The 144,179-nt window shown below is 42.3% G+C and overlaps 2 protein-coding genes across 2 annotated transcripts in view; one reads left to right on the top strand and one right to left on the bottom strand.

The window, feature by feature from the left end:
• The window catches only part of LOC136883349 (probable multidrug resistance-associated protein lethal(2)03659), a 274,390-nt gene extending 266,697 nt beyond the window's left edge, over positions 1-7,693 (bottom strand). Inside the window, exon 1 of the mRNA XM_067155603.2 lies at positions 7,103-7,693. Coding sequence (XP_067011704.2) covers positions 7,103-7,176 — 74 coding nt within the window. The 5' untranslated portion in view covers positions 7,177-7,693. The remainder of the gene's footprint in view (positions 1-7,102) is intronic.
• A 24,606-nt stretch (positions 7,694-32,299) lies between these two features.
• On the top strand, positions 32,300-136,304 carry LOC136859594 (oxidized low-density lipoprotein receptor 1). The gene is made up of 6 exons (XM_067138705.2): positions 32,300-32,618; positions 106,036-106,101; positions 114,966-115,099; positions 124,464-124,668; positions 126,774-126,965; positions 133,507-136,304. The coding sequence occupies exons 2-6, from the start codon at positions 106,038-106,040 to the stop codon at positions 133,830-133,832; spliced, it is 921 nt and encodes a 306-aa protein (XP_066994806.1). The 5' UTR covers positions 32,300-32,618; positions 106,036-106,037; the 3' UTR covers positions 133,833-136,304.
• Positions 136,305-144,179: the final 7,875 nt, after the last annotated feature.

Raw genomic sequence — 144,179 nt, 5'->3', positions numbered from 1 at the left:
CAAACCTCGTCGCCGTCCCCGGCCTGCCCCTCCTCCTCAACCACCTAGTCCACATCTCCGACCTTATCCACCCCCACCCCGTTACTTTTCGCCACCATCGCCGACCTCTCACCTCCTTAGCCTCCTACTCACTTCTCTTCCTTCTATCACATCCTTGCACCTCATCTTGTCCCTTGCAACCTTGGTTTAACCTTCCCTCCATGGCTTCTCTCCTATACAAGTATTTGTAAATCTGTCCACAAAGCACTAAATTTCCTACACATCCGTTATTCTCATCTCCTTAACTTCTTCATACTGCATTACCCACCTTCCTCATTTCTCACACCTCCCGGTTCTCTTCGCATCTTCCGGCCCAAGCGAGAGCGTCACTCTACAAGGGGCCCGCCCCACCCACTTCAGGGTGGGGAATGAAAACGTGATAACGTAACATGTAGAATTTTTAGTGATTGTTTGGGTGATATTGGTAATAATTACTCATAATGAAGTGTTGTGGGCAAAAAAAATTTGTACTAACTTTTCCCCTAATAAGGTACCTACTAAATTATGGGGGGAAAGTATTAAATCTTTTTTTACAATGCAGTAGGATTGTTCATAAAGGTAGTATAGAAAACGAGGTATGCTTATCAAAAACACACATTTTTGAATGAAATTGTTTCTGTAACTTATTCTTTGTCTTTGGCAGCCTCCAAGTGGAGGAAGATTTTAAAAATAAAAAATAAAATGAGCATAGGCCTATTTGTAATTACCAGAATTTACCGGTTTTGATCTCTATGATGGGAAGCAGCCGTGTTGTAGTTTCAATCACCACTATCTTAATACTTCTAGCTCTAAGCGGACTACGAGTTGAGAGTCATTTATGTTTAGGATATGAACACTATGAATATTCTCACGCATTTCACTTCGACATTCACACCACGCAAACACGCCTTTTGTCTTCATACACTACCCAAAATTTGGCTGTCTTTTAGAATATATTCACATGCATTTCACACTTTGCTCTTCTCTTAATACTTGGAAAACATTGTCAGAGCAATAACCCGTTTTGAAATGCGAAAAGTTTGGGCAGATGAGTGTTTTAGTTTCTCCTTTCTTAGAAGGAGTCCATTCAACATACAGGATTGGCGTTGTTTCTCAATAGTACCGTAACAGCAGGAAAAAACCCGTTCTGTTGGAGCAGAAGATTATGGTAAACAGGCCACTGCCTTCATAAAATTTGTCAAATTCGGAAAGATGTAGTCGCCTACAGGACTTTTTATTTCGAAAACAGAGTTCCAAATTTTCATGAATTCTTAGCTTTCTTTCAGCGATTCTGTGGACACTTTTGTTAAGAAGGAAGTCATACTTTCCAGTGTCGACTCAATTAAGTGTAATTTAAAAGCTTTTCAGTCTGTCGAACACACAAGTTCAATAAAAATATTGTTTATTAGTGTGTTTTTTACAGGTATGTTATAGTGTAATGTTTATATAGAGCTTGTGTGTTCGGTAGACTGAAAATCTTTTAAGTTTCTGTGGACTTGGTTAACCACCATTTCCTATCTAACTTCATAAACACTTTCTTTAATTACATAATCCTGATGATACTGCCATCTCTTTTGCAATTTTCTGGGTTCGACATGGACAGGTTTATTAAAACGGGATCACGAAAATCCAATGTCTTAAAAAGCTGTTCGCAGAATTCAACATGAAAAGATACTGAAACTTCTTATCAATTTCTTTCCTGTTCTTCTGCTGCAGTAGGAGAGCTTCTATTCCAACTCCGTAAAAGGTATGGTACTAAATTTCTATTTTTTTAAAAAAACGAATGTACTAAAAACAAATACAGTAGAGACAATACACGACACTTAAGGATTTCGCCTTGCTAAAATGGGAGACAATTCGACGGTGGCGCTCCTAGTGACTTGACCTGAACAAATCGCGCTAAATTCAAATATCAATGGAAATGTATATACGGAAATGGATAAATAAATTACGTCTAGAAAGAAAGTGGTATTGAGATATTAACTTCGAACTTGCTAAAGCAATTCTGGATAAATGAATGAAGAATTATTTAAAAGGTTATTATTCAAAGACTGAAATTAGCCATATAAACAAGGTGTGAAATGGACTGCTGTGAAATGGCTTGATCTTTCACTTATGCATTACTTTTTTAGCTTTAGCATACCTGCCTGAAATCTTACGGTTGGGTTTGTCTTTTTTCCTCATTTAAAAACATTGTATCATCACATTAAGACATTTGTCAATAAAAATATCGGCACATTCCTTACACATATGATGCAATGAATTAACATTTAATAGCTGGACAATTTTCCTCTTAACATGAAGCCTACTAACAGAAAGAAAATCTATAAAATCCCGGCTTTAATCTGAGAAGAGGGATAAAAGAAAGAAAAGTTTGAAAATGTTGTCGATAGTGATGCTTTGAGGAATATTTACGTACAATTAGAGTAAAAATGTAACATACCCTTGGCTGTATAGTCGAGGATTTTGAAAGTCAATGGCCTGGAAATGATCTGAACAGATCTTATAATTCTTATACAAGCGTAACGTCGCTTCTTTCTTGTACACTTTATCCAAATCGCTTCTGTGACATTTCAAAACCCACAGATCACACCTACAACAACACATCGGTATTGAAGGTTAACTGCTGCACTATACAATAAAATATGCGTATTATATTTTAAGCCCGTTAAAACATGGGTCGAGCAGGTCAGAAGATTATGAAGTACTGTATAAATCTCTGTCACTGGAAGAATATATATGCAAACACAATATTACTTACATGTTCTTGTCACGAGGGAACCTGAAGAACGACCGCGCATTTTTCTCTACTTCGTAATTACTGCAGCCAAACACAGCACATACCTTTCCCCTCATGTTGAGAGGAGATATCAAGGAATGACACACGCTACTATTTAATTATGTCAACTCACTGAAAACGCATAAATAACACACAAAAATACACGTGCTCTTATGACAGAATCAGTACCGTCCAGGTCTATCCGCTAGAGTGCGCTCCAATAGCTGTCCCTCGATATCTCGCTCAGTGTCGCGTATTGTCTCTACTGTATTTGCTAAAAACTTCCATGAAGTACTAGTACTAATGTACTAAAGGTGGCAACCCTGGTTGTGGGATAGACTGTTCACCGCTGCTAGAGGTGTGACGGTCCAGAGAAAATGTGTCACTGCTCCAACTGCTCCAGTGACACGACTGGAGCAGTGACACGTTGCCGGTCCAGTGACAAACCGGTCCAACCACAGATGGAGCTGAGGAGCATGGGATAGCATGCAGAGCGCGGTGACACGCTGCCGGTCCAGTGACAAACCGGTCCAGCAACAGATGGAGCTGAGGATCATGGCTCCGCGGTGACACGCTACCGGTCCAGTGACAACCGGTACAAGCACAAATGGAGCTGAGGAACACTGTTGCCAGCCCATAAATATTTTCTCCACCAATTTTTAGTTCAAAATCTGCTAAATTTCGAACTGAAGTAAAAGAGCATATATCAACTGTGTTAATAGAGGGGATTAACTCAACACTCACCGCACTATATGCTCTGAAACAGATCTGCAGATCTGACGTCCTGTGGTTGCATATGAAGCCACATGGTACTACTCTCTTTCAAAATATATGCTGGCAGTTCAAAGTGCAAAGCACATCCGGAAATTCTCAAATCTGTTTCGAAAGTTACTTTCACTTTCATTACTGTTTTCATTGGTTTTGATAAGTACGGAAAAAAATAATGTCTAACACTTTCGCATTTATATTGCACTACCAATAGGTGCACCGTCCGTGTTTGGGATTACTAGGATGCTTAACCAACTAGTCTTTTAAAGTTTAATTCTTTAACCACTTTTTACGAAATATCTGACTGTACATTTAACCTTTTCTTTTGACATATTGACATACCAAACATAACCTGACGTCAAAAGAAACACGATATCAAACACGACACTACCCGTCTCCTGTCATCAAGAGCACAGTAACGATTGCAACCAATTCTGGCTAAGGTTGTGGGCCAGAGCTGCTCTCATTGTGTTATACGGGCCCGCCTGAAAAAATTACAACTCGGACCCTGTCAAATAAAATGTAAAATGTATGAATAAAACCAAACTCCATTGCGCAACAGCGCCGAAGGGTCATGACCTACCAAGCGAAAGCAAACCTATGAATAACTACTGCAAATTAAATCACCGAGCTTGATAGCTGCAGTTGCTTAAGTGCGGCCAGTATCCAGTATTCGGGAGATAGTGGGTTCGAACCCCACTGTCGGCAGCCCTGAAGATGGTCTTCCGTGGTTTCCCATTTTCACACCAGGCAAATTTAATTAATTAAGACCACGGCCGCTTCCTTCCCACTCCTAGCCCTTTCCTGTCCCATCGTCGCCGTAAGACCTATCTGTGTCGGTGCGACGTAAAGCAACTTGCAAATGAAATCACAACAGGAAGATGTAATGCAATACATTGTCAATTTATGTAAGCAAATGAATTATTCATTACTGTAAGATTTCGAACAAAATATTTAAAGGTTCTTTAAGTTGATGCCATCCTGGTGGGAACATCCAAATGTTGTCCATCGATAACATCACAGGGAAATTAAATTAAAATTACCAATCTCTATTCCCTGACAGGTTTACAGGACGCGTGTGCGTCTCCGATAACCCTTCCAAAAATATGAATTCATGCTCCGCACGTGTGAATGAGTCATGCACTCAAATGCTATTACTTAGGAAATGTATACATGGCATCACGCACCCACACGATTACGCGAAGCGCTGTGCTAGTATTTACTTGACTCACCTAATTTACCAAATGATAAATTAAAGTATACATGGCATCACGCACCCACACGATTACGCGAAGCGCTGTGCTAGTATTTACTTGACTCACATAATTTACCAAATGATAAATTAAAATCCACCAGAATGATATTATTATTATTATTATTATTATTATTATTATTATTATTATTATTATTATTATTATTGCTGGCCCCGTGATGTAGGGTTAGCGTGCCTGCCTCTTGCCCGGAGGCCCCGGGTTCGATTCCCGGCCAGGTCAGGATTTTTACCTGAACCTGAGGGCTGATTCGAGGTCCACTCAGCCTACGTGATTAGAATTGAGGAGCTATATGACGATGAGATAGCGGCCCCGGTCTAGAAAGCCAAGAATAACGGCCGAGGGGAATCGTCGTGCTGACCACACGACACCTCGTAATCTGCATGCCTTCGGGCTGAGCAGCGGTCACTTGGTAGGCCAAGGCCCTTCGAGGGCTGTAGTGCCATGGAGTTTGGTTTGGTTTATTATTATTATTATTATTATTATTATTATTATTATTATTATTATTATTATTATTATTATTATTATTATTATTATTATTATTATTATTTGTAGAAATGTTTTAGTGATGAAGTAGATTACTGTGGATTTCTTTCGTTCACATTAAATAATGAACACCGTACCGGTATGTCTCCGTCCTGTTCTTGTCACATCCTCCCTAACGGTACGGGACGACGACGGCTGTGTCGCTGGACCGTTTGCGGATAGCAGTAGCAACACTGTCACAGCAGTGGACCGGTACAGGACGCTGTGAGTCGCAGCGCAAGACCGTCACAGTTTGGTCACAGTAGCAGACAGCAGTGGACCGGTAGCAGCAAACTGCGAGTCGCAGCGCAAGACTGTCACAGTAGCAGTGGACCGGTAGCAGCCAACTGCGAGTCGCAGCGCAAGACTGTCACAGTAGCAGTGGACCGGTAGCAGCCAACTGTGGGTCGCAGCGCAAGACTGTCACAGTAGCAGTGGACCGGTAGAGAAGAGGCTCCTGGAGCAGGTTGTCACTGCTCCATTCGGAGAATAGGTGACGCGTACCGGTACAGCAGTACCGACTCACCTCTAACCGCTGCTCACTTTCACTTTAGAGCAAAGCAAGCACCGCCATCCTTGTTATTGATATAAGACAAAATATTTTGATAGGTTACGGTATGGTGTTCAGAAGGGCAATGATCTGGGGGAAAACGACCCCTAGGTTAGAGCCACGAAGCGGCCTTAGGTCTCTAGTTTGCACTGCAAGCACTATTGGTCTGGACTGGTTAGGGTAGGGCCTGGTCTAGACCATTGATCTGGCCTGGTTAGGATAGGGGCTGGACAAGAGCATTGGTCTGGATAGACCAGTCATATGGGGACAAGCAAAGGGGGTCTGGGGCCGTAAGGCCTAGGTTAGAGCCGCGAAGCGGCCTTAGGCCTCTGGATTCCACCACAAACACCATTGGTCTGGACTAGTTAGGGTAGGGCCTGGACTGGTCAGGATTGGAGCTGGACAAGAGCATTGGTCTGGATAGAGCCCCTTTGAATGTCCCCAAATCATTGCTCATGTCAACACCATACCATAACCTAAGAAAATGTATTGTTTTATATCAATAACATAAACAAAACTTGTAACTTCCATGCTTTCCTCATCTACTGTAAGTTCCATGCTTTGCTCAAAAGTGAAGTGACCTGTCTGTCCCATAACATCTCTGGAAACCTAGAATAGAAAACAAAGATGGCTATAATAAATACATCCTCCTACTTCTTATGAGTAATGATTACCAATATTACCCATTAAATCACAGAAATCGTACATTTCGGGACCTGGCTAACTTCAAAATGGAGTTCTGAACACATGTGAGTAATTTTCAGTCTCATATTATTATTATTATTATGATTACTGCCAGTCCCCTACTTCTTTACCACCGGGCGAGTTAGCCGTACGGTTAGGGGCGCGCAGCTGTGTACTTACATCCGGGAGATAGTGGGTTTGAATCTCACTGTCGGCAGCCCTGAAGATGGTTTTCCGTGGTTTCCCATTTTCACACCAGGCAAATGCTGGGGCTGTACCTTAATTAAGGGCACGGCCGCTTCCTTCCCACTCCTAGCCCTTTCCTATCCCATCGTCGCCATAAGACTTGTCTGAGTCGGTGCGACGTAAAGCAAGTAGCAAAAAGAAAACTTCTTTACCACCACCCAACGGAATTCTGAATATTGTAGTGCACAGTTCTGATTTGCACCCTTCGATTTGTAACTTAAGTTATTTCTTCTGAAAACAAAATAAGGTGACGGTACTTACCAGAATAGTAATACTGACAAAGGATTTGCTTTCTCCCTAGGATTTGGTGTACCCTCTCTGCTGTAGGCGTCCATAACCTCAATCTGCTGAGCTTGTTTCTTTCCTCGCTGTGACAGACTCGACTTGCGCACGCAAAGCAAGAGTGAGTGAGATTATTTGTCTGTCTCACACTGCTGCGCGGTACGGTATCAGTCGCGTTTCAGAGTAGTAGGTATTTGCTAACATGAGTGCCCTCGCTATCTTACGTGATCTTGTCTCGAGATGTTTACCGAGAATATAAACCGACGCCCTTGACTTCATTGACGAGAGCATTAGGCTTGATTATATTGCCATGTCCTTGGCTCTTCTCTCTTGACTCAATTAATGCTACTTTTTTTTCCCCTTAGTACCGCCACAGTTTACGTCACATTTCATCGTTAGCTTTCAGGAAGCAGCATGCTACCATACCGTATGCAGAGCCTAAATCATTTTTCTTCAGGACCAAGCCTTCTCAGGTGAGCGGTTTTAATCAAACTCCACAAAAGGCCTGATGCTTGATTATTTGGAGATCTGACACTCTACCACCCCATGGCGAAGCCCCGGGCATTCTAAATCTCATCCCATCCCCTCACAAATTACCTCCTAGTACGTTTTTTTTTTTTTTCAAAAAAGAAAAAGAAATGAACATACGATATATGTGTATGCCCAGTTTTTGTCCCGTTCCTCTACGGGGTCGTGTATGAAGAAATGAATCTTCGTAGCGAGTTTTTACGAGCGGATACCCTTCCTGACGTCAACCTCAGAGGAGTTAATAAGATGAAATGAAAGATGTGATATAAAAGTAGGTTAATAATAATAATAATAATAATAATAATAATAATAATAATAATAATAATAATAATAATAATCATGGCTTTACGCCCCACTAAATACATTTACGGTTTTCGGAAACGCCGAGGTACCGGAATTCAGTCCCGCAGGAGTTCTTTTATGAGCCAGTAAATCTACCGGCACAAGGCTGACGTATTTGAGCACCTTCAAATACCACCGAACTAAGCCAGAATCGAACCTGCCAAGTTGAGGTCAGAAGGCCAGCTCCTCGACCATCTGAGCCACCCAGCCCAGCTATAATAGTAGGAAGGGAGAGGCTGAAATCCGGTGTCGGCACATAGCCTACTCCTGTCGAATGTATAAGTGTCAAGGTTCTGCTCAATGTTTTACGTCTCCATCCGCCGGACGAATCACCATCAACAGCGTTATATGCCCGCACTCTATGTGAGCACCCCGGACAGGTTTAGGATTGAATCAGGCTTTATGGCACGCAGTCTAGGCATTAGAAATTGTATTTCACCACCTTTCCTATCCTGCCGGCCACAATTCTGATGGTGATTTTTTTTTCGACCCACGGGATTTCGAACCGGCTAAACATGGTGTGAGACCGTATAGACTTGACAATCAATCAATCAATCAATCAATCAATCAATCAATCAATCAATCAATCAATCAATCAATCAATCAATCAATCTATCAATACTGATCTGCATTTAGGGCAGTCACCCAGGTGGCAGATTCTCTATCTGTTGCTTTCCTAGCCTTTTCCTAAATGATTTCAAAGAAATTGGAAATTTATTGAACATCTCCCTGGGTAAGTTATTCCAATCTCTAACTCCCCTTCCTATAAATGAATATTTGCCCCAGTTTGTCCTCTTGAATTCCAACTTTATCTTCATATTGTGATCTTTCTTACTTTTATAAACGCCATTCAAACTTATTCGTCTACTAATGTCATTCCACGCCATCTCTCCGCTGACAGCTCGGAACATACCACTTAGTCGAGCAGCTCTTCTTCTTTCTCTCAATTCTTCCCAACCCAAACATTGCAACATTTTTGTAACGCTACTCTTTTGTCGGAAATCACCCAGAACAAATCGAGCTGCTTTTCTTTGGACTTTTTCCAGTTCTTGAATCAGGTAATCCTGGTGAGGGTCCCATACACTGGAACCATACTCTAGTTGGGTTCTTACCAGAGACTTATATGCACTCTCCTTTACATCCTTACTACAACCCTAAACACCCTCATAACCATGTGCAGAGATCTGTACCCTTTATTTACAATCCCATGTATATGATTACCCCAATGAAGATCTTTCCTTATAAAAACACCTAGATACTTACAATGATCCCCAAAAGGAACTTTCACCCCATCAACGCAGTAATTAAAACTGAGAGGACTTTTCCTATTTGTGAAACTCACAACCTGACTTTTAACCCCGTTTATCATCATACCATTGCCTGCTGTCCACCTCACAACATTTTCGCGGTCACGTTGCAGTTGCTCACAATCTTGTAACTTATTTATCACTCTATAGAGAATAACATCATCCGAAAAAAGCCTTACCTCCGATTCCACTCCTTTACTCATATCATTTATATATATAAGAAAACATAAAGGTCCGATAATACTGCCTTGAGGAATTCCGCTCTTAATTATTACAGGGTCAGATAAAGCTTCACCTACTCTAATTCTCTGAGATCTATTTTCTAGAAATATAGCAACCCATTCAGTCACTCTTTTTTCTAGTCCAATTGCACTCATTTTTGCCAGTAGTCTCCCATGATCCACCCTATCAAATGGTTTAGACAGGTCAATCGCGATACAGTCCATTTGACCTCTTGAATCCAAGATATCTGCTATATCTTGCTGGAATCCTACAAGTTGAGCTTCAGTGGAATAACCTTTCCTAAAACCGAGTTGCCTTCTGTCGAACCAGTTATTAATTTCACAAACATGTCTAATATAATCAGAAAGAATTCCTTCCCAAAGCTTACATACAATGCATGTCAAACTTACTGGCCTGTAATTTTCAGCTTTATGTCTATCACCCTTTATACACAGGGGCCACAATAGCAACTCTCCATTCATCTGGTATAGCTCCTCCGACCAAACAATAATCAAATAAGTACTTCAGATATGGTACTATATCCCAACCCATTGTCTTTAGTATATCCCCAGAAATCTGATCAATTCCTTTCCGATTATGGCTACCAGACGGGCTAAAGAAATTAACTAATGATATTTAACAAAATTTAGACGATGTTAGGCCAATATTACAGAATATCCTTTTTAACATTTTAAAACATGGATTTAATAAACATAAAACTTTAACATTCGCTTTCTTCTTATTTCGTTTCGTGTTGAAAGTTCCGGTATATCCTTGAAGTCTACTTATTCCAAGACGGCATATTCAGTGACAAGTGAGTTCAATCCTATTTGTGTCATTGTCAGGTTAATTTCTGGGCAAAAGTGGCTGGGCACAGAACTCACCACTCGGTGGTGCTTCGTGCCAAAGTTACAGATAATTGAAGCCTTTACCTCCGAATCACGCCTTGCTAACGAGGTGTAGTGTTTACAGTGCACCATGTCTTCTGGTATGGGCTAGAATAAATCTGTTACTTTCATTGACCTGTCTCAGTCTCATCCTTGGCTTTGACAATATGAAAGTGACTGAGGTATGAGTGATGCTAGTAATACCATTCTTTATGCAGCCAGTCCCTGTTATGAATGGTGTGAAAATATCGCTCATAGGGTCGGTTGATGCATGCATTTCAGTGGACTTGGCAGACTGATATGCAATAGCAACTTCTGGCTCGGTGAAGAAAGCAACGGGAAACTACTCACTCCTCATTTCCCTAGTACACCTCTTCAGCAACGCCTATGCTATTTATGACAGCTTTTGGCGGAGCTGTGGAGGATCAAACCAGCCTTCGGGCTGAGTACCCAACGTACATACCTCCGAATCCTCCAAGTGCCTACATGGCCTGTACGGAGATTGATCTGGATTGTGTCAGTGGGAAATATAGAATTATAAACTCTCTGTAAATTCTTAGACTTAGGTTTGAAATAATTTTTGTTGTACCAAATACAGTAGAAGCGTCAAATTATCTCCTTTTTGGGTCGAGAAGCCAGAGAGATGATTTTGCCAAGCAGAAGCACAATTTCTTATCGCCGGAATAACTACCGAAACAACAAAATTCTACTATCTTCTTGCCCAGTTGTAGCCAAGATTTGTCGAGAATATTTGGGATCTTGTGACAAGTGCAGAAACTAATACACAAGAACCTCTTTTATCCGGCCCTCATTAATCCGGATCTCCGTTTTATCCGGATCGAAAATAATAAAATATGTAGGGCCTATACTTACTTGTACAGTATTTCTTTTACGGAGTCTATTCTTCTTGAATGTCTTTTCCGCCAAGGTTAATCAAGGACAGGGATTGGAAGTAAGTCGGCCGCGGTCTATCAAAGGTACCGTCCCAGCATTCGCCTGGAATTGAGAATGGGAAACCGTGGACTCTTCTGAGTTCCTTGACACATTTGCACGCATTCCCGGATGCTCGGATGTAGATGTGAACGACGTAAATGACCGGTTGAAAAATGACTGTAATTCAGGCCACGGTATAATGACAGATGAATAAATTATTGCCTCTTGTTCCTCGGCAGGTAATGACGAGAGTGGTGAAACCGGCGCTCCGTCAAAAGAAACTGTGACTCATGGAGATGCTGGACAAACTGATAGCCTATTTTGAATCCCAGACTGAAACCACACCAGCAGAACTGATGTTATATCAATCAATCAATCAATCAATCAATCAATCAATCAATCAATCAATCAATCAATCAATCAATCAATCAATCAATCAATCAATCAATCAATCACTACTGATCTGCATTTAGGGCAGTCGCCCAGGTGGCAGATTCCCTATCTGTTGTTTTCCTAGCCTTTCCTTAAATGATCGCAAAGAAATTGGAAAATTATTGAACATTTCCCTTGGTAAGTTATTCCAATCCCTAACTCCCCTTCCTATAAACGAATATCTGCCCCAATTTGTCCTCTTGAATTCCAACTTTATCTTCATATTGTGATCTTTCCTACTTTTAAAGACACCACTCAAACTTATTCGTCTACTGATGTCCTCCCACGCCACCTCTCCTCTGACAGCTCGGAACATACCTTTTAATCGAGCAGCTCGTCTCCTTTCTCCCAAATCTTCACAGCCCAAACTTTGCAACATTTACGGTAGTCTTTTGTCGGAAATCACCCAGAACAAATCGAGCTGCTTTTCTTTGGATTGTTTCCAGTTCTTGAATCAAGTAACCCTGGTGAGGGTCCCATACACTGGAAGCATACTCTAGGTGGTGTCTTACCAGAGATTTATATGCCCTCTCCTTTGCATCCTTACTAAAACCCCTAAATACCCTCATAACCCTGTGCAGAGATCTGTTCTATCACAACTAGGCCTATAACTGATGTGTCCTAAATTGCAGGCTATAAATATAAATATTATTTACTTATTTTATTTGAAATGGCCTATTTTAAGCACACCAACAGAGTTTAGAATAATACCAGGCCTACATATCAATAGGTCTGAATAATCATCCCACACATTAATCATATTTGATGTCAAGCTTACAAAGCCGTAAAAGAGAGTGAAATATTGAAGACCAGGTGTATCATTAGGAACATCTCATGGAGATCATAGGATATTTATTTATCCTACTCTTAACACAGTAGTAAACAGGTCTACCTCTTATCTAATTTTTACTATAATCCATTTGCATCAGTGATTCCAACATATACCAGTTATTCCTACTGGTATAACTGATAGGAATACCAGTCCAACGATAACTTCAAATTACAAATAGACCCTATTCAACCCAATGCTGTAGAAAACAGCACGTCAGTCCAATGCAATAAAGGGAAATAAACGAGAATTGAGGAGACAAAAAGTACTATATATTGATTTTTGACCACAATGTTTTGTCTTGTGTTTTATATGTGCAGAGCAGTTAATCACACACATTATTTTTGATGAATTTATGGCATTTAAAAAAGTCAAGTAAAATGCACATTCAATGTACCATGTTCCAGAGAAGAGTTAAGGATGGGCATGAAGGGTCAGAAGAGTACACACACTACAGCCATGCTCTACTTACATCAGGGTCCACTTCTTTGGCTAACATGTCAATTTCTTCCGGCGACAATTGCGCCAATAGCTGGTCCATGTCCATGCCTTCATATTCACTGAGATATTTGCCATATAGCTTTTGATGTGTTGTGGTCATGGTTGTCGTCGTGGTAGTAGAAGACGTGGAAGTAAAACGTCTTCATGATACATATTTTAATGTAAAACAGGAAAAGCTCACACATTATTTTAGTGCATAAAACACAGTCGTAAATGTAAGAAAAGTATTCTTATATTTTTTTTTTGTACAATTGAAAAAGGTATTACTGTACCACTTATGTTAATATATTATAAAACATGTACTGTAGGCTATTTGTTTTTTTTTTAGTTTTCGATAATGCAGATCAGTTCCGGTCCCACTCAATCCGGATAGACGAGGTTTTTGTGTACATAATCTCTAGCAAAAGATAGGCTGTTAACTTTATTTAAATTGTGAAGAGCGGCAAATAAAAGAGCTAGTTAGCGAACTCGAACTTGGAGATATGAAACCAAGTCAGTTGCTTAGAAAAATGATTTCTAAGAATTTACAGAGAGTTTATAATTCTGTATTTCCCACATGTCACTGAAGAGAGATGACAGTTTTTCAACAGCTTTAAAGTTGAAAATGTTCTCTCACCAGTAAAATTCAATTATCATGGGACACCTATGCATTATGAATGCTATTTTATTATTTCAAAATCACCGAGCTCGATAGCTGCAGTCGCTTAATTGCGGCCAGTATCCAGTATTCGGGAGATAGTAGGTTCGAATCCCACTGTCGGCAGCCCTGAAAATGGTTTTCCGTGGTTTCCCATTTTCACACCAGGCAAATGCTGGGGCTGTACCTTAATTAAGGCCACGGCCGCTTCCTTCCCACTCCTAGCCCTTTCCTGTCCCATCGTCGCCATAAGACCTATCTGTGTCGGTGCGACGTAAAGCAACTAGCATTTCAAAATCCAGTCTTAAAAATACTTAGACCTACTCTTAGTCACACCCTTAAAATGTTGCGACCCGGCGAGTTGGTCGTGTGGTTAGGGGCACGCAGCTGTGAGCTTGCATCCGGGAGATAGTGAGTTCGAGCGCCACTGTCGGTAGCCCTGAAGATGGTTTTCTGTGGTTTACCATTTTCACACCAGGCAAATGCTGGAGCTGTACCTTAATTAAGGCCACGGCCGCTTCCTTCCCACTCCTAGGCCTTTCCTGTCATGTCGTCTCCATAAGACCTATCAGTGTCGGTGCGATGTAAAACAAATTGTTAAAAAATGTTGCGCCTTGAGCATTTGACCACTCTGCCCAGTTATAAACTAGTGCCTGCGGGTTGGTGTCTGGAATAAATCTTACACCAGAGTGAACACTTCGCTCATTTCCAAGAGAAGCCGCTCGAATCATTCCTCCAATATTTTCTCTGTTTCTTGACTACTTGTTAAACCGGCATCTTTGGGACTTTCGTCGGATTTCATTTTCTTTCATGTTGTCTCCTAGCCTTGTCCCATTTCTCTACGTGGTCGGGTATAGAGTGAGATTAATCTTCATACCGAGTTTTTACGACCGGATGGCCTTCCTGACGTCAACCTAATCAGAGGAATTCATGAGATGAGGTAAGTGATGTGATATAATTATGATTGTAGGAGAGGAACCCCCTGTGGGTGAGGGCGGTAGAATAACACCCACGGTATCCCCTGCCTGCCGTAAGAGGTGACTAATAGGGGCCCCAGGGCTCTGAACTTTGGAGCGTGGATTGGCGACTACGGGACCCTTAGCTGAGTCCTCGCATTGATTCCATTTGTGCCAGGCTCCTCACTTTCATCTATCCTATTCAACCTCCCTTGGCCAACTCTTGTTCGTTTCCGACCCCGACGGTAATAGGTATCGAAGGCTAGGGAGTCTTTCATTTCCTCGCCCTTCGTTGCCCTTGTCTTTTTTTGCCGATACGGTAACTTCATTTTTCGAAGTATCGGTTCCCTTCCATTTTTTTCTCTCTGATCAATTAAGAAGGCAGCTAAGGATAACATGATGCCAAGCATAATATTGGCAGTCATACAAATTTGAGTGAGAAATTGAAGGGTATATACTATAAGGCAAAAACAGGTTCTAAGTCCAGGAATCATTAGTCAACAACGGGATCTTCAAAAGGCAGAAGTATTCAGTCAGCTGTCTACAGTATGTAAAGATTGTTGGTTACAAGGATAATATCCGGATAGAGGAGGTGACTAATACTCAGGAAGTAATTAAAATTTACCTATGATAACAACGACATTTACAATAAGATACAAATGTTGAAAACTAGAAAAGCAGCTGGAATTGATAAGGTTTCAGGGGATATAATAAATACAATGGGTTGGCATATAGTATCATATCTGAAGTACTTATTTGATTATTGTTTGCATGAAGGAGCTATACCAAATGAATGGAGAGTTGCTACAGTAGCCCCCTGCGTACAAAGAAAGAGTGATAGACATAAAGCTGAAAATTTCAGGCCAGTCATTTTCACATGCATTGCACGTAAGCTCTGGAAAATCGTTCTTTCTGATGATATTAGACATGTTTGCAAAATTAATAACTGGTTTGATAGAAGGCAGTTTGCGTTTAGGAAAGGTTATTCCACTGAAGTTCAACTTGCAAGATTCCAGCAAGATATAGCAGATATCCTGGATTCAGGAGGTCAAATGGACTGTATCGCGATTGACCTATCTAAGGCATTTGATAAGGTACCGGTAGATCAGGGGAGACTACTGGCAAAAATGAGTGCTATTGGACTAGAAAAAAGAGTGACTGAATGGGTGGCTATATTTCTAGAAAATAGAACTCGGAGAATTAGAGTAGGCGGAGCTTTATCTGATCCTGTAATAATTAAGAGGGGAATTCCACAAGGCAATATTATTAGACCTTTATGTTTTATATATATCAATGATATGTGTAAAGAAGTGGAATCAGAGATAAGGCTGTTTACAGATGATGTTATTCTGTACAGAGTAATAAATAAGTTACAAGATTGTGAGCGGCTGCAGGGTGACCTCGATAGTGTTGTGAGATGGACGGTGGGCAATGGTATGATGATAAACGGGGTTAAAAGTCAGGTTGTGAGTTTGACAAATAGGAAAAGTCCTCTGAATTTTAATTACTGCGTTGATGGGGTGAAAGTTCCTTTCGGGGATTATTGTAAGTACCTAGGTGTTAATATAAGGAAAGACCTCCATTGGACGCGTGATGCATTATATTAATCTATGCATTTGGTAAGTAATGGCATCGAGGTGCATGACTGATTCATACATGTGGAGCCTAAGTTCACACTATTTTCGGAAGGCTTATCAGAGACCGATCATCTCACTCACATACTTCCTTGAGGGAATAGAGATGTGCAATTTTTAGCCGTGTAGCCTCGTATAGCAACAGTCGGGTTTTGAGACCATAGTACTCCTGTATTGCACAAGACATGTAGAATTAGCAGTTTTGACGAAATGTATCTCCTGATTTTTGGTTTTGTAAAGTTGCCAGGCATGCTGCGGTGACATCGGATGAAACCCACAGTGTGTTTGTCTTTGGTGCTGATTTCTCATCATGGCTCTAAGCAGTTCTTAAGTCAAGTGCAGATTTAGCAACACTGCCGCACAAAGCGCGCGAAGTGATCTGATTGGCTAAGCTCAGCAGCTGATAGGATTGACAATTTTTATTTTATATTATTTATCATATTATTTATAGGTTTGTTCCTTTAAAGGTGGTAGGGAATGGTAAGGATCCACGTTATTATAACAGAGAAGTAAAGAGACTAAGAAGGAGGTGCAGACTGGAAAGAAATAGAGTTAGAAATGGTTATGGAAGTAAGGAGAAATTGAAGGAACTTACTAGGAAATTGAATCTAACAAAGAAGTCAGCTAAGGATAACATGATGGCAAGCATAATTGGTGGTCATACAAATTTTAGTGAAAAATGGAAGAGTATGTATAGGTACTGTAAGGCAGAAACAGGTTCAAAGAAGAACATTCCAGGAATCATTAATGAACAAGGGGAGTGTGTATGCGAGGATCTTAAAAAGGCAGAAGTATTCAGTCAGCAGTATGTAAAGATTGTTGGTTACAAGGATAATGTGCAGATAGGGGATGTGAGTAACACTAAAGAAGTATTAAAATATACCTATGATAACAATGACGTTTACAGTAGGATACAAAAGTTGAAAACTAGAAAAGCAGCTGGAATTGATAAGATTTCTGGGGATATACTAAAGGCAATGGGTTGGGATATAGTACCATATCTGAAATACTTATTTGATTATTGTTTGGTTGAAGGAGCTATACCAAATGAATTGAGAGTTGCTATAGTAGCCCCTGTGTATAAAGGAAAGGGTGATAGACATAAAGCTGAAAATTACAGGCCAGTCAGTTTGACATGCATTGTATGTAAGCTTTGGGAAAGCATGCTTTCTGATTATATTAGACATGTTTGCGAAATTTTTCGTGTATTTTGAAAATATATACATCGAATTTTCCCTCTAATTTTCTGAAAAATATACTGTAATATAAGTTCTGCCGTGTTTTTTCTTCATTGTTATGTATGTACATAATAGTAATTGTAATTCACTAATGAATTATGATTATCGAAAAAGCAGCCAGAGTTCGGCCACCGTAAAAATAACTCAAAAAACGAAGTTTCCTCCGACTTAGTATTACTTCGGCCACCGTAATTTTTTTAAAAAAACTTGTAAAAAGCCCGATATCAATAATCGGCAAACAAATTAAAACCATTCGGGTAAAACAGACGTACAGGGATCAAATTTACAAGAAATTTCCAAATAACTCACATTTTCCTCAAAGAAGAAACAAGTTTATTTAACTTAAGCCTATAAGCATTCAATGATATAAAATTATGCATTATATTACGTATGTAATTTTACTGGCATGAAAGATAATGAAGATAGCAAAATCATATTCTCTAGAGTCCAATGTACGAAGAAAGAAACAAGTTGAAAAAGTAAAATATTTTTCGATTGTTCTCACAATACGCTGGTGTCTACATTAAAATATATTTGGCCTGTCAATTAAGCTCTTGAATTTGTATCGCCCACGTCTGACTGGATCCCGAACTTCCAATTTCCTCACAATATCATCTTTCTGGATGTCACATTCATCATCAATAACTGGGAAAGTGAAGTACACATCCTTTCCAGCTTTCTTCCTCAAAAATTTCACTAACAAGTACTCTCCAGTTTCTTTAACTTCTCCAACATAAAATCGCTGAATTTTGTCCTTGGAAAATTTTACAAGTACGAAGTTTCCTACTTCATATTCATCAGTCCCATCTACTTGCATTTCCAAACTTGCCGTCCTGTTCTCGGTTAAAATTATCTCTCCTTGGCTGCAAAGTTCATAATTTTCTTCAAGCTTCTCCTGTTCATCTTGGGGTTGCTCTGATATGTGGTTTGTGGTTACACTTCGTCCAGGCCTCACGTTCAGTCGTTTTCCTTTGAATCTGGAATTATTATTCTCTCCTAATCGAGATGTCTTCAGGAGATTCGTGAACGATTCGCTCCATGACTTTTCCGAACTCTGATTTTCGGTAAAGTCAGGAAGTCTTTTTGGGACAGCATCTCTGTTTAGAGGACAAAGTCCTGCAGCTCTGAAGCCAGATTTCAGGCTACTTTTCAACCTTTCATCCCATATATCCTCTAGGGCCGCCTTGAAAACTCTGGGAAATTCTGTTTTAGGCAGGGTTCCTCTATTCTTATTCTTCCATTTGTTCAGCTGTTTCCTCCAAGACATTTTAAGTGGACGGAAAAGTGCAATATCCAATGGCTGCGTTAGATGAGTTGAATTTGGTGGCAGCAGCACAAACGATATATTGTTGTTCTCACACTGTCTGATTACTTCCATTGACAGATGGCTGGACAGGTTGTCACTTATTATTACTTTTTTACCAGGTAACTTCTTGAGATACGGCAGGCAAATTGTAGAAAACCATTCCTCAAAAATAGCCATATCAAACCAACCACTTTCATTCCTGTTATAATGTGCACCAGTGACACCACCTTCCGTCCAGCCTGGGTACAAATGTTTGGCTCGATAAAGCACATATGGAGGTAACAACTCTCTTGAGCCTGTTCCTGCCAACATGACAGAAGTTCCACTCTTTGATGAGTCAGTAATCCTCTCAGGGTTTTTACTTCCTCTTTTTACAATCACTTTAACTTTACCCGGATCATCTACAAAATTAGTCTCATCGTAGTTTATAATACTTTCTGGAGGAATTTCGTCCAGTGTTGTTTCTAAATTGTCGAAGTATTCACCAATTTCTACCGATCCTACGGAGGCTCTAGCACGTTTGATATTTTCCGCAAAGCGAAACGATAAATCTCGATGTCTATCAAGAAAACTTTTGAGCCAGTCTGCACCAGGCACATTATCTTTGAATATGGAAATTGTTTTTCCCTCTCTGTCTAGATAATCCTTCACCATAATTTTGATGTCTCCAGGTGTTAATGGATATCCCCATACAGCACACGTAGTAAGTCCATGAATGAGATCGGCTTCTTCCTGAAAAACACCAGAGATAATAGGTAAATAACATATCTCGGTTAGCAACACCTCGGGGTATAAATGAAGCAGTTACATATAAGCGTCAACGCAAACCTCTGCTGAAAGAATGCTTGGACGTCCTATTTTTCCCGTGTGCTTCTTGTTCAGCTTGTCTTGCAGGGTCGATCGTGGAACAGCATATTTCTCCGAGGCTTGCCGAATCGTTATAGTGCCTTTCCTTATCTCTTCTAATGCATTTTTTAGGTAAACGGGATTGTAATTGAAATACCCGCGGCCGCCTAAAACTTTCTTGTATCATCTTGGCATGGCCGAAGTTACCCTGGAAGAGGACAACTTTTATCACAAAACTATCCCATGAAAAACCTATTCGAATAAAATGCATCAAATTCAGTTAATCATTTACCAGACATACTTACTTTCTAACACCATAAACAGATGGAGTAGAGAATCAGATGCTGGGGCTGGAGAACAGTTTGTTTCTCAATGTTACCCAACAAAACAATAATCGGTGCTGCGAAACAAATCGCTTTACTCGACAATGAGCCCGCCTATATTCTTTGAACCAGCGAGTGTTGATAGAGCATACTATTACGCGCGTATTTTAGTTGTTGCAAATTGTTACGGAGTTTTCCGTGGTAGTTAGAGGTGAAAGAAGGTGCGGGGTGGTGAATAGGTCTCAGGCTACGAAATTAAAGTGAATTTAAAATTTAACAAGGTTATATTTTCTTTTCAAAATCAAGAAATAACAAATATGGCAGGTACAGAGTAGCAAGGCAACAAAAGTACAATTACAGTATTGACAGGATTTGGGCTTCGAGCCCCGCGATCACAATCCTTGAGCAATCAGCTCAGTTTTACCCCAAACACAAGTGTCAACAGAGAGGGGAGAACCCCATTCATACCTAGGAGCACTTGCTCCAAAATACACAGTAAGGCCTCCTTGAGGCGCGCAGAAAACAAAATTTTCGGGAAAAGAGCAACTTGCTCTCAAAATTGAGGCCTGTCAAAGGCCACACCTAATTCTACTTTCAAGCTGTCCTCTCAGGACATATACACAGGGGTAAAATACCCAACCTACTGAGGTCTGTTAAATGACAAGAAGGTTAATTACATGACCTCTAAATCAACAATTTGAGAGACGGCGATTTGCACTCCTAATGTATTTGTTTCAAAACCTAATTTGGCTCTAGGCCACTGATGCAAGGGCTAATCCCATACTAAAGAGGTGACTTTAGAAATTGACGAATTTACATAATGTTAAGGAAGAATAGGTTGAGAAAACAAGTTCACCTCAAAACAATATGAGTGGGAGCTCGAGAGGGTTAAGCACTCTCTATCCCAATATGTAGTTTAAAAGATAGAATAGATACAAGTTCTTTTACATTTAACGAAGGTTACATAATGGAAAAACTTCGGACCCGCCCCGAGAGTTAAACTGCTGAGCAAGCAAGAAAAGAAGTAATTAATCGGCCATTACCTGGTTGTTGACTGCCGCCGAAGAAAGAGGCGCTTCCCGCCCCCTGCTATGTACTTTACACACGAAAAGATGGAACAGAAGTGGCCCGGAGACCCTAAAATCAGCAGTTTATATACTCTCGCGGAAGGTTCGAGGCGTTAGGGGAATGAGAACACCCTCCCACAAACTCTTTATTGGGTAGGATACAGCAACATATTCAAGTTGGGGGAAGATACATCCGATTGGTCAGAAATTAATAAAAGAAATTCGGGATTGGCTAAATACAAAACAAGGGGAAAGAGAGGGGTATACAGCCAACTTAAACAATAACAGAAAGAAATTTAACAAGAAACAAACTTTTGAAATAAAAATTTCTCCAAAAAAATAGTTCTTTCACGTCGGACTAGGGTGCACCATTGTAGTTTTTCAGTAGTGTCCTCTAGAAGAGAAAGTTCACACTTCTTACTACAAGCAAAACAAAAATACGTCGAAAATGGCACAGTTCAAAAACTCCAAAATTTCCAGGTAGTGACATCTTCTGATAAAGTAGAAAATTAATACTGTAGATAAAGTTCAGACTTCCTCCAGCAGAGGAGTTTCAAGTGGCGCACATTTTTAAACTAGCGGCTCGGAGGTGTACCGCCCGGTACACAAATGATTCATCTTTTGTAGTATAGGGGGGCATGCGTCACTGGCCGAATTTACCCTGGATGGCCGAAGTTACCCCGTTTTACGGTGATAACTGGTTTGACAGAAGGCAGTTTGGGTTTAGGAAAGGTTATTCGACTGAAGCTCAGCTTGTGGGATTTCAGCAAGATATAGCAGATATCCTGGATTCAGGAGGCCAAATGGACTGTATTGCGATTGACCTATCTAAGACATTTGATAGGGTAGATCATGGAAGACTACTGGCAAAAATGAGTGCAATTGGACTAGAAAAAAGGGTGACTGAATGGGTGGCTATATTTCTAGAAAATAGAACTCAGCGAATTAGAGTAGGCGAAGCTTTATCTGACCCTGTAATAATTAAGAGGGGAATTCCTCAAGGCAATATTATTGGACCTTTATGTTTTCTTATATATATCAATGATATGTGTAAAGAAGTGGAGTCAGAGATAAGGCTGTTTGCAGATGATGTTATTCTGTACAGAGTAATAAATAAGTTACAAGATTGTGAGCGGCTGCAGGGTGACCTCGATAGTGTTGTGAGATGGACGGTGGACAATGGTATGATGATAAACGGGGTTAAAAGTCAGGTTGTGAGTTTCACAAATAGGAAAAGTCCTCTCAGTTTTAATTACTGCGTTGATGGGGTGAACGTTCCTTTTGGAGATCATTGTAAGTACCTAGGTGTTAATATAAGAAAAGACCTTAATTGGGATAATCATATACATATGATTGTTAATAATGGGTACAGATCTCTGCACATGGTCATGAGGGTGTTTAGGGGTTGTAGTAAGTATGTAAAGGAGAGGGCATATAAGTCGCTGGTAAGACCCCAACTAGAGTATGGTTCCAATGTACGAGACCCTCACCAGAATTACTTGATTCAAGAACTGGAAAAGATCCAAAGGAAAGCAGCTCGGTTTGTTCTGGGTGATTTCCGACAAAAGAGTAGCGTTACAAAAATCTTTCAAAGTTTGGGCTGGGAAGATTGGGGAGAAAGGAGACGAGCTGTTCGATTAATTGGTTTGTTCCGAGCTGTCAGAGAGGAGAGATGGCGTGGGAGGACATCAGTAGACGAATAAGTTTGAATGGTGTCTTTAAAAGTAGGAAAGGTCACAATATGAAGATAAAGTTGGAATTCAAGAGGACAAATTTGGGGCAAATATTCGTTTATAGGAAGGGGAGTTAGGGATTGGAATAACTTCATCATCATCATCTGTTTACCCTCCAGGTTCGGTTTTTCCCTCGGACTTAGCGAGGGATCCCACCTCTACCGCCTCAAGGGCAGTGTCCTGGAGCTTCAGACTCTTGGTCGGGGATACAACTGGGGAGTATGACCAGTACCTCGCCCAGGCGGCCTCACCTGCTATGCTGAAAACGGGCCTTGTGGAGGGATGGGAAGATTGGAAGGGATAGGCAAGGAAGAGGGAAGGAAGCGGCCGTGGCCTTAAGTTAGGTACCATCCCGGCATTCGCCTGGAGGAGAAGTGGGAAACCACGGAAAACCACTTCCAGGATGGCTGAGGTGGGAATCGAACCCACCTCTACTCAGTTGACCTCCCGAGGCTGAGTGGACCCCGTTCCAGCCCTCGTACCACTTTTCAAATTTCGTGGCAGAGCCGGGAATCGAACCCGGACCTCCGGGGGTGGCAGCTAATCACGCTAACCACTACACCACATAGACGGACGATTGGAATAACTTACCAAGGGAAATGTTCAATAATTTTCCAGTTTCTTTGCGATCATTTAAGAAAAGGCTAGGAAAACAACAGATAGGGAATCTGCCACCTGGGCGACTGCCCTAAATGCAGATCAGTAGTGATTGAAGCATGACCAACCCTCTAACGCTCATATACGGCACCCTGTTCATATTGTTTCCGACCACAGGGGCGTAGCCAGGGGAAGGGGTTTACTAGAGGTTAAAAATCCCCCATTGAATTTTGCAAAAAGAAAATGAACAGAAACGGTCAATAAACAACAAACTAAACGGGCATTCAGAGACATAATCGTAAAACCAACAGATCTGTTGAATCTATTTTCTAAGAAGCCTCGAAGATTGGATTTAGATTGTAACCTGAACATGCAATAATTCACTGTAAAATTGTTGACCTTGATTGCATTGTTCTTGTTCTGTATGTTAATGTAAGATTTTGTAGTGTACTGCAATCTGAATATCAACACAATTCACTTGTATCAGTATCCTTATAATGTGCGCACCACACAAGCACCTTCAGTAAGTTCTATCAGCATTTTAAACTATAATCCCCCCCCCCCCTCCATCGGCCGATCCTGGCTACGCTACTGTATTTGTGTAGCCGATGAGAAGGTCGATGGGTTAACCCATATATGCCCAATGTTGCGTTTTTCCTGCGCAATACACTGCTCACTGTCTCTAGAACACAGCGTAATAATGGAACCGCTGCTTTTCAATTCTCGCTTAACAATCACAAAATCATGTGGCACCACAATAATGTGTTTCTTCCTTCTATACTATATGGTCGTCTGACGAGAAGTCGCGTGCATGGTACTGCGCATGCGCTAATATAAAGTCTCAAGGCCTTACAATAAACATCGGTTCCGTCCGCGGTGATTCTCGTCAACTAACATGCTGCTGTGAAGTTTCAAATCGATAGTGCAATTGCGCTTTTGTTACGCATTTAATGTAATTACTGTATAATGAACATTTTAATAATGAACACGCATCTCGCACTGTTTATCACGACTAATGTTTGTAGCTGTCACTCGTGCTGCAGCGACTTATCGTGGGACGCAGATGGCAGTTCTTAAAGGTATGTTGAACTTGCTGTTACACGGATGAATGATAGCATACAAGAGGTAAATGTTAGTTCTTGTTGATTTAAGAAAAGTCTAGGAAAACAACAGATAGGGATCTGCTTCCTGGACGCCTGCCCTACATGCAGATCAGTAGTCAAACTGCAGAATAATGCAATCACTTTATAGTGGATATACAGTCGGTATGAATCAGTCAATACAGCATAATAGTACCCAAAGTTATATGTTCGATATTGTGATGATACTTTTGATGTCACGTTTTCGCAACACTGAGCACATACGATATCATTTTGCACTAATGAATTTGAATTATTTTGCTGCAAACCTCTTGATGTTAATTCCATTTTGGGCATTTTAAAACAGTTAGAAGCGGATGAAAAAACAGTTTTCCATAATTCAGATGCTCTACATAATGTTATAATAATAATAATAATAATAATAATAATAATAATAATAATAATAATAATAATAATAATAATAATAATAATAATAATAATAATAATAATAATAATGTTATTTGCTTTACGTCCCCCTAACTACACGTTTACGGTTTTTGGAGACTCCGAGGTACCGTAGTTTAGTCCCGCAAAATTCTTTTACGTTCCAGTAAATCTACCGACACGAGGCTGACGTATTTGAGCACCTTCAAATACCACCGGACTGAGCCAGGATCGAACCTGCCAAGTTGGAATCAGAAGGCCAGCGCCTCAACCATTTCAGCCACTCAGCCCGGCATACATAATTTTATAACACGAAAAGCAGCCTTAGAAGATACAGATGAAGATAGTGGTGAAGAGGATACTGCAGGTAAACTTACCTGAATGTCATCAGTTATCTTCAGAAGGAAGAGTATTCTACAAGCTTAGGACAAGAAGCGTGTAAGGTTGCTGATGATACTGATTTACATCTTATACGAGAACCACCCTCCAGAACAATCTTTCAAACTAGTCCCGGTTAGAAATAAAATTTCGAACTATCGGATAAATCATATGGCACGGGGGTGGAAGAAAATAGATATGCACCAGAGGGAACTGAAAGGAATAATTGATAGCCAAGTTCCGTTATATTTTCAAGCACAGTTTAAAAATCACCTTTTATCTCCTCTTCAGATATTCGAACTGTATTCTACTGATAAACTTCTGTTGTTTATAGTCGAACAAACTGATATGTTAACTATCACTAGAAGAGGTAAAAACTTTCCTAGCAGCCCTTATCGTTAGTGGGTATGTACCATTTCCTAGATGCCTAATGTTTCGGGAGGAAAGCCCCGACACTCTAAATGATCCTGCATCCAAGGTAATGTGGCTCTATCGGTACAAAGAGATCATACATATCGTAGGCTACATTCAATGAAAACACAATGTTTGATAACGATGACAAGTTATAAAAAGCATGGTCTTGTATAACATCTCAAAGTACTCTGCCGTGAATATGCTGTTTGGGAGCATGGCCCAGATATATGAGTAGATGCATGGAGGTTGTCTACTATTCCTCACTGCCGTCGTACTCATACTTTTAAAAATCAGTGTACAACACTTTAAATATGGAATTAATAACAACTGCATTACAGTTTTTTTAAACAATAGCTTTTATTTATCCTATACCGATTCTAGTGCTCTTGGGCTTAACATTCAAGTAGGACTGAATATGATTTCATATGTGCCTAGTGTTGCGTTCGTTGCATCTCCAAGCATTCGTCGAAAAGTCGCTGCTGATCAAGAACGACTGAAGGTTGAGAACGTTGAAACTCACCCACTGTTTGGTCATCAACAATCTCAATCTAGACTGAAATCCAGGAAAATTTCCTTCAGACATCAAAGCCCTTGAAAGGACCACCATATAAGGCAAGACTTTTCATGTGGAGATCTAAGCAGCGAGACTGGATGGAGCCGCGTGAACATTTTCCGGCTGGCTACAATGAAGACTGGAGTGTTTGGGAGGTCCCTTAACCGATTAAGAACTGGTGTCGGCAGGATTAAGTGCTCACTTAAGTCATGGGGCTTCACATCAGAGGACAGCAAACGCGTCTGCGGTGAAGAACAAACAGTAAACCATATGTACCAATGTCCTCTCTGCCCATTTTTATGCTCAGAGCAAGATCTAATGCTTGCTGATAACAATGCCTTAGGTGTGGCTCAGCTTTGAAGAAACACCATCTAGATGTACAGTAAATTTGGTCAGTTTCCTTTGTTTGTTAATTTTTGTAAATAGTGTAATTATTATTTTATTTTAACTGTATATATTAAGTATGCTTCTGACACGAGTAAATAAATACAAGTGCTGCGTTTTAGCAACGTGCATTATTTGGAAAATAGTAAATATGATTTCGCGAATTTTCACTATATTACTTTTACATCGCCTTGAGTGAGTTCTATAAGTTCAATGAAAATATTACACACAAAAAATATTCTGGGCGTAAATGGGTGAGCACCACACACAATTTGAAGTTGATTAGTTCATTTGTTGCAAAATTATTAACAATATTTTTTTATATGTTGAATGGAAAATGCTCCTTGCGGCATAGTTTTCATTATTTTTGTGTTGTAATTTGACAGATTAAAAAATAAATAGTCATATTTATTGATATCTGTGGGTTTTTCAGTCAGGTATAAACTGCCTGAAACATAAGTTTTCAGTTTTTTTATTGTTCATATAATAGGGAAAACTCTAGTTTGGTGTTATTTTGGGAACAAAAATATCAAGTTAATATTCAACTGATAATATACTGCAGAACTAGTTTTAATTCCAGAACATACCGAAACTTTCTCAGAACATTTCACGTGAAACTGATAAGAACTCTGTTGCAAGGAGCATTTTATACACGGCAATGAGCTGATAATATTTTAAGCTATAGGCCATTCCATGTTACGGAAACAGTATTGCGCTTATGACAAAAATGTTGCCATAACGGACGGCTCTCCTGAACAGCATCACGGAAAAACGGTGGCACATATATTGGTGAAACACAGTACTTAGGTTCAAAATAAAAGAAGGAAGAATCTAAGCTGCGTTTCTTTCAAACCTAAGGTTGAGGTGTTGTAAAGGGGGAGAGGGGGGAGGGCTTATTTAGATGTTTACAGCAGCATGAGTAAACTACTACATATAGAAATTCTCAGTACTGAAGTTCAAGGCAAACTGGGAGAAAATAAATAACAGATAATTTTTATAGGCTAGGGATAGGGGAAGCAGTTATTTGCATTTAAGGAGTATGCCCCTCGGGTACTACTGTGCCGTCATATCGCCCCACGAAAAGAATGGTACCAATTGAATGCGCTTGAGAAACAAAAGATAAATAACTAAGGGACTCTCTGCAAATCATTCATTTCCATCTATACCTGAGAACGTGATTTACATTCCTCTCCCACTAATCCCGGAAAAAAGAAGATAACAGCATTAAAGATTTAATTTTAATTTTTTGATATTGAAATTGAAACTGTATTCCGGATCCAAATGGTCACCCTGATTGGAGAACGGATGATTTTTTCTTTAATAAATCTCTCTCTCTCTAGCAAATTTCTGTATCAGTACAAGTCGTGCCGTGATGTATCGCTTGCACACCGCAGCATCAACAGCTGTACAGAACAAGAATATTAGAATACACACATAAGTAAACAGGTGACTTATCTACAACAGTGATAAGCTGGCGGCGTAACGGATTACGTGTTGCATGTACCGGAGCAAATCAGAAGGAAAATGAAGGCGATAAAGCGATGGCTGTTCCCGCCATTGTGCTTCCTCCCTGCGAATGTATTTATGAAACAGGGATACAAAAACATGCAACTTCTTTCTTTGATAATACAATATATAGTACATCATAGTAGAGTATGTTTTAATCACGAGGAATTATGAGTCTCTCAGAGGGGGTGTGTTCACTCCTTGTAACAGCAATACTGTTTTCTTAACATGGAATAAGCTACAGAAAATACAATTGAAAGTTTTAAGAAACATACTTGCTTTAAAACTCCTCTGTACTGTAAGGTGAATATTATTGAAATGGTAGTCTGAAAGAAGTTGGAAGCCAGTATTGTCTAGCAACGTGAGGGAAAGAGGCGTATGCTTGCTCAATATGCATCGTGCCCCTATCTCTTAAATCCAGTATTTAGACCTGCAAAAATAACTAGGGCACAAATGAGGAAGAACTGGACAATTTTTTAGGTTAAAATTGAACATTCGAATTTTTGGTAAAATATTGCAACATTTGAGTCATGACTCCCCCTAATTTAACCACTTAAATCCTTATTCAAAAATCCGTACGAAGAACGGGCTCTGTAGCTAGTTACTACTACACTCATTAGAAGGAGGCGAGACACTTCGAAGACTGAATATATCGGCGAAGGAAAGACAAGGGTCACAAAGGGCGTGAAAATGAAAGTACTACTACTACTAAAAAGTTTTCATTCCTCCCCTGAAGAGGGAGGCGGCCCTCTTAGAGGGTGACTCCGTCTCTCAGGCGGGGAGATTTGTTATGGTGAAGGAGAGGATCGGAGAAGGCGAGGGGGTTCGCGGCCGTGGCCTATACTAGGAACTGTTCCGGCATTCGCTTTACTACAGGAGAATGGAAAACCACGGAAAACCATTCTCAGGTCAGCCGACAATTGGGGCCAGCCATGAGGTCCAGCCCTGTCCCGTCTCCCGAATGCAGAGGCGGAGTGCCACGGTAGAGCCGTGGCCACCTCTCCTCTGCTCGGTTGGCCGGTCAGAGTACAGAGCTGTTGGATCACGGACAAGCCGTGGCCACTTGAGGACCGAGACCCACTCTCCATCTACCGACCTAAATGAAAGAGAGTCGGGCTGAGAGGCTCAGACGGTTGAGGCAGTGGCCTTTTGACCCCAACTTGGCAGGTTCGATCCTGGCTAAGTCCGGTTGTATTTGAAGGTGCTCAAATGCGTCAGCCTCGTGTCAGTAAGTTTACTGGCACGTGAAAGATCTCCTGCGGAACTAAATACCGGCACCTCGGCGTCTCCGAAAACCGGAAAAGTAGTTAGTAGGACGTAAAGCCAATAACATTATTATTACAATGAAAGAGGCTTCGGGCCTCGTAAACCTAATACCGTGTGTGTATGAAGAGGAGTGTGTTGGAATATTCCCCGGATCACAGGAATCAGCAAGGCGCGATGAAAACTTTGACCCGGCTGGGAATCGAACCCAAACTCGGGGGTCTCGACGCTGATCTTTCAGGCAAGGAACCGGGCAGCCTCTCTTGAATTGAAATGAGAAGTTTCTTACGAAATACCATCAAGTGAGGGGTCCTTATTTAACCTGCTGTTTCACTGTTCTCGCTTCATATTGTTTTCTTTCCACTAGCGGTTTAACCTCGCACTAACTCAGGTAGGCTTTCGGCGATGACGGGATAGAAGAAGGTTATGATATTGTTACGTGCCACCCTGTGACAGTCCCTTTCGGTACTTCCTGGAATCGGCTAGTGAGTCACAGGACCGGGGAGTTCCCAGCCGGTCCGCAGGACGGAACCGGCTTTTCCGTGTATTGTTCCCGTCGACTGGATTCCCCGTGAGTTTCTGGGAGATGCAACGAGAATGTTCCATCTCTAGCCACATCGCGAATGTTCTGGTATACATCAGCCGAGCTATAAAAGGGGAGGCTAGCCGCGGACAGTCGGTCAGTCTTAGTCACTGTGGAATCAGTCTAACCCTCAGTGTGTTGGGGTTCGGTGGATGTGCTGAGGGCGTGTCGCCAGTGCCTCACCGGAATCTGAACAAGGAGTTGTTGTTGCGTCGGAGTGTCGAGTGAGTAGCTCTACTGAAGAAGGCGTGCGGGATAGAAGACGGTGTACTGTCTTAGGCTGCTTTCACACGGTCCACCGCCTTCCACGCCACACCACCACAGGTGTAGAAAGGCGCCCGAAGTATTCAGACGAGACACCTCGCGTGGCGCCACCTCCCTTCACTCTCGTCAACATCAGGCTGCTGTCAACCAGCCGGAAGTCTCTTCCACTCTTGGTGACAGGTAACTCACATTTCCATGGTCCAAAGTCAAAAGTCATCTCCGTACTGGCCATGAAGGCCCTTGGAGGGGTGGAAGGTAAAGGCTTCCACCATTCGTAATCTCGGCACGCGATGGGGTGGAGTGGTTAGCTCTACGCCCGACCGCCTTTGCCCCCAGGAATTAACCTGGTACTCATTTTTGGTGTAGGCTGAGTGAACCTCATGGCCATGTGCACCTCCGGAAGTGGAAATTTCGTTTCTTAAATTTTACGACTTCCTGACGGGGATTCAAACCCACGTCCTTCCGGACGAACCGAGCACGACTTTACCACCTCGGCCAGGCATCCCCTTCCAAAGTCAAACTGAGATGCAAAAGATGTGATAGGGACTAGAAGTTTCCGAAAGTGGACTGCAAGGGAAAAAGTCTGAAAAGTGTAGTGGAGGTGCATGGAAGGCAGTGGACCGTGTGAAAGCGGCCTTAGAGTACTGTGTGTGTGTGTGTGTGTAATTGGAACAGTGTTAATAGTTGTTTCATCAGGAGTACTGTCCGGCTGTTTAGTACTTTTGAATTGTTGTTGTTTAGTCGTTCACTGCATGTGACTGTGTAAATCACCGGAGTCGAACCAAAGAACAGTCATTGTGTGTTGTGTGGCCAGCAGCCTGTGTTCAAACCTAGCTGTCTGCATGCAGCTGCTGTGGAGGGTGATTGGGTTTGGAGAAGTGAAAGTAAGGCGAGCCTGTGAATAGGATTGTAGCGCTCTCAGGTAATTCCAATGAGCCGGGCTGGTTTACGTTACTCTACTCTACCATTGTCTGGTAGAGTTGACACTCTTATCGTTCATACGGGAGTAGAGTCATACAGTATAGTTTTTTTTTTTTGTTAATTGCTTTACGTCGCACCGACTCAGATAGGTCTTATGGCGACGATGAGACAGGGAAGGGCTAGGAGTGGGAAGGAAGCAGCCGTGGCCTTAATTAAGGTACAGCACCAGCATTTGCCTGGTGTGAAAATGGGAAACCACGGAAAACTATTTTCAGGGCTGCCGACAGTGGGGTTCGAACCTACTATCTCCCGAATACTGGATACAGTATAGTAGCACCATGTCAAGGCGTAAGCATATCGTAAGGAAGTGTTTAAAGACATTTGCAAATATATTACTGCAAGAGGTTAGTGAAGCTTTAGAAAAAGAAGTAAATGAAGAAGGGAATGGATAAGAGGCTGGCTTAGTAGGAAATGTACATTCGGGGTTAGCACTGATTCTGAAAGAACTTGCGACAGAGGATAAAGAAGAATACAGAAAGTTGCATTCTCTAAACATAAAACACTTAAGAGAAGGAGTGTAAATGTCAGCTGCACCACCTCTAGACTTTTGGATTTACGAATTTTCATAAGTTCTTGTTTGTAGTTACATCGCATTTTTTGATTTTCTGTTTCAGTTCTATTATACCAAAAAATCTTTACCCATTTTCCTAAGCAATTCCTCTTCCGCCGCCCGCCTCATATTCTCGTTTCTTTAAATAATGCTGTTTATGTTCCATAAATATTCTTTTTCACGATAAAGTTCTACAAATTTGCACGTTTCTTCTTCCGTCCATTTCATATTTCCGCCAAACAAACGCACAGATGCTCAATTTACTCTGCTCCACGGAATGCCACATGGAAATTACGTAGTCGAATGACGCACCAACTGAAAAATCGAGCGTCGTCGGCCTTCTCCGCCAGCTCTCGGAGCTCGGTTCCGATGGAGGGGGAAGGAAAGTAAGCGGAATCCCATTCTACTCTAGCTGCCAATATCCCAGTTGTTTATACGATGCTAGTGGCTCTACTTACCTCGCTACTCTACCCGCGCAAAGCAGCCTTCAAAGCTACGTACTTTCCACGTGTGTACGGGCGGCATTGTTGGAGAACCAGGAAAGGAAACGAACTGATAACATGTATTTAAGGAGACATGACGAAAGCTATCACTCAAACTTAATTACAAAATATACCTTATCATGGATGATGAGAGCAAGTTTTATAATTTATTTCTATTAATAAGAAATCAGTTTCATTTTGATCTGTCAGCAATTAAGAGTGATATTGAAAAAAATTCCTACGAGAACTGTAAGAAAGGTTACTACCCCGGGAAAAAACCTTGCCATCACAACGAGGTACGGTAAGCAAATAGTTGTCAGTACATTACTATTTTAACATTAATCCATTTGTTCCCAGAGATTATTATTATTATTATTATTATTATTATTATTATTATTATTATTATTATTATTATTATTATTATTATTATTATTAACAAATACATCGCAACTGGGAAATATCCCGGTGGCAGTGATCACTTACACTAGTGTACAACAAGCAATTCCATGGAAAGAAAATACTATATATAATACTATATTAATTCAGTGAACATTAGCCAATATTAAAGTTTTGAAAGGAATACTCATTTTCCTTCCGCAGATCTCTACTTGTTCTCGAATGATACCACTTAACTTTATATCCTCACTAGTTGATGTACCCGTGCTTCGCTACGGGATTCTCAGAAAGACTGTCTTTGTGGTTTTCCTAACTATAGTTAACTCAGGTCATTACAAAAACGTCAGTAGGAATGTAGGGATTAAAAGCAATGTTATCATATAAAATACTCGCTCAAATGAAAAACCGCACATTTTCTCACTTTTAACGAACAGTACTACGGTGCCGATCTAACAGTCCAAAGATCCAGTGCTGGAATGACCAGACCGCAGACAGCCGCGAACACTCCTCTGCCATTGCCCCGTTAAATATACACACTGCTCATTCCAATCAGTGCCTCAGGGCTGGGATTTAATAACTCGAATGCTATGATGAACCAGTTTGTTACGTACCAGCAGTTTCAGAAAATTTATGAACCAGAGGAATGGTATGCTTAAGAAGAAAGTTATCTTACTCCCCAGCTACTTCCTGCCAATATTCAGGCAGACTGTTGTACTCGAAATGACCGGGCGAGTTCGCTGTGCAGTTAGGGGCGCGCAACTGTCAGTTTGCATCCGAGAGGTAGTGGGTTCGAAAACCACTGTCGACAGCCCTGAAGATGGTTTTCCGTGCTCTACCATTTTCACACCACGCAAAGGCTGGGGCTGTATCGTAATTAACACCAGGGCCACTTCCTTTCCACTCCTATCCCTTTCCTATCCCATCGTCGCCATAATACCTAACTGTTTCGGTGCGACGTAAAGCAAATTTTAAAAAAAACTCGGTATACAGCAGTAATCCCATCTATCGGACATGACTGGCAATAAAAGACATAAAGCACATCACAACAAACAATGGTCAATGTAATGTTATTGTTGTTCAATGTTATGAGCTTTCTGTATTGTAGGCCTTCACATTTACAGTAGTTTTCTTTCGACTCTGTGATATTAGGGCGTCTTACGAAATTATTTATAGCGTAGGCTGTAGTTCATTATTCCCCGACTTTACATAACGATTTTCAGTAAATTCTGTTCACCTATTGTCTCGTGACTTGACGCTGATATGGACTTAGCAACAAAAATCCAAATTCATGAATATCTCTGTTATCATAGCCGGTACGGTAAAAATGCATTATAAGATATAAATGATCGGAAATTTAATACAATATAACTATAGTAATGTAGTATTTGTCGATAGGACCACTTTTTTAAATCGTGTGGCTATTACTAGCCGAGTGCAGCCCTTGTAAGGCAGACCCTCTGATGAGGGTGGGCGGCATCTGCCATGTGTAGGTAACTGCGTGTGATTGTGGTGGAGGATAGTGTTATGTGTGGTGTGTGAGTTGCAGGGATGTTGGGAACAGCACAAACACCCAGCCCCCGGGCCATTGGAATTAACCAATGGAGGTTAAAATCCCCGACCCGGCCGGGAATCGAACCCGGGACCCTCTGAACCGAAGGCCAGTACGCTGACCATTCAGCCAACGAGTCGGACGATAGGACCACTGATAACAAACATTTGAGAATTAAATTTTAGGCATTCCCTAAACTACCATTCCACTCAGCGTGAATAAAATTATTTATGGCTTAGATTGTACCGACTTATTTCTCAACTTTGCATACAGATTTTCATTAAGATTGGACCACTAACAACAAAAATTTGAGAATTTAAGTTTAGGCCTTCCCTTAAACTACAATTTCTTTCAGCTTGAATAAGATTATTTATGGGCTAGATTGTAGCGACTTATTTCCCGACTTTGCATATCGATTTTCATTAAGATAGGACCACTAATAACATAAATATTTGAGCAATAAATCTTAGGCTTTTCCCTAAACTGCCATTTCTCTCAGCGTGAATAAGATTATGCATGGCCTAGATTGTAGCGACTTATTCCCGAACACTAGATACCAATTTTCATTAAATTATCTTAAGCCGTTTTCTCGTGATGCGTGTACATACATACATACATACATACATACATACATACATACATACATACATACATACATACAGAAATTACGGAAAATTAAAAAGTGCATGTCCTTGCTACTACACGACCGATACAGAAATAGCATCCCATTTAAATTCTGAGCAATGTACAGACAAAACTCTTATTTTATATATACCAGGAGGCTCACGGACGCCGTACTTTCTACTTATAAATGTCCCGCATGAACAAGTGATGTGTGGGTTATCTACCAACTGATTTTAACAGGGGAACTACTGCCAGCGGGCAGGTTACGTCAGAATATGAAGAGATAAAAAACAGAGTCACACTCGCAGCATGTTACTCAGCGTTGCCGGTCGAATGCACCCCTTGTATTAGTAAACATCGTTTTCGACCGCATAGCCCTAGGCTGGTGTGTGCTACAGCCGCACTGTATTTGCTGTCTGCATATCGGCAGTAGCTAGTGTGATCAGCAGCGGTGAATACATAGACATTATTTTAATCTGGACAACCTGGTCGGAATGCAACAGAAGCTCCAAACAGACGTACGCCTTCTACACACATATTTCGCCGAACAGTATTCGTTTTTGTTCCATGCAATCATCTCTTTTATCGAGTTTAATGTCTACACGTGTATAAATTAATTTATTAGACTTCATTTACTGCATCTTTGGCGTGTCTACAAACAGTAGCGGCGGTTAGGGGGTGGGGTGAGGAGGGACAGTCGCTCCCACCCGCACTTTGTCGAGTAAATATGACATTTATTCCATTTTAGCCAGCTGGAACTAGGAATTATTTTAAAAAGGCTATTTGTACAAGCCTTGTTGTCTTATATGCTAAATCTTTCCTTTATTGTATAGCGCTACGGCAAGTAGTGGAGACGTTGCATGTGCTGTGAGGAAGGGCAGTAGGGGTACAAATATATATATACACTGACTGACAGAGCAAATGCAACACCAAGAAGGAGTGGTCAGAACTTTATGCCAATTGCAGGGTAGACTGACGTCACTGAGGTATGCTCATGATGTGAAATGCGCCGCTGTGCTGCGCACGTAGCGAACGATAAATGGGACACGGCGTTGGCGAATGGCCCACTTCGTACCGTGATATCTCAGCCGACAGTCATTGTAGAACGTGTTGCCGTGTGCCACAGGACACGTGTATAGCTAAGAATGCCAGGCCGCCATCAACGGAGGCATTTCCAGCAGACAGACGACTTTACGAGGGGTATGGTGATCGGGCTGAGAAGGGCAGGTTGGTCGCTTCGTCAAATCGCAGCCGATACCCATAGGGATGTGTCCACGGTGCAGCGCCTGTGGCGAAGATGGTTGGCGCAGGGACATGTGGCACGTGCGAGGGGTCCAGGCGCAGCCCGAGTGACGTCAGCACGCGAGGATCGGCGCATCCGCCGCCAAGCGGTGGCAGCCCCGCACGCCACGTCAACCGCCATTCTTCAGCATGTGCAAGACACCCTGGCTGTTCCAATATCGACCAGAACAATTTCCCGTCGATTGGTTGAAGGAGGCCTGCACTCCCGGTGTCCGCTCAGAAGACTACCATTGACTCCACAGCATAGACGTGCACGCCTGGCATGGTGCCGGGCTAGAGCGACTTGGATGAGGGAATGGCGGAACGTCGTGTTCTCCGATGAGTCACGCTTCTGTTCTGTCAATGATAGTCACCGCAGACGAGTGTGGCGTCGGCGTGGAGAAAGGTCAAATCCGGCAGTAACTGTGGAGCGCCCTACAGCTAGACAACGCGGCATCATGGTTTGGGGCGCTATTGCGTATGATTCCACGTCACCTGTAGTGCGTATTCAAGGCACGTTAAATGCCCACCGCTACGTGCAGCATGTGCTGCGGCCGGTGGCACTCCCGTACCTTCAGGGGCTGCCCAATGCTCTGTTTCAGCAGGATAATGCCCGCCCACACACTGCTCGCATCTCCCAACAGGCTCTACGAAGTGTACAGATGCTTCCGTGGCCAGCGTACTCTCCGGATCTCTCACCAATCGAACACGTGTGGGATCTCATTGGACGCCGTTTGCAAACTCTGCCCCAGCCTCGTACGGACGACCAACTGTGGCAAATGGTTGACAGAGAATGGAGAACCATCCCTCAGGACACCATCCGCACTCTTATTGACACTGTACCTCGACGTGTTTCTGCGTGCATCGCCGCTCGCGGTGGTCCTACATCCTACTGAGTCGATGCCGTGCGCATTGTGTAACCTGCATATCGGTTTGAAATAAACATCAATTATTCGTCCGTACCGTCTCTGTTTTTTCTCCAACTTTCATCCCTTTCGAACCACTCCTCCTTGGTGTTGCATTTGCTCTGTCAGTCAGTGTGTGTGTATATATATATATGTTGAACCATATTGGTCATTGTCCAAGAGTCATTATTTGAGCCTGAGATATCAAGTACACTTGAGACCACCGTAGAAGCATCTTGAAGGTCCTTGTATTCTAATTTATGGCCTGGGAGCGGTGGAGAGTGTGCAGTTCTCGTGGGAATGGAGCCGCTAAATAATTTGGAAATCTCTGGAATCTCATAAGACAAATTTATTACCCCCAAGCCAAGCGCGTCAATTTAGAAGCGGGACGCGGAACACTCAACAGAGCTAGCGTGCCAACAAAGATTTGGAGCGAAAGGGAAATTAATTTATACCTGCAAGCACAGAAGAAATGCATTTAATCTGAGAAGAAAATTGCAACCTACGTAAACTGAGCAAAATTTTGATATGCGACTTGAGCATAGCTAAAAGTGCATATGTGAAATGAGCACTTAGCGCGCTTATTGCAAGGAGACCGCCAGCGGGAGATTCTCGCGGGAAAATCATTAGCGTGGGTACGCGAGACGTGTTATAAATATGCAGCACGAGAGCACTCGAGACGACACTCTTTGACTGTCTCGCAACTGCAACGGTGTGATACAACGCCAGGAGGACATCGTGAATCAGATCGAAGCGGCGAGCTGTTAACATCCAATACAATCTACTTGGGAATTGAAGTAAGTAAATAATCTGCATAATCAAGTTGAATCTCTCAGACTACATGTGTTTGTTTGCCTGTCTTGGAAATGTACTGCCTATAATTCCACTATCTCGCTTGTAATTCGAATAGCTTTTAGGGCCAAGTATTAGAAACGAGGTTCGTAACCTTATTATAGCTCAGCTAATGCCTGGTCGTTTGGAAAAATATTTCTGTGATAGAAAGACTGTATCTAGGCCTACTTGGTGAAAATATGAATGATGGGTGTACTTGACATCGAACTAAAAGGAACTTTAAATCGTGTGAAAGGGGCGTGAGTGGAGACTTGGTAACTTATGTCTCTTTTACAGTTTCCCTTCACGTATACCACGTGAGAAACACCGCAGTGAACGAGAGAGAACAACCAGCTGTAGCAACGGGACAGCTGTCGAGACGACCGAGCATCGACGCGGGGACTCCAAGGAGGCGGGGCTCGCCACGAGACCGGAAGAGACTGGACCACCTTCACGGAAGCTGGAGAAGAATCATTCACCAGCCAGCATGGATCCAGCGACCTACATAACTTCGCAGATGGCAATGTCATCTGTCACCATGATATAAGCCCCAGGGTTCCATAGAGAGGCGCCTCACAATGTCATCGGTACTCCAAGGTCAGAACAACCCAATTTTTAATTAGCATGGGCTAGATTAAACGTAAAATTCAAGGTGGCGTCAGCCACGACAGTAATGTACATAATGTTTGTATAGGATAGGGATACACAGACCTCGAACTCTGGACAGTAGTTATGGTTGTAAATTTGTATAGTTTCACCTTGTATTATGTTTGATTCTGTTCGTGGCATCTTTTATGTTTTGGTCAAGGCAGCTAGGTCTTGTTAGCCAGACACACAGAGGATTTTTATATCATGGTTATTGGACGTAAGTTTTTCATACTGGAGACGGATTCCTTGACTGGCACAGGTTAGCATGGCTGGAGGTGTTAGACAATATGATAGTGCTTCATATGCACGGTAAAGATAGCTAATTTGCACGCATGGACGTGATAGGAATGAGTGCTGTTGATGCAATATGAATAATTTTGATAGTGCCAGGGAATTGAACCCAGGTGTCATGATGACATGGCCTATGGAGGCAGATATGAAATATGAATAATCTTGGTAGTGCCAGGGAACTGAACCCAGGTGTCATGAGGAAAAGCCCTAAGGAGGCAAAGTGTGTGAGAGTAATAAGTATGTCCAAGCCCTATAGAGGCCAAAATGATGATGTGATGATTTCAGCACTAAAAGGTTTGATGTATGTTAATGATAGGGGATGAGGAATCCCTGTAGTTGAACAGCTGTGCGTTATGTAGGATGGCGGGTAGAACCCTCTGCCATGTGACTTGTGTGAAGCAGGACAGTCGAGTATGACGTCATTGACGGGAAGATTTTGTCTCTGTCTGCGTGTTTGTTTTGTTTTCAAGTGCTTAGGGGTAGACGCCCTTGGCTTGTGACCTTGCCCATAGCGGCCTGTGAGGAACGCAGTTCGTTTGTTTGGTTTAAATTTTTTTGTCTGCTTAATCTCGCAACATGTTTATTTCACCACGTATTGTTGGAGCGGGGATATTTATGGGTTTATTGATATGTGTGTATACCTTAGTTATGTTGGACTGTGAGCTTTCATCCAGTCCCGGTTTAATACTATAAAGCCTTGATTACGGTAGTGCATGGGTTCGAGGTCTTGTGTCACAGTTTTACGCAAGGGAGATTGCCTTTGATATTTTTCCTTTTGCCCAGGTAGTTCTCTTATCGTCCTATTTCGACTCATTCTGTTGTTCAACCCTTGTTCCAGCCCGGCTGACCGATGGTTTGTAAATGGAAGCCCACGGCGGTATCATATCGAAATATATCAAAGTTTCATACTCCTGTATAGATACGATTTTGGATCTAAAATTTATTTTGTAATAAATTCATCAAGTGATTTTTATGAATGCAGCTTGGTTTCTCGTAGTTTTGTCATTTTTATTTTAGATTATGCTTACCTGATTAGTCACATATCCTGTTGTTTATCATAATTTCACCCTTTGCTTTCCCACGTATTCCCTGAGATCTGCGCGACTGAGTTGCTGTGCGAGGATATGTGTACAGGTAAGACCATGTGCATAAGCTCACTATTGTGGGAGTGTTGTTCACTATGGTGCGCTTGGTTCGAGTTCAGCATTCGCTTGATGGGAACCAATCGCATTGTAGGGCACAGTATATATATATTGCTATTTGCTTTACGTTGCACCGACACAGATAGGTCTGGGAGATAGGAGTGGGAAGGAAGCGGCCGTGGCCTTAATTAAGGTACAGCCCCAGCATTTGCCTGGTGTGAAAATGGGAAACCACGGAAAACCATTTTCAGGGCTGCCGACAGTGGGGTTCGAACCTACTATCTCCCGAATACTGGATACTGACCGCACTTAAGCGACTTCAGCTATCGAACTCGGTACAAATATTTTGCCGAGGTCGTGGCCGCTGAGTTATAATTCACCCGCTTGCCGCGCTCATTCGTCAGTCTGGCAGTCTCTTTATTGTCTGTTAGTTTCTTAGTGTGTATTCAAATACTAAATGATTATTAATTGCATAATCATGTCGTACATCTATGTAATTGTACAGAGCGATCTGGCCGTGGGGTTAATTTCAACGTGAGAGAATACCAACTTTACATTCACCGGTCCGCCTCTGTGGTGTAGTGGTTAGCGTGATTAGCTGCCACCCCCGGAGGTCCGGGTTCGATTCCCGGCTCTGCCACGAAATTTGAAAAGTGGTACGAGGGTTGGAACGGGGTCCACTCAGCCTCGGGAGGTCAACTGAGTAGAGGTGGGTTCGATTCCCACCTCAGCCATCCTGGAAGTGGATTTCCGTGGTTTCCCACTTCTCCTCCAGGTAAATGCCGGGATGGTACCTAACTTAAGGCCACGGCCGCTTCATTCCCTCTTCCTTGCCTGTCCCATCCAAACTTCCCATCCCTCCACAAGGCCCCTGTTCAGCATAGCAGGCGAGGCCGCCTGGCCTAGGTACTGGTCATTCTCCCCAGTTGTATCCATGACCCAAAGTCTGCATCTCCAGGACACTGCCCTTGAGGCAGTAGAGGTGGGATCCTTCGCAGAGTCCGAGGGAAAAACCGACCCTGGAAGGTAAACAGATTACGAACGAACATTCACCGGACTAAATTATTTCATTTATATTATGCTTTTTTATATGTAATTAATCAGCCCCGTGGATTAGGCCTATTCGTAATAATAGTTTTTTTGAGATTTTGATTTTCACCAGGTCTCACAAACATACTACGGGGCATTTACTTAATAAATAACATAACACAAAGAAATAACTTAGGAACGTTGGCATTAGCTCCTGTTGAAATACGATTACAACTGTTTTTTTTTTTTTTTTTTTTTTTTTTTTTTTTTTTTTTTTTTTTTTTTTACAATTTGCTTTACGTTGCACCGACATAGATAGGATTTATGGCGACGATAGGACAGAAAAGGGCTACGCGTGGAAAGGAAGCGACCGTGGCCTTAAATAAGGTATAGCCCCAGCACTTGCCTGGTGTGAAAATGGGAAACCACGGACAACCATCTGCAGGGCTGCTGACAGTGGGATTCGAAACTACTATCTCCCGAGTGCAAACTCAAAGCTGCATGCCCGTAACCCCACCGCCACCTCGCCCGGTATAATTACGTAGAAGTACGGCATGATTATGCAATTAAAAATAATTTAGTATTTGAATACTCGCCAAGAAACTAACAGACACTAAAGAGACTGCCAGACTGATGAATGTGCGCGACAAGTGGGTGAATTATAACTCAGTGGCCACGACCTCGGCAAACAATATATACCCCTACTACCCTTCCTCACAGCACAGGCAAAGTCTCCATTACTTGCCGTAATCATCATCATCATCTGTATCTGTTTACCCCCCAAGTTCGGCTTTTCCCTCGGACTCAGCGAGGGATCCCACCTCTACCGCCTCAAGGGCAGTGTCCCGGAGCTTCAGACTCTTGGTCGGGGGATACAACTGGGGAGAATGACCAGTACCTCGCCCAGGCGGCCTCACCTGCTATGCTGAACAGGGACCTTGTGGAGGGATGGGAAGATTGGAAGGGATAGGCAAGGAAGAGGGGAAGGAAGCGGCCATGGCCTTAAGTTAGGTACCATTCAGGCATTCGCCTGGAGAAGTGGGAAATCACGGAAAACCATTTCCAGAATGGCTGAGGTGGGAATCGAACCCACCTCTACTCAGTTTACCTCCCGAGGCTGAGTGGACTCCGTTTCAGCAATCGTACCACTTTTCAAATTTCGTGGCAGAGCCGGGAGTCGAACCGGACCTCCGGGGGTGGCAGCTAATCATACTTGCCGTAGTGCTATACAAATTGGTTAGCGGCGACGAACAGCATTTTGTGCGTATTTCCGTCAATAATTATGTTAATAATTAAAGAAAATAAATGAAGGAATTAGCAAATAAGATAACAAGGTTTGTACAAAAAGCTTTTTAAAATAATTCCTAGTTCCAGCTGGTTAAAGCGGAATGAAAATGTAATGTGTACTCCACAAAGTGGAGGGGGGGGGGGGAGCGGCTGTCCCTCCTCGCCGCACCTACTAATCGCCGCTACTGTTTGTAGACACGCCAAAGTGTAGAAAAGGAAATCTAATAACTTATTTATTTATACAAGTGTAGACATTCCACTCGATGGAAGAGTTGCATGTATGAAACAAAAACTAATACTGTTCGGTGAAGTACGTATGTAGAAGGCATACGTCTGTTTGGAGCTTCTGTTGCATTCCGACCAGATTGTCCAGATTAAAATAATGTCTATGTATTCACCGCTGCTGATCACACTAGCTACTGCCGATATGCAGATAGCAATTACAGTGCGGCTGTAGCACACACCAGCCTAGAGCTATGTGGTCGAAAACGATGTTTACTAATGCAAGGGGTGCATTCGACCGGCAACGCTGAGTAACATGCTGCGAGTGTGACTCTGTTTCTTATCTCTTCATATTCTGACGTAACCTGCCCGCTGGCAGTAGTTCCCCTGTTAAAATCAGTTGGTAGACACCCTACACACCGCTTATGCATGCGGGACATTTATAAGTAGAAAGTACAGCGTCCGTGAGCCACCTGGTATAGATTACTGCCTTAAATCTCCAGGTCTGTCACTATTAATAAATGTCGCAATTTCGTTTGTGATTGCAGATATATTGGCAACCTTTTCACCGACCGGACCGAACATCTGTAGAATAAATCCACCACGTCTTGGTTTTCACTTTTCGTGAGCGTCTCAATGAGATTACACCTTTCTTCTTCTGATTGTTGTACCGAGCTCGATAGCTGCAGTCGCTTAACTGCGGCCAGTATCCAGTATTCGGGAGACAGTAGGTTCGAACCCCACTGTCGGCAGCCCTGAAGATGGTTTTCCGTGGTTTCCCATTTTCACACGAGGCAAATGCTGGGGCTGTACTTTAATTAAGGCCACGGACGCTTCCTTCCCACTCCTAGCCCTTCCCTGTCCCATCGTCGCCATAAGACCTATCTGTGTCGGTGCGAAGTAAAGCAACTAGCAGCTCTTCTGATTGTTCCAGCAATCGCGCGCCGGGCTCAGTGGCTCAGACGGTTAAGGCGCTGGCCTTCTAACCCCAATTTGGCAGGTTCGATCCTGGCTCAGTCCGGTGGTATTTGAAGGTACTCAAATACGACAGCCTCGTGTCGGTAAATTTACTGGTACGTAAAATAACTCATGCGGGACTAAATTCCGGTACCTCGGCGTCTCCGAAGACCGTACAAGTAGTTAGTCGGACGTAAAGCAAATAACATTATTATCCAGCAATCGCGAAAACTGGCTAGTTTGCGGTCTGATCCTTCTCCCACGTACTCGGTGTACGCCTGTCATCAATAGTACTCACCGAGTCGATAGTTTCTTCTTCCAGTACTTGCGGATTGTTCGCGGCTACTTCTTGACGACACTCGTAATGTATTTGTGGTATCGCCTGTCGCAAGAGGAAATCCCTCATAAACCTGTGACTCTAGGGGGTCTGGTGCCAGGTATCTGGCCTACTGTACTACGTAAACAGATCTGGGTGCAATATACTGTAGGTAAATATTCACAACATCCGCGGATAACCATTCGTGGATGGGGATGGGGAGCGGAGTGGGATATTATTTTGTATATCCGCACAGGGCTCTCTTTATAAGCTGCTCGGCATATTGGAATGTATGTTTACTCTATTTCGGGCGAAGATTGTAACAAAAGATGGAGATCCATCAGAGACACCTGTGAACGTCTGAAAAGGCATGGTAAATGAGGCACTGGTTCTGTAGTCCGTTCGAAGCGTATTGTCCTTTTTCTGTACTTTAATGTGTTCTGCAGTCCGAATATCAACACAATTCACTTGTAGCAGTGTCCTTATAATGACATATCATTCATGTGCGCGCCACACAAGCACCTTCATTGTGTTCTACCACCATTTAGTAACCATACCCCCCCTCCCCCCCGCGGCTACGCTGCTAGATGTGCGTGCACATATTCTTTGTATAATGGGTACAAAAATCATTCTAATAAATAGGTTACTTGAAAATATTTTATGAGAGACGTCGGTGCAGTTTTCTGACAAACGGATCTCATAAAGAAAAGAGACCAACTAATGTGCTTAGTAATAATTCATTTGTTCCAATATGTGTCATTAATATATTGTGAATATTATTATGTATTAATACAGTCGTAAACAACTTCTCACTTTTGTTTAATTTTCCTGTTTTATCCTTCCAGGTGTTATCACGGATCAAGAGTCAGCTTCAGCATCGAACAGCAGAGGGTTTTCTCCAACTAGTCATACTAATATCCCGTCTTCTTCGCCAGTAAATTTAATTTCCGACATTATACCACTTCAGAATGCACGTGCTGTGTCAGCTTGTCGCGAGGCACTACTGGTCTGAAAGCGGTCTCCTACGCTTTGCATCGGTCGCCTGCCTCTGTCTGGCATCCTTCGCACATCACATGTCCACACGCATTTTTTCGGCTGGGTGGCGCTCTTCTCTGCAGTTCCTCAGTCGGCCCAAGAATAATTAAACGGGCAGGCGCCTAGTTGGCTGTCGCCTCCCCTCTTCACCATGAAATTTCATCTCATCCTTGGTGTGGACCTCGCTATCGCCGAGTCTCATCTTTACGACATTCTTCCCATCCGCTCTGCCCGTCGGCTACCGGACCGCTCCACAAATGGCATGTCAACGCAGATTATGGTGCAATTCCTTGCAGGCGTCGACCTCACTCCAATGTACGTCAATGGAGTCACCATTAATGGACGACTTTGTGAGGTGGTCCCCCTTCCTGAGCACATTCTTCAACAACTGCGCTCTGACCCCGGCACTATTCCCAGCGTTCATTCCTGTCCCCCTCTCACACTTCAGCATTTCCCGCCGCTCCCCACCTCCATCACGACCACCCGAACTACTACTACTACCACCACCATCACAACTTCTGCTCTCCCGAGTACTTCCCCCATTCCTGTTACAAATAGCCACCCCTCTCCCATCATGTCTGCCCCTGCCATCGCCCTACCCGCTACATCGCCCAGTTCCCAACAGCCCCCTGCCACCTCCCAGAATGCCACCATCACTACTCAGGCAGCTTCCGACGGGGAGTCTGCCGCTACCACAGCCTCTCATCGGCCTCCATTATCGAGCTGTGTCCTTCGTGGCGTTGACCCTGGCATCACTGAACAAGACCTTCTGACGAATCTCCACTTGGCAGGTGTCCCAGTACGGCGGTCGTACCGTATATACAACACTGCCGGTCCGACATATATGGTCCGACTACAACTTCCATCCGATGACGAAGTTAACCGGCTGATCTCCAACGGCGTCCAACTTCACCGGAAAACTTATCGAGTGGAACCTTCTCGCTCCCCGCCCCGCACCGTGCGCTCTCCCTCCCGTCCCCCCTCTCCTCGCCCTCGTCCAGTACCGCCACCCACCCCGCCTCCGCAAGCAATCTACCCCCCTGCTACACAACCTCCCTTCACACTACCGCCTCTCTCCATCCTCGAACTTCTCCGTTTACTAGCCACTTCCGTCACCAATATCACCACTAACCTCTATTATCTACTCCTACAACATTACCCTTGTCCTCCTCCTTATACCTTCCTCCCGACCTCTCTACCTGTACCTGCACAACCTATGTAAATACTCTTGTACGTACTTCTATGTAACGCTTTCCATTTCTGTACTGCGCGTCCGAGATACTTTGCTCTGTAAATAAATTTCTCGCCTCTTTTCTTCTGGTGTCCGTAGGGTTCCCTCGTGCGGGGGCTTTGCGGGTCGTCCCTGGGTTCCGCCTTGTTGGTCGCGGTCTCCCTGAGCCGATCCACTTATTAACGTCTTTTTCTGGTATGTGCGATACATACCCCCACTATTTTCTTTTTCTCGGTTTCTCTTCACCACATATGGCCGAAGACCTCCTCGTTGAGCTGATGGCCCGCCCACCCTAAAGGGGTGGGAATGAAATGACCATTTGTCACGTCACGTCTGTCTGGCACTGTCAAATGTAAGTACTTCATCGCTTGTCTCTGCCGTGTGCAGCCAAATGGTACCTTCAAGCTGAATTGTTGTATGAGCACTTACCACCGTTTATCGGTGGGTGCTCCTTGAACGTGCGATAGTATCATGGATGTTGTACAATTTATCCCGTGATAATAAACCAATTAGTGGGGTCGAACTGGTCCGATCCTAAATTATCAAAAGCAAGGATCGAAGAAGCCTTATCGTCCGCTCTGTTATACCAGCTGTCCCAACAAAATGACACAGGACAATATCTATTTATAAATATATATAGAATAAGAGTTTTGTCTGTACATTACTCAGAATTTAAAAAGTAATTGTATTTCTGAATCGTTCGAGTCCACAGTAACAAGGAAATGCACTTTTTAATTTTCCGTAATTTCTGTCTGTCTGTCTGTCTGTCTGTCTGTCTGCCTATCTGTCTGTATGTACTGTATGTATGTACGTGCATAACGAGAAAACGGCTGAAGAGAATTGAATGAAAATTGGTATGCGAAGTCGGGAAATAAGTCGCTACAATCTAGACCATAAATAATTTTATTCACGCTGAATGAAATGGTGCCAGCCCCGTGGTGTAGGGGTAGCGTGCCTGCGTCTTACCCGGAGGCCACGGGCTCGATTCCCGGCCAGGTCAGAGATTTTTACTTGGACCTGAGGGCTGGTTCGAGGTCCACTCAGCCTACGTGATTAGAATTGAAAAGCTATCTGACGGTGAAATAGCGGCCCCGGTCTAGAAAGCCAAGAATAACGGCCGAGAGGATTCGTCGTGCTGACCACACGACAACTCGTAATCTGCAGGCCTTCGGGCTGAGCAGCGGTCGCTTGGTAGGCCAAGCCCTTCGGGGCTGCGCCATGGAGTTTGGTTTGGTTTAGTTTGGAATGAAATGGTAGTTTAGGGGAAAGCCTAACATTTAATTCTCACATAGTTTTATTAGTGGTCCTATCGATAAATACTACATAACTAAAGTTATATAGTATTAAATTTCCGATCATTTATGTCTTAAACATTTTTATCGTACCGGCTATGGTAACAGAGATATTCATGAATTTGAATTTTTGTTGCTACGTCCTTGTCAGCGCCGAGTCACGAGAAAATGGGTAAACAGATTTAATGAAAATCGGTATGTAAAGTCGGGGAATAGGCCTAAGGAACTACAGTCTACGCTATAAATAATTTTATAAGGTGCCCTAATATCACCGAGTCGGAAGAAAACTAAATGTGAAAGCATACAATGTGGAAAGCTTATAAAACTGATCAACAATAACATTACATTGACCATTGTTTGTTGTGATGTGCTTTGTGTCTTCTGTTGCCACTCATCTGCGATAGACGGGATTACTGCTGCGTACCGAGTATAACAGCCTGCCTGAATACTGGCGGGAAGTAGGTGGGGAGTTAGATCTCTCCCTTCTTTAGCATGCCCCGCTGGTTCATAAATTTTCTGATACTACAGGTACGAAAAACACACTGGTTCATCACAGCATTCCAACTAATCAATTCCTACTCTGAGGCACTGATTAGAATGAGCAGTGTGCACATTTAACGGAATAATGACAGATGAGTGTTCGCGGCAGTCTGCGGCCTGGTGATTCCAGCGTTGGAACTTTGGACTGTTAGATCGGCAAAGTGAGAAAATGTGCGGTCTTTCATTTGATCGAATAATTTATTTGATAAAATAACATTGCCATTAATCGCTACATTGCTACCGACGTCATTGTAATGACCTATGTTAATTTCAGTTGGGAAAACGACTAAGACAGTTGTCCTGAGAATTCCATAGTGAAGCACGGGTACATCAGGTAGTAGTAAATATATGTAGCGGCCTTTCGGCCTCGTCAAATAACGTATTAATGTAGTGGCATTTAGATTAGGTTTAGGCACTTCTGACCCGATAGTGTCTTGTTACCTTTTGAATATTTAAATCCCTCAAGTCCCTGTCACTTAACTTGGAAACCATTGTACACTGGTGCTAGTACCACACTGCACTGAGACTGTCTGAGAAGTGACCCTGAGTCTAGCGAATTGAGGCAGTTGTTGAGGAGTGGGGGGTTACGTTAGGTTAGGTTAGGTTAGCAACCCATTCGAAATTTCCTGCCTCCACCTGCCAACTACCCAGCCGCGACCTTTGGCTATGGAAGAAAAATAACTTTGGAATGTTTTGACCGTGGGAGCAGTTCGGTACTACCGCAGTATCACATAGCTTATCTTCCTTTCTGCAAAACATATACACACTGTACAATAGTGTGCCCGTAAGAAGGTGGGACAAGTCACATGTACGATGAAATGAAATGGCGTATGGTTTTTAGTGCCGGGAGTGTCCGAGGACATGTTCGGCTCGCCAGGTGCAGGTCTTTCGATTTGACTCCCGTAGGTGACCTGCGCGCCGTGATGAGGATGAAATGATGATGAAGACAACACATACACCCAGCCCCCGTGCCAGCGAAATTAAGCAATGATGGTTAAAATTTCCGACCTGCCTGGAATCGAACCCGCGACCCCTGTGACCAAAGGTCAGCACGCTAACTATTTAGCCATGGAGCCGGACACATGTACGATAAAAAACTTAAAATCGTTGTCACCGAGCTCGATAGCTGCAGTCGCTTAAGTGCGGCCAGTATCCAGTATTCGGCAGCCCTGAAGATGGTTTTCCGTGGTTTCCCATTTTCACACCAGGCTGTACCTTAATTAAGGCCACGGCCGCTTCCTTCCCACTCATAGCGCTCTCCTGTCCCATCGTCGCTGTAAGACCTGTCTGTGACGGTGCGACGTAAAGCAACTTGCAAAAAAAAAAAAAAAAAAAAAAAAAAAAAAAAAAAAAAAAAAAAAAAAAAAAAAAACACGTTGTTTTTGCATTTACCGTTGACGTCCAGATATACCGAGTGGAGAGGTCGCGCGTGTTATGTAGCCAGGCTGTGCATTCGGGATAGGCATGGGTTCGGCTGTCCTGAGAATGGTTTTCAGTGGTTTCCCATTTTCACTGCCAAGCAAATGCTGGGACAGTTCCTATTCATAGCCCGCAGCCGATTCATTCCACCTCCTTGCCCTATTTAATTGACAATCACTCATTTCGTGTTCCTAACTCCTCCACGGGGGTTGACGTCAGGAACGGCATGAGGCCGTAAAATGACGTGCCATCAAATTTCATCTGACCTCGTCCGCAACCCCGGGACTAAGGAGTAGACAGAGCTCTGACGTCCAGAACTGAGTCCAGGCAGTGGGTGAAGTGAAGTGAGAGAGGTTGAGACTGAAACCAGTATTCACTTTGATTTCAGATGAGCTTTTAGTTTTTTTTAATTGATTTTACGTCCCACTAACTACTTCTGAAGGTCTTCTGAGACGCCGAGGTGCCGGAATTTTGTCCCGTGGGAGTTCTTTTACGTGCCAGTAAATCTACCGACACGAGGCTGACGTATTTGAGCACCTTCAAATACCACCGGACTGAGCCAGGATCGAACCTGCCAAGTTGGGGTTCAGAAGACCAGCGCTTGAACCGTCTGAGCCACTCAGCCCGGCTTAGTTTGCTTTTCATAGCCCCCAGATTCGTAGAGGTTTTAATCTCACCAGGAAGGGAATTCCATGTTTGAGTAACTCTAAGGTGTGTCGGTGCAACGTAAAGCACAAAAATTGTATTTAAAAGAAAGTTATACTCCAACGTCCTCCCCTTTCTTGCTCAGGTAAGTTTTCGATGATGATGGGATAGAGAACGAAGCGGCTGTTATTAAGGTGTGTCTGGTGTGAAAATGGGAAACCGCGATAAACCATCTTCAGGACTACATAAAGCGCGTAACATTCGCGAAAACGTACGTTTCGAGGTCACTGGATCGAGCATTCTAGCGAACGATGGTCGACGCCTCTTGATCTGTTCAGTTACTCACTTCATCGGCATATATTATAATTCAGAACTCTTTGGAGCCGAAGAAACCGAGAGAAAGACGATGGTGGCAGACGCAATCAATCAATCAATCAATCAATCAATCAATCAATCAATCAATCAATCAATGACCACTGATGTGCATCTAGCGCGGTCGCCCAGGGGACAGATTCCCTATCTGTTTCTTACCTAGTAATTTCTTAATTGCAAAGAATTTGCAAATTTATTGAACATATCCCTTGGTAAATTATTCCAATCCCACTTCCTATAAACGAATATCTTCCCCAATTTGTCCTCTTGAATTCCAATTTAATCTTCATGTTCGAACCCCACTGTCGGCAGCCCTGAAAATGGTTTTCCGTGGTTTCCCATTTTCACACCAGGCAAATGCTGGGGCTGTACCTTAATTAAGGCCACGGCCGCTTCCTTCCCACTCCTAGCCCTTCCCTATCCCATCGTCGCCATAAGACGTATCTGTGTCGGTGCGACGTAAAACAACTAGCAAAAAAAAATCTTCATGTTGTAATCTTTCCTACTTTTAAAAACACCACTCAAACGTATTCGTCTATTAATGCCATTGTACGCCATCTCTCCACTGACAGCTCGGAACATACCACTTAGTCGAGCAGCTCATTTTCTTTCTCCCAGCCCAAACTTTGCAACATTTTCGTTTCCCTGCTCTTTTGTTGGAATCACCCAAAACATATCAGGCTGCTTTCCTTTGGATTTTTCCAGTTCTCGAATGAAGTAATACTGATGCGGGTCCCATACACTGGAACCATACACTAGCTGGGGTCTTACCAGAGACTAATGCCCTCATAACCATCTGTACCCTTAATTACAATCCCGTTTATGTGATGGTCACAAAGAAGATCTTTCCTTATATTAACACCTAGGTAGCCTACTAACAGTGAACCCCTTAAAGAAATTTCACCCCATTGACACAGTAATTAAAACTGAGAGGACTTTTCCTTAGTGAAACTTACACTGACTGAGCAAATGTCATGGGATAGCGGAGCACTGATGCGCAGGTGTGTTGTCTGCGCACCACAAGCCCCCTGTGCCAGCGGCAGTTGTATAGGAGACCTTGTGAGCAGTGGCTGTGCATGTGACAGGTGTTACTGGAACGTCGTCATGAGCTGACGCCGTTCGAACTGGGTAGGGTGGTCGGTGCCCGACGGATGGGGAGTGCGATTTCGGAAGTGGTGCGGGAATTCGGCTTCACACGATCAACCGTGTCCAGGGTGTATCGTGAATGGTTGAATGTGGGTGTTACCGTCCACAACAGACGAACGACCGGCCGTCCAGCCACCCTCGATGACCGTGACCGGTGACATCTGAGACGGATTGTCAATAGTGACAGACGGGCAACCGTGCAACAAATCACGGCACAATTTAACACAGGCCGTGCTAGACACGTCTCCCAGTGGGCAATCCGTAGGAACATGGGTTCTATGGGATATGGGAGCCGGCGCCGCACACGGGTGCCACTGTTAACCCAACGTCATCGTGCACAACGACGCGCATTTGTCGCCAGCCACTAGGTATGGACACTGGAACAATGGCGTAACGTGATATGGTCGAACGAATCACGATTTCAACTGCATCATGCAGTGTGTGGCGCGAACCACATGAAGCGATGGATCCAGCCTGCCTCGAAGGTGTGGTCCAGGGCGCTGGTGTCTCTGTTATGGTCTGGGGTGCATTTTCCTGGTATGGAATGGGTCCCCTAATTGTTCTGGAAGAGACTCTGAATGGTACGCGGTATGTTGAGCTGCTCGGAGACCATCTCCACCCATTTTTGGCCTTCCAGCGCCCAGACGGTTCTGCTGTGTTTCAAGATGATAACGCGCCGCCACATCGCTCCCACGTCGCCATGGAATGGTTCCAGGAACATGCAGCGGAGGTCCAACGACTGCCATGGCCACCCAGGGCCCCGATATGAACCCTATCGAGCATATCTGGGATGTCCTGGAACGCAGGCTCTGAGCCATGGATCCTGCACCCGCGAAGAGACCAGCATTGGCGGCCGCTCTGCAAACGATTTAGTGTCAGCTGCGTCCAAAGGACTACCAGGGACTTGTCGACTCACTTCCACGGCGTCTCACTGCAGTTCGCAGGACCAGAGGAGGCCCCGCACGCTATTAGGTGACTATCCCATGACATTTGCTAAGTCAGTGTACAACCTGACGTTTAACGTGTTTATCGTGATACCATTGGCTCCTGTCCTTCCCATAACATTATCGAAGTGTTATTGCAGTTGCTCACAGCGTAACATCATACGCAAACGTCCTTATCTCTGATTCCAGTTCTTTACTCATATCATTTATATATAAGTTATATAAGAAAACATAAAGGTCCAACTACATTGAGGAATTCCCCGCTGATTAGATAATGCTTCACATACTTGAATTCCCTGAGTTCTATTTTCTAGAAATATAGCAGCTCATTCAGTTACTCTTTCGTCTAGTTCAATTGCACTCATTTTTGCCAGTAGTCTCCCATGATCTACCCTATCAAATGCCTTAGATAGGTCAATCGCAATACAGTCCATTTGACCTCCTGAATCCAAGATATCTGCTATATCTTGCTGGAATCCTACAAGTTGAGATTCAGTCGAATAACCTTTCCTAAACCCGAACTGCCTTCTATCGAACCAGTTGTTAATTTCGTAAACATGTCTATATAATCAGAAAGAAATCTTTCCCGCCGAAGCTTACATTCAACATATGTCAAAATTACTATCCTGTAATGTTTGGCTTTATGTTTATCACCCTTTCCTTTATGCACAAGGGCACCTATAGCAAATCTCCATTCATTTGGTATAGGCCTAGCTCCGTCATGCAACGAGTATTCAAGTAAGTACTTGAGATATGGTACTCTATCCCAAAGCATTGTCCTACCAACTTGTCTGTAGACATCCTAGAAACCTACATTATACAACCTAACAGAAAATAAGGAAACCCCGCATTAAAATTAACGTATACTCCTGACGCTGAACGTATACCTAAGCGGCAGCTTCTGATCCCAAAACCTGGCCCAGCCTGGTAATAATGAGGGTTGTCAGTCGGTTTCTTTCCTCTGGACACAAGGGGCCCGTGTCGTTTAGAAAGCAAGTGAGCGCTGTCAAGAGCATGGTTGTCATATTTTGCGTCGATTACTTAAACATGTTAGCATTTAATTTATTCTTAAGAGAAAACATAAATACTGTATATAAATCTGATCATGAACCACAGCAAAAACCGATATCGCACAATATTTAGTTTCGTGCTTAACCCGCGCTGTAGTCGCAAATGTTAGAAGAAACAAAGAAAGAAGGAAGGAAATAAATAAATAAATAAATAAATAAATAAATAAATAAATAAATAAATAAAACAGGCAGAAGCAATTGGCAAATAAATTCAACAAAGACTTTCAAATAGCCGTAAATGATCGCTATGAGCTATTTGTGCACACAAATAGGTCTCCCGAAATACTAAACTTAAATTGATATCAAAGTAGGCCTTTAAAATATTCATATATTTTGTTATTTGCTTTACGTCTCACCGACACAGGTGACGATGGGATAGGAAAGACCTAGAAATGGGAAGGAAGTGGCTGTGGCCTTAATTAAGGTACAGCCCCAGCATTTGCCTGGTGTGAAAATAGGAAACCACGGAAAACCATATTCAGGGCTGCCGACAGTGGGGTTCGAACCCACTATCTCCCGGATGCGAGCTCACAGCTGCGCGCAATATTCATTTTATGCTGCTAATATCAGTGTCTCGCTTTCAGTAAAGAAAGTAAAAGTACAACATTTTTTTTACAATTTGTACCGGGCGAGTTGGCCGTGCGGTTAGGAGCGCGCAGCTGTGAGCTCGCATCCGGGAGAGAGTGGGTTCGAACCCCACTGTCTGCAGCCCTGAAGATGGTTTTCCGTGGTTTCCCATTTTCATACCAGTCAAATGCTGGGGCTGTACCTTAATTAAGGCCACGGCCGCTTCCTTCCCATTCCTAGGCCTTCCCTGTCCCATCGTCGCCATAAGACCTATCTGTGTCGGTGCGACGTAAAGCTACTAGCAAGAAAAAAATGTGCAATTTGTTTTACGTCGCACCGACACAGATAGGTGTTGTGGGGACGATGGGTTAGGAAAGGCCTAGGAGTGTGAACGAAATGGCCGTGGCGTTAATGAAGGTACTTCCCCAGCATTTTCCTGGTGTGAAAATGGGACACCACGGAAAACCATCTTCAGGGCTGCCGACAGTGGGTCTTGAACCCACTATCAATCAATAAATCAATCACTACTGATCTGCATTTAGGGCAGTCGCACAGGTGGCAGATTCCCTAGCTGTTGTTTTCCTAGCCTTTTCTTAAATTATTTCAAAGGAATTGGAAGGTTATTGAACATCTCCCTTGGTAAGTTATTACAATCCGTAACTCCCCCTTCCTATAAATGAATATTTACCCCAATTTGTCCTCTTGAATTTCAACTTTATCTTCATATTGTGATCTTTCCTACTTTTAAGGACACCACTCAAACTTATTTGTCTACCGATCTCATTCCACGCCATGTCTCCTCTGACAGCTCGGAACATACCACTTAGTCGAACAGCTCGTCTCTTTTCTCTCAAGTCTTTCCAGCCCAAACTTTGCAACATTTTTGCAACGCTACTCTTATGTCGTAAATCACCCAGAACAAATCGAGCTGCTTTTCTTTGGATTTAGTCCAGTTCTTGAATCAAATACAGTAATCCTGGTGAGGTTCCCATACAACATCTACCGGATACAAGCTCGCAGCTGCGCGCCCCTAACCGAACGACCAACTCACTCGGTAAAGGAAAAGTAAAATCACGCACTGGACTGTAATAATAATAATAATAATAATAATAATAATAATAATAATAATAATAATAATAATAATAATAATAATAATAAATATCGAAGTATGTTTCGGACTAAAATAGCCAACAAACTTAGCTATTTTTAAAAAATAAAATGCAGTATATACCTTACCTCTATTCGTCGTCCTCGTCATTGTCTGCTAGGTGAATCACAAATCTATCTTGGTTGCTATCCGTGTCGTGTTTCATGTACTTCTCTTCTGTCATGGTGCTTCGAACATAAACAGACCACCTCTCAGGACCGATGGCACCAAGAGTGCGAAATCGCGGCGGAAAGCGAGGGATTCCCCCACCGACGATTTCATCTCAAAGGTTCCCCCTCACTAAAATTTCCCGGGGGGCGGGGGGATTCTTTCATTATAAAATAATGAGGAAAATGTAGAACACGTATAATTTATTATTGAAATTAATGATTTTTACTGTACATACATACATACCAGCCGTTCCCCTGCTACTCGGTGGAGTATCCTTCGCGGGCACGGAACCAGTACTACTCGGTCGAATATCACTGCTACTGGGGCTCTGTTGAGAATCGTTTGCGTTCACTGGCAGGTTTAATTCAGGATCTTCTGATGCGTTAATTTCCAAGTTTAATTACCACGGCCTCCACATTATTGCATGAAGCTAAGTGAAAAACAACACACTTCACAAATATTAATTAATGAAGCAAAGACTTTCAAATAGCAAACAAAGCACGTGCGAATTTAATCGCAGCACGCCTTAACTGTGACATGGTAGAGGCGAACGCTGGTATCTTCCCTTCGCTACACGCAGATAAGTTTACATGTTAGTTCAAAGTTCCGCCTGTCATCTCCCTTTACGTCGCACGCTCCGAGATCAGATCATTATTTACAGGGACGAGCTGGATGTTGATAGGTTAATGACGACATATTCAGGCAGTAGACAGATGGGTTGATCATGTCTAGTGCTCGGAAGTGCAGGAAAATCATATTTGTCTCGAGTATCCAACGACGAGGCCCAACATATGTTCATTCAGGGTCACTGTATGCCACAAAATGGTGGGTTTTATTTGTTCTTTTTGCCTTTTCCGGCGTTCTTTGGCTTATTGTTGCTTTTTTAGGTCTTAACGGCCTTTTTTGCAACTTCACCTTCTTTCGACTATATTTCTACTACCGGGCGATAGTGGGTTCGAGCCCTCAGATCGTTTTCCGTAGTTTCCCATTTTCACACCAGGCATACGATGGGGCTGTACCTTAATTCAGACCACGGCCGCTTCCTTCCAACTCCTAGCGCTTTCCTATCCCATCGTCGCCATAAGACCTATCTGTATCGGTGCGGTCCGCCTCTGTGGTGTAGTGGTTAGCGTGATTAGCTGCCACCCCCGGAGGCCCGGGTTCGATTCCCGGCTCTGCCACGAAATTTGAAAAGTGGTACGAGGGCTGGAACGGGATCCACTCAGCCTCGGGAGGTCAACTGAGTAGAGGTGGGTTCGATTCCCACCTCAGCCATCCTCGAAGTGGTTTTCCGTGGTTTCCCACTTCTCCTCCAGGCGAATGCCGGGATGGTACCTCACTTAAGGCCACGGCCGCTTCCTTCCCTCTTCCTTGTCTATCCCTTCCAATCTTCCCATCCCTCCACAAGGCCCCTGTTCAGCATAGCAGGTGAGGCCGCCTGGGCGAGGTACTGGTCATACTCCCCAGTTGTATCCCCAGACCAAGAGTCTGAAGCTCCAGGACACTGCCCTTGAGGCGGTAGAGGTGGGATCCCTCGCTAAGTCCGAGGGAAAAACCGAACCTGGAGGTTAAACAGATGATGATGATGATGATGTATCGGTGCGACGTAAAACAAATTGTAAAGAAAAAAATATTGCTCCTTTCTCAATTCGAATAATTAGTTTATCCATCACATCTTAACCATATTTTCTCCAGTAAATACGAGGATTGGGGCAAAAGTCATGGCAACTATTTTTTTTCCCTTGCAGATATGTGAACGGATCACAAACGTATATGTGTCGTGTGGAAGTTCTGCAGGCATTGTATGTATGCAGAACAACAGATAGCTCTGTGATAGCTGGTAGTAGCGCAGCGAGGGCTGTGAAATCAGTCAGTTGGTGAGTGTCGTGCGAGATGGAAGTAACCCGTGTTGAGCAGCGCGCTAACATCAAAATATCCGTTCTCCGAGAGAGAAATGCGATGGAATGTCACAGTGAATTAGTGGAAGCCCTTGGGATGAATGCCCTACCACACCGTACAGTAGCACGGTGGGTAGGAAAGTTTTTATATTTTTTATCACGTTTTCATTCCCCACCCTGAAGGGGTGGGGCGGGTCCCTTTGAGAGTGACGCTCTCACTCGGGCCTGGAGATGCGAAGAGAACCGGGAGGTGTGAGAAATGAGGAAGGTGGGTAATGCGGTATGAAGAAGTTAAGGAGATGAGAATAACGGATGTGTAGGTAATTTAGTGCTTTGTGGACAGATTTACAAATACTTGTATAGGAGAGAAGCCATGGAGGGAAGGTTAAACCAAGGTTGCAAGGGACAAGATGAGGTGCAAGGATGTGATAGAAGGAAGAGAAGTGAGTAGGAGGCTAAGGAGATGAGAGGTCGGCGATGGTGGCGAAAAGTAACGGGGTGGGGGTGGATAAGGTCGGGGATGTGGACTAGGTGGTTGAGGAGGAGGGGCAGGCCGGGGACGGCGACGAGGTTTGGGGAGGCGAGCGAGATGGTTCAGCTCGATGGTGGCGACCATAGAGGTTTATCCCGTTGTCGATGAGGCATTGAGCGTCTTCGGAAGTTGGAAGATGGAGTCTGACTAAGAAGGTCGGACCGTCGACGTTGTGGATGCGAAACGCTCTTCGCACGGGCAGTCCTGACTGGCGGAGTTCCTGGGCGATGACGTCAGCTGGTATACTTGGTTCCACACCGCGAACGACGCAGCTATACAGGATATTACGGTCCTAAGGTGGTGGCGTCGATGGTGGACGTAACATACTTCCAGGAGTAATAGTTCCCTCGGCGGGTGGCTGAAGAGATGTGTTCTGGGGACGTGATAGATCAGGGATGGGAGGGATGGGGAGAGAAGACATCATAAGGGGGAAAGGATGGGACATCGTTGTGGTGGTAATAGGAGTACTGAATGAGGTGTGCGCAGAGGTGGTAGTGGTAATGGTAGTAACGGGGGTGTAACTAGAGGTCGGTTGTGCTGGTGGTGACGGGTATAGAGTGGTTGTGATGGGCGAAGCGGCTGTAGCAGGCGCGTTGTCCATGAGCTGCACGAAGACGTTGGAAGGAGTAGATTCCACACGGTGAAGGCGATGTTGGATGAATACACCATTGTCGCGAATGTTGAAGTAGGCATCTGCAGAGTCGATTATACAGAAGTACATCCGGTGATGGTGCGGGGCCGTCGTAGAGTCGTGCGGAACTATGAACGCGGAGGATGCGCAAATCGGTCAGGATGGCTTCGTCGGAGATCGCAAGGTCAACATCACGGACTATACAGGTATAATACATGGCGGGAAGGCCGACTTCCAACTTGGTGTCTGGCCGATATGCTTTGTTGGGTCGGCTGGGTGCGATGTTAGAGTTGCTGCGTCACCCGGCCGAACCAAAAATAGTTTGGGATGAGGTAATGGAGAAGACAGTCCACTGTAGAGACAGACGACGAAGGCGTGTTGTCAAGGAGTGTGTCGAGGAAAGTTTCAGCAAGGACTTGTGTCAAACAGTGATGAGCAACGTTCGGGAGGACCTGTCAGTGTGCGGACCGACGTGGTACATGCCGTCATCGAGGAGCTCCTGGATGAAGACAGACGATGGATGCTACTGGAGTTAGAGAGGGCAGGTGGCATCGAGAAACGCACCGTCCACAGGATATTGCGTAATGAGCTGCAACTGCGCAAAATCGCATCGCGGTGGGTACCGCATACACTGACGGAAGTTCAAAGGTGGGTGCAATTGCAATACGCTCCGACCACCTTGCACGCTGGCAACAGGACGGCGATCAATTCTTGTCACGAATAATCGCCATCGATGAATTTCAGGCCAGGGCATACGAACCAGAACTGAAACGCCAGTCCGCGGAGTGGCGACATGCTGGATCACCAAGGAGGCAGAAGGTTCGTCAGCATCCTCCCCAGTCAAATTGATGGTAATCGTCGCGTATGACGTCAGGGGTGTCACTGTTTGCCACTTTATTCCACATGGCAGAACAGTGACCGCACAGTACTACAGGAACTTCCTCGTGCGACAGGTACGACGTGGTGTTCGGGAGAAACGTCCGGATCTTGTGGTCAGTGCAATAATCCTGCACTACAATGCAAAACCACATAAAGCAGAGTGTGTAGGGCAGCTACTGCGACGTTGGGGATGGGAAGAATTGGAGCAACCACCGTACTCTCCCGACATTTCGCCCGGAGACTTTGATCTCATTCCAAAGATTAAGGAACCACTACGTAGTAGGCGGTTTGCAACACGAGAGGACATCGCTAATGCTCTGCGCCAACAGGTGACCCGATTCACACATGGTGCGGCAAATGCTGAGGCAGATGGTATTCAGCGCCTCCCACATCGTTGGCAGCGTGTGGTGTCAGTAGCAGGGTAATACCATGAGGGTTTTTAGGCCCAGGTTTGTCATGTCAACTTTATGTGTACTGTGTTGTCATTATTTTGCACCGGAAGGCCACGTTGCTCTGTATACTACCGTAATAAATTAGTGGTTTACGATATTTCAGTGCTATTCATTGTCCACACATGTAGTTAACACCTTGTCCTTTCAATATCAATCAATACTGGTCTGCATTCAGGGTACTCGCCCAAGTGGCAGATTCCCAATCTGTTGTTTTCCTAGCTTTTCAAAGAAATTGGAAATTTATTGAACATTTCCCTTGGTAAGTTATTCCAATCACTAACTCCCCTTCCTATAAATGAATATTTGCCCCAGTTTGTCCTCTTCAATTCCAACTTTATCTTCATATTGAGATCTTTCTTACTTTTATAAACGCCACTCAAACTTATTCGTCTACTAATGACATTCCACGCCATCTCTCCACTGACAGCACGGAACATACCACTTAATCGAGCAGCTCGTCTTCTTTCTCCCAATTCTTTCCAGCCCAAACTTTGCAACATTTTTGTAACGCTACTCTTTTGTCGGAAATCACCCAGAACAAATCGGGTTGATTTTCTTTGGACTTTTTCCAGTTATTGAATCAGGTAATCCTGGTGAGGGTCCCATACACTGGAACCATACTCTAGTTTGGATCTTACCAGAGACTTATATGCCCTCTCCTATACATCATTACTACAACCCCTAAACAACCTCATAACCATGTGCTGAGATCTTTTTTACCCTTTATTTACAATCCCATTTATGTGATTACCCCAATGCAGATCTTTCCTTATATTAATACCTAAATACTTACAATGATCCCTAAAAGGAACTTTCACCCCATCAACGCAGTAATTAAAACTGAGAGGACTTTTCCTATTTGTGAAACTTACAACCTGAATTTTAACTCCGTTTATCAACATACCATTGCCTGCTGTCCATCTCACAACATTATCGAGGTCACGTTGCAGTTGCTCACAATCTTGTAACTTATTTATTACTCTGTACAGAATAACATCATCCGCAAAAAGCCTTACCTCTGATTCCACTCCTTTACTTATATCATTTATATATATAAGAAAACATAACGATCCAGTAATACTGCCATGAGGAATTCCCCTCTTAATTATTACAGGGTCAGATAAAGCTTCGCCTACTCTAATTCTACGAGATTTTTCTAGAAATTTAGCAACCCGTTCAGTCACTCTTTTGTCTATCCAATTGCACTCATTTTTGCCAGTAGTCTCCCATGATCCACCCTATCAAATGGTTTAGACAGGTCAATCGCGATACAGTCCATTTGACGTCCTGAATCCAGGATATCTGCTATATTATGCTGGAATCCTACAAGTTGAGCTTCAGTGGAATAACCTTTCCTAAAAACCAAACTGTCTTCTATCGAACCAGTTATTAATTTCGCAAACCTGTCTAATATAATTAGATAGAATGCCTTCTTAAAGCTTACATACAACGCACCATGTCAAACTTACTGGCCAGTAATTTTCAGCTTTATGTCTATCACCCTTTCCTTTATACATAACAACTCTGCATTCATTTTGTATAGCTCCTTCGACCAAACAATAATCAATAAGTACTTCACATATGGTACTATATCCCAACCCATTGTCTTTAGTATATCCCCAGGAATCTTATCAATTCCAGCCGCTTTTCTAGTTTTCAACTTTTGTATCTTATTGTAAATGTCATTGTTATCATATGTAAATTTAATACTTCTTTAGCATTAGTCACCTCCTCTATTTGGACACTTAGCCATGGAGCCGGACGCGATATACTAGAAAGCCAACGGTGGTAAGGTTTCCGAATTCCAGTTTATGTAAGCCTAGTGTGGTTAAGCCAAATATGATTCCAGTTATAGTAAATTCAGTTTCTTTCTCCAGGATGTCCATTGCGGATTCCCTTGATTCGTTCTAGGTGGAACGAAATATTTCACTCTAAATTATGAAAGTACCGGGCGAGTTGGCCGTGCGGTTAGGGACGCGCGGCTGTGAGCTTGCATCCGGGAGATAGTGGGTTCGAATCCCACTACCGGCAGCCGTGAAGATGGTTTTCCGTGGTTTGCCATTTTCACATCAGGCAAATGATGGGGCTGGACCTTAATTAAGACCACGGGCGCTTCCTTTCAACTCCTAAGCCTTTCCTATCCCATCGTCACCATAAGACCTATCTGTGTCAGTGCGACGTAAAGCCACTAGCAAAACAAAAAATATGCAAGTACTTTATTAAAAAACATGTCATTCCATTTTATAAATCACGCTAATCTAAAAACATTTCACTCGTAGAGTTTTGCACTACATGTTCCATATCACCATAAATTTGCATTTTTTCCTTTATTAAATATGTAATTAAAAATAAAATTATGAATTAATTTGGATCGCATTTTACGTCTCTTGTGCCAGTTTTTAGGTCTTTTGAAGGTCTTTTTTTAGACAATTTATAGGTCTTCAACTCCCGAGCCCTAATAATGACAGTAGTGGCAAGCAGTGCCGTATACGGAGGACTAACGAGGCTATCGGTGAAGCCCTAACATCAAGTGAGAACGATGGAAGTCTAAAGCACGTTATAATGTAAGCATCTGACACACTGTTCCATTTTCAAAACTTGAACGCAATGAGATAAAATGTCGCTCATATTTCTGAGTGCAAGGCATCGTACCCTGATACTGCAGCCCGGACGCTGCGTCCCTCTCCGCTCGCCTCACCTCTGGCGGCTTGCTGCTCTATGTGGCTTCGGTCCGTCAGATCACCGCTGCTGATGAAGAAGAGATAGCTCAAGACTCCAAGTTCTCCGGAAGTTTCCGATCTAGTGAACAACCATACGTGCCTCATCGTATATACAGGGTGAAGCGTAATTCGCGCACTCGGGCATCGCAGCGCGACTCCTCACATGCCAGCAATAAAAAAATGTACCTTACAAAATTTCGTCTTGCGAGTATATCCGGTAGAAAACGGACATTGAAGAGTAGCAATCTGGCAACACTGTAACCATATGTAGGGTAACTACCGCTGTCAGCACATCCCCGTCGTGCTGTACAGTTGGTGCAGTGGGTAGAGGTTTTGGTTGGCATGCAGGAGGTCGGTGGTTCGATCCTGGGTTGAGGCGCATTTTTTATTTGCTAATTTCCATCTGACATTACCTACTGTAATACAGTAAGACACCGTTTCTGAGGTGACATGTATCCTACATTTACAACATTTTATAACGCTGAAACAACAAATACCTGGTTAGACTAATAACAAATAGACAGCTGAAACAAACAGGTTTCACATCTAGTAGATGAAGTGGTGCGAATAAATTCACGCTGACGACGTGGAAAGGGCGCTTTTCAAAGCTGACCAAAGAAAACGATTGTTCGTCCATTTCTAGGATCGTAGTATGTAAGTGCAAATGGTTTCTAGATGACCCGCTGAAATCGCTGTTGACGATTAAGATGCCAGATACCACACCACCTGGACTACATTTACGAAAGAAAAAACATACGCCTGAACCCAGGATCGACCACTCGACCTCCTGCATGGTAACCCAAAACTCTATCCACTGCACCAACTGTACAGTACGACTAACTGCTGTTGACAGAGGTAGTTACCATACATGTGGTTACAGTGTTGCCAGACTTCTAGTCTTCAACGTTGTTTTTCTGCCGGATATACTCGCAAGACGAAATTTTGTAAGAGACATTTTTTTATTGCTGGCATGTGAGGAGTCGCGCTGCGACGCCCGAGTGCGCGAATTACGCTTCACTCTGTATATTGTACTTGTCGCCTCACACTTCTCACTTAATTATACAGATAACAGAGTGCTGGTATTTCACTCCCTTTTGCTTCTACATCCTTGTAGGAAGACACTGCAGTCTACTGAGTTATAGGAGTAATAATTACGGTATTCTTCTTATAGGCAGATCTCCTAAAATGAAATGCAATCTTTCAGGTTTAGTATTCTCTTTGGTTGGTTGGTAGGTTGGTTGGTTGGTTGGTTGGAATCGAACCTGTGATCATGGGTAATAATAATGTTATTTGCTTTACGTCCCACTAACTACTCTTTTACGGTTTTCGGAGACGCCGAGGTGCCGGAATTTAGTCCCGCGGGAGTTCTTTTGCGTGCCAGTAAATCTACCGACACGGGGCTGACGTATTTTGATCATGGGTCGGACACCACCACTGACCTCCCGACAAATCTAATAAACCAGTGAAAACCCAAACTAAACCAAACCAAATTTTAATGTAATAATAATAAATAATAATGACGCATGACATCTGTATAGGCTCGGTGGTGATCTAATGAGGATAAAATGAATGGTGAAGACATGGTAAACACATAGTCCCCAAGCCAGGGGAATTAAGAGTACAATGTGGTTGATTTTGAGAATTGAACCGGGCCCATCGGACCAAAAGCAAGTATTCTATCCATTTCGCCACAAAGCCGTGCTTTAATTTGCTAAACCTTAGGCTACCATCTCCCCTGATCAGGTGTTGAGTATTGACAGTAGCTTGTTGGCTATTGACTGCTGCTCAGAACGCTCATTGATGTTCACTAAACCAAGTCCAGCGGTAGCCCCAGGGAGCTGCCCGCTACACTACTGTGTGTGGCCAACAGCCACGCCCCCCATGGTTAACAAAGCATGGCAATATTTACGTTGTGGACATATACAAACTAATACATTTTATCGGGAGTAGGGAAACTTCGAATCGCTCAATGTAGTACAAGCGTTTTCAAAATAACACGGCGATTAACTGTAACAAAACCTTCTGGCAAACAGACCTATTATAACTTTTTTACTAAGTTCTAAGGAAGCGTTTCTCAGGACCCGCAGCCTTAAATCTACTCCCTCGCTAGTTGACTATCGGTGCTCTAAACTGAGTGTCTTAAAAACAGGAGATGCAAATCTTCACCAGATATCAGTCACGGTACGATGATGATGATGCTTGTTGTTTAGGGAGGCCTAACATCGAGGTCATCGGCCCCTAATGGTACGAAATGAGATAACAACAAAAAATTAAAAGCATCCACTGACCAAAATTTTAAAAAATGTCATGAAGAATGAATGGATGGACATGAACACAACAAAAACAAAAACAAAACAGTGGATCAGACTCAAAAAGGATTGTAAATAATAGTATTAGTGACCAAGGGACCACTTATAAAGCACAATGATGCTAATGGCACTTGTCGGTAGTAAAGGAGAACCATGATATTTCTCAAGCTGCGGTACTAATCAAAGGTAGCGTAAACTCACGGTGTTCCAAACATTAAGGTACTACTCACAAGTATTGTACGTCGTAAAGGTAACGCAGACCTATGGTGTTTCTCACACAATGGCGCCACTCATAGCCAACGCAAACCGATGAAGTCACGATAAGAAGTAGGCTATTAATAAAGGCATGCCGCAATCTGAATGCTTTAGGGGAATGCGCAATAAATCACCAAACTGGGCTTAGCAACATTGCTTAGTACATATTTTGGAGTGGTGGTGGTGATTATTGTTTTAATAGGATGAACAACCATCAAGTAAACCATCCACTGACACAAGTGGAAACAATGCAGGACTCAGCTAACGGCCCCTTGGATGCCAACCCACACTCCGAAGTTAAGAGTCCATTAGGCCCTTAATCGCCGTGTACGACACGCGTTGGTGATTATTGTTTAGAGGAAGTACAACTAGGCAACCGTCCTCTATTAACATTAATCAGAGAGAAATGAAGATATCGGCCAAAGGAAAACAAGGGCCATGAAGGGCGAGAAAATAAAGACTCCCTAACCCTCGAATCCTCTCATAGCCTCGGGGTCGGAAAAGAACAAGAGTTGACCATCGGAGGTCGGACATGATAGATAAAAATTAGCCTGGCACAAGTAAGTGGAAGCAATGCCAGGACTCAGCTAAGGGCCCGGTGGTTGCCAACCCATGCTCCCAAATTGAAAGCTCCTGGGGCCCCTTTCAGTCGCCTCTTACGAAAAGCAGGGGATACCGTGGGTGATATTCTACTACCCCCACCTTCACAGGGACTATTACGACAGGCAGGGGATACCGTGCGTCTTATTCTACTGTCCTCGGCCATAGGGGGATACATATCTTAGAGGTGGTGGTGGTGATTATTGTTTTAAGAGGAAGTACAATTGGGCAACCGTCCTCTACTAACACTAATTAGGAGGAAAAATGGAAGGGTTCCGATATTTCGAAAAATGAAGGTATCGGACAAAGGACGACAAGGGCCACGAAGGGCATGAAAATGAAAAACGCCCTAGGCCTCGAGTGCTCTGATTCTGCAGGTAAGAAGGGAATGCTTCAAAAATAGTAGGTACTGCATTCTCCTTCAAAACAACTTTCTTCATGGACCAATCAAACAATTCCGGTTTGAAATGTGCTGAACACATTCTGGTGTAAGGAGAAGGTATCCAATTTTCCCTTCTAATGGCCTTAATCCACTCTGTTCTCCTTCATGAACAGGAAACCTAAGGAAAATTGACGATAAACATCAAGTGTAACCTAAAATTCTTACGAAAAGTGGTCGGTGTTTCTGAGACTCCGAAATACTAGCACAATAACAATGGAGGTACTACATACTACAAGCCATACTTAGAATCTTACCTGTGAAATGTTATTGCAGGAATATTTTTGGATTTCTGATTCGTGCAACCATATGCACAACACGACATTGTAAGAGCTACAACATCAACTGAATATTAGTATCTCTTTTACGTTTTAGCGTGTCGTGCAGTGTTTGCATCTGAAAATTCACCCAGTTAGGACAATTTGCGTTCACCGTATTCACTTTAATGAGCTGTGATAGATTTGACTATCAATTGCCCCTATGTAGACCACTGTCACTCTCAGAGCTCCAAGGCATCTCCCTGTATTCTTTACTCCCTGGGTAGCCCACGTCTTGATCCCAGTACGTGCCATGCCAATACAGAAGCAATTCTCAACTAAGTTAAACTCAATCCAAGTCCCTCAGAAACAACAGTAGTGACATCTAGTAATTTAAGTGGGCATTGTTCAGTTCAGCTTGTGTCTGTGAGACTTCACCATATTCCGGCGTTAGAAGGGATGCCTACAACTGGGGAGAGGTCGCAACGACACAGATAGGACTTACGCCGGCGATGGGATATGAAAGGTCAAGGAGTAGGAAGGAAGCGGCCGTGGTCTTAATTAAGGTAAAGCCCAGCATTTTCCCGGTGTGAAAATGGGAATCCACGGAAAACCATCTTCAAAGCTGCGAACAGTGGGGCTCGAGCGCACTATCTCCCGAATTCAAGCAAACAGCTGCGCGCCCCTAACCGCACGGCCAACTCGCTCGGTGCCTTGGTAACTTATTCCAATCCCTAAGTCCTCTTCCTATAAACGAATAACTGCCCCAACTTGTCCTCTTGAATTCCAACTTTATCTTTCCTACTTTTAAAAACTCCACTCTACTGCTGATGTCATTGACAGCTCCGTCTCCTTACTCCCGGAGTTCGCAACATTTTCGTAACACTAGATGTTTTTGTCTGAAATCAGCCAGAACATGCCATGCTGCTTTCCTGGTGAGAGAACGATACTCTAATTCGGGTCTTACGACCGGACACTTATACGCCTTACCACAACCCCCGAATACCCTCTACTACAGCCCGCATTTCCATGCAAATGGATGTTTTTAAATAAACTGGTCTACTTCTCAAACTTTGCAAATATTCGCTTTATGGCTTAACAATTCCAAATAATCGTTCTTTTTCCCTGCATGTTTGCATGTTTTGGCCTTTTTAGGAGAAAATTTATGCATAAAGCATATATCAAAGACTTTGCATTTAATAGCGAATATACGGACGTTAAATATTGCATTATATGACTTTTCTTGTGATTTTGGGCATATATAATGTTAACTTGCACGATAGTGTCTTTTAAGAATGTTGGTGTGCAGAATTTGGGATCATTTTTCCACGTTATACAGTATGTCTATTAATGAGAGACGAAGGGAATGTATTCCTGACATCCTATGTTACAACCAAAATTAGCACATACGGTAAAGGTCCCATAATCCAATTAACCAAGCATTTTCTTATCTGTTGCTTGTGTGAAGTCCCCATGCCGATCTCTGCAATTCTTAGGAACAAGGCGTCCCAGTTATACATTACTATAAATTGAACCATAAATAAAATTACTCACTGACGACTCATTTGTTCGTCTGTGTTAAACGATCAAAACAAAACTTCTATCACACTTCTGTGACGCCGCGTTACTCAGATAGCAGCTTACAAACCTTGGTTTGCACTGAACCATCTTCGGTTGTTTTCCTGTAATTTCCTACGCAGAACTCTCACTCGTCACACGTTTTTGTTATCGCAGCACGCAATCGTTACGAGTTTTGAGGACATTCATAAGTGTCCGCAATCATAGCACGGAGAAGTAACGCCAGCTAGAGTTAGGTAGAACAAAACCTGAGTTTGAATTCGTCAAGCTTATATAAGACGTATTGTGGTGAAAATGCAAAGGACGTAAATTTGATCTCACCTTGTCCGAAATGTCTTCATTTAAGTATGCACCTGTCACTTCTTGTGAGGTAGAAAGATCATTTTCTGTGTTTAAGAATATACTGACAGACAAACGGATGAGCTTAAATCAAGACAATTTGCAGAAATTACGGTAATTATTGTACAATGTTTCAAAAGGAACTGAATTTTGATAGTGCATATTTTCCAGTTTTTTGTGCATGTGTTGCCATATGATAGTGCATGAATGCATGCATGTTTTGAGATTTGATAGTGCATGGAAATCTGGGCTCTACTCATGACCATATCAAGAGAACTGTAACCCTGATTTACAGTCCCGTTAATGTGATTACCCCAATGAACACCATTCCTTATATCAAACCCAAAGGTTCTTACAGTGATCTCCATGAGTTACCGTCATCCCCTCAAGTAAGTCATTAAAACTGAGAAGACTTCTCCTGTTTGTGGAACTGACGAGCTGACTTTTCACGCTGCTAACCAGGGTGCGAAATCAGAAAGAAATGGTGGGGGGAGAAGCTAGTGTTTATTTCGGGCAGTATTTCGCGGTCGGTGGGGGAGTATAAATTTCCCCTGTAATTTAATTACACCCTCCCCCCAGACAAATGTAAATTGTAGGTCTTTTTGTCTGAATTTTGTTGTTACAACGAGAACGATAAGCATTAGAACGTTATTCCAATCTGCTGAGAAGTTAACGAGAGTGTCGCTTTCTTAAGAAAGACGAGATGAGGTGCGATTTGTCCCGATTTATTGCTTTCTTAATGGAACTTTCCTCTACCAGGGCTATGTGTTGACTGAACAAATTTGTCGGTTTGTACACTCCTTAAGTGAATATTGTCCAATTGGCTGTCTATCGGAAACACACCCTCTCCAAGAAGTAGAGGAGTCGTTAGAGCAATGATAAGGGAGGAGAGCTTCAAGTAATTTATATTTTTGCCCGGGTTTCAGATGGACTTGCCAGAGTGAAACATGACCAATAGGCTGCAGGTCTGGGAGTCATTTGAATGATTGCTAATGTTTACAGTAAAAGTCATTCATTTCCGTAATAAATTATGTGTATTCCACATTTTCCTCATTATTTTGTAATGAAGGGATCATCGCGGGCAATTTTAGTAGGGGGCACCTTTGAGATAAAATCGTCGGTGGGGGAGGAAATCCCTCCCTTCCCCCCAGCGATTTCGCACCCTGCAGTGTTAACCATCATACCATTGAAATGGCGTATGGCTATAAGTGCCGGGAGTGTCCGAGGACAAGTCCGGCTCGCCAGATGCAGGTCTTTTGATTTGACGCCCGTGGGCGATTTGCGCGTCGTGATGAGGATGAAATGATGATGAAATGAAATGTCGTATGGCTTTTAGTGCCGTGATATCCCAGAACGGGTTCGGCTCGCCAGGTGCAGGTCTTTCTATTTGACTCCCGTAGGCGACCTGCGCGTCATGATGAGGATGAAATGATGATGAAGACGACACATACGCCTAGCCCCCGTGCCAGCGAAATTAACCAATGATGGTTAAAATTCCCGACCCTGTCGGGAATCGAACCCGGGACCCCTGTGACCAAAGGCCAGCACGCTAACCATTTAGCCATGGAGCCGGACATCATCTCACAACGTAGTCGAAGTCTTTTTGCAGTCGCCCACAATCATGCAACGTGCCGTATCTATTATAAATCACCAAGATCACAGACCTTGGAAGATGTCTGGGACAAACACGAATTCTGTCGCCTGTCCTGTCTGTCAACTCTTCTGATGCGCATGGCAGGGGAGCTCCATGGAGTCTCCGTCTTTCATGGCTCCTCTCATTTTATACCGCGGTGGTTTACCTTTCCTTACTTGGGGCATTGACCTAGATGCTAATTTTTCGTACGATTCCAGCATAGCAGGTACCATCATAACAGTGGTCCTAGTTTAAGAGGAAATAGAGAAAGGGTCGTGTGACGTCAAGCGGTTGGTTCTGACAGCCGTGAAGGAGGTCAGCGCGGGGCAGTGTCGCAGCCGGGTGTGAGGAGAGAACAGGTAAGTAACGGAACTCTCATCTTCTTGCAGCCAACGAACGGCCTCTGCTCAACACGAGGGGTTATTGGCGAATGTACAGCAATACCTTGGGTTAATACTGTGTTAGTAATAAATACTTGGTATTGTTGGTGAATATACACGGATATTCCTACCCCAGCAATACCCTGGGTTAATACTCTGATAATAGAGGGTATTATTGAGTAATGTTCACGAGTATTTCTACCCCAGCAATACGCTGGCTTAATACTGTGCTAATAGAGGGTATTATCGGTGAATGTAGCCTAGACGAGTATTTCTAGGCTACTAATACTCTGGGTTCTTCTTCTACCGCTTTTTCCCACACCTTGCGGGTTCGCGGGTGCGAACTATGTCGCACATGTGCATTTGGCCCTCTTTTACGGTCGGATGCCCTTCCTGCCGTCAACCCTATATTGAGGGATGTAATCAATATTGCGTGTTTCTGTGGTGGTTGGTGGTGTAGTGTGTTGTCTGAATTTGAAGAGAACGTTGGGACACAAAAAAACCAGTCCCCGAGACAGAAGAATGAACCATACGCGATTAAAATCCCTCGACCTGGTCGGCAATCGAACCTGCGACTCTCTCAACCGAAGGCCTCAACGTTGACCATTCAACCAAGGAGTCGGACACTAATACCCTGGGTTAATAATATGTTAATAGAGGGGATTAAAGAGGAATGTACGCAATTATTTCTAGCCTGGCTCGTTATTAGTATTTATTTATTTATTTATTTATTTATTTATTTATTTATTTATTTATTTATTTATTTAATTTATCTATGCCAGCCCCGAGGTGTAGTGATAGTGTGCCTGCGTCCTACCCGAAGGTCTCGGGTTCGATTCCCGACCAAGTCAAGGTATTTTACCTGGATCTGAGGGCTGGTTCGAGGTTTACTCAGCCTACGGGTTTACAATTGAGGCTCTATCTGACAGTGAGAGGGAGCCTGCGTGGGTCAGGCATAAGCGCGTCGGCCTCTCATCGCTGGGTTCCGTGGTTCAAATCCCGGTCACTCCATGTGAGATTTGTGCTGGACAAAGCGGAGGCGGGACAGGTTTTCTCTCCGAGTATTATTGCTGAATTTGTCGGAGTATTTCTACCCCAGTAACACCCTGGGTTAATACTGGTTAATTGGGGGTATTATTGCTGAATGTGTCAGAGTATTTCTACCCCAGTAATACCCTGGGTTAATAGTTTCCTATCAATGAATATCAAAGCAAAGTCATTTCCGTACAAGCCATGAGAGCCCTGGAAGGGGTGCTAAGTAAAGGCTCCCGCTGACCACACGACATCTCGTAATCTGCAGGCCTTCGGGCTGAGCAGCGGTTGCTGCACCCGGTGCAACACATGGCAGTGGTTAGCTCTACGCCCGGCCACCTTTACGTCCAAGAATTAACCTGGTACTCATATTTTGGGTTGGCTGAGGGAACCTCAGGCGCATGTGAACCTCCAGATGTGGAAATGTCGTTTCTTAAAATTTTCGACTTTCTCGCGGGGAATCGAACCCACGTCCTGCCGGGTGCACCGTCAACACCCTTATCGCCTCGGCCAGGCAGCCTCTCCTAACAATGAATACTGGGCATTACTGGTTAATGTATCCGAGTATTTCTATCCCGTTAATACCCTTGGTTAATACTGTGTTATTGTTGATTGTGCGCGAGTATTTCTACCCCTGTAATACCCTGGGTTAATACATACACACATACTGTGTTATTGTTGATTGTGCGCGAGTATTTCTACCCCTGTAATACCCTGGATTAATACACAAACACACACACTCTCTCTCTATGTTATTGTTGATTGTGCGTGAGTATTTCTACCCCAGTAATGAATACTGGTCAGTTATTGGTCAATGCGATGCGATATAGGTTATTTCATTCCTACCACTGGAGTGGCAGGCGGGCCGTCAGCTGAACTAGCAGCTCTATGGCCATCGAATAAGAAATGAGGAGAGAAAATCGAAACACACACAGGGTGTATGTGTCGTACATACATTAATAGAGTACATTGAATTGGCGCAAGGGGACCGCAGCAACAAGGCAGGGCCCAGGGGAGACCCGCAGGGCACCCCGCACAAGCCCACCCCCGCAAAAACCCGAGGGAAAGCGATGTATTACACAACTACGGAATGTATCTCGGGCGCGCATCATGGGAAACTTTTTTTTTTTTACATAACCTTACAACATTTATGAAGTATTACATGACAGGGGCTGATATAAGTGGTGGGTTCGGTAAAGAGTTAAAGGAAAAAAGAGGATAGTTTAGTGATAGAAGATAGTAGAGTGTGGTGGTTATATTGGTGATGGATGTGGCAAGGAGACGGAGAAGGTCTAAAGTCGGGAGCGACGGAAGGTAGGTGGTTGGTGGAGGGGCTGGAAAATGTCCAGGTGGCGGTGGTGTGGTAGGCGATGGGATGGATGTGGAAGTTGAAGAAGGAAAAAGGAGTGACGAGCGGTCATGGCGGAGGGGAGCGGGAGTGCTCCACACGATAGGTTCTCTGACGGAAACGGATGCCTGTAGGCGATGAGGTGGTCGACGTCAGCATCTGATGAAAGTTGGAGGCGCAACATGAAGGTCGGTCCAGAGTCGTTAAAGATACGAAATGCCCGGCGAACTGGGACGCCCGTCTGAGTCAGCTCCTGTAGAAGATCCCGTTCGGTGATAGTCGGATCAAGCCCGTGGATGACGCAGCTCGGAGTGTGTGACAGTTGACTCGCTGGAGTGGATAACTCGGTAGTACCAGAGGTAGCTGGTAGAGCTGCGCTGGGGGTAGCCATGAGGGAAGGTTGAGACAACGTGGAACGGTTGAACGAGTGGTCTGGGGTCAGTGTCGCGGATAACACATTGGGAAGAAGGGAGCTGTCGTTGCGCAGGAGCATCAGCGATGATAACACAGGAGGCAAATTGTGACGGGGTAGACATAAAAGGAGAAGGATGACTTGTGGTGGTAATGACAGGAGAAGTAGTCAAAGTAAGAGAAGCGGTTTTGGTGGAGGGGGTGGTAGTAGGAGTAGTAGAAGTGGGAACAGAGGACTGCGCTGAGTTACGCGGAAAACGGTATTGAACGATGAGAGGGGGATCTGGAAGATGGCGCAGGTCCCGTAGTAGATGCTCTGGAGCGGGGACCACGTCATGTTTATGAGTCTTGAGAAAAAGGCGATTAGAGATCAAACATTCCGCTTCCAGCAAGTCTCGGTAGAGAAGGAGGACGTCCGGTGAAGTTTGACCCGAAAGACGGTCTTGCAAGCCTATCACTTAAGCGAGCGACGAGATGTCTGGGTTAAAACAGAGTTGCTCGTAGATGTAAGATTCGGAGATGGAAGGGTCCACATTCTTAATAAGACATGCATACATCATGAGGAGGGAGGCGACATCCAACTAGGTGTCTGCCCATTAAATTGTTCTTGGGCCGACTGGGTAAAAGTAGAGATCTACCCAGCCGAGAAAAAGTGTGGACCGGCGTGTTACGTAGAGAGGAGACTAGATCGACATGCGAGTGATGAGCCCTGTGGTGGGTTCCCCACTTGCTACTAGAAGGATGTTGGTCAACCCCCGTATTGCCCTGGGTTGTTTTTGTAAAGACTAGAGGTATTAGTGGGGAACTGCTCCAGCAGTTCCTTGGGTTAATGCTATACTACTTTCTTTTTCAAGTTGCTTACGTCACACCGACACAGATAGGTCCTATGGCGATGATAAGACAGGGAAGGTCTAGGGGTGGGAAGGAAACGGCCGTGGCCTTAATTAAGGCACAGCACCAGCATTTGCCTGGTGTGAAAATGGGAAACCACGCAAAACCATCTTCAGGGCTGCCGTTAGTGGGATTCGAACCCACTAGCTCTAGAATACTGGATACTGGCCGCACGTAAGCGACTGCAGCTATCGGGCTTGTTACTGTACTAGTACTAGTATTGTGTAATACCCCATCAATACCCTGGAATAACTCTACTGTTGTAATGAATGCTCGCTGCGGGTGGAGAAAGCGCTCGGGTATTTCCATTCGAGCATCTTAATTCCCTGAAGTCTGAAACACAAAGCGTTCTGTCTGCGGAATAGCCAGTGACCTAGATCTTCGCTGTCTGAGACACGTCATGTTCCATGTGGCTGTGAAATAGTTGTCGGAAGCATTGTGATACTGCAACATACCACTTGGTGATGTAAGCTGCAGTCGACAGCGAGGTTAGGTGCGAACTGCACTGCCGGCGAGGATTGCCACATTTCTAAGATCAAAATAAGAGAAAATAGCATACAATTAGACTTTTACAAACGGTATACGAAAAAATAAAATAATGAAAGAAATTACTTCGTTCACCAAACTGAATAAACAAACGAAAATTATATATTCATTTGGATTTTCAGTTAATGTCTTTAACAATCAAAATCGGATTTGTCATAGGCTATCTAAATAAATACACACGCTTTTATTTTTCAGCGAGTGAATAATAAGCATTTAAGAAGTAGGCTATACAGCGCTCATGAAGTTAAAATAAACCGAAACAGTAGGTAGGCTATAAATCATAATTTTTCTAAAACACGATGTTTTTAATAGAGATGTAAGTTTGTACGACGAGTTTTCTGCAAATGTGGTCGTTACAGATATATAAATACTTTCTGATACGCCAGGCTCGTGTCAGTAGATTTGCTGGCACGTTAACAACACCTGCGGCCAAATATTCCGGCACCGCGCCGTTTCTCAAAACTGTAAAAGTAGTTAGTGGGACGTAAAATGATTCAAGACTACGCGTAGCCAAGTCATGATTTATCTCACCTCGTAGAGTGCTAAAATGCATGATATGATACGACACAAGAGACTGATTAAAGCGTGTAAATAAAGACAAATTCGCTGTCTTTTTCTTATAGATTTTGAAGTAAAATAAATTGTGTTCAGTCTTGAAAATACTTGACTTGGGAGAAAGGAGACGAGCTGCTCGACTAAGTGATATGTTCCGAGCTGTTAGTGATGAGATGGTGTGGAATGACATCAATAGACGAATAAGTTTGAATGGTGTCTTTAAAAGTAAGGAAGATCACAATATGAAGATAAAGTTGGAATTCAAGAGGACCAACTGGGGCAAATATTCGCTTATAGGAAGGGGAGTTAGAGACTGGAATAACTTCCGAATGGAAATGTTCAATAAATTCCCAATTTCTTTGCAATCATTTAAGAAACGGCTAGGAATACAACAGATAGGGAATCTGCCACCTGGGTGACTGTCGTAAATGCAGATCAGTAATGATTAATTCATTCATTGATACGATAAAATTTGCGTCCGTCAGCGGCGTATTTATGCGTTGGCAACTTCCTAGGGCGTCATATTTGAAATAACGTTTTATAAACAGTTGCTATTAAATGTTATAAACTTTTTAAGACATTAAATTCACAGCAGTTCAAAAGAAAACACGAATCACACAACGGAATGGATGTGAATAACAACAATCACCTCAATCAAAATGTACGGCAAAGATGCACAAAACAGCCACAAAAAGTCAAGAAAACTGAAACTGGACGAATCAGCCGGGTATGACACAACTTTAAAGGAAAGGAAGGCTTTTCGGGCGAATACAATTGAAGACCTCCGCGGAATAAGGATGTAACCAACTAAGTTTTGAAAAGCCAGATTTCAGTGGCAGTAGGGCGTATCATTACGTCTATGCTGTGGTGTCATCTTATGTCTTGCATTTGAACTTCAAGCTGGTTTATAGCCAGCAGAACTTTGTCCTCCGTGGTGTAAGGATGCCTCTTACCCCAAGGTTAGTCTAGGAAATACAAGGGGAAATCTCGCGCCACTGATTTCATTCAAACTTTCTGAGCAGTGGCGGCGATAAGGACCCCGTAGACCCCGCGGGGTGGGGGTGCCCATGGCTTGTGAGGTGCCCATGGCTGTTTCTTAATTCGGTACTTGAAGAGTGATTTTACATATTGATAAAGATACAGCACACAACACAGTATAATTTGTATTACAGAGGGTTATTACAAACTTATGCCGTCGTCAATACGAGTACGGTAGTTGTTTCTGAATGTTGATTTCCCAACCTGTTCCAATAATAACCATTCCTTGCTGCCACTCACAACAATCAACAAGGCTTTTGAAGTAATTAGGCAGTTCTGAGAACCCAGTAGTCAGCGAAGATGCGATAACAAAGACATGCTCCTTATATAAACTTTAAGTACTGATGTCTCGAGCCTGTTTATAAGTTCTATTTTTGTCTGTTTACTTGTGAATATTATCGAAAACTCCGTACTTAAGACTTGTTCAAAAATGTATTTTAGAAACAAGCTCTACTATTGTTCTGTTTTTCTATTTGTTTGTGAATCTTGTTATTATGTAGCAATGTTTGTATTAATAATTGTTTCTCATTTCACATGCCTGTGTTCATGCTAGTCATGCCCCCCGCCCAATAATCACCCGTCTCTCTGCGTACTTCTAGTTTTGAGGACCCCGATGAACCGCAACAATCCATTCTTTCATTTTGTCTCCATTGCCTCAGCTTGAGGATGTTCCAACCTGCACTCGTCATACACAGGTACTGTTTTCTGGTCTCAAGTGGTTGATTGCGACATCTTCTCATTACCGGGATTCTGATAACGTCACCTGGTGTTATCTAGCTGCCGCCACTTCGGCACCAACCTTGTTTGTTCCAGACAAATCTGTCTGGCTGCCGTCTATACCCATGCTAATTATAGTACGGCAAGTTGAAATACGACCCTAGATCCCAAGCTCTAGTTCCGTCACCGGGTGTGACAGAATAGGACAAGTAGGAGTAGACAGTGAACGCGCTGTAGCTACAGACTGAAACAGTCTTGGGTACAGGTGGTTATTTTACACAATAACTCATACTCATATGGTATGTCCGACTCGTTGGCTGAACGGTCAGCGTACTGGCCTTCGGTTCAGAGGGTCCCGGGTTCGATTCCCGGCCGGGTCGGGAATTTTAACCTTAATTGGTTAATTCCAATAGTACGGGGGTTGGGTGTATGTGTTGTCTTCATCATCATTTCATCCTCATCACGACGCGCAGGTCGCTTACGGGAGTCAAGTAGAAAGACCTGCACCTGGCGAACCGAACCCGTCCTGGGATATCCCGGCACTAAAAGCCATACGACATTTCATTTCATGGTATTATTTTTGGGCCCTTTTTGTCCTGTTCTGATTGTACAGATATTTAAGGAGTAGTACAACATAGGTAACTATGTCATTACACCTTTAATATACAAAACAATGCTGATATAAATAAAACGTACATTTCATATTACAACACTCTTATTGTACACCAGTAATACAAACAACTAAACAAACACTTTCTGTAATACAAGAAAAACCTAATATCTAGTGGCATAACCTCTGGCCTTTGTTATGTCCTCAGAACGTCTCGGCATAGAATTTACTAGTCTTTTTCTGACAGTTGGGTCATTTTTTTCCCATTCCTCTGCCACAATTTCCTTTAATTGACCTTTAGATTGCATGTGCCTAGAACGAACCCGTTTTTTTCAATGGGGTTCAGATTTGGGGACTGGGCAGGTGTTTTGAGCTGCTTAGGAACACTCCATATAAGCCATTCTTTACACATGCCATTGATATGTTTAGGACCATTATCCTGCTGGAATATGTATGAGGGAAGAAGTCCCATCTTTTGAGCGCTCTATTTCACATTTTTCTGCAATACTTTAAGATAGCCGCATTTGTCCACGATTCCATCGATAAAGTGAATGGTACTAACACCTTTACAGGACATACACCCCCACACTAGACTGGAACCACCTCCATGTTTCTCTGTTGGTGTGGTATTATTAGACTCATTCGCAGTATTTGCCTTCCTCCATACTCTGCTGTTTCCATCTGGTCCGAAAATGTTAATTTTGGTCTCATTAGAACAAATAACTTGGTCCCAGAACTCTTGGCTCCTATTTTCATGGACCTTGGCAAACTTTATTCGAGCGACTCGATTTTTTCGACTTACAAATCGCCTCTTTCTTGCTCGTCTTCCGTCATATCCATACTTCCATAGTGCCCTGCTAACAGTCTGGCTGGAAGTGTTTTTATTTTATTTTCTAAACAGTGTCTCTGTTAACTGCCGGATTTCTAGAGCACTTATTTTCGGATGTTGCCTCACTTGTTTTACAATGAAACGCTCTTGTCTGTCATTTAATTTCTTCTTGTTAGTTCTTCTCGGCAAATTCTTTGTTGTGCCATTGTACCGAAATGTATTAAGCACATAATTCACTGCAGAGTGCGGTTTCTTTACTTCTCGTCCAATTGTCTAAGGGAATAGCCTTGAGGCGCTATGATAACGATAATTTGTTTCAGATCAGTGCTTAACTCTTTGCCCTTACCCATCGTGTATTACGCAACTGACCAAAGAAGGACACGTAATGTTTGTACATGTCCCACAGGGCACTCAGTCTGGCGGTATGCGCCCACAACGTTTATTTACGTTCGGAATTTCGTGGTCATTACCTCGCACGTACAAACAAGACTCTTGCAAGCAAATAGGCCACTACACAACATAATGGCCTTCCCATTCTTTTACAATAATATACCAAGGCTTTTGGTTGCTAACATCCCGTTCTTAACACCTTGTGCAATAACGTATCCACGCCTCGTTGTCTTTATTGATCATGCAATTTGTCCCACTTCTACGGGAGTTACGAGTGAAAAATATAACTGGTCTCCTCCATTGTTAGTATTGTTATTGTGTAGAATTTTGTTAATCGTCTGTTCTTTTGTTGTCTCGTCAATATTAACGTGTCTTGTAGTAAAGTATTGGTTTAAATCATCCAGTGGCAGTGGCGGCCGGTCAGTACGTGCTACCGGGCTCCAGCACGTAGCTTGAAACTGTAAGGAATATTATTTATGTACAGTAAAATTATCCTGGTGCCTTTTCGTTTCTTGAGTACGATATGAATTTGTGTTTTGTGAAAATCACGACGAGATCTGTCGAACACCTAGCGCCGTTCTCCCGGGGAACAAGGCTCGTGCTCATGTGAAGTGAGCCCTTGCCTGTAGCCTGGAGGAAGCAATACGCAGGCGCAGCCAAGCTTGCAACACTCCCCCTAGCCGGCGGAGTATACCGTAAACCGGGATCAACTTTCACTGATCCCGTCTATAGTTACTTCCTCTCCCGCAAGGGGGTAGAAGTACTCGATGTCTGCTGCTACCTTGATGCTCACGGCCGACTGGATCCCTCGCTGCGCTCCTTAGCTAGCTAGAGCGACGCATCAAGTCGGCCGTGTAGTAAGCGAGTCTGCCACTAGAGAGTAGCATCGTCTGGGCTCGAAAGTAAAGCGTAAGCGGAGGCAATCTATCTCGCACATGCTTATTAAAATATCCATCTTCCTTTTGTGTCAAAAATAAGGAATTCGTAGGTGAGTCAAAGAATCTTTGAGTGACCCTAAATGTGATCCCGCATTACAATGTAATTTACTCTGGTGAAATGAAATAGCGTATGGCTTTTAGTGCCGGAAGTATCCGAGGACATGTTCGACTCGCCAGATGCAGGTCTTTTGATTTGACTCCCGTAGACGACCTGCGAGTCGTGATGAGGATGAAATGATGATGAAGACAACACATACACCCAATGATGGTTAAAATTCCAGACCCAGCCGGGAATTGAACCCGGGATCCCTGTGACCAAAGGCCAGCGCGCTAACCATTTAGCCATGGAGCCGGACATTTACTCTGGTAATAGGGGAGGTCTCAATGAATCAGTCGGCAGCTCTTTCAGTTGCTTTGTGCGGTTTTTAATCTCGCGGTTATATTACTGGTGCGTGTTTTTTCTGTCATTGTGTTAGTGCTCAAGTTTATACGGAGATTTATCAAATTATTTATCCACTGCAGTGTATATAAAGTGAAATTAAATTAGTGTTCTTAGTGGGGATCTATATTCCCACGATTCTATTTGCACTGATGTAAGTTGCGCCATTAGGTTAGTAAAAACAATATTTCTCGAATGAATTATTTATCTCGTAGACAGTTGTCGAAGAATTCATCTGCTTCCAAATTAATGTTGTTTTTGTTTGTTCTGAGTTATAAATTGTGAGAAAAGTTGTATTATTATTATTATTATTATTATTATTATTATTATTATTATTATTATTATTATTATTATTATTATTATTATTATTATTATTATTACCAAGTTTGAAGTATGCGTTGTTCATCATGGCAATATGCAGATTTAAAACAGCGTATTTAGCTTGTTTTTTGTAGCACGTAGGACGATTTTTTCACGAGCCGCCACTGTCCAGTGGTACTTTAATGTCAGCAGTATGTATTTTATTCCCACCTATGTCCATTTTTTAACCGTTTGCCAGATTGTTGTCGTGTTCCGGGGTAGCAAAATGTTCTGTGAGTGTCTTATTTTAGCATTTCTTATGGCCTGTACCATGGGCGCCCGCAGGATCTTTTCCAGGGGGGGGGGCACATTAACAATGTTCTTGAATATAAAAACCAACATAATGTCAGCAACATTAAATTCTTTACAGAAATTTCCGGGTATAACAGATGCTAGATGACTGTCAGAAAGTTCAGTTTATGAAATAACATGGTATGATATTAAACCAATTGAACATAAATTTTTTTAGAATTCTAGGGGGGGGGGGGAAGCGATTTTTTGAAAGCTTTGTCTCTATTTCCTGAGTCATCCATGGGACCGCAGGGCGTGTTACGCGAACAGTGCGTTTTGGCGCGTGTTTATTGAGAAGAGCTAGCTGTTGTTTGTTTAAGATCTCCACTTTATCATCTGCGTTGTGTTTGTCCAACCCTTGTCCCGTTTCCCTACGGGGTCGGGTATGAGGTGAGATGAATTTGTCGTGGCGGTTTTTTATGACCGGATGCCCTTCCTGACGTCAACCTCATCAGAGGAGTTAATGAGAGATGAAGTGAATGACGTGATATATGATAGTAGGGAGAGGGTGAAACCCGGTGCCGGCACATAGCCTACTCCTGTCGAATAGCACCAAGGGGTCTGCTCAAGGCTTAACGTCCCCATCCGACGGACGAATCACCATCAACAGCGCCATATGCCTCCACTTTATCATCGATATTATCTAAAATATGGACATTATGCCAAGGCATGCTTGCAGCGTCTTCTAGCAGGGCTTCGTCATTTATATTTTTTAGGTGTCGGAATGTAATTAATTTAGGTCTGTACTTGGGGTATTTAAGTGAATAAGCTAAACAAATTAAGTCGTGATTGGATAGTCCGCAAGCAGACATTTGCCCGTGGGTCAGTACCCTGTCAAGGTTATTCTTCACAATTACGTCCAGTAGGCTAATGTATGTGACGTGGCTGTGTGATGTGTTGCGTTAAGTGGCAAAATCGCCATGTTACAAGATTGAAATATATTGATTACTTGCTTAGTCTCAGTCATTTTTGTCGTTAAGAATGTCAGTATTGATGTCATCTAGTAATAACGTATGGCCCGGATTCATATGCACTAAAATGATGTAAATATGCACTAAAATAAAATAAAATACAATTACCATTATTTAATTTTAGCTCAGTGTTAAATTGATAAACATGTTTAATTCCTTGCAAAATGATGAATGCCAGTAAATTCCAACAGTTTTTCAATGTTTTCAGAAGTCAACAACTTTCTGTTGTCGGCCAGAATTAATTTATACGTTGAAAATGATCGTTCTACGTCGACGGACGTAAATGGGTAATACTTGAACACTGGCACTGACTGCTCGGAACATAATTCTGGCAAAAATTTAGACAGGTTTACAGTTTTATCAGGTGAAACACTGCAGCAGACGAAGAGCAAATTAACAGATGAACGCAATTGTTTAAGCAAATCTCAGGAGGCTATCGTAAGGAGAAGGAAAAAGTAATGTCAGAAGGAAGGAAATAGCTATTATGAAAAGCGTCATTATCCGTCTACCTGCTTGTATTGCGACACTGAAAGTCTTTTCCTTGATGTACAACATCCAAAGTTCATTACATTTTTCATTTTGTTCAGAAATCTTAGATAATCGAGCACCCATAAGAGAAAAATATATCCGTATATATACTAACGCTCAAAATATGGAGTAACGTTCAAAATATGCATTTGCATATGCATTTTTTTAAATCCGGGCCCTAAAGACATGCTCGTACCTGGGTAAGTGGTCTAGTAGGATGTTCTCAAGGTCGGTGATGCATCCTATCTTTCGTGGTCGATACACTACACTCAGTAAGCACTTTTCACTTAGAGCAGGGCCTCTCAGGGTCCATGCGCCCGTGCACTGCACGGCGCAAGGCTGCTGCTGCTGGAAAGCTTTCATTCCCCGCCCAAAGGACGGGGCGGGCCCCCTAGATCGTGTCGCGATCTCTCGGGCCGGGAGATGTGGAGAGAACAGTGAGATGTTTCAAATGAAGAAGAGGGAAAAACGGTGTGAAAATTTGTATGAATGGCTATACGGATGGAGATTTATACAGGAGTGTTGAGAAGGAAGTTTCGTGGAAGTGTAAGGTGGGGAAGTGTTGAAGCGATGTGATAGAGGACAGTTATGAGGTGTCAGAGATGTTCAAGGGTCGGTGGTGGTAGGATGGAGATATTAGCAGAAGAAGGAGGTGGACGGACATAGATAGAGCGTTGGAAGGGAGGATGATCAGGCCGGGTATGGCGACGAGATGTGGAGTGGTGATATCTAGGGCGGGGAGGTGAGCGAGAGGGTTCGACGGGATGACGACGGCCGTAAAGAAGTGCTCCGCTGGAGATCAGGTGGGCGACGGCTGCTGCGCTGTGAAGCTGAAGTCTGATTAAATACGTCGGACCGGTGGAGTTGTAGATACGGAACGCCCTCTTCACGGGTATGGCTTGAAGGCGAAGTTGTTCTTGAATGTCGGTTGCCGGGATGAGTGGGCTTACGCCGCGGACGACGCGACTGAAGACTTCGTTTGTGGCTGATGTGTCTGACGGTGATGGAAGTTGATGAGCGGCTGCTGCTGTTACGACGGACAGTGGTGGTCGGCAAGGCAGATGTAGACAGCGTAGAAGGGCGGGTGAAGTAGCGGGGAGGAATACGTGAGAGTCGAGGTGGATCAACAGGAGGTAGCGCGGGGAGAGAGGTGGATCAACAGGAGGTAGCGCGGGGAGAGAGGTGGATCAACAGGAGGTAGCGCGGGGAGAGAGGTGGATCAACAGGAGGTAGCACGGGGAGAGAGGTGGATCAACAGGAGGTAACGCAGGGAGAGAGGTGGATCAACAGGAGGTAGCGCGGGGAGAGAGGTGGATCAACACGAGGTAGCGCGGGGAGAGAGGTGGATCAACAGGAGGTAGCGCGGGGAGAGAGGTGGATCAACACGAGGTAGCGCGGGGAGAGAGGTGGATCAACAGGAGGTAACGCAGGGAGAGAGGTGGATCAACAGGAGGTAGCGCGGGGAGAGAGGTGGATCAACACGAGGTAGCGCGGGGAGAGAGGTGGATCAACAGGAGGTAGCGCGGGGAGAGAGGTGGATCAACAGGAGGTAGCGCGGGGAGAGAGGTGGATCAACAGGAGGTAACGCAGGGAGAGAGGTGGATCAACACGAGGTAGCGCGGGGAGAGAGGTGGATCAACAGGAGGTAGCGCGGGGAGAGAGGTGGAGAGAAGCGGCGATGAATGGGACGACGCAACAGTTGTGATGGAAAGCGAGGAGAAGGTGTGAGCAGCGGTCGCAAAGGTAGTGGTGATGGTCGTGGTGGTGGTCGTCATGGTGGTTGGTGGTAGGGAGGCTGACATCCAACGAGGAGCCGGCCTATATGCTTTGTTGGCTCGGCGCGAGCGGAAAGTAAAGATGTGTAGCCACCCGGCCGATCAAAAATAACAGGAGTGTCTTCTGCGACGAGTTGTGGAGTCCACTTGAGATCCTGGAGGAGAGGACGGCGCAAGGTGCAGGAGACGACTTCACTAGGTTGACCAGAGCGCAAACCCCCACTCCACTTCCCCTTCACCTGTCTCAGCCGTTCGGCCGGTCTTCGCCTTCTCCACTTTCCCCGCTGATTCTCCCCTCACCGCGAAATGTTTATGTGCGGTGAGTGGTGACACTGTTGTGTGGGACAATGTTACCGGTGTTCAATCTGGTTTGAGCAGACAATTTATCTTCTCTAGCTCTTCTTTTCCTTTATCATTGCAATGACACCAGTTATGCCTAGAACAAGGGGCCGGCTGACAGCAATTCTGAGAGCCTTTTTTTAAATTACAATCAGAAATAGGCCTACTCGCACGCAATCTAGTTTTCGTACAAGTCAAAACAGGAAAAATCCTTTCACATATGCATGTGGAACCAAACATAGAAATAGTCTTAGCTGCTTCTCGATGCAGCTTAGGAAAATCTTCCTTCGACAAATTCTCGTAGAAATTGAGCAAAGCCTTTGTATTGGAAAATAGATGTTTTTGATTAACTTAACACATAATTATTGTCCCACAGATTAAGCATTTGGCTTTATCGTCACGACTGACAAAAAAATACGAAAGTTCTTGTTCCGGGGTTACCCGTGGAACGCAGAGGTGAAAGAATGGGTGATTGGGCTTAACTACAATGTCAAGAAAAATATAAAACTCAAACTGAAGGTTATGTTTTCTTAAATAACAAAATTTTCATAACAATAAAACGTCAGGTACACTGACGAATTCTAGACAAGACAAGAAATCCAAAATTGCGTGACTGTTTAAAAAAAAAACTGGGCTTCAAGCCCCTCACTTTACAATTCTTGAGCTCCTAACTCACATTTACCAAAAGCACAAATTTACACAAGGGCAGAAATCCCTCAATACATGAAGCGCTTGCTCCCAACTCACAATATCAAAGACGCACTTTTACAACACTAGAAAAGAACTGACGGACTCTCAGTTTTTCAAGTGTATTCAAGGCAATATCAGAAAATTACCATCACTCGCCACCAAGGCACAACTTACAAAATTTGAAACAGGGGTATCTAGTACCCAACCTATTGGGCCTTAGCGGAAAGGAACAATTAAGTAAATGGCCCGAAACACAAACTGAATGGAGGCATGTACTTGCGCTCCTAGATATGAATTCTTAAAACCTAAAGGGCACTAGGCCGATGAAACAGGGGCTATTCCCAAACTATGGAGGTGACTCGTATAAGAATAAATTAAGACATTACGGAAAGGAAGAAAACCAGTTACAAAGCGTATTAAACTCAAACCAATATGAAGGGGAGCTCGAGAGGGTACATCACTCTCTATCCCCGATTTACAGTTAAAGATTTTATGAAGTTGTTACATAAGCAGGCCGAAGTTACATTTTCAGAAAAGTAGGTTACATAGTTAAAGTTTCGGACCTCTCCCTCGGGTTAAACTGCAGAGCTAGCAAGAAATAAAGATGTTAAGTGGCCATTACCTTGTCGGTGTACTGCTGCCTGATGAAAGAGGCGCCTCCCGCCTCCTGCTTGACACACACACTAGGTTAGATGACGATCAATTGGCCATGGGACGAGAAAATTCTCAGTTTATACACTCTCGGGGAAAGTTCGAAACCTTTCACGAATAAACCAGCCACACCCTCTCAATTTATTGATCAGTTTGAAAGGTTACACTCCAAATCGAAGAAGAAGGTTGTGATAGGTTGAAAATTAATTACAGAAATTTGGGATTGGCTGGATTCAAAACTGGTGGAAAGAAAAGATAAATATTGCCAACTCAAAAATAAATGAACATCAATTAGTAAAAAAACTTATGAATACAAAACTTCTTCAAATCAAAGGTTCTTTCACTTCGCACCAGGGTGCATGATCATAGTTTTTCAGCAGTGACATCTATGGAAGAATGACCAAACTTCTTGATGAAGGGCAAACAAAGCAAGTAGAAATTCACTCAGTACAGGAAACTTCACAATAACAAAATTACATCAAATTTCTGTGGTGATATCTTCTGAGTAAAGTTCTACCTTGTTGTATTATTGGTTTCACATTTGGTAGATAGAGGAGTTCATTTAGGCGCTCATTTTGAACGCGCGGCGTAGAGGTGTACCTCCCGATACAGTTCCCAGTTCGACTGAAATGGACTTTCGGAAGTCTTTGCTTTCTTCGAAACAGGTTGCTCGATTATTATGTTGTTGTCTTACGCTTATCTATTTCACTGATGAACAAGCCGTCTGTCAGCGAACGCTTCGTCGCTCTCAGCACACTACACCATCCGAGTCAAACCGAGTCGGACCGATGCACAGTGCACGGAGTCTCTGCGCCACGATTTACACGCGTGAGATATTGGGCTTTTGAGTGGCCCTGACCTAGAGTCTCAATTTCTATGAACATGAACTGAGGCCTTGCGCAGTATTCACTAATTGTTTTGTAGATTATTTTATACTTTAGGTCGTTCCTAATATACATAGGTACTCCGCCGCCGGCTTTACATGTGCGATCATTTCGGATCGAAGTATAATTTTCGAGTTGGACGAGGGATTCTGACAAGCAAGGTTTCATCCAGGTTTCCACGTTCATCACGATGTGAGGGTTGACATTAGCAATTATGTTACGGAGTTCGTGGAAGTGAGGAATTAGATTTTGAACATTAGCATGTACTACCTGTAAGGAATTTGGGAAGTTGTTAAAAGCACTTGTAAAGGGATTAGTATCAGGCAGTGGCGAATATAGAATATATTTTTTTTGGGGGGGGGGGGGCCAAGATTGATGTAAGGTTAGATTAAGTAAATTTTAAGAGGTCAGACGATTTCAAACACTTTAGAAAGGAAAAAGGAAACATAGATTTGGGCTGATACATAGGCCTACATACATACATACATACATACATACATACATACATACATACATACATACATACATACATACACCAATGGTTACAAAACGAAGTCCAGGTTTCTTGGTACACTTGCAAACTTATCAAGAACTTCTTCATCACTAACTAGAATGTCTCTGTGGATAGAGAGTAAAGCAAGCCCGTTAAGCCTACTTTCAGATGTGCTGTTCCTTAAGTAAGTCTTCAGTCTCCTTAGGCTAGAGAAAGTTCTTTCTACGGTTGCGATAGAAACAGGAAGAACGGCGAGTAATTTGAGAAGGGTATAAATGTTGGGGAAGAAAGTCTTGTCACACTTTTCTAGAGAACTTACAGCCATTTTGGGAAGATTTGAAGGATTTTCCTGACTCCACTTTTCTTTCCACAACATAAACTCACTTTGCACAATCTCTTTATGTGACAGATTTCCTTCGTAGAAACTAAAAGCAGCCTCCAATGAACCGAAATATGTTACGATACACAATTGTGGAAGGATGTTTTGTACGGATGCAACTATTTCCTTGTGAGATTCAAAGCATTATTTTAGTGAGTTACAAAAATCGTCCAGGTATGGCAGATAAACTGCTAACTGTTGGCTCGGAATCTCAACAACGATCGAAAATTCCCATCATTTTGGTTCGGTTCTTCAAGGCTTATACATTTTTCGGGGGGGGGGGTCAGGCCCCCTGGCCCCCCCCCTTTATATACGCCCCTGGTATCAGGTGTCTGGCTAGGTATGGGAGCGGAGGATCCGTTCAGCTGACCACCAGCAACCTTGCCGAAAATAGAAGCATGTGCAGCACTCTCACTGTGAGTTGCCAGCCTGTACGGTATCTTGCCTAGTTATTATATGTAAATCTAATGAAGATATAATCTAAAAGTAATACAGTAGTAGGAATAGTAATTATAGTAATACTTTAAAATCTAGTGTCTAAGTTAAATCTGTAAATTGTGTAATGGTATGCCAGTTTCGGTCTGTGTGTATATGTCCATTCCAACACTTTCCTCAACATACCACACTACCAACCACCACAGAAACAGGCAATAGTGATTACATTCCTCCATATAGGGTTAGCGTATATATACAGACAGAAAACAGTTTTGTGCGATATAGTTTACGAGGGGTGATGGGGTATGTACATCAAAAGTGAAGCCGGGCTGAGTGGCTCAGACGCTCGCCTTCTCACCCCAACTTGGCAGGTTCGATTTCGGCTCAGTCCAGTGGTATATGAAGGTGCACGAATACGTCAGTCTCGTGACAGTAGATTTACTGGCATGTAAAAGAACTCTTGCGGGACTGAATTCCGGCATCTCGCCGTCTGCGAAAATGGTAAAAGTAGTTAGTGGGACGTAAAGCCAACAACATTATTATTATTATTATTTAAAACTGAAGAAAAGCTACAAAGTGGTAAGTTTTTTATGCTCTTTGAGCGAAATTCGACAGAGAGGAAAAGGTTGACAGTTTACCAATTTAAGAGCGGCAATAATAGTTTTTGAGATTTTGATTCAAACTATACAATAAAACTTTCTACACAGGAACAATATTACAAATTTATTACAATTAAAAAGAAGCACGACGTGATTTTACAATTAAAATCATTTAGTATTTCACCACACACTAAGAAACTAACAGACACCAGAGAGACTGCAAGACAGAGGAAACCGCACGGCAAGCGGGTGATCAGAACTCAGTGTCCACGATCTTGGCAAAAAAGTATGCCCCTGCTACCCTTCCTCACAGCACAGAGCACATGCAAAGTCTCCACTACTTGCAGTGGCGCTATGCAAATCGATTAACCGTGACGAACAACATTTTGTGTGTATTTCCGCTAATAATTTTGTTAATAATTAAAGAAAATTAAGGAAAAAATAGCTGATAAGACAATGAGGATTGTACATATTGCTTTGTTTAATAATTCCTAGTTTCAGCCGCCTAAAATGGAATAAAGAAATATATTTTCTCTACAAAGTGGACGGGGCGGGGGGCGAGACTGCCTACCGTCGCCTCCCCCCCCCCTCTCTAATCGCCGCTACTGGTGGTGAGCGTCGCATACACTGGAGCCGTATCCTAACTGCGGTCTTACCAGAGACGTATACGCCCTCTTCTTTACATCCTTACTCAACCCCTAGATTCTTTCAAAACCACTTGAAGAGGTCTGTACCCTTCCTCTACCTCGTTAATATGATTACCTTAACGAAGATAATTTCTTATATTAACACCTAGGTACTTACAGTGTTCCCCATGAGGTACTACCACCCCATCTACACAGTAATTAAAACTGAGATGAGTTTTCCTCTTGGTGAAACTTACAACCTGATTTTTCATCCCATTTACATTCATACCATTGCCTCCTGTCCATCTCATTGTTTAAATCCCACCTTGAAACTGTGTGGACGCTGTCACTGCTGTGGATCAGAATAGCGAGTGCTTTCTTTTACTTCACTTTCACACCTAGTTTCGTGGAAATTATGGTCGTACTTAGATTGTCGAAAGCTTTCGAGAAATTTAAGAATACTGCCCGAAATTTGCTTCGAGGTGTTCTAAGAACGGTCTCTATGTCATCTTTGAGACTTCTGATGGTCTGGAGCGTGTTTCTCCCCCATCTAAAACCAAATTGCTCTTCAGGGATTTTGTTGTCGATTTCTTTGGTGAGTCTTTCTGTCACGAGATGTGTGAGTATCTTCTATAGCAGGGGTTTCCAATTAGTAAGAACTCAAGAGCCACATTGCAAACCTGAAGCATGACCACGGGCCGAACTTTAATAATAGGCCAATTTTCGTAAAATTCCGCGAATAGATCAGAGGTACCAGTATTTAAAATAATATGGATAGTTGAATTGAAGTGAAGGTTTAATAATTTTAATTGCTTAAAACACTATTTTAAAATTCCATAAAAGAGTGAAATTAAGAATAATCGCTATTATACCCAGGATGATTGAATTTGGAAGAAGAGCACCCGTCAATGTCAGTGCATTTTAATTAATATTTGACAAATGAAAAAGTAAAACAATAGACAAACTAAAATTAATAATGTAGTCAAAACAAAAAGAAGGAAAATTTAGTGGGAGTAGTGTTAAGAGCACAATGCTACACATTTGTAAGAGCCTAAAATCCCAACAACGTACTTCCAGGAGTACTTCCCTGAAAATTTTCACAGTGTACGAGCCGGTACTGCTAATGAGAGAAGAACGAAGAAATGAAACCGCTTCTTACACCAATGGCTTTTATAGTATTTCTTGGTATTCATTGCATGGTACGTTGAATAAAAAGGCCACAGTGAGGTTGGCATGGAGTTCAAGAACTGGTATTTATCCCATAGCCATTTTTATAATGGTTAAGACCTAGAACTGGTATTTGTGAGGACTCGATTTCCAGCGAAGTTTGGATTTTAATTTTATTAAATGAAAGGATCTATTCAGCACAAGTGCTTACTAAGAAAACAGGAGATAATATTAAAGAATGAATTAGTTCTGACTTTGGTCCATACAGGATATAAAAATGAATACATTTTTGAACGAGCTATGAAATATTTTTCGAACATTTTCTTCACATTTCTTAAAATGCATTTTTAAAGCCCTCGCGGGCCGCAAGATATAGCTTCCCGGGCCACATGCGGCCCGCGGGCGGCCATCTGGAAACCGCTGTTCTATAGGCTCGCCGAAGGCCGCATGCCATCCCCACGCCCCGACAGGTCACTCAACTCGCTTTCATTAGTAAGCGCGACTCGTCTTAATTATCTCTGAATGTCTGTTGTACAAGGTGGGCAAAATAAAACTGTCCCGAAAACATTTTAAAGATTGACGTGGAATTGATCCTTGCCCATCACCGGACATGTTGGAAACCGTGATTTCGATGCACCAATCGCTTGCTGTCACATGCACATCTGCCGAGAGCAGTTGAATGCAACACAAAGTGGTGCTCACAATCTGTTTATTGTCCAGTGTTATGCGAAACACGATTTGCGGAAAACCTGTGTGGAACTGTTTAAGACTGGAAGTGTTTTGCCAAACCTCCAGCAAAGTCTGCAATGCAATGCAAAATGACGTGAACGGGCTTTGTAGCGAATAAAATCCGTAAATATCGGAAAAGAGTTCGAACACCGCGAAACATTGCTCGAGTGAAAGAAAGTCTGGAACGAAGTGCAAGTGGGGAATTAAGAGATCGTCGTGTTGAAATATTGTGAACTTCCGTGGTTTCCCATTTTCACATCTTGCAAATGCTGGGGCTGAGCCTTAATTAAGGCCATGGCCGCTTCAATCAGTCAATACTGATCTGCAGTTCGGGCAGTCGCCCAGCTGGCAGATTGCCTATCTGTTGTTCTCCTAGTCTTTTCTTAAATAATTTCAAAGAAATTGGAATAAAATGAATATTTGGCCCAATTTGTCCTCTTGAATTCCAGCTTTATCTTCATATTGTGATCTTTCCTACTTTTAAAGACACCACCCAAACTTATTCGTTTACTAATGTCATTCCACGCCATCTCTCCGCTGACAGCTCAGAACATACCACTTAGTCGAGCAGCTCGTCTCCTTTCTTCCAAGTCTTCCCAGCCCAAACTTTGCAACATTTTTGTAACGCTACTCTTTTGTCGGAAATCACCCAGAACAAAATGGAGCTGATTTTCTTTTGATTTCTTCCAGCTCTTGAATCAAGTAATCCTGGTGAGGGTCCCATACACTGGAATCATACTGTAGTTGGGATCTTACCGGAGACTTATATGCCCTCTCCTTTACATCCTTACTACAACCTCTAAATACCCTCATAACCATGTGCAGAGATCTGTACCCTTTATTTACAATCCCATTTATGTGATTACCCCAATGAAGGTATTTCCTTTTAACACCTAGATACCTACAATGATCCATACAAGGAACTTTCACGCCATCAACGCAGTAATTAAAACTGATACAGATAGGTCTTATGGCGACAATGGGATAGGAAAGGGCTAGGAGTGTGAAGGAAGCGGCCTTGGTCTTAATTAAGGTACAGCCACAGCATTTTCCTGGTGTGAAAATGGGAAACTACGGAATATCATCTTCAGGGCTGCCTACAGTGGGGTTCGAATTTACTATCTCCGGAATGCAAGCTAACAGCTGCGTGCCCCTAACCACACAGCCAACTCGCCCGGTCGTACCGAGTGTAACAGTCTACCTGAATATTAGCGGGAAGTAGCTGGGGAGTTAGATAACTTTCTTCTTTAGCATGCCACTCCTCTGGTTCATAAAGTTTCTGATACTACTGGTATATAACACACAGTTTCATCATAGCATTCAAGCTATTCAATCTCCACTCTGAGGCACTGATTGGAATGAGCAGTGTGCATATTTAATGGAATAGCGGCAGAGGAGTGTTCACGGCTGTCTGCGGCCTGGTCATTCCAGTTCTGGAACTTCGGACTGTTAGATCGGTACTGTAGTACTAATTGTTAAAAGTGAGAAAATGTGCGGTCTGGAGGAGAAGTGGGAAATCACGGAAAACCACTTCGAAGATGGCTGAGGTGGGAATCGAACCCCCTTCTACTAAGTTGACCACCCGAGGCTGAGTGGACCCCGTTCATGCCCTCGTACCATTTTTCAAATCTCGTGACAGAGCCGGGAATCGAACTCGGGCCTTCGGGGGTGACAGCTAATCACGCTAACCACTACACCATAGAGGCAGGCATTATTATTATTATTATTATTATTGGTCTTATGGCGGCGATAGGATAGGAAAGCGCTAGGAGTGGGAAGGAAGCGGCCGTGGCCTTCATTAAGGTAGTCAAAGTGGAGTCAAAATGGAAACCACGGAAAAGCATCTTAAGGGCTGCCGACATTGGAGTTCGAACCCGCTATCTCTCGAATGCAAACTTACGGCTCCGCGCCCCTAACCGTACGGCCAACTCGATCGGTATTACTATTATTTCTGGCCTTTTCCTGATTACTTGGGGCCAGCACTACATGTGGATTGAGCCCACTTCCTGTGTGTTTCCGCGATGTGTTGTAAGACGAATAAGTACACCTAGTTCCCTGAGATGGAGGAAATAGCCAGAATCAGCTAACATTCGCGACTGAGACGGGACTCGAACCTGGGCCCCTTTAAACCGAAGACCACTGCGCTGACCCATGAGCAAAGGTGCCGGAATTTTGTCCCGCATGAGTTATTGTATCGTATCAGTAAATGTAGGAGCTGGCGTGTTTTAGAATCACCGGACTGAGCCAGGATCGAAGCGGCCAACTTGAGCTCAGAAGGCGAACGCTCTATACTCGGAGTCAACTCAAGTCCTAAGCGGTCCCTTTGATGTTATACATGTTTTATTAACGCCGCTTACACTAGCCACCAAGTTCAGGAGAAGTGAGGCGAAGAAGGGTAAAAAGAGAAGTGCTCACACGTAGAAGGATATTTCCCTCGGTTCTTAAATTGATTTTCGGTATACCATCAAAGGGACCGCTTAGGACTGGAGTTGACGCCGACTATACCATTTGAGCTACTCAACCCGGCAGATACAAAGATCAAGCAGCAGACACTACAAAATTCATCCGAGGCTTGTGGTCATCATATCTCCTCGCTAGCAAACATTTCCAGACAGTGGCATTGCCATTTAAGAGTGAGCTCAGTGCATCCATACACTGCAAAGTATTTGTTAGCCGGACAGCTCGGGGCGGTGGAATACAGTCCACGGTATCTCCTGCCTGTCGTAAGTGGCGACTGAAAGGGGACCCCAGAGCCTCTTATCTTGTCAGCGTAGGTTCACCTCCCTTGCCCAACTCTTGTTCTTTTCCTACCTCAACGGTATTAGGTTTTCGACGCCTACGGAGTCTTTCATTTTCACGCCCTTCGTGGCTCTTGTTTTCCTTTGTCCGATACCTTCATTTCCCTAACGGCCGGACCTCTTCCACTGTTTGGCCCTCTGATTAGTGTTGGCAGATGATGGTTGCGCAGTTGTACTTCCTCCGTAAACAATAATCATCACCAACGTTAGTGCTAACAGCTGCCCTGTTGTACTTTCTCTTAAAACAATCATCACTACCATTAGTGTTAAGAGCCGATGGTTGTCCTGTTGTACTTCCTCGTAAAACAACATTCGCCACTACCATCAGTATTAAGAGCCGATGGTTGCCCTGTTCAGGGGCGTATTCTCCTTGAATGCAAGGCATTCATTGCATGCGTTATGATAACACAAAGAGCTGCCTGATGTACGATTTTAGGTTGTTTCAAGTCGAATATTAACGATTTCATCTCTCAGAAGTTCAAAAGGTCCGCGCAACTGTACTGGTTCCGTTGCTTGACTACGTGTAATGCTGGTGTAGTCTCGCCGTCTACTCCACTCTAGGAAGAAAGAGACAGCGAATGGAGGAGTTAAGGATGTAAGGCATTCAATCTTAAAATTGCATTCGGTGGCAGACGTAGTTCTGAAACCCTCCGAACGATGTCGCTGCAATTGAAACTTGGTCAGAATTTGTCACACCATACCCGTGCTACCCTCTGTTAGCAACTTGGAGAAAGTCGGCATCTTTACAGCGAACGGGACCCACAGATTACCCCCCAGCGAGAACCCAACGTGACGAAAGTGACCAATGCCACTGGGGTGACTTACCTCCAGTGCTTGAGTTGTGGCTAATTAGTGAGTTAATTCATTGTGTTTTCGGTGTTTTACTATATTTTGCGCACATGTGGTATTAACGATGGATGAGTCTAAAACGGATATAATTGTAAATCAGTTTGAAAAGCTATTTACTGGCAGTTCGTTTGATGAAAAGGTTCAAATAGTTAAAGCCGGGAGTCCTCTACCTTCCCTCGTAAATTTCTTCTTCTTAATCTGCTTACCCTCCAGGGTTGGCTTTTCCCTCGGACTCAGCGAGGGATCCCTCCTCTACCGCCTCAAGGGTAGTGTACTGGAGCTTCAGACTCTGGGTTGGGGGATACAACTGGGGAGGATGACCAGTACCTCGCCCAGGCTGCCTCACCTGCTATGCTGAACAGGGGCCTTGCGGGGGATGGGGAGATTGGAAGGGATAGACAAGGAAGAGGGAAGGAAGCGACCGTGGCCTGAAGTTAGGTACAATCCCGGCATTTGCCTGGAGGAGAAGTGGGAAACCACGGAAAACCACTTCCAGTATGGCTGAGGTGGGAATCGAACCCACCTCTACTCAGTTGACCCCCCGAGGCTGAGTGGACCCCGTTCCAGCCCTCGTACCACTTTTCAAATTTCGTGGCAGAGCCGGGAATTGAACCCGGGCCTCCGGGGGTGGCAGCTAATCACACTAACCACTACACCACAGAGGCGGACCCTCGTAAATTTAAAAACAGAAAACAAGAATTGTGTACGCACGTTGAATCCAGAAACTTACAGTAAAACTGTTTGGCTCGAGTTCACCTACATGCAATTAGGGTGAGTAGCATTGAAATTTACTTAATACATTGTGTTAACTGCATGGTTACTAGTTGCATGCCTCAGTGGAGATTCCAGGATACGCCACTGGCCCTGTTGTACTTCCTCGTAAAACAACATTCGCCACCACCATAAGTGTTAAGATTGGATGGTTCCCCAGACGCACTTCCTCTAAGTCAACAATCACCACGACCTTCAATAGGCAACACCAAGCCAGAGCTGTAGGGTCGGTGGATGCAGAGTGGGTTGCCACGGCCGCCTACCCCCTCACTTTCTCCGAACTTCTCCCTCGCCGTAACAAATCTCCCGCTCTGAGAGACGGCGTCACCGTCTGAGAGGCCCGCCTCCCCCTTCAGGGGAGGAATGAAAACGTTTAGTAGTTAGCCAGAGCTGTAGTTGTAGTTCCCCTTGCAACAATAGCCAGCATGTGATGTGCCAACCATGTCACGTCACGAGATTGAGAACACTAAACGGATGCGAACTTTCTCTCATCGTGATGCCGGACACAGCACAAGCTAGGCTCAAATATGGGGTCAACACGTCATGAGATGAAAATATCCTGTACTCTTCAAACGCGGTAATGTGGACATCTACTTGGAATATGCAGTTTGGGGCAATTTTTTGAGAAGCGTACAGCCGGGTTTAGTGGGTCCGACGGTAGAGCGCTCAGATGAAGGCAGTGGGTTCGATCCCGGCACAGTCCAGTGGTATTTGAAGGTGGTCCAAATTCATTCCCGGAAAGAGAGTACACTGTATCTTTCGGTATGGGCTGGAACAAATTTGTTACCTTCATTGATCTGTCTCATCCTTGGCTCTGGCGATATCAAAATGATGCGTGCATGTGGTGATAAATAAGCTCGTGTCCTTGTCCCGGCAGTTTACGCTACGGAGACGGACAGAGTTACGTAATGGTACCTTCTGACTTTGTGAGGAAGGAACGGAAAACTCTCTCACTTCTAGTATGGCTCTTCAATGACACCTAGGACAGAGTCAGACTAGGCAGCTGCCTAGAGCGGCGGATTTTAATGGAAGGTTCTTAAGATGTTGCTGTTTATTTTTGATATAATTAAGTCTTTGATCTGGGGTCATCGGAAAATTTGTATATGTATTTATTCAAAACTCGTGAAAAGAATTTAATACGGTTATTGGCTATTACGTCCCATAAAACAACAGTCACATGTGCCTGGAGCGAGTATGGCAAATGGGAAAACCATCGTCAGAGCTCGCAATGGTGGGGCACGGACCTATATCTCCAAGGGCGCCCATACGATAGTTTGTAGACTGGGGGGGAGGGGGGTAGACCTGGGGGTATGTAGTATTTTTAATATTTTGGAAGATGAATGGCGACTTTTATGCCACGGTAGAATACCACCCACGGTATCCCCTGCCAATTCTACGTAATACCGACTTTTAAATCATTTTCTTGGAAGAAAACACCTGACTATATTAGATTTTTCCCTTTCCGTGAGAGCTAGCGGGGGGGGGGGGGTCCCCCTTACCCCCTGTCATGGGCGCCCTTGTATATCTCCCAGATGCAAGTCATTCGACCTTTTCCACAGACCTACAGCTTCCTCGTCCCGAGGTAAACTTCCGATGAGAGACCGACCGTGTAGCTCAGCAGTGGACTTAACGCCCGCCTTCTAAGTGCAAGGGTGCGGAATCGAATCCCGGCTTCAGTTTTTGTGATCTAAGAGAGCTTAAAATTGAAGGCCAAGTGTTACAAGTTCATTGGCACAGTAGAGAACCATTCTTTTGGGCAAACTTCTGGCAGTCCGTCGTCTCTACAAACATGACATTACTGTTCTCTTCACTCTGATCGAGTTCATTTCCTCATTGCAGATTGCAGAGCAGTCTGTGTAGCTCAGACATTAGAGCGCTGAACTTCTGAGTTCAAATTGGCTGGTTTGATCCCAACTCAAATACGTCAGGCTCTTGTCCGTAGATTTACTGGCATATAACAGAACTCTGGCCTCTCCGAAAACCATACAAGCCGTTAGAGGGATGTGAAACCAAGAAAATTATTGTTTTATGGAAATAATAATAATAATAATGTCCGCCTCTGTGGTGTAGTGGTTAGTGTGATTAGCTGCCACCCCCGGAGGCCCGGGTTCGATTCCCGGCTCTGCCACGAAATTTGAAAAGTGGTACAAGGGCTGGAACGGGGAGCCTCGGGAGGTCAACTGAGTAGAGGTGGGTTCAATTCCCACCTCAGCCATACTGGAAGTGGTTTTCCGTGGTTTCCCACTTCTCCTCCAGGCAAATGCCGGGATGGTACCTAACTTCAGGCCACGGCCGCTTCCTTCCCTCTTCCTTGTCTATCCCTTCCAATCTTCCCGTTCCCCCGCAAGGCCCCTGTTCAGCAAAGCAGGCGAGGGTGCTTGGGCGAGGTTCTGGTCATCCACCACAGTTGTATCCCCTGACCCAGAGTCTGAAGCTCCAGACACTGCCCTTGAGGCGGTAGAGGTGGGATCCCTCGCTCAGTCCGAGGGAAAAACCGAACCTGGAGGGTAAAAGGATAAATAATAATAATAATAATAATAATAATAATAATAATAATAATAATAATAATAATAATAATAATATTTTTGCTAGGGGGTTTACGTCGCACCGACACAGATAGGTTTTATGGTGATGATGGGATAGGACAGGGTTAGGAGTTGGAAGGAAGTGGCCATGGCCTTACTTAAGGTACAACCCCAGCATTTGCCTGGTGTGAAAATGGGTAAGCACGGAGTACCATCTTCAGGGCTGCCGACAGTGGGATTTGAACCCACTATCTCCCGGGTGCAAGCTCACAGTTGCCTGCCCCTAACTGCACGGCCAACTCGCCTGGTATAATAATAATAAATCTGCCTTTGTGGTGTAGTGGTTAGTGTGATTAGCTGCCAACCCCGGAGGCCCGGGTTCTATTCCCGGCTCTGCCACGAAATTTGAAAAGTGCTGCGAGGGTTGGAACAGGGTCCACTCAGCCTCGGGAGGTAAGCCGAGTAGAGGGCGGGGGGTTCAATTCCCTCCTCAGCCATCCTAGAAGTAGTTTTTCGTGGTTTCCCATTTCTCCTCCAGATGCCGGTATGGTAGTTAACTTAAGGCCACGGCCGCTTCCTTCCCTCTTCCTTGTCTATCCTTTCCGATCCTCCCATCCCCTACAAGGACCCTGTTAAGCACAGCAGGTGAGGCTGCCTGGGCGAGGTACTGCTCGTCCTCCCCAGTTGTTTCCCCCTTCCCGAAGTATCACGTTCCAGGCCACTGCCCTTGCGGTGGCAGAGGTGGATCCCTCACTGAGTCCAAGGGGTAAATCAACCCTGGAGGGTAAACAGATTAAGAAATAAATAATAATAAAGTGATATAAGAATAGTAACAGCTAAGTCACTGCGTCGAGGAGTAGGAGTGAAATGGACTCGTGAAAGAAAAGACATCCATAGCGCTAGAATGAAGGAATACTGGGGTAAGAGGAAGAAAAAAGCTCACCAGAGTTAAGAACCACGTGGTTCATTGTAAGCCTAAACAAAGAAGAAGAAGATACAAGAATGGAGCAAACAGAAATTAGTCCTAAAAATTCACCAACCAATCACGTTAGGCAGAGGAAAATTAGAATTTGCAGACGACCTAGCAATTTTTACCCCAGACATTTCAGAAGCCCAGAATCACATTGAATTCCTGAAAGAAACTGCAGAAAAAGTCGGCCTCCAGATATCTTTTAAAATGTCAGAACACACGACCTTCAGCAAATGAGCACCAAAACTCATGGAGACAAAATATGACAAAATTAAATGAGTATCACAATTTAAAAATCTTGGTGAAACAATTCATGAAAATTGACTCAAAAAAAAAGTCAACAAAATTAGATGCAAAAAGATAGAACTGCATACCGAACAAAATATGTATCTCCAAGTACACAAAATTAAGACATTACAATACAGTCATTAAACCAGAATGTCTCTGGATCAGAAACACACATTTTGAACAGGAAAGCAGACAATAAAAAAATATGAACGCAAAATCATAAGAAAAATTCTAGGCCCAAAATTCGCAGATGGAGAATACCAACTCAGAGATAAACAGGAAATCAAACAATTCACAAATATTAACTGCGATGTTAGAAAACGCAAGTTAAGATTCTAATTTGATACTAAAAGAATGGGTTCAGGCAGACTTACAAAACAAAAAGTTGAATTCTATAAAAACAGGAGCAAAGCCAATGCAATGGACTGGCAAAATCAAAACCGATCGGAAACAGGCGGAAATTACAGCAGTAGATGTCCAGAACTGGGTAATCTTCAAGTCCAAAATTCACAAATGGCAAGTTGACCAAGAGGAAAGACTAAAGAAGAAGACTGGAACAACCTGGTCTGAAGACAGAAAGGAAGCCCGGAGTAAAAGAATGAAACATGGACGCAAAGGAAGGCAAAAGTACGCCTTTTAAGTAATTTGCGTAGTCCTAATGGACTTATTCACTGATAATAATCACATCAGCATACAAAGTCTCTCAATACATCCACTACTTTCGTTCGCACCAACACAGATAGGCCTTATGGCGATGATGGGACAGAAAAGGGCCATGAGTGCCAAGAAAATGACCATTGCTTAACTAAGGTACAGCCCCAGCATTTGCCTGGTGTGAAAATTGGCAACCACAGACAATCATCTTCTAGGCTGCCGACAGTGGGGTTTGAACCTGCTATCTCCTGAATGCAAGTTCACAGCTGCGTGGCCTGTTTCTGTAGAATGAGAGTTGTTTATGATAGTCCAGTATTGTTCTTCTTCAGCCACTTTTTCCTCGACAGAACCCCGGCAATTCGAAGTTAGCCCTACTTCGAATATAACTTATAAGCTTTTCAGTGTGTTGAAACATGAAATAATAACACTTAGAACACTTTAGTCCGCCTCTGCGGTATAGTGCTTAGTCTGATTAGTTGCCACCCCCAAAGGCCGATTCCCGGCTCTGCTACGAAATTTGAAAATTGGTACGAGGGCTGGAACGAGGTCCACTCAGCCTCAGGAGGACACCTGAGTAGAGGGGAAAGGGAGTTTCAATTCCATCCTCAGCCATCCTTAAGTGGTTATCTGCAGTTTCTCACTTCTCCTCCAGGCAAATGCCGGGATGGTACCTAACTTCAGGCCACGGCCGCTTCCTTCCCTCTTCCTTGTCTATCCTTTCCGGTCTTTCCATCCTCCTACAAGGACCCTGTTCCACATAGCAGGTAAGGCTGCCTTGGGAGGTACTGGTCCTGCTCCTCCAGTTGTATTCCCCTGCCCAAAGTCTCATGCTCCATGACACTGCCCTTGAGGCAGTAGAGGTGGGATCCCTCACTGAGTCCAAGAGAACAACCAACCCTGGAGGGTAAACGGATTAAGAAATGAAGAAACAAAATATATATATATTCTTCTCCTTTTTGTTGTTTCTGCCTGCTATGGACCACATCAATCCAACTGTTTTCATCCTTGAGCCCAGGAACGACCCATTCATTCTCAATGTTGCTGCTTCCTTTCTTCAGTCCACGTCTTGCCTGACCTAAGCTTAGGCTTTCTTGGAAACTCGGCTGTTCTTTGAATTCCATCTTAAGCGAGTTACACTCCCGAATATCATCACACGTAATTCCTACTTCGTGCAAGTCTCTTTTCACCTTTGTGAACCAGGGTCCTTCGGTTTTCATTCCCTGAAAGTGCGTAAAGGTCGTTTTCTCGTGCGTGATGCGAAGGCTTCCCTCTCGGAGATGCTAATAAGTTTTATTCTCTCGCTTAGATGTTTGAGTCTTCCTGTCCTCTTGATCTTTCCCTGTCCAATGTCTAGTTCTAGGTTGCAGCTTGATGTTACTTCCTCAAAGGAGATCTTGTTTCTGGAGTCCCCTGATCTGTTCTGCTGCTGCACCCAGGAAATACGACAAAATCATGAGATCATTTGTAAAGGCTAGGCAGTTAACTGTATCCTCGTGTTTCTATAGCCCAGTCTGACCACATTTTGACCACTGTTTTTGCTCATTTCTCTCCGCCACTCATGGATATGTTCTTATGCACACTATTGAAGAACAGAGGCGAGAGTCTTACCCCGGTCAGAAAACTCTCCCCTGAATTTTACTTTGGATGTTACGTTCATTTGGATCTGCTGAATGATTGCCCTAGTTTGGTTGTCTAAGCCTAGTTCATTTAGGATTGCAAACAGGATGAATATTTATTATTATTACTAAAAGTGTGTCCTACATTAGTGTTATATTTTGTGTTTCGGCAGACCGGTAAAAGTTACGAGTTAAATATTGACGTACCAAAAGAAGACTTCTTCTTAACAAGAAACATGCTAGGACTACTGTACCATTACGTTACATTAGCGGCCGTCAATGTAATGAATACAGTGGACAAAGATGGCGGACAATGACTTCAGGTGATCTAATAAATCGATATCGCCCGGCCGCAAGGGAAAAGAATTTCAAGAGTTAAATAATGACGGACAAAAAAAAAATTGAAAGAGAACGATTCTTGACTACTTTGTGACTGATGAAAGCTACAAGTTCAAGGGAAGCTGCACGGCTTATAATAAGATTATTAAAAGATCAACTCAACGTCACATACGGAAATATTAATATATTAACGGAATAGAAGACTCTATCTGCAAGAATACAATACGGAAAAGGAGTATATTTGAAAGAAATATTCGTCACTGTGAGATCTGAAGTCAGAATCGGGGAAAGAAAGCTTCAGCTGAATTACACGTTGCCGAAAGTAGTACCATAACGGCAAAATTTATTGTTTCCAGGAGGGAGGCAATAGCTGTTTAAGCAAAAGAAAGAACAAGGAATAGGCCAAATTAGAGAACATTATAAATTTAAAGAAAAGAATATTTTCGTCTAACACGAGTTTCCAACAACAAGTATTGGGAATTGAATTGCCTATTTTTTTTTCACCAGCATACTATGTACTCTACCATGTATCTGTTCTTTTATGTTTGCATGATGACTGGTGACATGGACTCAGCTTAAACAGAGGAAATGTTGCTCAAGACTGATTAGCTCAAGCCAAGACCCAAGATGAAGCCGCAGATGACGTAGTCTTCGGATCGCAGCGATTGCCTGTTCCATGATGCCGTAGTCCAGCTGAGAGCCAACAGAAATCCAGTTACGAGATAAGTATTACGAGTTGCATCGTAATGAATTTCAAATCAATTAATGAAAAATATTTATAGGTGTACAGGAGTGCTAGATATAAGAGATCAAGTGCCAATGAGAAGATATATGAATATAAATGCGATTTATTAGCCGATGAAAAGTGCTATTTTGTGCTATATAACTGCAATGCTAATGTGATAATGTTAAGGTTATTGGTAACTAGATCTGACTGAGTATTTATACATGTTTTGTGCCAGTTAATACGTATAGACCGTGAAGCGTTTAACTAGTTGTGGATGTATAAATATAAGCGAGATATAAGACGTAACCTAGAAATTCAGGTCAATATGTATACCAACCATGGCCAGTATGATAATAATATAGTAAAGAAGTGTTTGATATTACGAAGTTGCAGTGTATAAAGAATAGTCAGGTTATTGAATACTGCGTCCGTAACACAGGGGTTATTTTAGTGGAATTGAGTGATGATATATTTTAAATATAGAGATATATATATATTTACAGAGGAAATGAAATGTTAATGTGGCATGTTATATGTAGAATGAGGAAACATGCTTCTGTTCGTTATTGAAGAATGGGATAGATAATTAGAATGCGGATTCCTGTGTTACGTAATATATTTAGATTTGGGTTAGCACTGCAAGTAATGAATATAGGCCATGTTGAGTTGAATGCACGTTTCGATCCATGCTGTTTTTGTTTCGTTGAAACTTTCGGAAGAGGATATGGTGAGGTTACGTGTTTGTTACGTATTACGATATATATATCTTTAGGAGTATAATGAAATCTCGCACATTTACGTATTTGAAGGTCAGCATGTTAGCGCTTACACGAAGTACGGTCTGCTTTATCGAAACTATGGCACAGCGAAGAAATATTTGGGAGTATGTAAATATTTTAGCACATGACTTGCACTGTATGGCACGATTTTCGCAGATTAGAATGACGTACCGTCAAATCTATGGCACTCCGTACTAGATTTAGTTGGTTTATGTTGTACAGATGGTGATGTACTGAATTAATATATTCATTTGGGTTATGATAGGAATTTTTGGTAACTGTATGGGTGTTTTGAACCCATAATTAAAAAATGCTAATGTTTATCTCGTAACGTGGAAAGTCACAAACAAGAAGCCAAACGTATATTTAAATTGTTGGTCAAATGGACCGAAAACCAAAATGAAACTTAACTTATGCCCCAATGAAAATTCCAAACAACATTAAATGAAAGATATTCCACTCCTCCTTGATTTAATAAAGGTCTGATCCCTATTTGTCCCCTCATACGAATTTAATCATGGAAGATATGGTATAATTTGGTTATTATTAATTATGTAAGCAAATGTATTGAAGATTTGAACGTTTTTCAAATATGTTTATTCCACAATCCAAGCATTTTGAGGATGATACTTAAAATATTACGATTTTCCTTTCCTTATTGACAATGAATATATATGAACTATTTTTATTAAACATTAGCATGCTAATAAATTGTATATAGATTTGATTTTGCATTTATAATCCTTAAGTAGGTAGTAGTAGGATAGCATACGGAATTATTGAGCTAGCTTACGCTTAATATTAGGTGAGGATCTGATAACTTCTTTTAATATAAGGATATATTATAAATATTTCAACGGATGGCGACTCTTCAACGGAATCCGCGATTTATTTAATGCATTTAGGAACAACGAAGTGAGTTTTACCCTGAGAAATGATTATATGCCATATGTTAGAACTTATGCTCGAGAATACAATTCCAGTTTGGAATCTTTGTGTGACTTGCGACCCGATACTTAGAATTAAGAGGCCGGAGTAATATTCACATATGTGTATGCACAGGTAATATTTCAAAAACGTAAGACAGATATGCTGGTAAAGGTCGCAACTAAAAAGTATGGCATACTACCTTACCTTGAATTATACAAAAATAAGGAATGTAAGATAATGCATAGAGTTGCCCTTGGGACATTTAAATGTACCGGATTTCATTAAAATAGAAAATAAATACATCCTTATTACAACCCCTAAATACTCTCATAACCATATGAAAAGATCTATAACTTTTTTTTTACAAACCCGATGATGTGATTACCCCAATGAAGATCATTCCTTGTATTAACATCCAGGTACTTACAATGTTCCCCATGAGATATTATCACTCCATCAACACAGTACTTCAAAATGAGCGGACTTTTCCACTTAGCGAAACTTACAACTTCAATTTTCATCCCCTTTACCATCATACCATTGTCTGCTGTCTATCTCACAACATTGTCTAGGTTTTTTGCAGTCACTCACAATCGTGCAACTTATTTATTACTGTATTTAGTATAAAATCATCCACGATTAGCCTTATCTGGGATTCCAGTTCTCTACTGATATCCAGATATACTGTCCACTTAATTGTTACAGGAGCAGATAATGCTTCGCTTGCTCTAATTCTCTGAGTTCTATTTTCTAGAAATTTAGCCACTCATTCAACTTCTCTTTTATCTAGTCCAATAGGCCACACTTTTGTCAGTAGTCTCCCACGATCTACCCTATCAAAAGCCTTGGATAGGTCAATAGCAATACAGTCCATTTGACCTCCTGAATCTAAAATATCTTGCTGGAATCCTACAAGTTGAACAGCACAGGAATTCACAGCAATAAACCTTAAAGACAGCTGTTTGTGGTTATTCTTGTCAAAAGGTGGGAAACGACAGTATTGGTGTTGCAATTGTCACGATAAGTAATGTTTAACAATTATTGTGCTGAAACTTCTAAAATTGGCTAATTACTTATGATACATTGCCATATTTTTGTAATGTCATAACATTTAATTTATACACGATTTCAAATGGACTAACATTAAATTTTGCTTTTTTTTTGCTGGTGAGTGTTTATAAAAATTACAAAGTATTGAAAAGGTGGGTTCTCAAGAGACATTCTTTCATAAAAACATAAATTGTTCAATATGGACCCAATTATGAAATTTATAAGTAGTATGTTCCGAGCTGCCAGTGGAGAGCAGGTGTGGAATGATGTTAGTTAACAAATATGCTTGAGTGGAGTTTTCAAAGGTAGGAAAGATCATAATATTAGGATAAAATTGGAATTTGAGAGAGGAGAAATTGAGGCAAATTTTCATTTACAAGAGAATTAGGGATTGGAATAATTTATCAAGGAAAATGTTTGATACATTTCCAAGTTCTTTGAATTCATTTGAGGAGAGACAACTGACACCTGGGCGACGCCCTACAGTAAATGTAGATCAGTGGTGACTCATTGCTAGTTGTTATTTAAAGCTCTTGGTTTTTATATACTTTATGGCGAAATGAATAAAAAATAGCAGGCATTAATTTTATTCTAGAAGATTCTTTGGCTACATCTGACCTTTATAAATAACTTATGATCAATTCTGTTTGCAGGACTCGCCATTTAAAAAAAAATGTTCCCTAAAACAAACAAGCAGAAAGAAGTGAAGTAGTCACAAAGCACTCAAGAGATATTTAAATGTGTTTGTTAAATACAAGTGATCCATTATAAAGCAATATTGTTTTTTATGTTTACAGACATGACGGGACTGCTACGATTATGGTGTATCACCCTGATCCTTGCTCCACTGGTACTTCTGGAAGGTAAGTGTTTTCTCTGTGTTCTGTAGCTCTGGTGCTTGTAGTATTACATAAATGTTGATAAACAAACAGCCTTATAATAAAAGCAGGCCTAACGCAAGGTGGAATTCTGACTCCTCTTCTTCTAGCTGCTCTAATGGAAGAGATTCAACAACTAAGTTATGTCATTGGTAGTGATAGAATGAAAATCTTGTTCCTGATGATATCCTTGTACGGAGTGACAAATCAATCCATTAGTTGTGACAGATATTGATAGACAGGCTTGTCGCTCGAGCCTGATGCCCGTTACAGAATAGGCTGCTCCTGACATGAAGAACAGACATCTGTTCTGGATCTGACGCTTAACTTTAGTTATGACTGAATACCTTTCACTCTATTAATCTTGAGTAGTGGGTTGCCTATTCCATCCCCTATGCTGTACTGTCCCCAGCAGGCTCCCTGGCTAGGCAGACCAACTGGACCAACTCCTCCATCACTCGTCCTTTCTTCTGACTTGTAATAGGCAGATAATGGGGCCACTCCTCCCGTACTTGTTATGGATACTCTCTTGCATTACCCACACATGACCTGCAGCCACCACAAAAGAGGAACTGCAGGTCTGTGTTAAAAATTTGAATGACTGCCCAAGGCAGTTCGGCCTGTGCCTAAATGTTACAAAGACAGAATATCTGGAAACTAACTCAGTCACATCTCTAGCAGGATTTCTGTGCAATGAGCATACAGTACATGAGACCTTACATAGAAAGGAAACTGCTGAAGAGGTGTAAACAACCATCAAGTGAACTTAACCTGTGAATGTGAGACATAGAATGCAAGTGTGGTGATCAGCAAGACAAGGTGGTCTAGCCTTTTGAAACTGACAAAAGAAAGGGAAGGGCCTTGGGGTTAGAAGAGAGCAACAGTTGGCCAAGGGAGGTCAGACTGGTAAGTGCGGAGTGCAAGCAATGAGAAACCGCACTGGTCACCGTCTCACGTTTTCACGTTGATAACCTCTTGGGTTGCCACAGATACTGTGGGGGTATTCTCTCTCTCATCCACTGGAAGTCTTTGGATGATGGTGTAAACCCATTTCAGTGGGACCTGATATCTGAGAGCTTGTCTGTGAAGTGATCAAGGAGCTGAAGTGTCAACTGCCTTCACAACAGGTCGGAGTTAAGTCCTACTTAAGGCTGCTGTAAGTGGAGCCACCTATAATTAGCACAAAATAGATCAGTTAATTAAAGCTATGAAAACATGACAACTCGGGTCTGATGTTCTATTTGGGAGTGTTTTTAGAGTGATGCTTTCAACATTTTCTACACCATAGCATTATCCCTTGTATGATATTTCCAGCAGCTCAGATTATGACCCAACCCTCCATCTGAAAGCTTTCAACTTTTAAGATAAAATACTGAGTATATTACTTGGCATCTCAGTGAAATGTTAAAATATGCCACCCAGCTTGTAAGTTCATTCTTTAACTCACAGATGCATTTTTTAGCTGTAAAGAATTTGGAAGGGAAATCGATTACTGGGGAATGAAAGATTTTCTTAAGTGTTTATGCATTTTTAGAGGCATTCACAGTTCTACAGCAGGAGATTTACGACAACGATGGGATAGGAAAAGGCTAGCACTGGGAAGGAAGCAGGTGTGGCCTAATTAAGGTACAACATTTGCCTGGTGTAAAAATGGGAAACCATGGAAAATCATCTTCAGGGCTGCCAACAGTGGGGTTCGAACCCACTATCTCCCGAGTGCATGCTCACAGCTGCATGACCCTAACCACACAACCAACTTGCTTGGTACTGTTATATTTGATTTGGAGCTATTCGTCGCACAGGAATTTGCAGTGGATTACATGTTTCCTTCAGGTATTTATGCGAAGTAACATGGCTCTATTGACATGTTAAAATGATATTTTCCTACGAAAGTGCGTGGCAGTAACTTGAAATATGATAAAGCTGAACAAAGTCTGGTCTGAAGTTGTGCAAAACTCTCCATGGTTCTCAGGTTACGTGGTACTGTGATGTTGATGATCCCTCCCTTAATATCTGCCCTATCGAAAAGAGTAAAATGGCTCTTTAGTTTTTCCTGTTACCCATCTTGAAGCAACTTGCACGACTTGTCCCACGGGACTTGGACTAAAAATACAATTTTTCGTAATCATCTGCATTATTACCCATCATACAATAAATACGTACATGCCATGAAGGAACAGAAATAACATATTCTGAAATGTTTGTTATATAGTCTTTTGATAGACCTAATGTTGTTGTTTTTCGTAGGGAACCTGAAATATTTGTCCTGAATGAGTAAATCCCTATGAAAATCAACTTCTATATCATCTGATGGCCAAGCAGGCATCAATTTTTGGTAATGAGACAAAGTCTATCATAGTGCATTGGCACTGCCGGTGGCTCCAAGTAGCCTACGCAGTGGCCTCCATGGTATGCACTAGCCATGTGTCTTGGTGGGTGTGCTAGGTACCAACTGATGAGCCCAACTTAGCACATGGGGGCGAAACACCGGCAACCAAGAATGTGTTAGCTGGAAAATTTATAATGTCCAATAATGGATCTAATGTTAACGAAAATATCAGAGAATAATCTTCCTATACATACCAACTCCATATGATTACCATGACACCTGATAACACAGATGAACTTGCAGCTTTTACAATTTGTTTTATGTTGCACCAATACTGATAGGTCTTAGGGTGACAATGGGATAGAAAATGGCTAGGAGTGGGAAGGAAGCGGCAGTGACCTGGTGTGAAACTGAGAAACTACAGAAAACCATCTTTAGGGCTGCCGACAGTGGGGTTCAAACCCACCATCTCCTGCACACGAGCTCACAACTGCCCGATCCTAACCGCACAGCCAACTCGCTCAATGGAGTTGCTACTTGCAGTTGTTCTTTGATCACGTCAGGTACCGTTACTGCTTTGTCATTGTCAGTCAAGATGCAGTACACGTTATATTGGATAACAAAATTGGTCATAGCCACACAAAGGGCATACTAGAGGAAATTCGGTGTTTACAATTGTCCACACAGGTATACAATACTGCCGTTGGTATACAAGTAGGGAACAACTGCACATCTCATGAGTGAAACTGGCAAGAATCGTTTTGTCTTGACTTCCGACAGTTGTTGTGGAGTTCAGGAGTGACTATGGGGATCACCCTGTAACTCTTCAAGGTGTCTGTCACAGGAGATCATATGCAATGTGTCAGAGATGCGAAGAAGACAGGCTTAAAGCCGTATGGGGTAACATCTGATAATGAGCTGCTTGAGACAGGTAAGGCTAAAAGAGTGGAATATTGTTGTTAGTTCCACATGACCATTGTTCAAAATCCTGGCATACTGTCCATTACATGCTTCACAGACGAGGCATGGTTTCACCTAAGTGGTTACATAAACTCACAGAACACACGCATTTGGTCTGCACAAAATCCACATGGAACTGAAGAAACACCTATGTCCCCATTGAAAGTCAGAGTTTGGTGCATACTATCAGCAGACAGAACTGCGGGTCAAATTTTTTTCCATGATACAGTGAACACTGATGAGTACCGATGCATTTTCAGTGAATTCTTTTGGCAATTAGATGATACTGAGCTGCATCAAGGGTAGTTTCAACAGGATGGTACCACTTGTCATATATCACATGAGTCTATGATGTTGATCCAGAGTTACTTTGATGGTTGTATAATCTCCAGGAATTTGTGGCTGGCAAGATCACCTGACTTAACCCCACAGGAAAAATTCTGGTGAGGTCATCTAAAGGAAAGAGTCTACGCTTCATGCCTTCAGACTCTAGATGATCTGATGGAGAATATTATGCAAAAAATCAACAGTATTGACAACACAACCCTCCAGCGAACTGCCAGAAACATGTTCAGCTGTGCCTAGAGGACATTTTCAGCACAACCTTTAATGGCAAAGTAATCTCCAGATATTCTGCACATGCAAAACACAATAGCACATTACTTCTATCCTTCCTGTCAAAATAAACATAAAATGAATATCAGCAGTTTTATATGAATCAGCCTGTATAATTTACATACATAAGGAAAGGTCCAATAATACTGTCCTGTGGGACCCTCGCTACATCATTACAGGATCAGAAAATGCTTCACCTATTCTAAATCCCTGAGTTATATTTTCTAGAAATGTAGCCACCCAATGAATCACTCTTTTCTTTAATCCAATAGCCCTCTTTTTCATTAATAATCTTCCATGACCTACCCTGTCAAAAGCCTTAAATAGGACAATTGCGATACAGTCCATTTGACTTCCTGAATCTGAAATATCTGCTATATCTTCCTGGAATCCTACAAGTTGAGCCTCATTGGTACAACCTTTGCTAAACCTGAACTGCCTCCTACCAAACCAGTTAATAATTTTATAGCTAAAAATTTCATTTTTGTTCCATATTGAAGTGCAATTATCAACTCTTCATTCAATTTTTATAGCTCCTTTATGCAAACAGTAATCAAATAAATATTTCAGATACAAAATTATACCCCAACCCATTGCTCTTAATATATCCCCATAACACATAACATCACTTGGTTCATTCCAAGTTATGTGGTAATGTCATACTTTCATGTGTGCGTATGCTGGGTGTGCCCCGCCCCTCTCTCACACCGTCTGAGATCATCATCATCCACTGGTTTTCTCCATATACTTTCTTTCCATTCTTCAGCTCTGTTCTATTCTATTCTGGTGTCTTTCATTTGTTTTATTTTATTAGTTTCCATTTTCTTCTACACACATTCATCCCTATTCGTCTGATGTCCTCTCTGATACTTCTCAAGCACGCACGGTGTGATAGAACATCTCATTGGGGCTTAATGCTGTTGTAAGCTCCCGCTTGGAACACTGTGCCATCATACAGAGAGCCACCTGGTGATGAATGAGCAATTCCCCAAGGGTAAAATATTCTTAAATTCAAACCCTCATTATTGTAGAAGACTTCCTCGTGAATTGAGATTTTCTTCTGAAGATACGGCTCAAAGTCCTCTGCGAAATCGTAAAGAGTTTCAGCTGGATTTCTTGACACCGCATAAGCCCATATCATGTCTACAAGTACAGGTCATGAAAGCATCAATGTTAACAGATGATTATGTTATTAAACAATTTCACATCAGCATCAGTGCCACCCTTTCTAGGCCTGTACACCCCACAAAACATAAAGTTGACTGTTATCTTTAGAGATAAGCCTTACACCTAGTTCCTCTTCCACCAGTATGAGTACTCCCATTTTCACTGAATATAGCCCCTTATTACTTTTCTCAACAAACCCCTAACGTATACCTAACATTGTGGTTCATGTGAAATCCATCTGAGCAGAGATCCCTATTTTTTACCCACCCTTTAGGATCTAAAAATTCTCACTCCCAATTTTCCACATATCCATTCCATATCAGTAGCGTAGTCAGGATTGGCTGATGTGGTGGGGGGTGGAAGTTATAAAATGCTGATAGAACACAATGAAGGTGCATGTCTGGTGCGTACATGCATAACTTGTCATTATAAGGACACTGATATAAGTGAATGATGTTGCAGTACCCTACAAAACAGTGTTCTCCCTAGGACCTTTATAATGGGCGCACTGCCCCGCCACTTTTACAGACTGCACAGCTAACATAACCTAGATGTATATGCTAGTTACATAATATTAATACATACTTGAGTCGCTGGGTGCTCTAAATTAAACATAAATACTGTAAAACTATTTATTTAATATTCTTCATAATTGTCAGCAAAATTGCATCAATTACATTGGCGTTTAAATGTTTAGCTTCATTATCATGTAGTGCTGTGCGCAACTGGTGTGCGGTTTAGTGTGCAATCACATACGAACTTTCGATTTCATGAGGCTACAAACCCGTATGGCACTCCACACCAACCGAGTGATAAGCTCTGGAGTTACATGATTATGAACTTGTAGTAAAACACTAGTTCAAGATATTCTTATGTCTTGTTCATGATAATAACACAAAAATAGTTCAATTTTGCAGTTAATGTCTACCTGTCTGATATTATCGTTAATCCTCTGAGGAGGATAAATTAAGATTTTATCATATTTATGTTTAAGTAGAATTCCCCACCCGGCTACTCATTCATGCCACTCGGCTTTCTGTGGAGAACACTGACAAAATCTTACATTAAAAGACAGAACAGGAGCAGTATGATCAAGGTCAACAGTTTTACAGTGAATTGTAAGTTCAGTTCACAATCTAAAATACAATTTTTAAGGCTTCTTAGAAAGCAGGCTCAACAGATCTGTTGGTTCTACAATTATGTCTCTGTTTATTGTCAGTTTCTTTTTATTTTTGTAAACATTCCACCTGGCTACGCTCCTACTCCATATTCTCATTCAAATTCTTATCACCCTCCAGTCAGTATCCCTTCTATGTAGTATCTACTCCTTTAAACTTCTCCTGTGCTGTCATAAACAGATTCCGTACATCCCCGACTATGTTAGTACCTATTGCTGCTTGCCTTACGTTGTTGGTACCAATGTTGAAACTTACCACCTTCCCTTCTATTTTCCTTAATGTCTGCCTTAATCTAATTCTTGGATAACACTTTCCTCCACACATCTTCCCCACATGCTTAACAATTGAGCCACCCCAACCACCTAATTAGATCCCCTCTTCTCCTAATCTACCTTAACTTCCCTGATGGATACAGAACGTACTTGCTCCTCCCTTCTTTCCCTCTCACAACCCTGCTCCACCTTACTCTTCATATCCTCTATTCTATGTTTTTCTTTCTCTTTCCTCTGCCTCACCCCTACACTGTAACACTTCCCTGTTCCTCATCATCTCTCTGCTGTTCCACCTGCAGTCACCCATAGCAGTTCCTCACCAACAGCTCTCCTGGACACACTGCTTGAGGAAAACCCTTAGCCTTCATTTTCCTTCCGCTTAAAATCTTAGCCCATTTGTCTTCTCCAGCTTCTTCCCTTCCTGCCCCTCCTGATTCATATCCTGTACATTGACTGAAGAAGACCTACCTTCATTCCTGTTAAAGCCTAATTATCTCCCTCAAACTTGCAGTATCTTCCCTCATTTTCCTTAATGCCTGTTCAGACCCAGAGTCCCTACACCTGCCTCCCTCAGTCATTCTTTTATCTTCTTCACAGATATATGAAATGAAATAATTTGTAATATTATGGACATTAAATTATTTTAAAGATGCCTGAATGCAAGTGTTCAATAAAAAATGAGTAGCTACAAGAAATTATTATTTTTAAACAAGTTGCTTTACGTCGCACCGACACAGATAGGTCTTATGGCGATGATGGGACGGGAAAGGTCTAGGAATGGGAAGGAAGTGGCCGTGGCCTGAATTATGTTACAGCCCCAGCATTTGCCTGGTGTGAAAATGGGAAACCATAGAAAACCATCTTCAGGGCTGCCAACAGTGGGGTTCGAACCCACTATCTCCTGAATAGTGGATATTGGCCAAACTTAAGCGACTGCAGCTATCGAGCTTGATAAATTCTATTTTTAAAGGGAAACATTATCACATTTACAATTAACATAAAAAATGTTGCCTTTAACCCCGGACAGGTGGCGCTCGATGCAACATTAGAGGTGACGTGGGACACTTCCTGACCACTATGATTGAACTTGTTCTAATAAAAGATTACTAATTTTTATGTATCATATATTGATGTAATAGGTTTATTAACTCAATGGAATGATATTTTATTGAAAATATAAATCCAATACTAATAAGCTTCACAGCATATGAATATTACAGAAGTAAAAACTTGCCATATGATCTTTATTAAACGCCGTATCTTGCTGAATTCAGATGATAGCCTCAGATTCTGCTGACTACATAATGCTATTCCTACAGTATATTCCCGGGTAGTAGGGAGGGGTCCTTCCAAAATAATTATGCTACTGGAAATAATTATCCTCTTCATGATAATCCATATTGTGGTAAGTAATTTGTTTGTGAGTATAATTTTGTCTGACTTTTTCATTTTCCATGTTCATATAGTTTACAATGAGTTACAACATATTATCATTTGCAAGAAAAATGTTCCAAGCTTCTTCAGGTGATGATACACTTCTTGCTATGAGTTTCATTCCCGATAAATGAGTGACAATGTTGTGAGTTTTTAGAAGGAGGAACTTTCGTCCACTCCTGTTATGGTCCAAAATTGTTGAGAAAGAGATAAATAACCATCACTAATATTTACTACCTCTTCATTAGCATTCTGTCCTGTTTCGTGTACGAGTCTGTTACTTCTAATTTATCCTCACTCTCACTAAAACTTCTTCCTCTTCCACAGACTGTATAACACCCTTGCCTTAAACTCTTCATAACTGATTTCAGTGATAAGGGATTGACTGAATGAATTCCTAACATGATTACACAAGTATCTCCCTGGGTACACGCAACACTGCTGCTGATGTACTTCTGGCGAATGGGACTGGTGGTGCAGGAGTGCAATAGAACAAAATACATTTCCACCAGATCAACTCCCGGGTTAAGAATAAGAATGTGTTATTATTTCTAGTTGTAGGTTTTTTGGTTACAGTATTGTTCATGTAACAAATTTACTAAAAGAAGTTCTCAGCATACAAAGTGTGTCCTCATTTCCTGTTCTTGGTATCAGGTTACTGTAATATGAAATAGCACCCTCTAGGTCAGTGAGGAAAGCAACAGGAAACTACCTCTCTCCTCATTTCCCTAGCATGCCTGTTCATGGACAACTGGGCCACCTATGACAGATTAAGGTTGAGCTGTTGGGGATCCAACCAATCTTGAGGCTCAGGATTCAACGTACTTATGGTCATTTTGTAATTTCAATCAGTAACTAATTTTGTATTTTCTATGTTTGTTTGTTTGTTTTTAGATGTTGAGAAGGACCCCTTGATCACCAGCGATGTGGAGGATGAGGAGGCGACAGCCAGAGGGTGGGCTCCAGCCCTGGAGGGAGTTTGGTCTCCTCTGCTTGAAGAGTGGGCCATCCTTGCCAGAGACCACAAGGTGAGCCTCACGTAATTTACTAGATAGTGCTTGAAGAGTGGGCCAGAGACCTCAACATGAGCCTCACATAATTTAGTAGATAGTGCTTGAAGAATGGGCCAGAGACCACAACATGAGCCTCACATAATTTAGTAGATAGTGCTTGAAGAGTGGGCCAGAGACCTCAACATGAGCCTCACATAATTTAGTAGATAGTGCTTGAAGAATGGGCCAGAGACCACAAGGTGAGCCTCACATAATTTAGTAGATACTGCTTGAAGAGTGGGCCATCCTCGCCACAGACCACAAGGGGAGCCTCACATAATTTAGTAGATAGGCCTACTGCTTGAAGAGTGGGCCAGAGACCACAAGGTGAGCCTCACATAATTTAGTAGATAGGTCTACTACTTGAAGAGTGGGCCATCCTTGCCAGAGATCACAAGGGGAGCCTCACATAATTTAGTAGATAGGCCTACTGCTTGAAGAGTGGGCCAGAGACCACAAGGTGACCCTCTCATAATTTAGTAGATACTGCTTGAAGAGTGGGCCAGAGACCACAAGGTGAGCCTCACATAATTTAGTAGATACTGCTTGAAGAATGGGCCAGAGACCACAAGGTGAGCCTCACATAATTTAGTAGATACTGCTTGAAGAATGGGCCAGAGACCACAAGGTGAGCCTCACATAATTTAGTAGATACTGCTTGAAGAATGGGCCAGAGACCACAAGGTGAGCCTCACATAATTTAGTAGATACTGCTTGAAGAATGGGCCAGAGACCACAAGGTGAGCCTCACATAATTTAGTAGATAGGCCTACTGCTTGAAGAGTGGGCCAGAGACCACAAGGTGACCCTCTCATAATTTAGTAGATAGGTCTACTGCTTGAAGAGTGGGCCAGAGACCACAAGGTGAGCCTCACATAATTTAGTAGATACTGCTTGAAGAATGGGCCAGAGACCTCAAGGTGAGCCTCACATAATTTAGTAGATACTGCTTGAAGAGTGGGCCAGAGACCAAAAATCAAATCAAAAATCAAAATCTCTTTATTTGCAAATGAGGTGTTTACCTCGGTGGCAAATGGTACACTAAAATACATTATTGTCAAGCACTAAATATTAAATTAACAAGAGAATAAAATTTTCCTATAATACAATATTATATAATTTACGCTAACGATTTTTTCTATTAAACACACAGCTCATCCTTAATAAATTTACATTGTTTACAAAATTCTACTTATAATATCTCCTGTACTACATACAAATATAGTCATCTGATATACAGTATGTGGAATTACTTCAAATGATACTGTACAACTGGTATAAGATTAAAATTTACATTGCATTTATTTACTTTTTCTTTTCTTTACCCATTCTGGAACCTAAGTAGCATAACGACCTGCTGCGTCTTAACCAGAGCCCCTTTTACCACCACTTTTCAGAGTTCCTGAAGGGCCTTCACAGCTACCGTAGCGGTCCCAGGGCCCTCGAAGTCCCCACTGTACTTCACCCCTACAGGCAGTCCCCTACTTTGGCTGTCCAAACTCCTTAGACCAGGGGATGGAATTAATTTATTTACACACATTTTTAATTTGCAATAACCTGCACTGGTCGAATGCCCTCTAACACTTCATTTATTTTCTCTGTTGCTGTTTATTCTCTTTTTGAATATCTGTACAGATTTTGGAAAAGGATCAAACACTACCCCTGGTAAACTGTTCCACTCCTTCACACCCTTCCCAATGAATGAAAATTTACCCCAATCGCTTCTGCTAAAATTCCTTCTAATTTTATATTTGTGGTCAGTCCTGCCGATATAATTATTTTCCAACTGAAGCCTCTCATGGATATCTCCCCATGCTGCTTCTCCTGTATAGGCTCTATATAAACCTATAAGTCTAGTTTTCTCCCTTCTCTTACTTAAAGTTTCCCAACCTAGTTTCTTTAACATTTCTGATACACTACTCTTTCTCCTGAAATCCCCTGTTACAAATCTTGCTGCTTTCCTCTGCACACTATTTATTTCTTTTATTAGGTATTCTTGGTGAGGATCCCAAACACTGTTTGCATATTCCAATAATGGACGAACCATACTTAAGTAACTTTTCTCTTTTAATTCTTTGTTGCATCCTTTAAGTAGCCTCATTATGACATGTAACGATCTGTATGCTTTCCCAACAATGTCATCCACATGACCCTTCCAATGCAAATTACTTTCAAATCTTACACCTAAGCATTTGCACTTGCCATCTTTTGGGATAACTACCCCATCCAAAGTATATTCAAATTCAGTTTTAAAACTCCTGTTTGTAAATGTTGTAACAGTTGATTTGCCTCCATGAACTTTCATGTTATTCTCTTTAACCCATTGTTGGATACTCTCAAGGTCGCTTTGTAATTCTGAACAATCCTCAATGGTATTTATTTCCCTGTAAACAATTATGTCATCTGCATACAATCTTATTTTTGATGTTATATTGTTCCCTAAATCATTTACGTATATTAAGAAAAGTAACGGACCGATTATACTACCCTGTGCAATTCCCTTCCAAACTTTCTCTTCCTGCGATACGTTAATTCCTACTTTGACTTTCTGAACCCTTGAATTTAGAAATGTTTTTACCCAACGTGTAACCCTTACGTCCAATCCTATTCCCTCCAATTTCTTTAATAATATTCCATGTTCCACTCTATCAAAGGCTTTGGAAAGATCTATGGCTATGCAATCTAACTGGCCTCCTGAATCCAATTGATCTGATATGTCCTGCTGAAATCCCACCAGTTGTGCCTCACAAGAATATTTCTTTCTAAATCCATACTGGCTCCTCATGAACCAATTTTTATCATCACATATCCCTCTGATGTACTTTGATATTAAACTCTCCAGTATTTTACAAACTATACTGGTCAGGCTGATTGGTCTGTAGTTCTCTGGTTTCCTTTTATCACCCTTTCCTTTATAAATTGGTATTATTATAGATTCCTTCCATTCCTTTGGTATTACACTATTATTTATGACATAGTCAAAGAGAAATTTTAAATAAGGCACTATGTACCACCCCATTGTCTTTATTACCTCCCCAGTAATTTGATCACTTCCTGCTGCTTTTCCTTGTTGAAGCAGTTGGATTTCTCTGAAAATATCTTCATTTGTGAACGAGAAGCTTCTTGTTTCCCTCTGTGTCTGTCCCTCTGTAACTTCTGTTTCGGTGTCCAACTCCTGACAATCATCTACTGAATCTCTAAATTCCCTACTAAAGACGTTTGCTTTCTCAGTATCTGTTAAATAGTGTTCACCCCCTTCTCCCACCATTACAGGTATTTGGATTCCATTTCCTTTTTGATTCCTGATATATGAATACAGCTTTTTCCATTTCCCTTTGTGGTCATTACGCTCTTGAAGAATGCCATTCATATAATTCTCTTTTGCTTCCTTTTTTACTCTATTCAGTTCCCTCATTAGCTGTTTTCTACTTTCTCTACTCTCCCTACCTTCTTTGATTTTCATGTTTACTATTCTACATTTTCTTTTTAATTTTCTTATTTCCCTTGTATAATAAACAGGGTCTGAGGTCATTTTACCCTTCTTAACAGGTACAAATCTCTTCTCTCCTTCCCAAACGATTCCTTTGAATTTAGCCCAAAGTGTATCCACATTACTCCCTTCACTTATCCAACAACTGAATTGTGATTTAAGGTAAGTCCCAAATTCATCAACTTTAGTTTTTCTGTACAATTTCTTGTTTTGTGTGACCCTCTTATTAAGCCTTTTTGGTACCAGTCCTACATCCATTATTACAGCCTTATGGTCACCTATTCCTTCAATTACCTCAGTTTTATCAACAATTTCCCGTGGTTTAATCAAGAATACATCTAGTAAGTTATTGAGACGAGTTGGTTCTTGTACTACTTGTGCAAATCCTCCCTCCCAAATTAACTTATTTGCCAGTTTCTGTTCATGGGCTTCACTTGCAGCTCCATTCCATTCAACCTCAGGCAAGTTTAGATCTCCCCCAATTATTACCACATCATTATTATTGTTTTTATGAGTATAATCTATTATTTTCTCAAATATTTCCATGTCTCTTTCCTCTCTTCCTGGCCTGTATGTTCCTATAATTCCCACCTCCTTCATATTATCACAAATTAATTTTATCCCTAATATTTCATCCCTTTCATCGGTAAACCATTCATGTGAACAATATGTTTCCTTCACCAGAATAAACAGTCCCCCTCCCTTTTTATCTCTTCGGTCTCTACGATAGACTGTGAACCCTTCTGGAAATACTTCTCTATTACCCACCCCTTCTCTCAACCATGATTCCACTCCTATCACCACATCAGTCTCATAAGATTCCATCAATGTACCGAATTTTAATTGTTTATTTACTACACTCTGACAGTTTACCAGGAGCAATCTCAGACCTCCTTCCTCCCTAAAAATTGACTGTTGCAATTGGGTAACTTGAAATTCCTTACTTTCCTGAGTTTCATTTACTAGTTGGCTGAGCCAGCTTGAAGTACAGCTGGCTCTTTCTACTAGTTTTCCTGGTCAGTATTATAACTCAAGGGAGTTGCCTTTTTTACAGTACATATCTTATGATTAATAAAATCTAGAACAATATTTGCTATCTTTCGTTTACCTGAATTGTTTAGATGAAGGCCATGCTTTGTGTAACAGTGTCTCTCGAAACTGCTGCTATCAATTACCTGTGTATTACGAAAATGTTTACAAATTTTAACCATATCTGTATTAACTTTGTCCACTTCAGTGTTCACATACGAGTCTCTAATCAAATCATGCCTGTGGGGCACGTTCACTACAAAAATGTTAGTGTGAGTCAGCTTACCTAGTGTACATTTAAGTTCCGAAATAACATTCTTAGCGTCGTTGTGAGCTACGTCGTTCGTCCCGCCAATGATCACTACTGCATCACGACTTCCGAGATTTCTTGCCGCCTGCTCCGTGTTTCCCAAACCTCTTAATTGGGGCCCCAGGATAGATGACTGCCGATGCTGCAATATCTTCATTGACCATTTTCTTCGCAATTCCCCTCGCCTGGCTATCACCAAATATAAGAACATTCGATACTTTCGCCGGTGCACTGTGTGGGATTTTAGGCCTAACTTTGCCGCTTCTCGTAACGGATTTTGCGCTATACGTTTGACTGCTTCCTATACGGATACCTTGCGTATCGCTTACTTCCCTCAGGGATGAAAATCTATTTTTGGTGTCAATTACAAAGTTGTCCTTATTAAACTGTACACTTTTCCTCCTAGAATCTGAAGCAACTTGACACCACGCGCTAGAATTCTCGGAGCCACCTGTGTTCTGAGTGTTTACTGGTACCGGTACTTTTGATTCCAGTACACGTACCTTTTCCTTTAAAATCTCATTCTCCGCTTTTAATGCTTGTAAATCCTGTTGCAATAAAGAGAGAATTACAAGTACATTATCATTACCTCTATCCTCCAAGTAATGAGACGCCAGCGATTCGTTGACCGTTGTAGGCCTAGGTTTGTTACCGCTATTCAAATTGCTCTCGCCACAGCTAACACAAGTCCAAGTATCTTCATTTTCAGCAAAACCAGCACTACATATACACTCAAAATGGTACCAAATTAAACACTTTTCACACTGGATACCATTCTTCACTCGCTTCTTGTTTACACCACATTTATTCCCGATTATTTCGCAAGAGAACCGGGAGCTATCTTCACTTACATCCTTCGCTGATGCCATCTTGGCAGTGCCACCACAAGGTGAGCCTCACATAATTTAGTAGATAGGTCTACTGCTTGAAGAGTGGGCCATCCTTGCCAGAGATCACAAGGTAAGCCTCACATAATTTAGTAGATAGGCCTATCACTTGAAGAGTGGGCCAGAGACCACAAGGTGAGCCTCGCATAATTTAGTAGATACCGCTTGAAGAGTGGGCCAGAGACCACAAGGTGAGCCTCACATAATTTAGTAGATAGTGCTTGAAGAGTGGGCCAGAGACCACAAGATGAGCATCACATAATTTAGTAGATACTGCTTGAATTTCATTACTGAGTAATTTTTTTTTTGCTAATGGCTTTACATCGCACCGACACAGATAGGTCTTTTGGCGATGATGGGAGATGAAAGGCCTAGGAGTTTGAAAAAAGCGGCCATGGTCTTAATTAAGGTACAGTCCCAGCATTTGCCTAGTGTGAAAATGGGAAACCACTGAAAACCATCTTCAGGGCTGCCGACAGTGGGATTCAAACCCACTATCTCCCGGATGCAAGCTCACAGCCACGCGCCCCTGACCGCAAGGCCAACTCGCCCGGTAATGAGTAATTTTTACATCAAGCAAATAAAAGTAACTTACTCATTACTCTCCTGTCCGGCTCCATGGCTAAATGCTTAGTGTGCTGGCCTTCGGTTACAGGGGTCCCGGGTTTGATTCCCGGCAGGGTCGGGAATTTTAACCTTAATTGGTTAATTTCACTAGCACGGAGGCTGGGTGTACGTGTCGTCTTCATCATCATTTCATCCTCATCATGACGTGCAGGTTGCCTACGGGGGTCAAATCAAAAGACCTGCATCTGGTGAGCCGAACATGTCCTCGGACACTCCCGGCACTAAAAGCCATACGCCATTCCATTCCATTACTCTCCTATCTTACATACTCTTCAATGGTGATGTCCATTATAGCTCTGTTTCTATGAGTTTCGACTTGACAGTTAACTGGAGGTCATACAATTGTGTCAAACTGTTACAAGTACAAACAGCTGATTCATGACACACAACACGAACGGAAATGTATATACTCAAATATAAGTCCAGAATCAATTATTCTTTGTAGCAACATGCATAACTCACATGAGATTAACAATAACACATAACATTTAGGATAAGGCTCAATGCTCGAAGAGATAAAACACAAGAAAATGAAATTAAATTTCTACTCACCATCTAGAAGGGCTCGCATCGCTAATTGAGTCAATTTCTCCTAAGGAAGGATCTGTAGTGAAGTACACAACACACTGAATCTGCTTTAACTATATTTTGTTTATGTTTATATTGTCTTTGTATCGTAACTTGGTTACTGGGGGGGGGGAGTGGTGTAGGCCGCCCCTAGTGGACTTTGAGTGAACTAAAAAACCGTAGATAACTCGTCTTTGCCGAGAGAAAAGTGGCAGAAAAAAGTAAAGATGGACTGAGCTGTTTTTGTAGATTTGTATAGCGATAATTGTGGTGTAAAATAAAAGTGTAGTTAAAGCAGATTCAGTGTGTTGTGTACTTCACTACAGATCCTACAAAGGAAACACGCCACTCATTTCTGAGTCACTATTGGCATTGTCATAGTCTTTTGAGGTTTCTCTCTCGCTTGACGAGATAATAACGTCTTCAACATGATCATATGTGATACTTTCCCTTTCCCAAGCTTTACTTATCTCAGATTGTGTCTCACAGCCTTGCTTCAGTCTTCTGCAGTTACACGGCCTATGGCTTCCCAAAGAAGTCTTTCAGCTTCCGAAGCTGTGAAGAGTCATTTATTTGCAGCTACATATTGCTTCACTTGGGCCCAATTCAGTGAAGGTGAACAACATTAAGCCCATGCCTCCTGACTATTTCATCCACCACGTAAACTGGGTAATAGGGCTTGTTTTATTTCACAAGATGCATAAGATGTGCCCTTTGTCATGTCATTGTGAACTGAAATATTGTGCTCTTTCAACCATTCAATCAGCTCATTATTTCTAGCCATCATTGTTGGTGCTTTGTCACGCATGACCGAGTGAACTGAGCACAATACAACACACACCTGATAGCACGTGGTTATAGTAAACAACACTGGGAACCGGAACTAGAGTCTAACGTGCTCAATCAGAGCAATCAGCTGCCTATGATTGGCTGTTTATTAATTCACTTAGCCTCCGCCAAAAGGCAGCGTTCAAATGTCAAGTTGAAACTCATAAGACCTTATGAAGTGACGATAAGAAGATAGCACCACGAAACAGAACACATTTACAGCCCACTGAAGGAAGAGGGGACAAGGATAAACATGAAGACACAGCAAGGTGATCCCTTTTCCTGTGTTTTCATGCCTTTCATCTTTCCACACCTAGGTGAAGAGCTGTCAATGTTGAAGCTCACCCTCCTGAAATGGGCTTACATGGGTGACAGCAGGATTTTTCCACGGGGGCACAATAACACTTTCCGAAATCAACTTTCCTGATGGAGAGAAGATATCAATTTCTTCTGTTTCATAACTACCTGTTGTTGATGATGATGAGATACACAATGTCCTCATTTTTGTTTCATTTCTTACTTGCACCATTAAATGCAGCATTTTGCTGCTGTGAAACCATTGGCTACGGTAACACTGAAATTGCTGGAGATTTAGGAATTGCTGATACCATACTTTGCACAGTTGTTAGTAAAAGAAACACTATTTTAGACCAATTTTAAAAAAATTGGGTGTAAAATCAACAATGTTAATAATTTGGAAACCTGATGTGTTATATCAGTACAAATTTCACTGTAAAGACGTATCTCTGAAATAACCTCTTTAAACTTATTCCTGACAATAGAAAAATTATTTCAATAATTATATGACATAATACCTGAACATGATTTGTAAGTAATTCTTAGTTATACATAAAACTTTGATATACAGGATGTATCCGTGATGATGTTACAAACTTTCAAGGATGATGGAGGATGGCACAATTTGAGATAAGGAGCCGTAGTCTGGAAATGTTTGAGTCAAAAGTTATTAATAATCCAAGTTGTCCCTACAAAGTGGATAGGAAGAGGAGGTCCTGTTTCATGGCCTGCTCATTCACCTGATCTCATTCTACTTGATTCCTCCTTGTGGGGCCATGTGAAAAGCCTTCTGTACGAGACACCTGTTGAGATATCTTGGCAAGAATTCTCGCTAACAGCAATGCTGTTCAAAGGACACCGGGGATATTCGAACGGGTATGACAGAATTTTGTGCGATGATGCCTTGCCTGCATTGACGCAGGGTGATGCCATATTGAATGTTTGTTGTAAATGGAGCAGCTTGTGTAACTTGTGCAGGTAAATGGAATTAAATGAGCAGAATTTTGCTTAACTTTTGACTTGGTCATTTCTGGATTATGGTTCCTTACCTCAAATTGATCCATTTGCCGTCCTACATCATCCTGAAAGTTTGTAACATCACAGATACACCCTGTATATATAATTCAGGTTCATCTGTATATGACAGGTTATCTTCTAGAACTTCCATGATCATCATCACTAACTGCTCCTTTCTGATGTAACATATCTCATAGGTGGGTTTCAGCACTGATAACACTGATCTCACAGCTCTGCTGATAATGCAAAACGGAGAGAAGTTCACCAGCACACTTGTTCTTCATTTAGGTGATGAAGCCAACGACGGAGCGCTATATCGTGAACAAGCCTTCCTCCGAAGCCACAGAAGGCACAAAGCGAGAGGTGACTGAGACCGACCTGTATTTGCTCGGCGCCATCGAGAAGCTGGTTTACAGGGTCGACTTCATGGAGAAGAGACTGCGCAGAGTGGAAGAACTTCTGTACCACGTGATGGCAGGCAACAGCATTCACGGTAAGTTGAGCTTAGCATAATAGAGGAGCAAACCTTAGAAAAAGGGAGCAGTCACTTTTAAAATGGCATTATTAAAATGTCATGTTCCACACGTCAACTGGGGATTAAATGGACGGACCTACCCAAGGCTGCTGATAGAGTAAATCATGGGAGCCTACAGATGAAAATGAGAGCTATTGGAGTAGACAAGTGAGTGACTGAATGAGTGGGTGAAGTCTTATCTGATCCTGTAATGGTTAAGAGGGGAGGAGGGTCCCACAGGGCACTATTATTGGACCTTTATGTTTTCTTATGTATATAAATAATATCAGTAACTTTTTTTACAACTAATTTATGAATAAATAAATTTTTTTAGAAACTATTTGAGAAAGAAAACACGACAAAACAAAGAACCTGACAGCTGTAGATTGACGAGCTGAAACTGAAAAGAATGGCTCAGATATGACCAAAATAAATAATATGAGTAAAAAACTGGAATCACAGATAAAGCTTTTTAGCAGATGATGTAGTAAATAAGTTACAACTGTAAGACTATGTAAACAACACATAGGAAATCTGCCACCTGGGTGACTGCAGATCAGTGTTGAACGGTCGATTGATTGATTCATTGATTGATATAAGGAAAGATCTTGAATCACTGAATCATTTATTTCGTATTAAACAATAAGTGCAATAGCCTTCATCATAATTAATATTGGTGTTGGCCTTCTGACCTGGTCGAAGCTCACTCTGCTTGGTTGGTGGATGGGAATGCAGAGCTGCGGTATAGGTATCGCCACCGGTATGGTCGAAGCTCACTCTGCTTGGTTTGTCAATCAGAATGCAGAGCTATAGAGCTACGGCAGAGGTGTTGCCACTGGTATGGCCAAAGCTCACTCTGCTCGGTTGGTGGATGGGAATGCACAGCAGTAGAGCTACGGTAGAGGTGTCGCCACCGGTATGGTCGAAGCTCACTCTGCTTGGTTGGTGGATTTGAATGCAGAGCTATAGAGCTACAGTAGAGGTGTCGCCACCGGTATGGTCGAAGTTCACTCTGCTTGGTTTGTCGATCGGAATGCAGAGCTATAGAGCTAGGCAGACGTGTCACCACCGGTATGGTCAAAGCCTACTCTGCTCGGTTGGTCGATGGGAATGCAGAGCTGTAGAGCTCGGTAGAGGTGTCGCCACCGGTATGGCCGAAGCTCACTCTGCTCGGTTGGTGGATGGGAATGCAGAGCTGTAGAGCTACGGTAGAGGTGTCGCCACCGGTATGGTCGAAGCTCACTCTGCTTGGTTTGTCGATCAGAATGAAGAGCTATAGAGCTATGGTAGAGGTGTCACCACCGGTATGAGGAGCTATACCAGCCAGGGAGTAGATTTAGAGTAAATTTGAGATATCCAGTGATAGTTGTACATGACTCGTTCGAAACAATACTAACTTGTTTGGTATGATGATTCCTGTTAATCTTTTTTTTGCTAGGGGCTTTACATCGCACCGACGCAGATAGGTCTTATGGCGACGATGGGATAGGAAAGGCCTAGGAGTTGGAAGGAAGCGGCCGTGGCCTTAATTAAGGTACAGCCCCAGCATTTGCCTGGTGTGAAAATGGGAAACCACGGAAAACCATCTTCAGGGCTGCCGATAGCGGGATTCGAACCTACTATCTCCCGGATGCAAGCTCACAGCCGAGCGCCTCTACGCGCACGGCTCCTGTTAATCTAATGTAACAGTAGATAAATATTAAGAGTGATGAACTGTAAAATGATGTAAGTAAATCCTGTTCTGTAGAGTGAACAAATTACTGAATAAATGTAGGTAGGTAGATAGGTTGATAAAACAGGAAAGTTATAAAAGGTTGACTTTACAGTCACTTACTAACAAGGGTAGTAATCATACACAGATAAACTATAGGGTCACTTCAGTCTGTCAGAAAAAGGGAGCTAAATGAGCAATAATATAGTAGAATTATCATGACCATTCACAAATTGGAATGGCTGTGTAGTTTATCTTAAAGTTTATTTACAAATTTTACATTTTCATTCATCCTGCCTTGTGAAAGTTTTTGATTTTCCTTGTAATCAAATATGACAATTTTGAAAATGGGAATGTGGTTCTATAATTACAGAGCAACAAGACCCATGTCCTAGCAACTTCAGCCGAGTGGGAAGAAACTGCTACCACTTCAGCCGACGTGAGTATAACTGGAAGACAGCATCAGCTTTCTGCAAAACTCTGCGTGGTAATCTGGCAGAGTTTGAGAGTGCTGGCGAGAACCAAGACATTATTGCTTACATCCAGACACACTCTGACTTAAGAAGTAAGTGAAACTTCATCTCCAGTTTATTGGCTCATTTATTGTCCTTTTGTGGTAACTATAACCACAATACACTGCAAGCAGTGCTGTCTGAGTGCACACAGTTCAGTTCACAGCAATGTTCGATGTGAGCGAACAGCTTGAGAGAAAATCAATTGCGGGATTATGATGATGTTGATGTTTGTTGTTTAAAGGGGCCTAACACCTAAGGTCATCAGCCCAAATTGAGGGATTGAAAGCACAAAGGTTCTGTAATAACGTATTTTACAAGGATAGACTGTTAACAAAGACAATAACAAAGCAACTTGAAAAGGAGTGAATTGTAAGCATAATGATTGTTTTACACTGACCAGGTTCACAGCAGAATTATACAGTTCATTAACTTAGCTTCTTTCTTATTGTTCTATGTACTGTGAAGACAGTTATGCCAGTCTGATGTGCCAATATCAACATGTGATTTAGATTGGCTCTTAAAGAGCCTGTCAGAAATATCCAAAAGTTTATCTTCTATTAACTTTTAGAATGCCAGACAACAATATATAATTATTTGATACTTGCAGACTATAAATGTCATTTTATCCATATTGATGGTTGAACTCTTACATTAAAGCCAAAACTAGTATCATCTTATAAGATGAGTGTTAATTAGACATGTTTCAACTCGATACGAGTCACCTTCAGCAAAACACTTTCAATTAAAATGACATTAAACCTCCAATTGCCAAGCTTTTCCACACTTTTATTTTACCAAGCAGGGTATTTTGACTACCCCAACACAATTTTGTAATTTACTGTAAAGTTTGTTTTCAGATTCTATTATTTTCAATAAATAGCTTTATTTAGTATTGTCACTGACATCAGAATTGTCTAGACTTTTCAAAATCCCTTCTCTAGACAATCATTTCGGCATCCTTTCTTGCAGCTGAAATCTATTATAATCATGTTATTTCAGCACAAGAGCAAACGTCATAGTAACTGAAACAATGGATAACAATGTACGCATTAGAGCTAAATAATGGGAGTAGAGTAATATTCAACAACAAAGATGCAGGAGAGAAATATTTTGCAAAAACTTCATTTTTAAACAGGAATTTCATATCAAGGTCTCAGCAAAGGGACACGAGTTGGTTGTCGGCTGGTGAAGCCTATGCGGTGCAGTTGCCTCCTTACAGTCCTGGTAGAAATGGTTCCTGACTACCAACATTTAACTGGGCGGTGATCTGACCCACAGTAGTCTGTCAAGTGCCCAGTATGATGTCCATTTGTAAAACATCTGTGGTCTTCCTGTCTGATGGTTTACATGCGTGGTAATATTCTCTCTGCGATATTGAAGATCCACCCACGACATTGTTGACCTCAGAAACCCAAATTCGCGTGTAATCTCCGCAATGCTATGACGCATGCGCCATGCACCAATGATTATCCCACGTTCAAAGTCGGTTAACTTGCGACGTGTTGCCATTTTCACGACACTGGTGTCTGTGACAGATTGCTTAGCTAGCCGCAATGCTCAGGGGTCATACACGGCACATTTTCTCAAGGGACACACCTTCCCGTGACTTTTGGCCGCTGAGTGTATATTAGTCGGTTATGTGCACTGATCACAGAAATGCTGTCATCACTTAGGTTTTGTGATCACAGAAATCACTGTGTAATTTCTAGAGCTTGAATCGCCTTGAGCACACTGGGAACACTTTAGGCCTACTTCTTTATTACCATGATCATTAGATAGAACCTGTGTAGCACATATGGAGAGACCTCCATCACAAAACACAAATTCTTCAAATCCAACATTATGGTCCAGACGACTCCATTCTTCAGGGCAGGATAAAACTGAAGTCCTACTTCCATCATCTTCATCATCTCAAACTCCTGCTCCTTCACCATCCTTTTCCTCTGCTGTTGTCCTTGTGATTCCAGCTTTAACAGAGCACTTGCAGATTGATTCAGTCTTCACGCTGTTCCAGGCTGATCGAATGAAGTGCACAGCGTGGAAATAAGCATTTTTTTTAGAATTTGCTTTACGTCGCACCGACACAGAGAGGTCTTATGGCGACGATGGGGTAGGAAAGGGCTAGGAGTGGGAAGGAAGCAGCCGTGGCCTTAAGTAAGGTGCAGTCCCAGCATTTGCCTGGTGTGAAAATGTGAAACCACAGAAAACCATCTTCAGGGCTGCTGACAGTATGGTTCAAATCTACTATCTCCCGGGTGCAAGCTCACAGCTGTGCAACACTAACCGCACAACCAACTGACCTAGTGTTAAGGAATAACATTACAGTATAAATCTGACAAAAACATAGCAATATACAGTACTGCAGTTTGTACATACTGTACAGTAAATTACAATACTTACCTGGAATACAATGATCTTTGGTGTTTCCTCTCCTACATCAATATCAGCAACCACTCTCTGTACCAGCAGCTTCCAATAATGAACCTTCATCGTAGGTATTATCCCTAAATCCAATGGCTGCAAATGACTGGTGCTGTTTGCTGGAAGGAAGGCAAGTTCAATGTTACTCAAGGTCAATTAGCTGGGATGTGCAGGGTAGTTGCCTAACAAAACAAGATCTTCCTTTTCTGACGACACATTCTGTCATTCAGTTTTTGACATGAATGTGTCTTACGGATGGGGGTAATCCGAAAATTTGTGTAACTTAGTGTGACAAAATGTGTGATGGATGCAACGTCACATTAGTCATTACTGTAGGCCTTGGTTACCAAAGATGCTGCGGCTACAAGTTAAGTTCCCTTTCATGTAGAGTTGCAGTTCTCCTTGATATAACACTGAGTTCTTTACTGAAAAACATATTCATGATCATTAACTTTTTGCGAAGGGAAACGTTTCTTTTCCAGATATGCTGATCATCCAGACTTTGTTATTGGCCTCGTATTGAACAAGAAGTGATTACAGACTCTTCAGACAGTGAGGTTCGGCTGATTTTCTGATGACTTAACGGAGGAAGCTTATCAGCTCAGTCTGCCTTTGTTGTAAGATGTACTGTTAGGCCAGTGGTGAATTTTCCATACATGCGATTGATGTGCTACATCTCTTGTATTTTCAATGAAAAATAAAAAAATATTCACTGCTCATATTTTCATGGAAGTTATTTTATAAAATTCAAACGCACAGTAATCGATACTCAGAGATGGAAGTAATGAGCGTGGCTGGTTAGTGACTGTTACTAATTATTGCCAAACTACTCCAGAGATGGCAGTACAAGAATTGAACCCTTGTTGGTTGTTGAACTCTTCTGTGGGGTTGGAATGCGGTACGAACAGCCACATCCATTAAGAGGGCGTGTAAGTTATCGCGCGTGGCTGGGATTTATTCCTTATTTCATGAAATAGTGGAGTTCTTGCTTCTGAGCGGTTCTTTTCTTGTGCTATAAATGATGATATATGACAAATGTGTGTTGCAGTATTAGTATTATAGTATTTAGTTTTGGTGCTTGTAGTGTAAATATCAAACAAAGAAAATGCGGGAATGATGTGATTTTGCAATTACATCACACCGATCAGAGAGTAGTTCATTAGGAATGGATGTAGGAGCGCCAGTGTCGCGCGTTTCTACTGCGCAATCCAAATTGAATTATTCTAAGCATTGTGTAATTGAATGATTACTTAGAGAAATGTTTAGTATGCTTTCTTTTAAGGAGAAAAGCAGAATTATAAATGAAGGACAACCGCGTCCAACTCGGAATGTAAGTACACAACTAAAGTTGTGTGTTCGTCATTTCAACAAAAATATTTATTTACCCATGGGAAGGGAGAGCCTTGTCTTAGGCCCCCAGACCCCGGCACCCGTGCCCATCTCTGTCCGTGAGCCATCTGTGTACCATGTACAGCCCACAAACCTAAGACGGGCTCCAGCATCCGTGACCCACTCCTCCCTTGTGGGTATCACCACTGTGAACTTATAGTTCAGATTAAAACTAGGCTTCATCAAGTCCCCGATCATCATTGTCGTAGGCCAAGTCTGGTGGAGCCTTGTAAGAATAGAAGCAGTCGCCACTGTGTTAGCTGCTCTCTGCTCCTTCTGCCCCCATGACAAGGATCACATTTCACCACGAGAGTTTTGTCTGGTAGGAGGTTAAGGAATATCCTTGTTTCATCACAATAATAGATGTCAGTAGAATCGTAACATTCTATAATTCTGGGAATTTCATTTTCTTTCCACTGACAGACTACATTCCCATCTATAGTGTTGGCCTCTCCATAAAACCTGCAGCCCGTTATGTCATATCTATTCTTAAACTTTGCAACTAGCCAGGGGAATCTCATCTGTCATGTTAAGCTGTTTAGCGACACCCAATGCCTTCTCTTGTAGCATATTACCATCAAAGAGGACATTTTTTTATATTGTTGATTGAACCAGAATATAAGTCACTTTTCTAGATCAGCAAATTGCCCAAACTTACAGTTTCATTGCTAGAATCAGGCCTTGATGCATTTTTCTGTATTTCCTCTGCATTGTTTATTACTATTGTCAAAGTTGAATACAGCAGTTAGAGATGCTCAGAAATGTTCTTTTTTGTTTCATTAGGTTTGTTTTTAACCTCAACTGGTCTTATTAACTTTTCCTCAAGACTTGAGAATTTTCTGGGTTTCCTTTTACAGTTGGCTTTACGTTGCACTGACACAGATAGGTCTTATGGCGACGATGGGAAAGGAAAGGGCTAAGAGTGGGAAGGAAGCAGCCATGACCTTAATTAAGGTACAGCCCCAACATTTGCCTGGTGTGAAAATGGAAAACCATGAAAAACTATCTTCAGGGCTGCCAACAGTGGGGTTTGAACCCACTATCTCCTGAATGCAAGCTCACAGCTGCGTGACCCTAACTGCATGGCCGACTCACTCGGTTTTTCTGGGTTTCTTCTTTACCTGTTAATAGGCACACATGGTTTTTCTTCGTGACTCCAGTGTTCATTGAATTGCAAACACAGAACGAGACCTTATCCTATTGTATTGTCGACACATTGCAGGGATTATGTGTACACAGAGCATTGACATCTATTGTTGCATTATCAGCAGCAAATCTTTTATCCGCATGTTGTATCAAAAAGGTTAACTTAAAATAGTCTGGGGTTATCGAATTTGATGGGATTAATGTTGTCAGTTTTCTTTCTGTGACCCTCATGGTGTAACAGCCCCGAAGGGCCTTGGCCTACCAAGCCACTGCTGCTCAGCCCGAAGGCCTGCAGATTACGAGGTGTCGTATGGTCAGCATGAATCCTCTCGGCCGTTACTCTTGACCGGGGCCGCTGTCTCATCGTCAGATCGCTTCTCAATTGTAATCACATAGGCTGAGTGGACCTTGAACCAGCGCTCAGATCCAGGTAAAAATCCCTGACCTGGCTGGGAATTGAACCCGGAGCCCCTGGGTAAGAGGCAGGCATGCTACCCCCTCATATCCTCAGTACTGTACAGTGTATAAATGAGTAGGTGAATGATCATGTTTTGTTCGTGGTTTGTGGTGATGATTATTGTTTTAAGAGGAAGTACAACTGGGCAATCATCCTCTATTAACATTAATCTGAGGGAAAAAATGGAAGGAGTCAAACACTTCACATAAGTGAAGGTATCAGCCAAAGAAAGACAAGGGCCATGAACGACGTGAAGGTGAAAGACTCCCTGGGCTCTGACACCTAATACCGTCAGGGTCAGGAAAGAACAAGAGTTGACTGAGGGAGGTCGGATAGCAAAGATGAAAGTGAGGAGAAATGTCATACTCAGCTATGGGTCCCGTGGTCACCAACCCATGCCCGCAAGTTAAGAGCCCCTGGAGCTTTTGTTCATGGGGGCAAAAAAATGTGATGTATTAATGAGGAAAATGTATAATTGAGCTAAATATTAATGGACAAAGTTCGGTGCTTAAAAATTTAGTGTAAAACTGCAAAAAATGAAGAACTGAATAATGTATAAATGAGATTCAACTGTTTCTGGCAAATTGTCCCCTTCATGCCACTGGTTCCAGCTTCCACATAAGAAAATCCATTTTTAGCTCTAAAACTCCCTGGATTACTATGATACATCACAAACATAAGCTGCATACTATTCTATAAGAAAACATACTTTTCTGTAACTGTAATATGTCAGCAGTATGTCAGCTTGTAAAATTTACGATGTGATATGCATTTCTTTACTTATACAAGAACAGATTGTGGAACACAACTCACAGTCTAAAAAAGTGTGTGTGACTAATTAAGGGTTCAAGTGCTGAGAAAATTGTGTAAGGCAATGTGCCAAGGCAAATTCAACAGCTGCCTGGGTCATGACATCTCTCTAATTGTCAGTTTGAGTGTGCCAACAATAAATGCTTAAGCATGGAGTGCTATTCAGGGAATTATCCATATATTTAGCTTCTTATTATCAGAGAGATGAGACCCTAGAAATTTTCACCATTCTGATGCTTCTAAATTGTTTACTTCTTTGGTCTCTGTTTTATTATTTGGTAATTCTCCTTTGTTAACACTTGCATCAATGTAGTTGGAGGATTTATTTTCCTTTCTGTATTATTTAACGCTGATTCCTATTTTATTAGGTAAGGACTACTGGACTGGGGGGCTGAACCCAGGGCTTTTGTGGATCTGGTCAAACAGTGCCAGGCCCATTGGATCCAACTCGACATCAGATAACAGCGGCATCAACAACATCCGAGGCAACGGACGTTGTCTGAAACTCGCCTACAACCCTCCGACAAGAGCATATGTTTATCACGGATCGGACTGCTCCATCAAGGCCTATGTGATTTGCGAGTATGAGGAGAATGCGACGAGCAGGGCGTTGGAGAGGATTGCCAAGTCTCTACGCGATGGAAAAGCCAAAGTCGTACAAAATAATGCACCAGTGATTGTCAGTTTTGAGTAGCCGCCAGACATCAGACTCAGAACACAGGAGAACAGACAAAGAAACAAAGATTATGGTGCATTATTGTTCAGACCTGGACACGTACCATCCGGGGAGTTTTTTTAAGATCAACTATGAATATGGTATTTATTTCTAAGACATGCGTGAAAAGACTTTTCTAATAATTATATAGTTTCATTATTGTCTTTATAAACAGGGAGATCACACTGATGAAGCAAACTCATAAGGATGTCAACACATGAATCAAAATAAGTACACAAACTTACGCTTCAACCACCTCCAACTGCAGTTTCTCACTATTGCTCTCTTTGCAGCAGAAGAATTGTATTTTCCTGTTCAACTTTTAACTGTGTTCATGGAAACGGCAGATCAATAGTATGTGTTATAGAAATCAACAACACTTTCTCCCTAAATACACTTGTGGAAAAAAAGTATCCAAACCCCATGAAATAAGGAATGTAGAATAAAATTTTGGCAATATATTTGTCGAGGTAACATATTTAACTGATTAAAGGTACAAGACTAAAGGTTAATATCCACACGAGAAAAGCCATCACAAATGTGCCATATTGGTCTATTAATGACTGGTGTAATCGCCTGACTGTTGAATGCAGGCATGCAAACGTGCAGGTGCTGAATGTCAGCTTGTGGGATGGAGTTCCATGCCTGTTGCACTTGGTCGGTCAATACAGGGATGGTTAATGCTGGTTGTGGATGACACTGGAGTTGTTATCCAATGATGCCCCATACATGCTCAATTGGGGACAGATTGGGGGATTGAGCAGGCCAAAGCAACATGTCGACCCTCTGTAGAGCATGTTTGTTTACAACAGCGGCATGGGGGCGTGCATTATCCTGTTGGAAAATATCCCGGGGAATGCTGTCCATGAATGGCGGTACAACAGGTCAAATCACCAGATGGATGTACACATCTGTAGTCAGGTTGCATGGGATAAACATGAGAGTGCTCCTGCTGTCATAGGAAATTGCTCCCCAGACCAGAACTCCCGGTGTAGGTCCAGTGTGTTGACACCACAGACAGGTGGAATGCAGGCGCTCACCTGGTCTCCTTCTAACCAACATGTGGCCATCACTGGCATCAAGGCAGAACTGGCTTTCAGCGCACAACAGACCATCCTCCAATGAGCCCTCACTTGACACCACTGAAGTTGCAGACAGCGGGCATCTGGCTCAGAGCTGTCCTTCAAGTATCCGATATTGAACAGTTCGTTGAGTCACTGTGGTGCCAATTGCCACTTGAATTGCTGCTGCAGATTCAGTCTGATGCACCACAGCCATCCACCAAATACAGTGGTCCTCCCTCTCGGTGGTGCCAGGGGGACGCCCAGAGCCGGGTCTTCTTGCCAGCGTACCACTGCTGCCAGCATGCATGCACAGTGGAGACATTCCTGCCAAGTCGTTCTGCAGCAGCACAGAAGGAAAATCCACCTTTACATAGCCCTATTATATGGCCTCGTTCAACTTCAGTGAGCTGTTGATACTGGCCTCTTTGTCATCGTAAAGACATTCTTGACCCGTTCACAGTCACTCCGTCCACTCTCGCACAGTACAGCCAGTATTCAAAGCAAACCTGATGTGCAATGTCATGGGGCCGCAACCAGCACCACACTAATGCGATCTGCAGGAAATTTGAATCAACATCATCTTTCAGATGTATAAACATGCCTACCAACTTTCGTTAATCTTGCACAATCCCTTGTTGGTGTTCGGATTTTTTCCGCCAGTGTACTTCTCATGTAATTTACAGCTTTTATCTCTAGTCAGTAGTAACCCAATTGTCCTGATCATCCTTTCAAAATCAATTGTATAAAATATTATAATGCTCAGGTAAGAAACAGACAGAGAGCAGACTCTTACCATGCAAGCAGGTGTGATAGAGTACATAGAAAAGAAAGACATAGGACTAAAATTTTCAGCTGCAGCCTTTACCAGTGGAGGAGAGGGAAGAACTGTGGTGATCATTGCTGAAAAGTAGATACTATTGTGAGGTAAAGTAAGAGGGAGAGAGCGGTTATCTTTTCTTAAGACCAAGTATGTGGTTAAATCCTCAAACTTGTACTAGTATCTTATCACCCTCTTGCCATCAGAGATTCTGATATTGGACATCAACTGGTGTTCAGGTCACTATTCCATTTTAAAGACTTGTCTGAATTAAAATATATACTCTTAACTACCCATGGGTGAGATCTATAAATATTTATTTTTTAAAACAGAAAAGTGAATGTAACCAAAATATGCACCTACATAGTATCTTCAGTATCCACTATATTACTTTATCCCTGTGAACGTGTGACTTTGATGTCCTATGCAATGAAATTTTGTGTGGTAAAGATGTCTAGTTTTAAACACAAAATAATAGGACATCAAGGAAGACCCTATACAAATCTCTGTATTGGCTTAACAACAGAGCAAATTCATCTTGTAATAATATATTTTTATTTATACACATAATAAAGAACAACCAAATGTGATTAAGTTGTTTCTCATTCTTGAGAGAATTTATTTTTTATATTTTATTCCTTGGTGTAACAAGCATTTCTCTTACAGTCTATTGCCTTATTGTACACGATGATTTATACAAACCAGGTGGTTGATACCTATTCCCACTTTGACTTGTCACTGTACTGGGTGATATATCCCTCGTGGGACCACTCCAGGTGCATTTGGCAAAGCTCTGATGTTCTCACCTTACTGTATATGTCTCATTCCAATGCTTGAAAACTGGCTGAGAAGCCACAGGATCAGTAGGAGATTAACTCTTGGAACATTTACATGTGTTTACCTACATAGTATCTTCAGTATCCAGTATATTACTTTATCCCTGTGAATGTGTGACTTTGATGTCCTATGCAATGAAATTTTGTCATTGTTATCATCATTATCGTCATCATCACCACCACCACTATCTATTTCCCTTGTCCAGCTTCCGCTGGGTTGGAATGTTTATAGCACCTTTCCATTTTCCTCTATCCAACCACTATGGTTCCTTCTTATTATACTGTTCTTAAAACATTAATGCTCTTCAGGCTTTTTCAGTCGTGAAATTACCAGAGTTTTGCCCCAGCATGGCAGTGGGCTCATCAGTTGGTTTGATGCTGCTGAGACACCACTGTGAGCCTCCTATGTAGGACAATACAGTGACAGCGAACTAGGGAAAGTATGTACCTCCACGTTGTCTGGGTCTCCATCTTGCCCTACTTCCTGACGTCCTCATTTCTTACTCTGTCCTTTCTTGTCTTTCCTATTACTTCTTAACATTTTCAACGCTACAATATTTTAACATGGACCCTGGTAGAAAAATGGGTCATTTTCCTGAAATTAAATACATTACCACACAACAGTGAAACACAGTACATACCTGATTTTTGTATCATATATCACGAAGTACATATCTAAAGTATTTTGATTACACTGGTCATAGAAAACATAAAAAATAAACAAGAGAAAATGTTAACGTTAACACTCAACTTTTACCAATAAGCATGCTCAAACAATAAAAATGAATTATTTAATGTGGCTACTTAAGCCACAAATAAACACAAGTACATTTGAAATACAAAATTTGGTATAATAGCCCTGAAAACATTGGGTGATGCATAGTCCAATCTTATCCTCCTTGCACCACCATCTACAGTACTTTCTTTTTGCAGTACAGGTGAATCATCAGCCTGCGTCTCTTTGCCTAAATTAAAAAAATAAGACCAAATTTCGGAAGAGGTGGAGTATTTGTATTGTTTGTATTCAGAGTAAAATAATACAGCTAAAGAAACTTGCACTGGAAAGTGACGTAAAAAATAAAAATCTTGCCCAAACTCTCACTTGATACGTCATATGGTTCATAAGCAGAGTATTCATCACTGTCATCTATTTCTGAACCCGCTTCTCCTGATGACAATTTCACTACCATTGAGCCGGCGTGAGGACAAATTTATACAGTAATACAGCTGACAGTGGAACATATTTGGCACGCTCAGCACCCGGCACATCGGGTAGAGATCACGGCAAGGGGAAATTATCCTTTTTATCGTTTAGGTTCAAACTTCCCAGTAACTGCTGCATTCTAGTGGACACTAGATAAACTACTACCTCCTAGCAAGGGACGGGAACAGTATGGGTTACGTGCAGGTGCCTATCAACATGCACAAAAATCATGCCTGTATGGTATTCGGATGCCATCCACAACCTGTCTTTTTGTCAGTGTCCAGGTCTCTGTTGTGTATTGGACAGTAAGACATCAACAAGTTTGTTCACGAACAATTTTACCCCATTGATAATATAAATTAACACCAATACATTTTATAAATGTTACTCCAGCAATGAGAACAAGTCTAACAACCATAATTACAATTATCAACAGCAGAAAATATTCAATACTGTTATGAAGTTTTAATGACAATTATACAAGTTAAGCAACGGGAATCAACACAACTAGCCAGATTTCAAAGTTTTTTATTTTATTCTTATTTTTAAACAATTTTTAAAAAATGTTCACCGGATGAGTTTCGGCGATAAAATGTTTGGACTGTAGAAGATTTTAGACAAAAAGTGTTAACTTAGGACATAATTTTATTGTTGTGTGACTTTTAAAATGTTATAAGATTGTCAATTAGTTTTATAGGAGTAATCTCGAACCAAAAGAATTGTTTTATGATCTTACACAATCTTAGATTAATGATAGTTTGGCTGATGATGCTCACGAAAAGGAGCGAAACATGTACCATGTAAACATCATAATAAATATGTAAGTTTGTAATATATTTTTATTGTATTGAAAAGGTGGCAATTGGCAAAACTAAAGGAATTGTATCACGAATAGAAATAGCCACACAAAAAAAAAAAATACAACTTGATACGTTGCTAGGAATAACAGTGATCATGTAATTTCAGAGCAGATTGATTGCTCCGAGAGCTTCATTTCGTGTGGGGACATTTTCATTCACAGATTAAATTTCCACATCATTGCCTTCATCTTGGTCTGTAGCGGCAGCATGATCTGCAACCATATGTGTTGACTCTCTTATTTTCTCTTCCTTCTTAGTGCTATGCACATCCTCTTTCAACTCTTTTGAGTAAATCCTTTCCAGCTATTCTTTACTTGCTATTTCCTTGCACTTTCTTTTAATTTCTTGACACTTTCTTCTATCTTCCATTTTATGACTATTCCATACTTGACATGCTTTCTTCTTGTTTTTGTATGTTAATTAAGTGTTCTAAGGTGACAGTGTATTAAGAATTCAATATGTGTAATGCTGTGTATTACGTTAATATGGCTCAATTCAGGTATTCTATTCCCCAGAGAGTATTTATTTATTATTCATATCTGCATACAGAATTGGCTTCTGTTGTACAGAGATTATTTCAAGAGAAATTCCCTGATATTCAGCTTACAAGTCAAAGTTCAATTCACAGATTGAAAAATACATTTTGTGAAATGGGAAGTATTTGTGATAAAAACCATACATAGTCATGTTCACAGAAGAAAATGTAGATAATACTAAGACATGCTCACAAACATTCTGATACAGAGTCATCCCGGTGACTCTGTAAGCTGATAAGAACTTTCTATTACCCTGTTTGAACAGCTACAAAGTTACTGACGTCAAAACCCTATAAAGTTACTGTTGTGCAAGAACTTAAAATGGGCGACCCTGTATCCAAGAGTAGATTTTTGAATGGATTATGAATTGGATAAATTGACTCGAATATAATTTTCTTTCTGGATGAATCTTGGTTCCACTTAAATGGATGTGTTAATTCACAAAACAAATGCTATTGGAGTTCAGAAAACCTCACCTACTTCACGAAGGACTCCTACACGATCAAAAGATAGGAGCAGCAAATGAATAATAGACCCTATATTTTAAAAGATCAATTGTTATTATTATTATTATTATTATTATTATTATTAGCCCATGTGTATGGAATTTGTAGTGCTAGAAAAGGCATTTGATAATGTTGGACATATTAAGCTATTTGAGATTCTGTGGGCATTGTACATAACCACACACTACCAACCAGTGTCCTAACACCCAGTCTCCACCCCGCTGTAAAACCTGCGGCCATTCCCACCCAACCTATTCCCGTATATGTAAGTCCCATCCTCCACTTCCAGAATATTGTCCAGACCTGGTTACACCCATCAAAACCATGGACCCTTCCACCCAACTGCCTAACTCCCTATTTGTACCACCCTCCATAAAGGCCATAGTCCGCTTCTTTACCCTCTCCCTTCTCAATATTTTTCCGTATCACCACCCTCTCGTCCTCACCCATCTCTAGGCAGCTGCCAATCAAGCCCTCAACTTCCATTTTCAGACCACTCACTTGGGATTTTTACACATTTTTAATTTTGCCACCTCGAGATGCTTTTATGATGGACAGTACAACCAACAGAAGAAGATCGTCCCCCAGTCTCCTTTGTTTTCCTGAATAATCACTCCTTTTCGTCTAAACGCCTACACCTCCAGACCCTCCTACAACAACAACCTGCCCACACCATTGTCCTCAATGAAACCATGCTCATTGACACTCAGCCCGCCTATCTACCTGGTTTCACCCTCTACAGAGTGGATGACCCAGTTGTTATCGGTCGTGGGGGCGCAGCCAGCGTGGTACGTCCTTCTCTCCCCACACATACCCAAAACCCACCACCTCCACGCTCCTGAGTCCATCATTGTAATGTATCCACTAAGATGCACACGAGATGCTGCCAGTTGGTGCAATTATTTTTATTTTCATGTATTTACAAATTAAACACACACATAACCTTGATCACTGTTGTCACAACAAAACATTCACATCACCAAGCTGCCATTTTGACAAAAGCCAATCGCTGCACCTGGAGATTACAACCTCGGAACACGAATAAAACAGTTGACTGCTTTAAGGCATGTCCACGTGTGGTCACAAGCATAACCTTGCTACACTATGTCTCTGGAACCAATAACTTCCAACCACTCACTTAACAGTAACTCTCAATAACCAACTTCACTGCCAAGATCGTCTCTTTATATATATCCTGGCCAGACTTCCAGAAAGATACGTTACAAGCAATACCTTTGTGAAAATTCTACAGTGCCTAATACAAAGAATAATGTATGGAATATTCTCAATCATTCTCATGCCTATTACCATTCTGGAAGTTACAGTGTGTTTCACAATTATGGATTACAATTTAAGGTAAGAATACTGTAAATTATATAATATTAATTTACAGGTAGGCTATTTACATTAACTGAACTGATATGAATATTTATATAAAGCACATGTTTCATGACATAACATCACAACTAGTACGATCATATTGTATGTACATATGATGTAATAATAATAATAATAATAATAATAATAATAGTAATAATAATAATAATAATAATAATAATAATAATAATAATAATAATAATAATAATAATAATAATAATAATAATAATAATAATAATAATAATATATCTTGTGATTTTGATGTTGTATAACAGGGTTCTTGGTTAATATTTAATATGAATTTCATGCTGTAAATGTCCACCATCTTGGTAAATGCAACAATAATAATAATAATCGTATGGCCTCAGCTACCATGTGCAGACATAATGCAACAATTATTCCATAGATAACACGATCTAGAGGTCACTTCATATATCTAATGAACTTTTTTGACATAACTGCACTCATTTTGTTTCTTTTGTCATCAATTCCATAGAAACCAGGAATAAGATATGCAATATTCCTTTTACTATCAGAGTTGCCAAGGTCACACTGCTGGCCACTATTGTCAGCCATTTCTAAGACTGGTAATGTGACGCACATGTATTGGACAGCATAATACATTATTACCTGGTCAGCTCACGTGGGGGTTTAGTTCCGAACAGAGTACGAATTAAGCATAACCCTGTGTGAGACAATGGGATGGGGCCCTCAACCCCGACACGGCGCATCCCAATGGCTAATAAGGGAAGTCTCCTGCAGATGTACAGGACAAGTGTGAATAAGACACAGTCAAATAAGCACTCGCAGATCAACTGAGGAAACTAGAACTGTGGTCAGTGGCTTCGATGGCAGAAGAGGACATATGTCTCAATGGCTGAGAGGGCGGAAGAACCAAAAATAAAATCCAGCGGCGAAGTGGTCAGCATCTGTTTACCTAGTAGGAATGGCTGTATAGTTACATTCCAGGAACTAGCAATCCCTGATCCTAATCTTTGATTACAAGCTATGATGATTCGTGAGAGTAAAACCAGCATTACCCCAGGTGGTAACCAATTCCCCCGTCATGAGACTGCTACTGGATATTCGGATTCTGGGGAACCCAGGCAATCATGAACACAGAGAAAGTCGGAGTTCTCTGGCAAACTAACATCCAAAACCTTCACATACATTGGTATGTAAATTTATCCAACCTGGTAAATTGCACAATCTGGTAACAGAACTAGATCAACAGAAAATCCAGATACTTGCCCTGCAGGAAACGAGATTTACTGATGAGGACACAACTGATTATGGAAACTACCGGATCTTCAAGAGTAAAACGGACCGGAGAGTGGTAAGGGAACTCCCTTACTAGCAATGGCCTTCATGGTACATAAAGGTATAGTAGGCTCAATAAAAGAAGTCACCCCCATAAGTAACCGGCTCATGACAATGCGAATCCAATGTGCTAACAAGAAATATACAATAGTGAATGTACATGCACCCACTAATTTGTTAAAAATGAAGCCATGTTTTTCAGTGTTGACTTAGTTAAATGTAACAAAGGCTTTTCAGTCTGTCAAACACACAGCAAATACAATGTAAATTAAAACACTATAAACATATCTGTAAAACACACACTATCATACAAAGAATGACATGTTTCGTTCTACAAGAACATCCTCAGATTCTATTAAGTCACTTAAAAACAAGCTTATACAGTATATGTACAGTATTGTTTACGTAGCGTAAATTTGTCAATGATACAGAAATTAGTGATAACATGAAACAGTAATGACAAAAAATAAAATATATACAATTATTAATATAATGAAAAACTTACGTATTTCTCTATCATTGACAAGTTTATGCTACGTAAACAATACTGTACATATATAAGCTCGTTTTTAAGTGATTTGATAGAATCTGAGGATGTTCTTGTAGAATGAAACATGCCATTCTTTGTATGATAGTGTGTGTTTTACAGATATGTTTATAGTGTTTTAATTTACATTGTATTTGCTGTGTGTTTGACAGACTGAAAAGCCTTTGTTACCTTTACACATTATACATGCACCCACTAACGCGGACAATAAAAAAGAACCGCAAAAAACTGATGCATTCTGGGCTGAACTTGAGAAAATCATGGCGAAGATTCCAAAAGAGGATACAAAAACTTTGCTGGGCGACTTTAACGCACAAATCGGTAAAGAAAAAGAACACCAGAAAAATGTTGGCAAATTCCCTGCTCACAAATTCACTAACAAAAACGGGTTGAGACTCACTGAACTGTGTCAACAAAACAATCTTAAAATCATGTCAACTTCTCTGAGAAAATCTCCACGGAAACAGAAGACCTGGAGGTCTCCCGTTCCAGGGATCGGTGAATTTCAAATCAATCACATTGTCATCTCTCATCCCATGCAGAGAGAGCTATACGATGTACAGGTACACTGAGGAGCAAACGTCAATTCTGATTACTACCTGGTGAGAACAAAGGTAAAATTCACCCCAAAGAAAATTCATCATAAGAGGTCACACATACCGAAGTTTGACACGACACAGATTGGAAACACTAATCTGCAAGAAGCGTGGGAAAGGGAACATACAGGCACCTGGGAGAAATACTGCAACAAAATCATCCAGAAAGCTAGAGAGCAAATTCCCCTGAAAAAGAATACTGAACACCCGTGGTGGAATTCTGAATGTGAATGTGCCTTGAAGGCAAGAAAAGAAGCATTCCAGAAATACAACAGCAAGAAATCACCAGAAAACCAAACATATTTCAATTAAACTAGAAAACGAGTAGCCAAAATCATCAGGCAGGTCAAGAGGAAAGACTTGAAGCAACAACTAAACTCGATTGAAGATAACTTTTGTAACTACAATGTACAAGATTTCTACAGGGAATTCGGAGGACAAGTCCGTGGGTATGCTCCTCAAAACCTGGCTTTCAAAAGATCAGATGGAAAACTTGCACTCAAAAACCAGGAAAATTGTCAGGAACTAGCACTTTACTTTGCTGATCTCCTCAACTGTCCAGAGCCCCTCACAAGATTCCCTCAAGAACCCCCAAAGCACACTTTCCCAGAATCTCCACCACCGACAGAGGAAGAAATCCGCAGGCCACATCCCCAAACTTAA

Source organism: Anabrus simplex, chromosome 1 (genome assembly GCF_040414725.1).
Source record: "Anabrus simplex isolate iqAnaSimp1 chromosome 1, ASM4041472v1, whole genome shotgun sequence".
In the NCBI taxonomy this organism is placed as follows: domain Eukaryota; kingdom Metazoa; phylum Arthropoda; class Insecta; order Orthoptera; family Tettigoniidae; genus Anabrus; species Anabrus simplex.
The sequence above is the reverse complement of the archived record's forward strand: the minus strand, read 5'-3'. Positions and strand labels throughout refer to the sequence as shown.

Excerpts from the sequence above, each read along its gene's own strand:
- LOC136859594 (XM_067138705.2), top strand. The coding sequence starts at position 106,038 with ATGACGGGACTGCTACGATTATGGTGTATCACCCTGATCCTTGCTCCA. Across the intron at positions 106,102-114,965 it reads TCCACTGGTACTTCTGGAAG|ATGTTGAGAAGGACCCCTTG; the intron begins GTAAGTGTTTTC and ends GTTTGTTTTTAG. Across the intron at positions 126,966-133,506 it reads GACACACTCTGACTTAAGAA|GTAAGGACTACTGGACTGGG; the intron begins GTAAGTGAAACT and ends CTATTTTATTAG.